The sequence below is a fragment of the Sarcophilus harrisii genome, chromosome 3 (genome assembly GCF_902635505.1).
Source record: "Sarcophilus harrisii chromosome 3, mSarHar1.11, whole genome shotgun sequence".
In the NCBI taxonomy this organism is placed as follows: domain Eukaryota; kingdom Metazoa; phylum Chordata; class Mammalia; order Dasyuromorphia; family Dasyuridae; genus Sarcophilus; species Sarcophilus harrisii.
Window position 1 is genome coordinate 258,716,056 of NC_045428.1, and position 144,179 is coordinate 258,860,234.

The following is a 144,179-nucleotide window of genomic DNA, read 5'->3' on the forward strand; positions in this document are numbered from 1 at the left end:
AATATTTCAAAGTTAATATCTGTTTTTATAGTCCAGTGAAATTAAAGTCCAAAAATACAATGATATCCTGCTTGAACTTTTCCTGATTTGTATGTGTACTTATATAACCATTAGATTGATTCTTTCTTTATTGTTTGCTTCTCCTCCTTTTTTTAAAAAATGCATATCCTGATGGCATGAATAAAATATCTAGGGCAAGTTGCATGACCAAGGATGAAGCTATTTGGAGTTTCTGATAAGCAAAGTAATTGAATTTAGGAGTTTTGCATATCTTTAATTCTAAATGTACTTTTGCATTTTATAGAATTGTTGTACTAAAGGAAGTCAGCCTAGGCGATTTTCATTCTTCCTGTTATCTAAATGCATATATGTAATTCATTAAGTAAAAAGTAATTATAAATTTTGAAATCATTTCAACTGTAAAAAATATAGGATATCCCCAAAGTCATCACATAGTGTTATATTTTTAACATTGTTTAAACATATAATTTAAAACTGCACTGACCTTGGGATTCTCCCTATTTAATTGTATAAAAATTTGTTTCTTTGTATATACATATATTTGTTTATGACTTGCCTATGAGATAATAAACGTCTAATGGATAGAGAATTTTATTTTTTACCTGTATTGTTGAGAAGCAGCATAACATGGTGATCAGAGAGCAAGGCCTGAAGCAGAATTGGGAAAAGTGTCAAAATTACATCTCTGCCATATACTGACTATGTTACTGTTGCAATGTTTTAAGCAGGAGGTATCAAACACAAGGCTATCTAACTTCAAGGTGTGCACTCATCAGATTAAAATGTAATTGAGAAATATTAATGTAACATAAAAAATGTTAATCTATGTTTTTTTTCTAAATTACTATGTAGACTATAAGTATCAATTTCTATTTCAATTTGACAGCATTGTTGGCAACTTGTTAAGACAACAAATTCCAGAAAAAAGGTGATAACCTGCACAAGCAGAAGGAGGATTCCTCACCAGGCAGATGTATCTCCTAATAAAACCATGTATATGGTCGCTGTCACTTATATAACCTTGTGCTACCCAATAAAATGTTCTTCAATAGGAAATGCTCAGCCAATGGGTACGTTATCAGACTTTTGCAGCTGTGTTATCTTGTTTTTTTTTTTTTTCCTAGCAAATTTTATATATACAAATATATATATATATATATATATATATATATATATATATATATATATTACTTTATGAATCATATTGGGGAAAGAAAAATCTGAGCAAAAGAGAAAAAAATAGGAAAGATTAAAAAGAAAAATAACTGAATATAGCATATTTTGATTTGCATTCAGTATCCTTAGTACTTTTTCTGGATGCAGATGGCATTTTCTGTGCAGTCTGTTGGGATGACTTTAGATCATTGAACCACTGAGAAGAAGCAAGTCTTTCATAGTTGAGCATTTCACATTCTTACTATTATTGTACAATGTATTTTTGGTTCTCCTTGTTTCACTCAGCATCAGTTCATGTGAATCTTTCAATGCCTTTCTAAAATCAACTTGTTCAGCCCTTTTTTTTTAGAACAATGGTATTCCACTGTATCCACATACCAGTTTGTTTAACCATTCCCCAAATGATAGACATGCACTCCTTTTCCAGTTCTTTGCTTTCACAAAAACAGCAGCTGTAAACATTTTTGCACACATGGGTCCTTTCCTCTCCTTTAAGATTTCCTTGGGATACAGTCCCAATAAGGGCACTGCTGTGCCAAAGGGTACACACAATTTTATGATTCTCCAGAGTGATTGGATCATTTCACAATTCCAAATTGTTCTCCAGAATGGTTGGATCATTTCACAATTCCACCAACCATTATTGTCCGAGTTTTACCACATCCCCTTCAATATTTATTACTATCTTTCCCTGTCATCTTAAGCAATCTGAGAGGTGTAAGATGGTACCTCAGAGTTGTTTTAATTTGCATTTGTCTAAATAATAGTGATTTAGAGCATTTTTTCATATAACTATAGATGATTTTAATTTCGTTATCTCAAAATTGTCTCCATATCCTTTCACCATTTATCAATTGTGGACTAACTTGTATTCTTATAAATTTGATATGGTTCTTTAAATATTTTAGAAATGAGAGCTTTATCAGAAACACTGGTTGTAAAGATTTTTTTCCCCAGCTTTGTAAAAGCTTCCCTTTTAAACTTATTTCTGTTGGTTTTGTTCCATCAAAACTTCTCTAATTTAATGTAATCAAAGTTGTCCATTTTGCCTTTTGCAATATTCTTTAGTTTTTCTTTGGTCATAAATTCCTCCCTTCTCCAAAGATCTGATAGGTAAATTATCCCTTGTTCTCCTAATTTGTTTATGGAATAATCCTTTATGCCCAAATCATGTACCTATTTTGACCTTACTTTGGTATGGATTATGAGATGTAGGTCTGTGCCGAATTTCTGACATTGTCAGTTTTACCAGCAATTTTTATCAAAGAATGAGTTCTTATTCCAGAAGGTGGAGCTTGGGGATTTATCAAATCTTATAGATCCTGATAATTGGGTCATGTTGAAGATGGCAGAGAAGACACATGTTTCTCCCTGACCTTCTTTATAACCCTCATGATAATTACAAAATCCTGCCTCTGAATTAGCTCTGGACAGGTAGAACCCACAAATATTGGGAGTGCAACAAATTATCAACAGAAGATAATTTCAAAGGTTGCCAAAAAGGTATGTTTCAATTGGAAACGGGAGTGAGGCAACTAAGGCAACCAGTACAAACACCAATGCAGACAGCTCAAAGTCTTGGGGCAGAGAATTTACTGTAGGAAACAGACCAGAAAAGATCTGTTTCAATCAGAAACAGAAGAGAGGCAGCAAAGCACAAACAGCTGACCACAAATGCCAGCACAGACAGAGCAGAGAACTGTGGCAGAGCAGTCTCAGTGTGGCAGTGTGACTTCCGAGGGGCAGAGAGTTGGGGGTAGGAAGCAGACCAGAGAAGGTCTGTTTCAATTGGAAGTGGGAGAGAGACAGTGAAGGCTGGGCCCCTGATCAAAAATGCCAGCACAGACAGTTCAGAATCCTGGACCAGTGCAGTCCCAGGTGGTTGAGCAGACTCCAATAGATAGTACAGAGCCCCAAGGAATTGCTGATGACTCCACATGGCAAAGCCAGCAACAGGAGTGATTCAGCACTGACCCAGCACAGTTGCAATGGCTTGGTCCAGCCTAAAGGCAGACCTTAATTTAACTTAAAAAAAATGAGTAAAAAAGTAAAGAGGACTCTAACAATTGACAGCTTTTATGGTGAAAGTGAACAGATTTCAAACCCCAAGGAAACTAAAGGCAGATCCTTTCCAGATGAAGCTCCAAAAGGTGGAATAACCTAGTCCCCATCACACAGGGCTTTCCTAGAAGAACTTAAAAAAGGCTCTTAAAAGAGAACTAGAAGAAAAATGGGAAAAGAAAATGAAAGCCTTGCAAGAGAGTTTGTAAAAGACAACACAAAATAGACATAATGAAATGAAAAAAAGCATATAACTCATTAAAAGATAGATTTGATAAGCTGGAAAAAAGAAAGCAACTCCCAGAAAAACAGAATTTGTAAAACAGAAAAAAAATAACTTATTAAAAAAACAAAATTTGTGAAATGGAAAAAGAAAAGAAATCCTTAAAAACAGAATTTGTGAAATGAAAAAAAAAATCCATAGAACAGAACAACTCATTCAAAAATTCAATTGGACAAATGTAAAAAAAGTCAATGAAAATAATTCACTAAAATTCAGAATTGAACAAATGGAAATGAATGACTTAATAAGGCAACAAGAATAAGTCAAGCAAAAACCGAAAAATGAAAAAAAAAATAGAAAAAATTGTAAAATACCTAATGGGGAAAATAACCAACCTGGAAAATAGATCTAGGAGAGACAATCTAAGGATTATTGGATTTCCTGAAATACATGATGAAAAAAAGAGCCCAGACACTATTTTTCAGGAAATCATCAAAGAGAACTGCCCAGATATCATAGAAACAGAAGGTAAAATAGTCTTTGAAAGAATTCATCAATCACCTATAGCAAGAGATCCCAAAATTAATACTCCAAGAAATATTGTGGCTAAATTCCAGAACTATCAGACCAAGGAAAAATACCACAAGCAGCCAGAAAAAAAAATTCAAATATTGAGGAGCTACTATAAGGATCACTCAGGATCTAGCATCTTCCATATTAAAGGATCAAAGGACCTGGAATCTGATATTCTGAAAGGCAAAGGAACTTGATATGCATCCAAGAATAACTTACCCACCAAAAAGAGCATTTTCTTCTAGGGAAGAAGATAGACATTCAATGAAATAGATGAATTCCTTGTATTTCTGACAAAAACAAACAAACAAGCAAAAAAACAGAGGTAAACAAAAATTTTGACATTCAAATATAGGACTTGAGAAGCATAAAAAGGTTAAAAGAATTCTTGAGTACTGCATTTCTGGTATGGGTATACATAAAGAGTACATGTATAATTTGGTTTACTGTTATAATATAGAAAAAGGATCTGGAGGTAGAAAGAAAATTGTACCAGAAAAAGGGAAAAGTGGAGGTACTACATCTCACAAAGAGTCAAAGGAAACCTATTATATCTGAGGGAAAGAAGTGGGGTGGGGATGATCATGGTATACATCTTACTCTCATCAGAATTGGCTCAAAGAGAAAATAATAGACATATTCTGTTTACATAGACATATTCTGTGTACAGAATATGTACAGTGTTTGCAAAGGTTGACCATATATTAGGATATAAAGACCTCAAATTCAAATGCAGAAAGGAAGAAATAGTAAATGCATCATTTTCAGATCACCGTGCAATAAAAATTATATTCAATAAATACATCTCCTGCCTCATTCAAAAGTGGGAGGGGAAAAGCAAAAAAGGGAAGGGGTAGGATAAATAGAAGGGGATACAGAAATTGAAAGGGAAAGGTTTCAGAAAAGGCAAGGGACTCTAAAAGGGAGAGAGGGATCTTAAAGACGGAGGGCTGCACAACAAAAGTGGTGCTCATAAGTTTAATACTGGGGAGGAGGGTAAGAGGAAAAGAAAAGAGAAAAGCATAATCTGGGCTTAACAATATTTCAGGAAATACAGAATTATTAATTTTGACCAAAAATGTGAATGGGGTAAACTTTGCTATAAAGCAGAGGTGGATAGCAGACTAGATTAAAAGCCAGAATGTACAATATGTTGTTTACAGGAAACACACTTGAAGCAGGGTGATACATACAGAGTAAAGGTAAAAGGCTGGAGTGGAATCTAGTATGCTTCAGGTGAAGTCAAAAAAGCAGGGTTGCAGGGTTAACCATCCTGATTTCAGATCAAGCAAAAGCAAAAATTGATCTAATTAAAAGAGATAAGGAAGGGCACTATATCTTGCTAAACAGCAGCATAGATAATAAAGCAATATCAATACTAAACATATATGCACCAAGTGGTATTAGCATCTAAATTTCTAAAGGAGAAATTAAGAAAGCTGCAAGAAGAGATAGACAGCAAAACTATAATAGTGAGAGATCTTAACCTTTCACTCTCAGAACTAAATGAATCAAACCACAAAATAAATAAGAAAGAAGTTAAACTAGAAAAGTTACGTATGATAGCTTTTGGAGAAAACTAAATGGAGACAGGACAGAAAGGAGTACACTTTCTTCTTGGCAGTTCATGGAACCTATACAAAGGTTGACCATATATTAGGACATAAAGACCTCAGATTCAAATGCAGAAAGGAAGAAATAGTAAATGTATCATTTTCAGATCACAGAGCAATAAAAATTACATTCAATAAAAAGCCAGAGGAAATAGACTAAAAAGTAATTGGAAATTAAACAATCTTATCCTAAAGAATGAATAGATGAAACAGCAAATCATAAACACAATTAATAAATTCACCCAAGAGAATGACAATAATGAGACATCATACCAAAATGTGTGGGATGCAGCCAAAGCAGTAATAAGGGGGAATTTTATATCTTTAGAGGCCTACTTGCATAAAATAGAGACAGAGAAAAGCAACAAATTAAGCTTACAACTATAAAAGCTAGAAAAAGAGCAAATTAAAAACTCCCAATCAAACACTAACCTTGAAATTCTAAAAATAAAATGAGAGATTAATAAAATTGAAAGTTAAAAAAAACTATTGAATTAATAAATAAAACTAAGAGTTGAGTCTAGGAAAAAAACAACAAAATAGATAAATCCTTGGTAAATTTGATTAGAAAAAGGAAAGAGGAAAATCAAATTGCTAGTCTTCAAAATGAAAAGGGAGAACCTGCCACTAATGAAGAGGAAATTGGAGCAATACTTAGGAATTACTTTACCCAATTTTATGCCAATAAACTTGATAACTTAAATGAAATGTATGAATAGCTTCAAACATATAGGTTGCCCAGATTAACAGAGGAAGAAGCCAATTGGTTAGATAATTGGTCATATGTATGTAATCTATTCTTCATTTCTTAACCAGTACCAAATAGTTTTATAAGATGGTTTTAGGACTAGTATTGTTCAGCTAACATCTTTTGTATTTTTTTCAGTAATTTTCTTGATATTCTTGATCTTTTGTTCTTTCAGTTTAATATTGTTTTTTTTTTTTTTTCTAGTTCCATAAAATAATTTTTTGGCAGTTTGATTGGTATGGTACTAGAAAAATAGATCAATTTAGGCACAATTGCCAACTTTATTATATTAGTTTGTCCTACCCTTGAGCAATTGATATTTTCCAATTGTTTAGATCTGACTTTATATGAGAAGTGCTTTGTAATTTTATTCATATAATTCTTGGGTTTGGTTTAGCATAGACACATAATTATTTTATTTTGTCTAGTTATTTTAAAAAGAATTTCTTTTTCTATCTCTTGCTGATGGGCTTTGTCACTAATATATATAAATTCTGACGATTTGTGTGGGTTTATCATATATCCTGCAACTTTGCTAAAGCTTTTGATTGCTTCAAGTTGATTTGTGGAAGATTTTCTATCATATCATCTGCAAAAAGTAATAGTTTTATTTCTTCATTTTCTATTATAATTCCTTTAATTTCTTTTTTCTTTTCTTATTGTCAAAGCCAACATTTCTAGTACAATGTTGGATGACAGTGGTGATGATGGGCATCCTTGTTTCATCCATCATCATAATGGGAATGCATCCAACTTCTCTCCATTATAAATAATGGATGCTGTTTGTTTTAGATAGATGTTGCATATTTTTAAAGGAAAGCCCCTTTTATGCCTATAGTCTCCAGTCTTTATAATAGGAATGGGTGCTTTATTTTGTCAAAAGCTTTTTCTGCATCTTTTCAGATTGTCATATGATTTCTGTTGGTTTTGTTATTGATGTAGTAGATTATGGTAATAATCTTCCTGATAATTGAACCAGCCTTCCTAGTTTAAATCCCACTTCGTCATAATGTATTATTCTGATGATAATTTACTGTAATTTGCTAATATTTTATTTAAAAATTTTACCTCAATAATCATTAAGGAGATTGGTCTTTCTCTATTTTGGCTCTTCCTAGTTTAGGTATCAGTACCATATTTGTCTAAATATGTAGCATAATGTAATAAAAAGGTAAATAAATAAATAAAGTCCATAAAAGGACTTTGGCAATATTCCTTCTTTACCTATTTTTTTTTCAAATAGTTTATATAGTGTTGGAATTAATTATTCTTTAAATGTTTGGTAGAATTCACTTGTGAATCCATGTGGCCCTGGAGAGTATTTTTCTTAGGGAGTTCATTAATGGCTTGTTCAATTTCTTTTTTTCTAAAATGGGCCTATTTAAATAAGTTATTTTCTCCTCTCTTAACCTGGGCAATTTATATTTTTGTAAATATTCCTCTGTTTCACTTAGATTGTCAAACTTGCTGCCATTTAGTTGGGCAAAATAGCTCCTAATTATTGTTTGTAAGTTCGCCTTTTTCATTTTTGATGGTGGTGAATTTTTTTCTTTCTTTTTTTTCAATCAAATTAACCAAATGTTTATTTTGTTGAGTTTTTTTTTTCATAAAACCAACTCTTAGTTCTATTCATTAGTTCAATAGTTTTCTTAGTTTCAATTGTATTATTCTCTTCTTTGAATTTCAGAATTTCTAATTTGGCATTTAATTGGAGTTTATAATTTCTTGTTTTTCTAGGTTCTTATGTTGCAATGCCAAATTCATTTTTCTTTTACTTTTCATTATTTTTTTTCTTTATTAAAGCTTTTAAATTTTCAAAACATACATATAGATAATTTTTCAACATTAACCCTTGCAAAACTTTGTGTTCCAATTTTACCTTCTTCCCCCTACCCTTCCTCTTAGATAGCAAATAATTCAATATATGTTAAATATGGTAAAAATATATGTTAAGTTCAATATATGCAAACATATTTATATAGTTATTTTGCTGCATAAGAAAAATAAAATTAAAAAGAAAAAATGAGAAAAAATAAAATAAAGGCAAACAATAAAAAGAGTAAAAAATGCTATGTTGTGATCCACACTAATTTCCAACAGTCCTCTCTCTCTGGGTGTAGATGGCTGTCTCCATCAGGGACAGATCACTGGAACTGGTCTGAATTATCCCATTGTTGAAAAGAGCCACATCCATCAGAAATGATCATCATATAATCTTCTTGTCACCCTATACAAGGATCTCCTGGTTCTCCTCATTTCACTTGGCATCAGTTCATTGTAAACCTCTCTAGGCTTCTCTGATATCATCCTGCTGATTGTTTCTTATAGAATAATAATATTTCATAATATTCATATACCATAACTTATTCATCCATTCTCCAACTAGTGGGCATCCATTCAGTTTCCAGTTTCTTGTTGCTAAAAAAAAAAAGGGGGGGGGCTGCAACAAACATTTTTGCACATGTGGGTCCCTTGCCCTGTTTTAAGATCTCTTTGCAATGTAAGCCCAGTAGAAACACTGCAGGATCAAAGGGTATGCACAATTTAATAACCCTTTCATGCCCAATTCATTGATCTTCTCTTTCTATATTTTATTCTTATGGCTATTTAGAAATATAAAATTGCCCTAGAACTGCTTTGGCTACATCTCATAACTTTTGGTATGTTGTCTCATTATTGTAATTTTATTAAATAAAATTATGAGTTGTTTCTGTGATTTGTTCTTTTATCCATTTATTGTTTAGAATTAGACTATTGAATTACCAAGTGGTTTTTGGTCTATCTTTCCCTGTCCTTTTATTAAATATACCTTTTATTGCCTTGTGGTCTGAAAAGGAAGTATTTATTGTTTCTTCCTGTCTGCATTTGATTGTGAGATTTTTATGCCCTAATACATGCTCACTTTTTGTGAAGATTGCCATGTACAATAGAGAAAAATATGTATTTCTTTCTGTCCCTATTCAATTTTCTCTAGAGGTCTATTATATCTAGGTTTTCTAAGATTCTATTAACCTCCTTTGTTTCTTTCTTGCTTATTTTCTGATTACATTGTCTGATTTTGAGATGGGAAGGTTGAGGTTTCCCCACCAGTATAGTCTTGCTATTTATTTCTTCCTGTAACTGGGTTAAAATCGTCTCTAACAGTTTGGTGCACACAAATTTAGAATCATTACTTCTTCATTGTTTATGGTAGTCTTTATCAAGATGTGCTTTCCTTCCTAAGTATTTTAATAAGATCTATTTTTTCCCTTTTGCTTAAATCTAAGTTTAGAATTGTTACCCCTGCTTTTTTTTTTTTTTACTTCAGCTGAAGCATAATAAATTCTGTTCTAGCCTCTTACTTTTATTCTATATGTGCCCTGCATGTCAAATATATTTCTTGTAAACAAAATATTCTAGGATTCCATTTTTAATCCACTCTGATATTTGTTTCATTTTTATGGGAGAGTTCATGCCATTCACATTCACAGTTATGATTACCAGTTCTACATTTCCCTCCATCCTATTCCCCCCCCCCCACATATACTTTTGCTATGTCTTTCTGCCCTGTCTTTACCAGCCATTACTTTATTTCCTATCAACCCTCCCCCCTTCTCTTAGTATTTTTTAACCTATTCCAGCTTACCCTCTATCAATTCTTGCCCCTTGCACTTAACTTTTCCTCTAGTCTTTCTGTACTCTCTTTTATCCTTCCCCTCCTTTTTCTTTCTTCTTTATCCTCCTACTTCTTTATTGCATCAGATTAGTTTCTATCCAACTGAATGATTGTTATTCCTTCTTAGAAAGCAAACTGATGAGATCAAGCTTCACACAATGGATATCCGCCTTTCCATAGAGTACAATTGGTCTTTTGTGTGAAGTAATTGTCCTATTATACCTCCCCTTTCCTCTTTTTCAAGTAAAGATCTTTTTCCACCCCTTAATGTCTTTTTTTCTTAGATTCTCAATACATCAAAGTCCATTCACAACCACAAGTTCCGTCCATGTGATGCTCCCCTTTGTCTATCCCAGTGAGAAATACAATTCTCAAGAATTACAGATATTTTCCCATCTAGGGAGTGTTTAAACTTTAAATTATTAATTAATTTTTTGTTTAGTTCTGTTTTTTTTTAAATAGAAATGATTGAAAGTCTCTTACTTCATTAAAGATCCATTGGGTCCCCTGAAAAATGATACTGAATCTCACTGGATAGTTAACTTTTGTTATAATCCTAGATACTTTGCCTTCCAGAATATGATATTCCAGGCCCTCTTATCCTTTATTGTAGAAGCTGCCAGATCCTGTGTAATTCTGGCTTTTTATCCTTAATATTTGAATAGTTTTTATCTGGCAGCTTACATTATTTTTTCCATAAGATTGTAGTTCTGGAATTTTGCAACAATATTCCTTGGGGTTTTCCTTTTGGGATCTCTTTCCAGAGGTGATTGATGGCTTCTTTTAATGAGTTATTTCCCCCTTTGTTTCTAGAATATTGGGACACTTTTCCTTAATGATCTCTTAAAAAATGTTATACAGGCTCTTTTTTTTTTTTATCATGGCCTTCAGGTAGGCCAATAATTTTTAGATAAATTCTTCTCCATCTATTTTTGAGGTTGGCTGTTTTCCCAAAGAGCTAGTTCACATTTTCTTCCATTTTTTTATTCATTTTAGTTTGTTTGACTGATTCTTGCTCTATCACAGAGTCATTAGTTGTCATTTACCCTGTTCTAGTTTTTAATGTGTGATTTTCTTCAGTTATCTTTTGCATCTCTTTTTCCATTTGGTTCATTCTACTTTTTAATAAGTTGTTTTCTTCAGACATTTTTTTTCCCTTCCTTTTCCAAGTTGTTGACTCTTTTCTGCATATTCTTTCTCATTTTTTCTTCTACCTTTCTTATTTATTTTTAAAGTTTTTTTTTAATGAAAATCTTTGGGCTTTAGACCAATTCATATTATTCTTTGAGATTTCTTCTGTCCACATTTTATCTTCATCTGAGTTTGTGTTTTGGTCTGCCTTGTTCTTTTCTATTTCTTGCTCATTTTTCCCCTTTTTATTTGATATTTCCTCTTTTTTTTTCTTTTATGGTTGAGCTCTGCTCCTGAGGTCAAGAGGGCACTATCCCAAGCTTCCTGTGCAGCTCTGAAACTTAGTTTTGAACATAGGTGCCCCTTATGTTTACAAGAGGTACCTTTTCTTTCTCTGTTCAGGAAATAGCCTGGTTCCCTAGAGTTTGCCTTCTGAGCTTGGACCATAAACCACTGATTAGCTTCTCTACTGAGCCAGGCCTGTGGGTCTTAGTTGCTGATTTGCTGTGATTAAGATCCTTTCACTGGGTTTCACAGAGTCTTTCTGAGCTAGGCTGAATATTCTTTTTACCCCAGTGAGACTGACCTTTCTTGAAGTTTTTCCAGTCTATCTTGAGCTGGAGAATGATTTCATTCCAGCAGACTCTATTCAAGAGTCTTGGTTTGATGTTGCTTTCAAGGGTAAACTGGGGGAGTTTAAACAGCTTTCTGGCTATATTTTGCCATCTTGCCTCCACCCCCAGAAGTCCCCACCCCCAGAAGTCCTTCTTCACTCTATCCCCAGAAGTAGTTGTGCTATCTTGAAACAAGTTAAAGGCAATGACTTTAATATTAGAACTCTAAAAGCCAACAATAATGGTGGCTTTGTTTGTAAGCAAACATTTAGTAAGTATGTACAGTGTTCCAACACTAAATGATAGATATAAAAAGAAAGAGAGGGAAAAAATTATTTTCAAGAAGCTCATACCCTAATGAGATTAACGATTACAAACAACTATGTAAAAACAAATAGGAGATTAAATGAAAAAATCAAGAGGAGGAAATCTATTACTATTAGGAGGGGGAAAAGAAGGCTTTCTCATAGAAGGTGGAATTTTTACAAGTGATACCTAGTATCAAATTATGATACTCATAATTTGAAAAGGAAGTATTTTTCTTTGCTTGTTTTTTTTTTCCTTTTTAAGAAATTACGAGAATTAAAGGCTATATGAGATGAAGAGTGTAAGGTTAAAAAATACCTTAGTAATTTGTTCATGAGGCTGAGGTAGTTGATGATAGGCTTTAGTGCCAAGCAAATTATTTTCACATTTGATTCTGGAGATAGAGTCACTAACTTGATTAAGTGATATAGCTAGACATGTTTTATGGAGATCAATTTTTATAATTGTGTAGAAGATCTATTGATGGAGAAATATTTGAGGCAGGGTTAAAAAAAAAGCTGAATATTGCAATAGTAAAAACATGAGATGAGAACTTGGGCCAAGATCATTGATAAGATATAGTATCTCATTGATAAGATATAGGACCTCAAAAAGCTCTGAATTAATTCACCAAAAAGAAAAGATAGGCAAGAAAAGTTTAACTAGTTCATATGTAAGGGGTTTGATGGAATAAGTCATGGGACAAGAGTAAGTTGAGGAATTGGGAGACTACATTGAACTTTTCTAATAAGATTGCAGGAACTATGAGGACTAGAAAGACTATGAGCCAGGCAATGAATTCAATGATGAAAAAAAGAATGTGTTCTAGAAATCTATAAAGAACAAGTACTAGATAATTGATTTAGATGATAAATATGGAGTGAACAAATCCCAAAGCAGCTGAGATTACAGAGAATTAGTAGTATTGGGTGAGCCTGGAAGTGACAGTGAAGAGCAAGGAATATTATAACACACACACACACACACACACACACACGTGCATATATAAGCATGTGCATGTATATGTATATTTCTGAATATTGTGTCTGTACACATTTGTGTATGCACATGTGTATACACACATATATTCATTTATATCACTCTGAAGAATGTATGTGCATATATATGTTGTGTAAATAGCATAAGCAAACATTATTCTGTGTACACATATCTATCTATCTATCTATCTATCTATTTATCTATATGCCTATCTATAGATGGTAATTAGATGATACTGTGGGGTAGTGAAGCTCAATTCAGGAAGATCTGAATTCAAATTTACCTCAGACATTTAGTAGCTGTGCAATTCTGGAGAAGTCACTTTACCTGAGTTTGTTTCAGATTCCTCAACTAAAAAAATGGAGATACAGTGGGACCTACATCAAAGTTGTTATGAAGATCAAATGAGATAATATTTTAAAATTGCTTTGCACAGCAAAATGTTTGAGGCAGCCCTCTTTGTAGTAGCTAGAAATTGGAAAATGAATGGATGCTCATCAATTGGAGAATGGTTGGGTAAATTGTGGTATATGAATGCTATAGAATATTATTGTTCTGTAAGAAATGACCAGCAGGGTGAATACAAAAAGGCTTGGAGAGACATGAACTGACGCTAAAGTGAAATGAGCAGAACCAGGAGATCATTATATATTTCAACAACAATACTATATGGGGATATATTCTGATGGAAGTAGATTTCTTTGACAAAGAAAAAATCTAATTCAGTTTCAATTGATCAATGATGGACAAAAGCAGCTATACCCAAAGAAAGAATACTGGGAAATGAATGTAAACTGTTTGCATTTTTGTTTTTCTTCCCGGGTTCTTTTTACTTTCTGAATCCAGTTCTTCCTGTGCAACAAGAGAACTGTTCAGTTCTGCACACATATATTGTATCTAGGATGTACTGTGACATATTTAACATGTGTAGGACTACTTGCCATCTAGGGGAGGGGGTGGAGGGAGGGAGGGGAAAAGTCAGAACAGAAGTGAGTACAAAGGATAGTGTTGTAAAAAATTATCCAGGCATGGCTTCTCTCAATAAAAAGTAATAATTATTAAAAAAAAAAGTGTTTTGCACAGTACCTGGCATATAGTAGGTTCTATATTAGTATTTCTTCCATATATGTATGCATATGTATATAAGCAATGAACATGCATATTCACATGTATATAGACATATATATATATATACATATTGTATGAAGTATGTATATGCACATGCTTATATGTTCAAGTATTCTAATATTCTAGTAACCTAATTCAATATGACCTAGGTTCACATAAATATTGGGTTCACATTATATTTTTGACACATTATTGCTTGGGGAACCTGAAAAAGTAATTTAAACACACATTATTTAAGGCCCCACAGAGAAGTAGCAGTTATATAAATCTCCAGTTCTATAGATGTTGCATCTCAAAGAGTTATCTGTACTAGTGAAGTCATTGGTAAAATCAAATATATGAGTATATGTATGTGTATACCCATACCTGTACATAAACACTTTCCCCCCTTAACTTTAGGGATATATGTGTGTGTGCATGTTACATGTGTATGTATGTATGTATACACACAGCAAAGTAAATGTTATTCATTCAAGTCTTTTAAGATATATATTTGTAACTTACATCAGTGAAGGTGCTCTTCATAATGAGTAACCAATCTTTGAAGGATTCATATGATCTATGGGATTACTATATTGGCATCAATCAAGGAACTCCAAATCTTCCTTTTAAAGACTGTCAAGCTACTAACATACTGGGTGTGAGTAGAAGGGATAATTTTAGCTCTCTCTTGGCAGATGACTATGCCTTTGACTGAATTTAATATGTGGTTCTTTCATTTATGTGAACTCTTTTAATCAGATTCTGCATGAATAGGAATGCTTTATTTTGATACAGAATACACTCTCTGGAATGTAGTTAATTCATGTTAAAATTAACAACTTAAAGGAAAATCATTACAAATATTATAATTGTATAATATAAGTAATCCCTCTAACAACTATTTGTCATTTATCTTTAATATTTGATTGCTTCAGCTCTGATCCAATTTTGTAATACTAGTTTACCTCTTCAATTTTTCAAGACAGGGATGACTGAACCTCTGTTTCATTCAAACCACAACCCCTGCTAAGTCAGAAGGCTAAAGAATTCCAAAGTGAGATCATGACTGGTTCAATTTCTGTTTTTATGATCTCTGTTATGGAAGACTCTTGAGATAAATTTTTTTGTTCAAATTCACTAATGGCTTTGCTATAATAATTTATTGACTTTATTAATACCGATTTGAAAGTGATGGGTTTGTATTTATCTGTTTGGTATGAGGATAATTAAGAATATGAAATATTGAAAGAGAGCAATTCTTCAAATTAACACTAAAAAGGGGACCAGCGTCTTCCAGTTCTCCAAAGTTCTCTAAAGGCTCAATCAAGTAAAATCACATTTGCTCAAGGTTTTGGTGAGTGTTTCTAAATTTACCTTCACACTACAGAGCAAAAGAACTAGGTAAGTTCTTAATATCTCTAAACTATACCAGTTGAATGTGTCTAACTATGTTTGTTGCTTTATTTATATATCTCTCTTTGTGTCCTTTGTTGTATGTATTTCTAGGGATAGAATCATAGAGTGGGCTGTCTTATGGAGTTCAAAATGTGTTAAGATATTTTGTTGTCCAGTTGTGTCCAACTCTTCATAATTCCACTTTTTATTGACAGAATCCATGCCCGGGTAATTTTTTACATTATCCCTTGCACTCACTTCTGTTCCAATTTTTCCCCTCCCTCCCTCCACCCCCTCCCCTAGATGGCAAGCAGTCCTATATATGTTAAATATGTCGCAGAATATCCTAAATACAATATATAACCAAACAGAAACAAACAGTTCTCTTGTTGCACAGGGAGAATTGGATTCAGAAGATAAAAATAACCTGGGAAGAGAAACAAAAATGCAAATAGTTTACATTCATTTCCCAGTATTCTTTCTTTGAGTGTAGTTGCTTCTGTCCATCATTGATCAATTGAAACTGAGTTAGGTCTCTTTGTCAAAGAAATCCACTTCCATCAGAATACATCTTCATACAGTATCATTGTTGAAGTATATAATGATCTCCTGGTTCTGCTCATTTCACTTAGCATCAGTTCATGTAAGTCTCTCCAAGTCTCTCTGTATTCATCCTGCTGGTCATTTCTTATAGAACAATAATATTCCATAACATTCATATACCACAATTTACCCAACCATTCTCCAATTGATGGTCATCCATTCATTTTCCAGTTTCTAGCCACTACCAACAGGACTGCCACAAACATTTTGGCACATACAGGTCCATTTGGGGTTTTCTTGTCACAGATACTGGAATGGCTTTTCATTACCTTAATTCAACTCACTTTACAGATGAGGAAAAGGAGGATTTTTTCTTTCTTTCTTTCTTTTTTTTTTTTTTTTTTTTTTTTTGTAATTGTAGGCACAACGTCCTAACCACTGATCCACCTAGTTCCCATGCTATAATATGGGAAACATGAAGGAGTTTGGCCAGTAATGATGCTACTGCATAAGGTCAGCAATATCTGTTCTGGCTTTTTGCCTTTTTTTGGTGAGCTGAATAGGCTCTACAAGATCCATGACTTCAAATTAATCAGAGCCTTAAATTTATTTTTGTGACATACCTTCTTTAAAAGAATATGTTTAATATTTGAACACAAATTAAGTATAAAAGCTGAATTTTCAACAAAGTAATCAAATTGTAGAATTGTTTAACGAGAGTTACTTGGATTTTGTGTGTATGTGATTTCATTTTATTCTTTCTTGAGTGGATGAAGCTAAATATATAGCAGTATGATTAGAATATTATCAGATGAATTTTTATAAGCATGTTCAAAGATTGCATTTTTGTAATCATTTTTATCAGTTATCACTAAATTGTGTAACTTTTATTTATGGTAATTGATGGGGAATATTGATAAAAATAAGGCAAAATGGTTTGTAAGCTAATTGTAATTCATATTTGCCTTTTGAATGTGTACATTTTTTCACAATTTGTTTTAAGTAAAATAATAAAACTTTCAGATTAACCCAGAAGACATGAACAGTTGCTTCCTCATTTTGTTCTTTGCTCTATAGATTCCAATTCAACATGTTCCTTCAATTTCTTTTAAGTACTGCTTTTATCTTTATCCCCTTGTATACTTTAGAGAGAAATCCTTTAATGGTCCCTCTTGATATTTTTAATGTCACAAGTTACTTTTTTCTTTCTAGTTTTTAAATAATCTCAGAATATAGGCTTAATTCTTTTGTTCTCATGTTTCCTTGGTAGCTGTATTTATTTGTATTTCTTATAAAATGCTTCTGTCATTTTGGATGTTTCAAGTTGAGTAATCAACTACTTTCTGTTTTCTGTGTGAAAGAAAGCTTCAGATACTGTTTTTTATTGAAATTTCATTTTTATTGATAATTTAACTGAAATTTGCATGCTAGTCATTTTGCATTGCATTCTGAGCTTCATTGCTTTTTATAAAACATTATTTAATTCCCACCTGTGATTTCTAATAGATACAGAATGCATTTGTGTTATTTGATTCTCCTTGCATTTATATTTAAAGATTTTTCTTTTTAATGTTTTTGAAACAATTTTTTTTGAAATTACAAAATATAACTGTTATTTTTGAGAATTTGAAACTTAGGTTATTTCACTCCCACCTTTTATCCCCAAAAAAGAGATGAAGGAATCTATTTGATTGGTGTTTATTTTCTATATATTAAAGTTCTAGATAATTTTTGGCATTATTTCTTAAATTGTTTTTTTTAAACTATTTTTAAACTTTTCATGTCCTTCTAGAAAGTCTAGAGTTCTACATGTCTTGAGGATCAATATTTTCTGCGTGTGCACTTGCATATTTGTACATCTATATTTCATGTGTCATTTGTTGATACCTTTTAACAGTATTGATTTTTCATTCTATTTTTTCAAATTGTGTATCAACTTAATTTGTATTCCAAAGCAGTTTTCTTAATTTTGTTTATTTTGATAGCTTGAAAATCTTATTACTATGGTTTCAAGTTGTTGCTTTGTGTTTTATTTTTTTTCCTGCTAATAATTCCTTCCACACCAAACACAAATTCTATTATTTTATCCTTTTAACTTCTTTCAATATTTAGAAATTTTTGGTCTGGAAACTTTTGGGAATGGACTGCTACATTTCCATGTTTTCTTAAGGATCCACAGAGTTATGTGTTTCAGTAGGTGTTGATTCAATTTTCTTCATCTAGCAATATTTATTTACAAAGGTTTGTAGACTTTCAGCTATTTTTGGATAACTATATTCCTTTGAAATTCTCTTTCTTGTTGTTTTATCTGATTGTACTCAAGCTTTTTAGTTGTTTTCTTTTTCTTTTAATCCTTTGTGGTATTAGTCTATTTTCTTTATGTTTCCCTATATCTCACTTTCATCTTCTTCATTGATAGTGTGTTTGCCACCTGGAAATGAATGTCAACATCACATCAGACTTTTCATATATATATATATATATATATATATATATATATATATATTCTCTTTTTACTAGCCTCAGTCCCAAATCAAATGACTTCTAGGGGAATAAGACTAGCTCTAGCAGAATTCCAATTAGTCTTTCTTAAGTCTCAGTGATGCACTATGTGCTTTACATGTGGCTTGCCTGATGAGATCATTCTTGTCTTCTTATCACTCCCATCTCTAAAAGTGGATTGATAGGCTGAAGTTTACTTTCTATTGCCAAAAATTGGCAAGGAGTGAGGATAGAGCCACAATGTGCTGCCTAAGACCATAACAGAATCAGGGAAATTGCTGAGTAAATCCCACTAAGCACAAACATGATGGATTGAGTTTTGTGCCCTTGTGGATAATGGAAACTGGTAGATATTGAACATTTTGAGAGAATAGGTTTGAGATTAATATTTGCCAGTATTAATTCATGAAGCATATTTTTAGGCTTCTTGGTCGTGGTCTGTGAAGACAAATGTAATGTTCTACTTATGGTACATAATTCCTCCAGGAGAGGAAGAGGGAATAGGAGAGGCGTTTGAGAGAAGTAACATGGAAAATTTCATTTTCTCCATCTTTTCAGTCATATAATCAGAAAATATTCAATCTGTCTAGCTCACTATCTCTCTGTGTGTCTCTTTGTATCTCTATGAGTATTTCTCAGAATATATGTTTCTCTAATTCACTTCTCTGTTTCCTCTCCCTCTGCCTCTCTGTCTTTCCTCCTTCTCCTCCTCCTCTTCTCTCATACTCTTTTTTTCCATCTTTCCTCTCAATTAACTTTTTTTTTTCTTCCTTATACTTTCTGGGGGAAGGGAAGGAGCAAAATAAATGAATGGAACATTTTGACTTAAAAAGATACCACTTCAAACTTATTTAATACTATTGACTACATGTTATGAATAAGCACCCACAGAGATAGAGAAACATCAACAGATAAGAAAAGCCAGTTTATCATGAATAAAAGCTTTGTTGCAGTTTATATTCCTGTAGGCATTAGTCAATTGCTATAAAATTTGTGGGCCACTGTTGTTTATGGAATCTATGACGGAAACTAAGCTAAGATAGCTATATAACCCCAACTGTGAATCATTCAGTTAAAAACAAATAAAAGATCAAAGAATGGAACACTAACCATGAAAGTTCTGCTGTGTTATCCCAAGTAAGATACTTCTCTTCTCTGATCTTTGGATTAACTGAGAAGTGGGTCACAGTCAGCTTATATGATATCATGAAAATTGATTATTATATTCAGTGTAAGCATTTGTACTTAGAAAACTGAAAAATAGCACAGATCAGATATTGAATAATTATTTTGTAGTTTTTCTAGGCTTAAAATGTTATAGAGAAAATGCAGCAAAGTAAGCTCAAAAAAGTAAAGCATATATATATATATTTTTTTCTTTTGTGTAGAGAGCAAATTGTTAAATATTTACCAGCATATTCCTCGTTTTACCATACATAAATTAGAAGCTACTGTCATACTCAACTGAATCAATACAAAAGAATACTTGATAATTATTTTTAAAATATATCATTAATATTGTTGTCATTCTCACATTTTTATCTTTTTTGTTAAATTCAAAAAGAAATAGTCCCATGACAAGTTACCATACTGCTATCATTTTTAATATTCTCTAAACTGTTGCACAGATTGATAAAAAACACATTTAATAAGTCATCAGAAGATACATATAAATATAATTAATGTGGCAAAGGTTTTATTCAGAGAATAACCTTGAACAGTCATTAATGAGTCCATTAAGAAGGAAAAAAATCATGATATGCGTGGGTGTATGTGGTAGAAGATTCATCTAAAACTTAAATTTTTATAGCAATTAGAAAATACTGGCAATCTAGACCACATAGTATAAGCTTATTTTCTGTAGATTTACTGAAAGAATCCTTAATACAATTCCAGTGATAGGACAAGTTGATTTGTGCCTCACTTTATTCCCACATGACTTTGGATTTCTTTTCTAGGTCTCCATATTTATAAAGTTTTCTGTCCCATATAGGTTGTAGATTTTGCATACTTGGTAAAGAATCATCTAATAAAAATGCTTTCCTTTTGTGAGTAGAAATTATATCTATAAGAATAATTTGGTCTCAGTATAGTTTATTGATTTAATTCTCCAAGATATTTTGAAATTGGTAGTACAATAACAATGAAAGATAGCAAGCATTTACTGTAAAATTGTAGAAACTATTCTAGTTATTTGATATGTCAAATTATTTCTGTATTCTTTCATTCTTTTATTCACTTATTTATTTGGTCACTCATTTAAAATCTGTGGTGTTGACTTTACAAAAACAATCATTTTGAAATGCAATTATGAACCATTTCTAATTTGTCATGGTAAATCATTTCCAAAAATAAATACATGTGACTCAACCATTTGCTGGTTTTGTTTTTTAAATCATATTTCTTTTTTGGCTGCGTTTATGTAGATGTCATCTATAGAGTTAGATTCCCATGTATATATTTTTATGTATGATATGCCTTCCCAAAAATAGAAGCAGTGATTTATAGTATCACCTTCATACATTCAATAGCTAAGCCATTAGCCTTCAGTCTCCATCTTTCCTTATTATATATTAGGGAATTTAAACTTATTGCATGACATTTTAATATCATTGGGAAAAAAGATTATATAAATATAAATGTATTTCCAGTGAACATCAAATGGTTATTTAGATATTTTGGTTCAATTTCCTATGTAATCAGAAAGCTATTTTTAGTTCTGTCACATTGACAATGTGGTTGTGGTTTTGTCAGTGGTCAGTTGGCCAGCATTTAACATATCCCTCATATCATCACAGGTATTTATTCAATTTAGGGTTACACAGAAATTCAAGGTAACATTTACCTATTTTTCCTTTGTTCCTTTCTCCCCAATATGCACTGGGCTTTGGAGAGAGTAAAAAACAGCAGCAGAAGAAGCTATTAAGGTAATTATGATCAATAGTATAAAATTATATCATATTTCTCATATGAAGTTTCAAGAAGAAAATTCAAAGCTTTATTCATATATTTGTGACTTTCAGGTTTTTTTTTTCTCACAAAAGTAAATATAACTATGGGAAATATATAGTCATTTTTTTAAAATAGTGATTTCACTATTTATTTAAAATGCAAAATAAGGAAACTTTTTGATGATTTTAATTGGCAAATAAAGGACTTGTTCCTCCTAAGATATTTTCTCCTAGTCATTACAAGAAAGAGAAATAAAATCAATGATATAATAATTACAATCAAATTTCTAGATTTGTTTGCAAATTTATTTGGTAATAAATGTATTTCAAAAATAAAATTGGGACATAGTAAATAATGTGATAATGCTTCTGCAAAGTATATTTTGATATATATATATATCAATGCTGACTTGTCATCTAATTTGTTATCTTTCAAATTCAAATCTTTTGAACACATTAGTACTGAAGTGAAATAACTAAAAAGTATTTTTACCATATATTTTATTTTTTCTACAAAAATGTGTCATTATTAAAATTAAGTAGAGAGAACAAAAATATAGATTGGTTGTTTCCTGTTTATTTCTGATTTGTGTTTATTTCTTTTGGTGTTCTTTTTCTTTAAAATAAGAGCTCTCTCTGAGAGAAAGCAGGTTTCTCGGAGAGGTTTTCTGGAGGCAGCCTTAGTCTCAGTTGAAATAAATAATTACTCCAAAATCGCAGCCAACTGATAAAAGATCTGAACTTTTATTGTGTCCTTCAATATAGCCCGGTTAGTTCAGGCCTGTCTCTCTGCTTGATTCCAAGAGATCTTGCAGCTTTGTCCTTGGCTTCTGCCTCTGCTTTCTTCAGCCTCCAGCCAGCACCAAGTTGGAAAATGCAATGAACCTCTTCCCTCGAAGATAGGGCTTGTGGGCTTCCTCCCGGAGTGCTCCTCTCCAACCCCAGTCAATGTTCCCAAGAAAACTCTCCCCAGCTCTAAGAGCTTCCTGTATATAAATGATCTCCCAAAGGTTAACTCCTCCTTCTGAAGAGAGAGGGATTCTGTGTTATCTCCCAGAGTGCTCTCTGGCCCTAAGAGAGGTGTGAATTTGGATATCTCATACTAAGCCATACTAATCCCTGAAATCTCCCAAACATGTGAACTCCATTGAGTACTTAGATACTTATGAGCTCTCTAAAGGTGTGAATACAAGCATCGTTTCTATCAGTTGTACTTAGTACCTTGTTTCAAGTTCTGGCCCAAAATATCTCCTTCTAAGATCAAATCAATCATACTGAACCATGTCAAGTTAGATAATTATTGTCTCTATCAACCCCAATTGTCTTAACAGTTTGTAAAGATTCCAACGATTTCTGATTTCATTTTTGGTACTGTATTTTATTTCAGTTTTATGATGGAAAGAACATCACAATTCTATTCTGGGGATGGGAGGATTTCTATAAAAAGGAAGAAAGATTTAACACAATAACAAATTCCAAAAGGAGAATTCCCAAAAGCAACAGAACATTTGATCAGTAATTATTATTTATCAAAACATAATTCTTAAATCTATTTTGATTGTTGTATTTTTGTGAGACTGAAATAAGTCGCTCAGAATGTTCAATTCTCCTTTTATTGGGTGATTTTTATAATTCCCTTCTTGCTATTGGTATATAGTACTGGTGTATCATGTGTACGGGTATTTAGTTTAAGTGTATGTTTGTGTATGTGTGTGTGTATGTGTGTGTATGTATATGTGTGTGTGTGTGAATGTCCCTTAGTATCATTAAAAACCTTATGTACTTATTTTGCACCTCCTATGAATTACTCAACTTTGCATTCCTAAATTGTAATGCTGCTGTAACTCCTGTTCTAGTAGTAATTGTCTACATCAGCATACCTGTCTTATTATGTCTTATAAACCCCCAACAATTGCATTAAGAGTTTTTTTTTTTTTTTTTTTTTTTTTTTTTTTTTGTTATTCAGTCCTTTAGTTAAGTCCAACTCTTCATGATCCCTTGGATCATAATGTTTATGGGGTTTTATTGGCAAAGTTATTGGAGAAGGATAGACTTAATTTACATCTTATCAAAGAATAAAATGCCACAGTACTGATAGTAATCTGTTTTGGCCTCTCCTACCCAATATCCATGGGAAAAAAGAGCTCAAAGTTGGAATATAATAGTAATGAGTCCACACATTAAAAATATACAATATAAAGAGGAATTCACAATTCCTGTTATGTAGAATTTTTTTAGCCCATCATGGAGTGCTCATTTGGCTCCCTTTGTTGGGCAGGTTATAAGAGTCTTCATCATGGCTTCTTAAACATTTTCCACTTGTGACCCCATTTCACCTGTGTAATTTTTATGTGACCCTGGGTATATAAGAATGTAAAATAGGCATATAAATCAAACATTTACTGATAATTGTAATTTCATGATCCCCACATTCAATTATGAGACCTCATATAGGATCATTACCCATAACATAGCTGGGTCTTCTACAAGTTTTAATTTTCTGCTACCAAGGGTCTTATTCTATAAAACTAATCCTTCCACCAAATGACTGCTTTTATATATCATACCTGGAATATGGCTTTCTGTTCCCTCAAATATGACTGAAATTCTATTGAACTGATGCATTTTTTAATTTATGGACAGAATGACTCCTCTTGTCCAAGGGGCTTACAAGTACCATTCTTAGTAAAAGGGAAAACCACTCTCCCCCATCCAAGTCTGTTCCACAAAGCCCTCTTTGTGCCTAAAATCTCATAAATTCTTAACTTTTTATCTATTTAAAACTTTCAATGGAGTAATCAATATGTGTGCTCAGCCAACTTTGTTATTCACTTCTGACTTACTTTACATACTTGTTCTACCTCAATAAAGTATGAACCCAATCTTAGCTAATATAATGTCTCATTCCCACCATAAACCCCATGATTTATAAGTATATCAATTGAGTGGAGGAGGGGAAAAATCAAGAAGCCCACAGAATTTATTAAATGTGTCAAGTATAGCGTTAAGTGCTGAGAATAAAAATAGGAAAAGGACATTTTTTTCCCTTAAGGACATTGCACTCAATTCAGCTAGTGAAAAAAAAAAATTAAAAAGGAGAAGGTGTGTTTGACTGAAAAGAAAGAAGTGAAGGATGACTGTTCTGGGTGCTTCTTCTTCCCAGGAAGTTCCAGTAGAAACTCATTAATGGAAGGTTGGAAAGAAGGAGCTTTAGGGATACAGAAATCTTTCTGGGCAAGAAACCATTCAGAGAAGTGGAGTGTTAATTGCTATTTGAGACTCTTCTGTTTCATGAGTAAAATTCAATTCTTTCTTTGGTGCTGATCTTGTGTTATAAGCCATTAAAGTGGTGAGGTCATTCAACATTTTCTTTAAACATGTCTTTATAAATTATTCAGTATATTTACCCGAATATCATGTAGCTCAAAATTAGATTTCACTGTGTAATGTATCATTGTTTGTAGAACTAAAAAAAGTGCAGTTAAATGCTGCATGAGGGGTCTATAATAACCTCACTTTTTAATGCCACCTAGTATTTATACAGTCATTGTCAAGTAGTATAGGGTGATTATGTTTTTCTTTTATGTTCTTGCTATTCCCTTATTAGCTGAGCTCATCACTGTTGGTGTGTTATACAAATAGATAATAAAAAAGTGACACTTAAATATGCTATGTGTAATCTAAAGCTATCTTAATAGAAAAAATGAATTCGTTATATTCAAAATGTATTTTTCTCTGCTACATTTAGTCATAATTTTTTTAATTTAAAAGACCAATTATATACTACATGACTTAATATTAGATCAATTATAATTTTTATTTCCCCTCTTGTTATATTATTGATCCTGTCATTATTTATCTCTATCCAAAAGTCCAAATTATTCTCTGATTTTTCATAAATTCCCCTTAGTATGCCCTTCTATTTCCTTTTACATCTTTCCTTCCTTCAACTTTCTAATATTTACTTGACATTCAAATAGGAGAACATTCTTTTCTAGGATTAAGTGAGAGTTCCATGCATCTTAGTCATATGAAGAAAGGTGCCTCATAAAAAGCCTCTTGGGGTGTTCTGCCTACCAACTGACCCTGCCCACTGAACACTGCAGTATTAATGTAATACTAGAGAAAACAAAAGCCAGTATTTTGTTACTTTCCTGATTTTCAGTAAAGTCAATTTGTATTTCCAATCATAACTTGTTATGGGCCAGTACTCTGAACTTGAAACAAGGATTCTTACAAGGTGCTAATTCAGTGGAATTTATGAGACAGTGGTTATCTAGTTTATCATGGTGGTTAATAGTTCTCTAAGTTCAGTATGATTAATTTAATCTTACAACAAATAATGGTTTCCTAGTGATATAATGATTGGTTTATACTCAGTGTGGAACATATAAGCCAGAGGAGATGCAGGGAGAAATTCAATTCCATCTTCTGTCAAGCTCCTAGTGGCTGGCCTGGTCTTCTGCACTTCTCCATTGAAACCAAGATTCCAGAAGGCCTTTAAGAAAGCTAACTGAAGCCCCAGGCAAGAAGACAAGTCTTTGAAGGAGACAATGAAGACTTTTGGACTTTTAACACCTAGCTGTTCTCATGGTGATTACTCTGACTGAAAAGAAGGCTGCCCCAGAGACCTAAAGAAAACTGAATCAAGAACATCACATTTTGTCACCCCACATTCCCAAACTCTCATATTTACCACTTCTGGTACCTACTTTGTCCCCTTCATTTTTGTCTATAATTTCTTCTCCTAAATAATCTATCTTTTGCCAAAGAGAATGGCCATTGTGAATTTGTCACATGATTATTCTAAACTGTGAACTACTGTATCGACCTCAGCACTTTTACATGTAAACTATGCTACTGAAGGAGCTTATAGGATAGCTGCTGCTAAGATCACATCTTGTTTCAACGTGGCACCCACACTGGTTGGCATCAAAATGTAGTGTTCTTTGTTCAGTTTTCTGGAGGTCTTGGAGCAGCCTTCTTTTCAATCAAAGTAATCACCATGAGAACAGCCAGGTATTAAAGTCCAAAAGTCTTTGTTGTATCCTTCAAAATCTTGTCTCATTTCCTGGGACCTGGTCAGCTTTCTTAAAGGCCTTCTGCAGTCTTGGTTTCAGTGGAGAAGCTAAGGAGGAGAGCCTGTCACTATATGGTGTGAGATGGGATGAATGAATCTGAGTCCAAGGGCTTGTGCTTCAGCCTCCAGTCTGCTTGTCTTCCCTAGCTCTCTCTCCAAGCCTCTCAGTCCCCCAGGAGAGCCACCAGGAGCCTGAATGAAAATGGAAATGAATCTCTCTCCTTGCTTCTGAGAGCTTGAACTCCTGCCTGTCTTTTCTACCCTCTCAATGAATATAACTGAGACTCCCAGCTTATATGCTCTACACTGAATAAAAATCAATCATTATATCACTAGGAAACTATTATTTGTTATGAGATTAAATCAATCATACTGAACTTAGAGAACTATTAAATGACATGATAAACTAGATAACCATTGTATCATCAATTCCACTGAATTAATACCTTAGAATCTTTGTTTCAAGTTCAGAGTTCTGGCCTATAACAATAACTAAAGATAACAATAATAATTTTTTCTTTAAATTTTGTAAAGTTCCTTATATGTTATCTCAATTAATACTTATAGTAATCCTGTGAGTGGTTCATAGTGTTATACCCACATTACAGTTGAGGAAACAGGAACTCTGAACAATTTCATAATTTTCCAAGGAGTACACCACTACTAAATATTTGAGACAGCAGGATTTGGATTCCACTCTTCTTGACTATAAGTGTTTATTTTCTACCACATCAATACAATACATAAATACATACATATATATATGTATCTATAATTAACAAGATGTGGTCTTAGCAGCAGCTATTCTTTAAACTCCTTGACTAGCATAGTTTAGTTTAGAATAAACATGTGACAAAATCACAATGGCCATTCTCTTTGGCAAAAGATAGATTATTTAGGAGAAGAGATTATAGACAAAATGAAAGGGACAAAATAGGTACCAGGAGTGGCAAATATGAGAGTTTGGGAGAGCATATATTTAGCAAGGAAAAGACAAAATCCCCGGAGAACTCACAGTGAACTGGGATAAAAGAAATACTCCCTAAGGTGAGAGTAAACCATTGACTGACTGTTAGATTGACCAGAGTTAGCTAAAATAAGGAGAAAAGTGCCATTAAAGGGAAGATTCTTTGAAACAGAGAACGAGAGAGAAATGTTATATTGGGCTTAGTCCTGAAAGAACTTAGCAAAGATCTTCATCATAACCAGATCTTTTGTAGACAAAATACTGCCTTTTTTTTTTTTTTAAGGAAGACCATAGAAGTAAAGGCATGAAATCAAGAAAGAGGGGTCAGGAACAGGATGAAATGTACCTGGCAGACCAGGTCCCAGACCTGCCTAAAGATATGCTAATCAATAACTCAAAATTTGTTTAAAGATACCCACAAGATGGAGGATGGACAATGGGAGTTGATAAAAAGTTCTTTCCTAGATAGTCCAGGAATTAGTTATATCTGATATTTGCCAGGGGAAGGTAGTTCTCATCAAAAGTTTCTTTGTATTTTCCTAAGCATCAAATATATTTTTGGGCATGATGTGGGGGTGCTTAGGTCAGAGAAAGAATAAATTACTGATTGAGACTTGACACAGCTATACCTTCTTTACTTTTTATCAGTTACAAGTATAACAAAGTCACAAAAATGATGGTTTAACTATTATTCACATATTTTCTCACCCAGCTTCATGCTTTTGTCAATATTTCTTCCATTTCTCTTTCTTTCTCTCTCTCTCTCTCTCTCTCTCTCTCTCTCTCTCTTTCTTTTTCTTTCTCTCTCTCTCTCTCTCTCTCTCTCTCTCTGTTTTTTCATGTGAAAATGTGTTATATCTTGTGTTATAGGTACTACATATACAAACGGGTCTCTGAGAATTTAAATTTAAAGTCAGTGTTATATATTTTTGGAGGGTTAATGTCATGCAATGAGATGATATTATTGGCTGTGGATTTACTTTAGCAGTATGCTAGAGTGAATTTAAGAGGACAAAATTAAAAACCAACTACCTTTTTTTCCCTCAGGCAATTGGGGTAAAGGTTATTGCCCAGGGTCACACAGATAGGAAGTGTTAAGTGTATGAGGCCATGGAGAGACTTACATGAACTGATGCTGAGTGAAATGAGCAGGACCAGAAGATCATTATATACTTCAACAACAATACTATATTATAATGCCGGAGAAACTGAGTCAGGAGAGAGATTAGAGAGTTTTCAATAGTTTATCAATTGGAAAGTATAATTGACTGGACAGGACTCTTGTCTCAAATTATCCAGTCAGATAAAGATACACTGGGACCAAGGAATCCATGTTGGTCCCAGGGCTGGGGAGACTGTCATCTCAAAGAATCCAGCAATCAATAGGAGACAACCAGCTTCTTAAATGCTCTTTAGAAACAAAGAACCAAGAAGCAGGCATGGGAAAACTTCTGTCAGGTTGGGGGAGATCATAAATCCTGGGATTTAGCCCAGAGACAGGATATCTGAATACCTAGAGATAAAGATGTCAGTGAGGTATCTTGGAATATTTTAGAGGGATATTGTAAATTCTTGAGTACAGGAGTTCTGCTCTCTTGTTTATCTTGCTAGCAATTTATAACCTTAGAGTAAACAGTTCCCAATCTTAATGGACCAGAGTGGGTTTTTACGACTAAGGGGATTTGACAGAACAGTTAAGGAAACTGAGACAAAGGAAACTAGTTCAGGGAAACCAAGTCAGAACAGTTAAAGAGAACTATGGCATAACAATATGATGATCAATTCTGATGGATGTGACCCCCTTCAACAATGAAGATGAACCAGATCAGTTCCAATAGTGCAGTAATGAACTGAATCAGCTACACCCAGGGAAAGAACTCCAGGAGATGACTATGAACCACTATATAGAATTCCCAAACCCTCTCTTTTTGTCCACCTCATTTTTGATTTCCTTCACAGGCTAATTGTACTCTCTTTAAAATTCTGACTCTTTTTATACAGCAAATTAACTGTTTGGACATGTATACATATATTGCATTTAACTTATACTTTAACATATTTAACATGTATTGGTCAACCTGCCATCTGGGGGAAGGGGTGGGGGGAAAGGAGGGAAAAAATTGAAACAAAAGGATTTGCAGTTATCAATGCTGAAAATTACCTATGCATATAGCTTGTAAATAAAATGCTATATAAAAAATTTACATAAACAAAAATATTATAAATTTAAAAAAAAGTGTATAAGGCCAGATTTGAACTCAGGTCCTCCTGACTTCAGGTCTGGTGCTGTATTCACTGCAGCACCTTCCTCCTATACCAACTATTTTTAAAGGGTACTTTGTGATTTTTCAATAAGTTTGTTCCCCAATTTGGAACTATGCTCAAAAAGTTATCAAACTGTGCCTAATCCTTTATCCAGCAGTGTTACTACTGGACTTATATCCCAAAGAGATATTAAAGAAGAGAAAGGGACCTGTATGTGCCAAAATGTTTGTGGCAGCTCTTTCTGTAGTGGCTAGAAACTGGAAATTGAATGGATGCGCATCAAATGGAGAATGGTTGGATAAATTGTGGTATATGAACGTTATGGAATATTATTGTTCTGTAAGAAATGACAAGCAGGATGAATACAGAGAGGCTTGGAGAGATTTACATGAACTGATGCTGAGTGAAATGAGCAGAACCAGGAGATCATTATACACTTGAATGACAATACTATATGAAAACATATTCTGATGGAAGTGGATATCTTTGGCAATGAGAAGATCCAATTCAGTTCCAATTAATCAGTGGTGGACAGAATCAGCTACACCCAGAGAAAGAACACTGGGGAACGAATGTCACCTACTTGCATTTTTATTTTTCTTCCCAGGTTATTTTTACCTTCTGAATCTGATTTTTTTTGTGCAACAAGAGAATTGTATGGGTCCATACAAATATATTGTATTTAAGATATACTTTAACATGTATGAGACTGCCTGCCATCTAGGGGAGAGGGTGGAGGGAGAGAAGGGAAAAGTTGGAACAGAAGTGAGTATAAGGGACAATGTTGAAACATTAGCCATGCATGTTTTCTGTCAATAAAAAGCTATAATAAAAAATATAATAATTTTGTTCCCCTTTTCCTCTTTTGATGAAAGGGAATCTCTAGATATGAGATTTAAAATACTAAATAGTTCATACCACAATCCTTTGAATTGAGGTTGATTGTTGGCTTATTTTTTAATAAGATCTTAAGTATAGTCAATACCAGTCTCAATATGTGAACTGTAAGAAAAAAGTGACTATAAATTTTGAGATGGAAGGTACATTTTGAAGTCAGCTAATTCATCACCTTCATTTATATGTTTGAGACCACTGACAGAAAAATTAAATAATTTTACCCCAGGTTATCAAGTAATCAGCACAGAGCTAGGATATGAATTGAGGTATTTAGATTCCAAATCTAATGAGCTATGCTGAATAAGTAACTCACCTATATTCATTGTTATTTGTGATTTAACAAAATAATGGCCTTCATATTTAGACTTAAATTTTGTAGTTCTGAACATAGTTTGCCTCCTATGGGTAGCTATCCTGCCTTACTGCTGAGACTCTTTTTTGCTCTCAGGCATTTGGCATCTATCCTATAAAGCATTGGCTTGGGACTTTTGCTATGTTTTGCATTAGTAATTTATCTCTTCCAGAAGACGGGAAACAACTTGGAAAAGTCTTTCCTGGTATCTTTGTAGCTGTCTCATTTCTTCAAACAGATGACAATGAATGGACTTTCACTTTACCAGGTTCTTTTTCTTGTAATTCCCATTATATTTAAATCCCTCCAAATAGGGTTCTTCTAGACCCATTGTAAAGAGGGGAGGAGATTATAATATGAGAGCAAACAAGAGAAAGGGTAGGGATAGGGTGATGGATTTACTGTTGGAATCCACTTGGGACAAAGAGGTGAACACCAAAAACATTGCTTCAACAATTTTTCTAAGTTAAAGAGAGAGAATCAAAGCCAGTTCTAACTGAGTTCTAATTCTGTTTCTGAGACTTCATGGATATATAACTCTGGGCAAATTATTTAACCTCTTGGTGCTCTAACATCTTACAGAGAAGATGTTTGCCTGCATTGATAGAGGGACTGAATCAGGAGTTCCCTGTACCAATACACTCTTCTTTCCTTCCTCTCCTTCACTAATAATTCCTGATCTGATATGCTGCAAATGTTTGGTATCCCATGAAGAAAGTCAGTCACTGTACATGGTAATTGGACCTGAATGCTAGGTGAAAATAGAAACTTCCTTAAGTTTTATTTAATGATTTGGAATTAAAGTTTATTTCAAAGTCTTTGAAACACCCAAGACTGATGTCTTTAAGGTTAAACTTTTTCTTATTTCTGGCAATCAGATATACCACTTCTTCATTTACAGCTGATAGAAAGTTGTATAGCAGAGATGGCATTGGATTAGAGGCAAAAATAAAATTTGAATCATGAGTCTGTTTTTGTCACCTGAGTAATTTCAGACAGATCACTCTTCTCTGAGACTCAGTTTTGTCATTTATGAAATGGAAGTAAGTATTTTATCACTGTCTTTCTCAAAGGGTATTTATGAGTTTAAATTGGATTGTATACAGGTTGTTGCTAGTCATGAATCCCTCTGAATGTGTGAGTTGCTATTATGTCATTCTAAATGAATTGGTAGTTTTATGCAAGGACTGATACTGCTTTACCTCAATCATTAAGACCTTGGTAACCCTTCTCAAAATGATAGATATATAATTAGCTATTGTTGGAGACAAGGTCAAAGCAAGAGATGAAAGAAAAATGATAAATTTTTCTGGCATGCAGGATTTCATATTAAGTATTTCTCATAACTATTGCTTTAAATTTTTAATGAAAAACAAATAGGAACTTTTTTTTTAAGAAGAGGAATAGTTTCATTAAAGATCAGCACTAATTCAGTCAACAGTGAAATATGACAGCCATGCCCCCAAAATGCTAACTTATCATGTTATGAATAAAATGTACATAAAGTGATTAATTCTGGAATATAAATTTTTAAAGTAATTTATATGAGATAATATAGTAAAATAGAAGTCAGTGTTACTGACTTTTAAGTTAGAAGATGTGGATAAAATTCTCACATCTGACTATCTGTTTGGCCTTGCACAATTCACTTAACTTGAAGGAACTTATTTATTATGACAACTCGAATGATCATATTCATTTACTTTAATATTTGAAATTATCTTCAAATGAGCAAATAGTATATGTATAATATTATGTTTACTTTCACTAAAATTTATTAAGTACCATAGTATGTTTAGAGACTTTTTTGTTACCTAATATTTATAAGGGCAAAATGTGTAGTAGTATCTCAGAGTCGTCTTAATTTGCAGAACATTCTAAATATTATAAAGCAAAGTTGAAAACTTTATTTAATCTATACCATTAAAATGAATGGGGCAGCTGAGAGGTACAGTGGATAAAGTTCCAGGCCTAGACTCAGTAAGATTCATCTTCTTGAGTTCAAATATGGCCTCAGTCTCTATTACTTGTAAGACTCTGGGCAATTCACTTAACTCTTTTTGCTTCAGTTTCCTCATCTGTGAAATGAGTTGGAGAAGGAAATGGCAACTCATACCATTATCTTTACAAAATAAAAATAAAAACAAAACCAATCTCTAAATATGGTCAAAGATCTTCAGACATGACTAAACAGTAATTGAGTAGCAACAACAGCAATGAAAATGAATGTCCCATTTTTTGAGTATCCAATTTTATAAAAAAAAAAATAAATAAATTGCTCCTGGGGTACCTAGGTGACCCAGTGGATAAAAAAATAACCCTGGAGTCAGGAGGACCTGATATCAAACACTTAGTAGATGTGTGACCCTGGAGAAATCATTTAAACCTGATTGTCTCTCTAAAACATATAAACAAACGCATGCAGCTCTTTATAATAGGGATAGGGACCAGATTTCACTGTTATGTGGAACTTTTTAGAAAGAAAACCAGTCCAGAAAAAAATTATTTCCTTTTCAAACATCTAAAGTAACTGAAATACAGGCAAAGCAAATAAAACTACTTACTAAACACAACAACAAAAACAAAATGAAAACAGGGAGACCATTAAGAAATTTATTTCTAAACATTTTTACAGTCAAGGATTCTGATAAAGGCCTCATTTCCAAACTATACAGATAATTCACTCTAATTTATAAGAAATCAAGCCTTCTCCAATTGATAAATGGTCAAAGGATATGAACAGACAATTCTCTAATGAAGAAATTGAAATTATTTCTAGCCATATGAAAAGATATTCCAAGTCATTATTAATCAGAGAAATGCAAATTAAGACAACTCTGAGATACCACTACACACCTGTCAGAATGGCTAGAATGACAGAGAAAGATAATGCGGAATGTTGGAGGCGATGTGGGGAAAAAAGGGACACTGATACATTGTTGGTGGAATTATGAATACATCCAGCCATTCTGGAGAGCAATTTGGAACTATGCTCAAAAAGTTATCAAACTGTGCATACCCTTTGACCCAGCAGAGTTACCACTGGGCTGAATAACAAGAAAACCATATTATGTCAAGAGGAAGAATATTGATAATTAATAGAAATTTAATTATCAATGTTAAACTTATATGCTACAAATGCCTTAGCAACTAAATTCATAAAGAAAAAAAAATGAACTACAAGAAAAACAGAGTAATACAATATGTCAAAAAATAGTGTCTCTAAGTTTTAAATAATTCTAAGAAAGAGAAACACAACAAAATTATAGAAATGAACACATGGTTAATGAAATACACTTTAAAGAGTTATGGAAGCTTTTAAAATGAACTGCTAAAAATATAACTCTTTGTACTACCTAGGACTTTTACAGAATGTTGTACTAGAATGTAGAGTTATTGAAAACATGTAAATTTTTAAATTAATTGGAATTTACATACATATTTATATGCTAAAAAAAAAACCTGAGAATACAAAATAGATTAAAGGAATACTTATAAAACTATAAAATACCCAAAGTAATAGAAGGGCTAGTAGAGATATTTTATATATATATATATATATATATATGTGTGTGTGTGTGTGTGTGTGTATAAAATCTATATCTATATACATACACACATCTATATACATACACAATCTGTATACATACACATGTATGAATGTATTTATGTAAGTATATAAAATTTTATTTTTGGAACTAGACGCAACTACAACTTTCTTGTAGTTACTAGAACCTAATAACTACAAAAACAAAACAAAACAAAAATCCTCCTGGCTTTAATGTACTTATAGGATAATTTTATCAAATGTTTAAAGAACTATTGGTACCAATATAACAAAAATTATTCTCCAAAGTTGAGAAAGAAAGTATTCTCCTAAAACATAATTCTAATAACCAATCTAGAAAAGGACAAAGCACAGAAGAACTATAAACTAGCACAATATCAATATGCCATAAATTATTTAACTCTTGCTCTTAGTTCCCAGTTTTTTTCTACCCATGCACTCATGAAAATGGAGAGGGGGAAGTATTACTACAAATATTTTGTACATATAGGACCCTTCCCTTTTCCTTTGACTTCTTTAGGGTATTAGAAATTGTAATGTTGTATGTGAAGAAAAGGGTATGCATAGTTTGGTAACTTTGGGAGCATAATCACCATTACTTTCCAGAATTACTTTGAAAATTTACAAATCTACTAATAGTACATTAATATACCTTTTTAAATTTTAGCCACTCCAGCAGATATCATTTTCTATCTTAGTAAACTTCGCTACCCTGATAGTTGTGAGATGGAATCTCAGAATCACTTTGTTTCATTTCTGTAATTGTTAATAATTTGCAGATTACTTTATATGGTTACTTATAGCTTGAACTTCTTTCTTCAAGAATTTCCTGTTCATCTCCTTAAACCCATTGGTCATTTGGTGAATGGCTTTTATTATAAATTAGAGTCTGTTCTTTAAATAGTTTGAAAATATCACTTAATTTTTCAATCTTTTCTCATCTATTGGCATCTTCCTTCCTTCCTACACATATCCCCAGACGTTAGTCAGTCTTAAAAATCACTTTACCCTACTATTCTTTCAAAGTATAAAAAGAGCTCCAGGATTTAGAGTCAAAGAATGGAAGTGTGAATACTATCTTTGCATCTCACTTCTTGTGTAACTCTGGACAAGTCACTTTATTGCTGTAGACATCAATTTCCTTATCTATGAAATAAAGGAACTGGGCTTTTAGATATCATTGATTTCTAAATCTATGATGCTGTCACCCCTTTACTCCTTACATAGTAAAACTCCTACAAAACTATCTCTATTTCTTGATTCCTCTTTATCTCTCACTCAGAACTCTCCTTCAAATTTTCTTTGTTTTAAATTTTATTTTCTCCAGTTACATGTAAAAACAAGAATTTTTTTTACATATTCCCTTATCAGTCATATTGGGAGAGAAAAATCATAACAAAAGGGAAATAAAGAAGTGAAGAAAAAAAAACAGAAGAAAAAGAAGAAAGTGAACATAATATATGTTGATTTATATTCAGTCTTCATATGGCTCTATCTGGATGTGGATGGTTTTCCATCCAAAGTTTATTGGGAATGTTTTGGATCACTGAACTGCTGAGCAGAACCAAGTTTATCATAGTTGATCATTTTATAATCTTGATGTTACTGTGTACAATGTTTTCCTAGTTCTGCTTGTTTCGCTCAGCATCAGTTTCAGACTCTTCCAAAATCAGCATGTTCATAATTTTTATAAAACAATAATATTCCATTACTTTTGTATGCCATACATTTTCCAGCCATTCCCTAAGTGAGGGGCATCTACTTATTTTCCAATTTATTTTTGCCGCCACAAAAAGAACTTCTTCAAAGATTTTTGCACATGTGGGTCCTTTTCCCTCTTTTGTGATTTCTTTGGGATACAGGTCCATTAGTAGCACTGATCATTTGGATCATGTTGGATCATCTCAGAAATCTACCAACAATGCATTAGTGTCTCACATTTCCCACATCTCTTCCAACATTTATCATTATCTTTTCCTGTCATCTTCGCCAATCTGAGAAGTCTCTTGGTGATCCCAGCAGCTTCTATGGGTTCTACGACCATCCCTGAGAGAATCTCTACATTTATATCTAGCTCATATCTATTTTCCCTGACCCCCAGTTCTGTACTTGCTGTACTTCTGTACTCTTGTTTGTACTCCTCTATGGCTATCCCAAAGGAATTTCAAATGTATTATATCCACAATTTACATCATTTCTTTGTATCTAAATCTGATACTTCAGAGTTGTTTTAATTTGTATTTCTCTAACCAATAGTGATTTGGAGCATTCTTTCATATGATAATAGATGGCTTTAATTTTTCCTGGAAATTTGTCTGTTCATATATTTTGACCATTTATCAATGGGGAATGAGTTGTAGTCTTATAAAATTGAGTCAATCTTCTATATATTTTAGAATTGAGCTATTTATCAGAAACATTTGCTGTAACTTTCCCCCAGTTTTCTACTTCATTTCTAATCTTGACTGCATTTGCTTTTGTTTATCCATTTCACTTTTCATATTGTTCTCTAGTTCTTCTTTGGTAATAAATTCCTCTCTTCTCCTAAGATCTGATAGGTTAAACTATCCCTTGCTTCCTAATTTTTCCTCAAAATTGTCTTTTATTCCCAAACCTTAGACTAATCCCTTTAAGGTCACTAATATTCTCCTTTATTGCTCAATAAAGACTAAAACATTTTTCCTTATTTGTTAACCAATCTTCAGTATCCTTTAAAGGGTCAATATCCATGTCTTATCTTCTATGTTACCCTCCAGGTCATTGTCTTCAGCTTTCTTTTTTCCTCTTCTCTACTTTGTCTCTTGGTGATCCCAGCAGCTTCTATGGGTTCTACGACCATCCCTGAGAGAATCTCTACATCTATATCTAGCTCATATCTATTTTCCCTGACCCCCAATTCTGTACTTGCTGTACTTCTGTACTCTTGTTTGTACTCCTCTATGGCTATCCCAAAGGAATTTCAAATTTATTATATCCACAATTTACATCATTTCTTTGTATCTAAATCCATCTTCCCCTCAACTTTCTACATTCACAATACAGACATTATCTTTGACCTTTCATTCTATCAGTCTGCAATATTCAATCAATCAATTTTGTAAGTTCTCATTTATCACTTATCAACATTCCCCCCATTATTATTACTTGTCAGCTGGACTATAACAATACCCTTCTACTTGGCTTCCCTGATTTATCTTTTTTCTCTAATTCATTTTCTATATAGCTATCAAATTGATATTCTTAATTCTTTGGTCTGACCCTGTCAGTTTACTGCTTAACATACTTCACACACACACACACACACACACACACACACAAGTTCCCTTTTATATGTTAGGTTCCTACCTTATATTGTAGGCAAATTGACTTCAGGGACTTTCTCTCTTTTTGTTTGTAATTGCACCATCAGTGACTTCTATATAGTAAGCATGTAATAAATACTTGTTGACCTTGACTTATTACCCATTACTGCTTCATAGTTCCATGTTTAAGCCAAACTGGCTTCCTTGCTATTCTTTGTGCAAGACATAGATCATATTTAAAATACTGTCTCACTCACATCTTAGATCACTCTAGGTGCCTTCCAGATATTTCCAAATACCATACTTTTGAAATCCAATTCCTGACTCCCTCAGCTAGTCTCCTCCATCCTTGGAATCATTTAATACTTACTTGTATATTTGTAGTGTATACACTACAAATAAATATAAGATATATAGCTGCATTGAAATCAAAATATTCCTAATCTTCTTAAAGGCAAGGACCATCATGCTTTTGTAGGTTCTGGTACTTAATACAGAGATGAAAAACAAGTAGGCAATTAATACTTGTTGATGACTGAGGGTTTCTGGAGTAATTTAATCTCAAACTTGTCAAAATATGCAAGGTATATAGCTGAGTATGTGAGATGATGAATGGGCCATGATGTGTCACAAGTCCTCTAAATATCTGTAACCTATATGTGTTCTATGTTTGGAGTTCACTCATTTAAAATTAATTAATGTTATGATAAGACATTTTCCCCTGTTGCAGTGTCAATACATAGTTACTGTTTTTCTTCAGTCATTTCAATTGAATTCAACTCTTTATGACACCATTTGGGGTTTCCTGGAAGAGATACTGGTCTATTTTGCCATTTCCTTGTTTTTGTTGTTGCTGTTGTTTTTTAAAACAATCCAGCTCCTGTTCATATTTTTTCTTCTTTTCTAGTCATTCAACAACATTCATGTTCTTAATAATTCATCCTGGAATTGTATGGAACTTGATTTAAAATTATGAAACTTGGATTGAAATTCTACTTTTGAAACTAGAAATATAAATCCAGGGAAAAGAGTCACTCAAATAGTCTGTCCCTCTGTTTTCTAATCCGTAAAACGAAAAGAATCGTATTATTGCACAACTCACAGAATTGTTTAGGAAAGGCATTTCATAAGGTGCTTTAGAAATGAGAATTATTACATATATGGTTAAAATTTACCTTTAAACAAAAAAGGGAAACATTTTGTTGTCATTAGCACTAATAGCTTTATATTAAGTACTTATCTTTCTGACACTTTTTGAAGTCATATTCCCTTTTAATTCATTCTTATTTATATATCTTTTAATCTCTGTTGTTTTAGAATTATATGCTTTTCAAAATGTTTGTAGCAACTTTTTTAATGGCAAGGAATTAAAAATTGAGTTGATGCCTATCAGTTGAGAAGTGGTTGAATAAATTACAGTATATGAATTTAATGGAATATTGTTGTTCTATAAGAAATGATGAACAGGCAGGTTTCAGTAAAACTTACATGAACTGATGCTGAGTAAAGAGAATGAGACCAGAAGAACATTATACATAGTAAGAACAAGATTATGTAATGATTAACAGTGATGGAGTTGGCTCTTCTCAGCAATGCAGTGATCTAATACAATTCCAATAGACATGATGGGAATGTTATCTACATCCAGAGAGAGAAATATGGGAATTGAATGTAGTTCAAATCATAGTATTTTCACATTTTTTGTTGTTTGTTGGTTTGCTTCTTTCTTGTGGTTTTTTTTCTCTATTTTCTTATGATTTTTCTTATACAACATGATAAATATGGAAGTATGTTTAAAAGAATTGCACATGTTTATATCAGATTGTTTGATGTTTGGGGGGGTGGAGGTAAAGAAAAGAGGGAGAAAAATGGAACACAAAGTCTTACAAAAATGAATGTTGAAAACTATCTTTACATGAATTTGGAAAAATAAAATACTATTGAGAAAAATTATTATGCTTTCCAAAAACTCTCTATGTGTAAATTTATTTTAGTTTATTTGTCTTCTCCCCTGGACTTATAGCTTCAATGATTTACCAAAAAAAAAAAAAAAAAAAAAGTAACCAAATTTCATATTTTGCAATATAAGTGAAGTATATATTGGACTATATAAATCAGTTTTCTTTCATGTTTGTATATGTGTATATGCATATAAATACAGTATATATACATACATGCACACCTATTTTTGACATTGTTTTTGAAGGTTTATGCTTCTCATATATGCACATACATATATTGGGGGTGTATATAGGTAAGTAGTCAAATACATACATACATCATGTGTATGTGGGGTGGTAGGTAGATAGATAGTTATGGGCAACAAGATCATGTAGTGAATGTCAAATTATAAGAAAATCTTGGAATCAGAAAGACATAGTTTTAAGTCTTGCTTCTGACACCTACTGATTATTTGACAGTCAAAAAGTCACTTAACCTGTCTACTACATTAGACTACTTTAAGACTGGAGTTTAAAGAGAAGTACTGACAGGCATTTAAAAAAAAATATTCCCACTAGCAATTTGGTATGCCAGTGAAATCAGAGATGATATTCAAATTTGTTTTTGAAAAGGTGACTAAATCATAGAATCACTAGGTTAGAGGTAACCTCTAAAGTAATCTAAACTAAAGTGGCATAACCTAAGGTAGATTATATTACCTTATATAGATTATATTATTATTTTATTATATTATATTATACATATAATATAATATAATATTAATATATAATTATATATTATATAGGTTAATATAATCTACCCTAAGGTCTTTCTAAGTAGGAATTGTTTCATAAATGGCATTTTTATCTACAACAGAATCTAGCATGCAATATAGTAGGTCCTAAATAACCTCTTTTCATTCATTGGTTGACTGAAAAATTCTATTCTACTCTTTTCTTCTCTGTAGCTAACATTTAGAAAGGGTTTACAGTGTGCTAAACACTATTCTAAGTGATTTATAATTTTATTTCCTTTGATTTACAAAACAATACTGAATTAGGAAATTGAGGAATTTAATTTAAATGACTTGCCCAGAGTCACACAGCTAGTAAGTACCTGAAGATGGATTTAAGTTAGAGTCTTCCTGATTCCAGACCTGACACTCTAAATATTTTACCACCTAGATAACCAGAATGTATGCATATTTGTTAGGGAGAGGAATAGATAGACAAACTAAGTAGATGCATATATAGATGGTTGGATAGATAGATAGACAGGTAGATAGATAGATAGATAGGTGGATGGGTGGATAGATATTTGTGTGTGTGTTTGTGTTTGTGTGTGTTTATGTATTTGTGTGTGTGTATCCTGCAAGTAGTCATTTGGCCTACTCTTAAAAGTCTTTCAATGCTAGAAAACCCATTACATTCTAAGGAAAAAGATTCTATTTTTGAATTCCTTATATTGTTTACGTGTTTCCTTTCATTGAGCAGAAATCTATCTTTCTGTAACTGTTGTTTATAACTTATTCTCACATGGTCAGATTCTAGTCCCTATACATTCTTAGAACTCCATAGTCTAGCTATGCTTGTTCTTATGGAGATATTTTCTTAAAATATGATATGCAGAGATTAACACTATAATCTAGATATAAACAAAGCTCTCACTGAAATTAATAAATACCTCTTCTGTTTTCTTTTTTTCTCTGTGGGGCTTATTAGTCTATACTTGACCCAGATTTTTGTGAGAGACACTCCATCTAACCACTTAATAACACAAATTCCTAAATGGATTTAATAGCCATCATCTTATTAGACCATGTGGAAAATCATTGTATCAGTCATAGAGGGGCAACAAAGGTGGAATGTGATAAGAAATAAGAGACTCCTGAAGCATGAACTTAACTGACCTCACACCTGAGCATGGTTTCCAAATGGTGTATTGAATTGGGAGTAGTGCTCTGGTAAAGTCTAACTGTCATAGTAGATATCTCTCTTGGTATGTGCTCCCTGCTATTTTAACAACACAATTTCTTATCCCAAGTAATTTATTTTTAAGTCATTGAGAGAAAGATTAATCAATTTAAAGGGGGTATTTATTCTTTAGTAGTCTGAAATATATATTTACATTTTAAGAAATATGCAGTATACATTTTTAAAAATAACATTTAACTTAAATGTAGTTGTTTAAGCTTTTTATTTTCAAAATATAGCATAGTTTTCAACATTCACCCTTGTGAAACCTTTTGTTACAATTTTTTTCTCATTCCCTTTCCCCATCACCTCACTTAGACAGCAAGTAATCCAATATATGTTAAACATGTGCAATTCTTCTATACATATTTCCAGTTATCCTGCTACGCAAGAAAAGTCAATTCAAAAAGAAAAAAAAAGAGAAAGAAAACAAAAAGCAAGCAACAACAAAACAGGTGAAAATATTTTGCTGTGACTCACATTCAGCCCCTTCTTATTTATTTTTTTCCTCCAGATCCTGACTACTACAAAAAGGACTGCTACAAATATTTTTACACATGTGGATCCTTTTCCCTTTTTTATGATCTCTGGGATACACACCCAGTAGAGACACTGATAGATGAAAGGCAATGCACAGTTTGATAGCCCTTTGGGCATAGTTCCATATTGGTCTTCAGAATGATTGGACGAGTTTACAACTCTACCAACAATCCCATATCCCCTCCACCATTTACCATTATCTTTTCTTGTGTACATTGGTTTTGTTTGTACAAAAACATTTTAACTTAATATAGTAAAAATTTTTACAAATATATATATAAACACATGTAGCGATAAAACCATGATTTTTAGCTACTTTTTTTTCATCAAGGCTTTCATGATGGATCCAGTCTTCAATTTCTAAGAAAAAATCTCTTGTTTTAAAAACTCTAGATAGATTTTGATGCTAATCCTGCAAAATGGATAGAGATGTTTTAAAGTATTATTCATGATGCCAACTACTGTGCTAAAAATTGGGATACAAAAGTAAATACTACAAAAAGTTTTATTTTACAGCAGAAAGCCCGTACAGAAAGAGATACTGAAAAGTGTATTTTGCTGTAAGTATCACAAGTTTGCTTGAAGAGGAATGGTACCCAGGCTAGATAAAGCAAAATTCTTAGTTTATCAGATGGATTGAGGGCAGGAATAAAGTCTTGGTTGATATTAATTTGCACATCTGCAAATTAGTTGTGAAGATATATATAATAGGTCTTCATAAATGTTGATTGATTGATTGAGTGATTGAACTGACTAGGAATAGGTCTCCTGATTGACTAAATCAGAGATTAGTTCATGCAAGCATGTAATCTTGTCATGATTTAAGATAATATTTTTATTGGGTTTAAATGTACGTAATAAAAACCATATTTTAAACAACCTCCAAATAACATAGTACCTTTTTTTTTTTATCATCTACATCTGCTGTATTTTTTTTTTTTGGTTTTCATTATTTTAACTTGAAAATAGAATTTATGGTGAGCATTGGCCCTATTTGATCATTTTAATAAGCTGGACTTTATTTTCATTCTGTCCTATGAAATTGTAATGGTAATACTCTACAACTTACCCTGAGATAAATATTCTTCATTTGAAAGGGGAATAAGATTTTTTAATGTTACTAGTTTCTTTATAAAAAAAAAAAGGTAATTAGCTATAGGCAGGGGAAAATAAGTATAGAAACATTGGACTTCTTTACTGTTAAACATGTTTTTATTGAGGCTTTTTAGTTAAGAGAATGAGTGTGGGTGTTTAATAGCTTTTTCAGTTCTAAAATGAAGAAAACTAAAATCAATTTTAAAATATCTTTTGATTGACTGTGTTTAAGAGGTGGTACAAAGAGAAATTATTTATCTGCAAATTGGCTAAGTGGCTAATTGAATAAAACTAATGGTTTCTATATAATAGAATATACTTAATTTACTAATATGAAACACCCCAATTTCTTATTTTAATCATACTGTCTTATAAGTGATTTTCTACTGACAATACTAATTATTTAAAATAAAATATTATAGATATAATCTATAATATAGCCATTGTAAGAAAGTATGCCTTTTTCTATAGAGTAATCCGATGTTGACTACGGTATAGATCTGAAATGAAAGTAGTAAGTAGTTTGTCCTACATATTTACATTATTTATGTAATATATATCATATGAGGTTTTTTTCCCTCTTCTTTTTTTGTGATCCATTTCCCTAAATATAATACAACTATAAGCTGGCAATCAGTAATATTTTATAAATGATGAATTTATGGTGGAAAGACTTAAATGATGTATATGTTCATCAGCAAACACACCATGGGGTTTGTCTATTTATGAGTTTAAAAAATAGGGATTCCCTAAATAAGGATTTGCACAGCTTTAAATGATAGGAAAATTATAAATTTTTTGCATATTCACAAATCTTACAACCTTTTTTGCATGTATATACTTTAACAAGTTCAAATTAAAGACTATGCCTACAAATCATCTCTACATTTCAATTTTTTAATGCACAACTTTAATTCTCCAGATATTAATTTTTTCCAAAAATTAAACCATATCATATCATCCGAAGAATATGTATTTAAAAAAAAAAAACATGCCCAACAGAACATTTTAGATTTATATTTTAGATTGAAAAATGAACAATTTCCAAAACACAACATAGTTTTCTATTTATTTAGGGTTCCCATTCATTACCCTTTTGTCATATTTGTCCCGAGGATACGTATTGAAATATTCACATCTAACTTCATACCACGTTTTAAATAACAAAAATGCTTCATTTAATTAGTTGTTCCCTTTTAGCTTATTATCTGTTCTCTTTTAAGAAGACATGGATCTCTTTGAGTAGGATCTATATCATTCCAGGGATTGATGAGATCAGTACAATAACATCCCAAAAGATTAGCTGGAGGACCTCTGTGACCATAAGGAATCATCTATTCTATTTGGAACTTCGGCAAAAATTCCTCTAGAACAGAAGTGAATATCTTTGATAAGAACATTTCTATTTCTGTTTTATGACTTCCTTAATGTAAACAACTGAATGAACAGCCTTCATTGTCATTACATTAATTAGGCAATCTTGTATGATCATAACATATATATGACAAGATACTTGCTGGAGAAGTTTTTAAGGATGAATTTTTAATTGAATTGAGTAATTTATGCTAATCGATAGACAATGAGAGACAAGATCTTTTGTTCTATATGCCTTTTAGTCAATTGTGTAACTAAAAAAAAAAACATGCTCTGCTACAAAAAAGTCTTAAAATGCCTTCTTACCTTCACATTTTAATCAGTTATGACTGTTGTATTATTTCAGTATCTATCTATGGATCTTTCTCTTAACTATTTATATTTCATGAGAAAAAAAAGAAGTTAGGATGCAACTATGTTAGGTGCTATTTGCTTTGATAAAAATAGATTATGAAAAATTTTGCAAAGTTATTCCATTTTCCATCTATTTGAAATCATCCTGCTAGTTTGATCTATCAACATTGATCTATCAATAGAGAGCATTAATCTCTGAGGTTTAAGATCTGAAGAAATCTCATGTAAATTTTCTGTAAGTTTTATTGTAATTTACTCTATTCTTGAAGAGTTTGCAAGGCTGGACTGTATCTAATCATTTGCCATTCTCTCCTATTTTATAAAGCTTTATTCTGACTTTGTTAGAATTCTTACAAGGTGCTAAGTCAGTTATATAATTTAGCATGGTACTTAACAGTTTTCTAGCTCACTAATGTATTTAGTACTCATAGGAGTTCTACAAGATTCACAAGTCAGAGAGGAGTGGAGAAGATTAATAAATCAAAAGCCCACAATCCCACTCTTGGAGGAGGAGTCAACTTTTGAGTTCACACCTTTAAAAGAGCATATAAAAAAAAGGACAATCCCACTAGGAGCACTCTGGGAGATTGAGAATAGGATTCAGGACAGAGAACACTGAAAGCAAGATCCGGAAGGCCTCCAGAAAGCTAGCCGAGCTCCAAGTGAAGGAAAGAGAAAATAAAGGATCTGGATTTTAACAACTGGTTGCATTTGAGGTGATTATTACTCAGAACTGTCTACTAAGGCTGCTTCCAGAAGCCCCTGAGAAACCTGCTCACAGAGAACATTATATTTAGAAAAGAGAATACTACCTAATTTCTCTGTACTTTGGATGCTATGTCACTGCACTTGACAAGAAGATCAAGATTTTGGCTGAGAAGGTTTGGTAACTCTCTTGTCCTAAGTGTTTTTTGTCAGATTTAATTTTTGTAGGACATGATAAGTACACTGACATATCTGCTTTGTTTCTATTACTTGTCTTTCAATGTTAATGACTCATTCATTACAGATTATAGTTCATATATATATATATATATATATATATGAGTATATATTATATATAGAGAGTATATAATTATATATATAGTATATAATTATAGAGAGAGAGTATATAATATATAGAGAGTATATATTATTATAGTTCAACTTCTGCAACTCTAAGTGATTTCATACATTTAAAATTTGTTTTCTCTAATCTATCTATTTCAGAGCCTGATTCTTTTTGTACAGCAAAATAACGGTTTGGTCATGTATACTTATTGTATATCTAATTTATATTTTAGTATATTTAACATCTGCTGGTCATCCTGCCATCTGGGGGAGGGGGTGGGGGGGTAAGAGGTGAAAAATTGGAACAAGAGGTTTGGCAATTGTTAATGCTGTAAAGTTACCCATACATATAACCTGTAAATAAAAGGCTATTTAATAAAAAAAAATATGATCATCTTTAAGACCTTGCTGTAAAAATCAAATGTTAAATTAAAGTTGCCATATTATGCTGTTATACATTTTTGTCAAGAAGATTATACACTGAATGAAATTTCATCTAGAATGATGGTACTTAACCTGGGGCACATGGGATACCTAAAGAAATAAGGAGATATTACAAGAGATCTGTGAATTTGTTTGTGGGAGGGGAGAGGCAATGCATTTTATTTTCAATAACTGAAATTTTCTATTTCTTTTACTTACAAATGTAGGCAATGATTATTTATCTGGGAAGCAGTCTGTCCCAGAGTGCAAATTGAATCTGTGACACATACGGGAAGGTTAAGAACCCTTGACTTAAGTTATATGGAAAGGGTAGGTTAATACCTTGTTTATCTGATTCTATCTATCTGCATGGCTACCTTTTTCTCATTTCTTGACATATTAAAGTTTGTATGAAATTGGAATCTTTATACTTAGCTAAAATAACAGGATGATTTTTTTGTGGTGGCAATTTAATGGTTTAGGCAGGTAGGTGGTGCAAGATTGAGCACTGATCTTGGAATCAGCAAGATGGAATCGGCAAGATGCTGAGTTCAAATCTATCCTCGGACACAAGTTGAATGATTCTGGAGAAATCACTTAACCCTGTTTACCTTGTATTCCTCATCCTTAAATGAGGGGAAGAAGGAAATGACAAACTACTACTTTGGGGCAAGAAAACCTCAAAAAGTGTCACAAAGGATCAGATATAACTGAAAAACAATAATTTTTGTAGTTTTAATCATCCTTTTGATTATGTAATTTTAATTCAGTATGCTGTTATTGTGGTGAATATTATACAATATGGCTAACATGATTACAGTCAGAGATGAATATGCATTACTAGGTAATGACGTCTTCTCTCTGTCCATAAACTTCTTACTTCATAGTTAAGCCATAACATTAACTTTTAAAAAAATCTTTAATATGTTTTAATGTATTAAATATAATTTTCTATTATATTTCAACTGTTTCATATTATTATAAATGCTTAATACATTAAAAGATAAGCTATGTAACAGGTTTAAAAATACAATGAATAGTTCTGATTTTTAATTTAATGAGTAGTTCCCATTTTTAATTCAATGTATGCTTTTTCTGGCTTAGTTAGCAACTTAATTGTAAGCAAGGCAATACATTTTATTGACCTGAGTCTTATGATAGGCCTTAAAATCATAGTTGACTGGGATTATCAGAAGACTCATATAACTTAAAAATGACAAGGTCAAGAAGTTTTCATTGCTTAGTTGTGATGTAATCTCTCTCTCTTTCTCTCTCTCTCTCTCTCTCTCTCTCTCTCTCTCTCTCTCTCTCTCTCTCTCTCTATATATATATATATATATATATATATATATATATGTAAACTATTATTCCTTATGAATGTGGCAAATACTGAAAATTGAGAGTGAAATATTTGCATTGGCTTTCCTTTCAGTCACCAGCTGCCTTCTAATATCTTTACCATCTGTGATACTAGTAGGAATGAATTTTAGACTATATCCTTAATATGGATGTAATCATTTATTTATATTAAAGTACATATTTTATTTAAAGGGTTTCCCCCATCTATCTATACACTGGTAATACATATTGGAGTCTAATTTGGAGATAGCATCCTAATAAAATATATATCAACTTTCCTAATATTTCAGTTTCTACTAAAATCTTCCTCAAATTTTAAATAGTATTCTTTATACAGTTAGCTGTAAGTCACAACAACTTTTTCTATTAGAAATTTGACCAATAGTAGTCAATAATGAAAAATGGCATCAACTCATGTATATTAGAAACAATATATATTGGTGCTCTCTCTTTTTAGTCATATAAATTTAGTCATAAAAATTATTAATATTATTATCATTATAATATCTAAACTCCTTTTTAGGGTTAGCCAGCCATCATATACTACTGCTTTATGGCATCATCCTCCTGGTTCCTGCTCAGAAACTTGTCTTCCCCCTTGCTAATTGCTAAGGCCCTTATTCTTGTTCAAAACTCTTATGGATTTAGCCTGCCCTTAGGAGAATAATAAAATCTTTGCCCCTTGATTTGGAGGATGTCTAACCCTACAAATTGTTTTGAGATGACTCATGACACCAGTCTGTAACCCCAATATACTTTTTGAGTATCACCCTGTACCCCATCATTTGATGAACTGGTTTAGAGAGATTCTGACATATATTTTCTCCCACTGAGAAATCAAGACAAACAAAATCCTTGCTATAAGAATTTATATCCAAGCAAAATAAAATTTTTCATTGGCAGGAGAGGGAGAGACCAATACAGACAAACATGCATACATATATACATATACATATATATATACACATACATATATATATATATATATATATATATATATATATATAGTCATGCCAGAGAAACTGAGCAATAATTTAATAATTTATTTAATGGAGAGGTTACTGGGACCAAATGGATCCATGGTTTGGTCCCAGGGCTGAATGAGACTATGAGACTATCCTCTCAAAGAATCCAGCAGTGAATGTCAGATACAAGATTCTTTTATAGGGTAACAAGAACAATGACATAATGGGGTAGGTACCTGGATGGGGATGATCTAATGAGGGGAGGCACCTGGGATGGCATAAAAGAGTTTTAGAGGGAATGATTATAACCTAAGGCAGAGTAACTCAATAGGACAATTAAGCAAACTGGCTCAGGACTTTCAAAAAAGAACTTTTAATATATATATATATATATATATATATATATATATATATATATATATAAAGAGATAGATGGAGAGAGAGAAAGACAGAGAGAGAGAGGGAGGGAAAGATGATATTTTGGTTATTTACCGTAGTTCATTCTATAAAGTCTCCCAGGAATACAGAATAAGTGAATACTAATAATTGCTTGGAGGGGAAATAATGGAGAAGGTTTTTACTTAAGCACTTTGCTCTAGGTGGAAGTCTCTAGAAGCCCCACCTTTACTATATCTAATTAGAAAACCAAATTATGATGTCACACCCAGATTCCTTATATTTCTCCTATTAAAGATCTACTCATAAGGTAGAGCTTAGCTAAACTTTTTTTAAGAATTTACCCCCCCAGTCAATGGCATACTTCCACCTCATGCTGTCTTTCTCTTAATGACATTTTGTTCTTGGTTATTGCTAGGGAACTTCTCCTTCCCCTTCATAAATACAATCCCTTTTCCTTGTTAAATTCTTTATGCATTTAGCTCTCCAGTCAGTAGAACATTCCTTATTTTAGCTAAACTCCTTTTTTTTTTTTTTTTTTTTTTTTTTTTTTTTTTTTATTGCTAGCCTCCTGCCTTAGTGCTAATCTGTTATGGTGTGATCTTGCCTCTCCTTAATAGTATCTCCTTCCTGGTTACTGTTTGGGAACTTGTCTTCCTCCTTGTTAATTGCTAAAACTCTTATCTTGTTAAAAACAAACAAACAAACAACAACACCAACAACAAAAAAAAAACACCTTATGGATTTGGTCTGCTCTTAGCAGCATAAAAGACTGAGGGACTGGAGGATGATGTTGCCTTGTACAGTAATAGGAAACATGGTGGGGGAGGGAGTATAAGGAAAAGGACAATGACTTTTGTTTTGGACATATTGAATTTAAACTGACTACTGGACATTTAGTTTGAGACATCTGAAAAGCAGTTGGAGATGTAAGAATGAAAGTCGGCAGAAAGATTGTAGCAGGAATGGTAGACCCGAGAATCAGTAGCATAAGAATGATAAAAGCCATAAGAACTGATGGGATCATTAAATGAAGAAGTAGAGAGAGAAGAGAAAAGGACCCAGGACAGAACCCTAAAGAACACCTATGGTTAGAGGAATGATGAGGAGAAGAATTCAGCAAAGGAGATAAAGAAGGAATGAGCAGATAAAAGGAAGGTGTCCTGGAAAACTATAGTATGAGTACTGAAATAATAAGACAGCTATCATCTTGTTCAGCCTCATCAGGGATCATGACTGTCCTCAACTATTTTGCTTCTCTATGAAGTCCAGGAATGACCTGGAAAGTAAGGCAAATATTGTAGTAATAATTTGTAGGAAATAGGTAATTCACAAATATTCAATCTGAGGATAATGAGGATCAAGAGTGTGTGCATGTGTGAGAAATAGTCCTCATTCTGAGTCCACATATCTATCTGAAGATAGTGTATTTCATCTTGAAGCCTCAGGAATTATAATTAGTCATTGTGTTGATCAGATTTCCCAAATTTTCTTTTTAAAATATTTTATGTAAATCAGCTAAGACATGCCTGCTTACCCTCTCATCTAAATGCACTCCCTCAGTGAATACACATAAAATCCTATTACATAAAACTATGGGTAATGAAAGCAAAATTCTCCGTTCCTCAAATTTTTGAAAATATTTTTTTTTCCTGAACTTTGACTCCCTCACCTCTCTGTCACAAGTAGGAAATATGTTTCATCATTAATTTTCTACAATCCTGGCTGATCATTATACTTTGTAAATATTGTTCGTAAATCCTTAAAATTTGTTTGGTTTAGGATTGATCACTTCTTTATTCTATGTTTTTTCTAATTCCTCCTCCATCCTTACTAAATTCAGTAAACATTTATTAAGCATAGATGATAGTGTACTAAGTACGGGGGATATACATACATGCTTATATACTTATATACACATGTGTGACTGTGTATGTGTATATGTGTATGTGATGTTCTCTGTGTGCATGCATGTGTGCATACATTTTTCTTTATTTTGGCCAAATAAGATGAAAATGATATTCAAGTTTCAGATATTTCCTACCCTTTCCTACTTACTTGAATAGAAATCTACTGTTACACCCTAACTATGGGAGATAATTTTCTCTAACCTTCCTTTTCTGGCTCCTTAGTGTATTCCTTTTGCTCTATCTTTCTCTATTCTTCAGTTTAAGGTATAATAATCATCACTGGGCCTTATCTAATTGTATTTTCTCTATGAATCTTGATAATCATAGCGAGAAGACAAATATACCATCTCCTAATATTTGAATATAAAAAGTTTGGCATTTTTGGTATTTTATCATTGTTAATTCACATTTACTTCAAAGTTCCTTCACAACTGAACTAGCTATGCCCAGAAAAAGAACTCTGGGAGATGACTAAAAACCATTACATTGAATTCCCAATCCCTATATTTATGCACACCTGCATTTTTGATTTCCTTCACAAGCTAATTGTACAATATTTCAGAGTCTGATTCTTTTTCTACAGCAAAATAACGTTTTGGTCGGGTATACTTATTGTGTATCTAATTTATATTTTAATATATTTAACATCTACTGGTCATCCTGCCATCTAGGGGAGGGGGTGGGGGGGTAAGAGGTGAAAAATTGGAACAAGAGGTTTGGCAATTGTTAATGCTGTAAAATTACCCATGTATATATCATGTAAATAAAAGGCTATTAAATAAAAAAAAAAAAAAGTTCCTTCACAACTCTGTGTTTATGTGCATGTGTTGTTTTTTTTTCATCATGAATATTTATAAGTCCTTTATTTCATTAAAAATCCATTCCCTGCTCCCCCCATACTTTAGCATTATATTTAATTTTGCTGTATATGTTATTTTTTACCTTCTGAGATAAAATCTTTCAAGTTGCCTATTACTTTATAGTAGTGACTGATAAATTGTATGTGAACCTGACTGCAGCTCTTCAGTACTTAATTTCTTTTTTTCTTCCACAAGGAAGACAAATCTGCCACTTGGCACGATTCCCTTTGGGTCTAGGAGTGTTCCAGTTTTGGTCTGAAATCTGCTCTATCCTTAGTACACAGCCTCTCAGTAGGTGTTAGAATCATCTTCTCATTCTTCTCACTCAACTCAGAATTCCTGTCTGCTTCACTATGCTGAATTGAACCATACAAAAGATAAATTGTCTATCTGGATGTCTCTTCCAGCATTTGGTCTGGTACATTTTCTAGATCAGTTAGGAAGAATTTGTGGAGAACTTATCACTTTACTTTCTATCATTCTTCCATTTTGTCTCTGCCTCCAAAGTCACATGAATTTTAAAAAGGAGTCATTATAAAATCAGGTTTTATAACTTAAACATGTGGCATCTTTTTGCCCTTTCCACTTGTTATCTATTAAGATTTATGTTCAAAAGTATTTAAAAGTCCCTGCTCATGACATTAGCAGTTTTACTTTATATGCATTTTGATTTACAATTCAAAATAAGTAGTAAAGAGCTAAATGGATTTTCTTTTGGCATCTGTTACCATGTTTCTTTGACCTCTAAGCTTATAATTTATTCAGCTAAATAGTATTCTGCTACATAGCATTTTGGCACTCAGATGATTTTGATTTGGGGAAAGCAGAGATTTAAATAGAATAGCTAGGTGGCACAATAGAGAACTAGGCCTGGAATCAGGAAGAAATGAGTTTAACTACAAACCCAGACATTTTCTGTGAGACCTTGGGCAAGCCGCTTAACTTTGTTTGTCTTAGTTTCCTCATCTATAAAATGAGCTGGAGAAAGAAATGGAAAACCAGAATTTTTGCTAAGAAAACCACAAAAGGGGTCCTGAGAAGTTGGACATTACTTAGAATGATTAAATTACAACAAAAAGTTGTAAATAGTATTTTAAAATTAAAAAAAAAAATGCTGCTGAGCTATCTTTAGCAGATCGTTATCTGAATTATGATGCAGAGTACAAAGAACTTGAAGTCAAACTGCATGCTCTGCAGAATACTATATATTTGCCAAATGACTAAATAGATTTGTTTAGAAATAATTCTTCTGGGTGGGACTGGAGAGGGAAGATAATAGTCTTCTTTATTCTAAGATAACCAGTCCCCCTCCACAATGTTCCACATCAAAGGTTCATCATGATATGAACTTCCTAAAGCATAAACTAATGGAATATGCTTATATTTACTACCTTAATCTATCATGCTACAAGAATTCTAAATATAGTCACAAGAAAAAAACTATCTACCATTCAAGAGCTGTTCTAATTAAATGTGAACACATTCAAGTCCAGTAGACTTATCATTAGTAAATGAACTATTTGGTCCCAGTTCCTGATAAAACAAATAAAAATACTAAAAGGCCCTCAGTCAAACATCCCTTCTTGTTTCGTCACAGAAAGTAAAAGGATGACCAGAGAACAGCTAGAACATACTAGAATTATCTAGTTTTTAGATCACACTTAAGTATTAAATAAATAATTGATACTGTATTAATGTTGATTATTGATGCTCTTGATTAATCGATGCTATTGATTAATAGCAATATTGATGCTCTCATAAGTGAAACAAGAAGATAAAAAGATGTTTTAGAATGCTGTTTCTACTAATGGGAAAAGCAAATACAACCATTGACAGATTTGGTTACATTATGTGTTCAAAGCAATGTTCCGTGGAACATTTGATCATATGCTATTGCACTGCTTATGATAAACACTTAGAAACAGGTCCATGTCATCATAAATTGAATTATGGCATATATGATATCTGTTGCAGAGGATAAAGAAGTAAAGAAATTTGACAAAGAAGGTTTGATTTCCAATTTTAATATATATATATTCCATTAGGCATAGTGTATATGTATATGTGTATATATATATATATGCACATGCACATTTAATACTCATATGCATATAAATATGTTTTATATATATTTGTATGTATATGCTTGTTTTTATATAAACATAATGCATTTGGAAAATATTGCTCTAAAAGAAGAAAAAAATAGTTTTTTAAAGAAAAATACTGTCTTAAAAGCTCTGTGTTTATAAAATGTTTCCCATGTATAGGCTTAAATCCTAGAAGTATTAAAAAATGCAAAAACAAAGATCTCTTTACTTAATGAATCTTTCATAACAACTATCAAGGCAAAGCATAAAATGGAGAGATAAATGATGCCAAATGTATTTGCAACTGTCTTGGAGAGCTTCTATGATAAAGTTAGAATGGAAGGGAGTTCTAAAGATGTTTCAATGTTTCCTTTTAGCAAACGACTTTTGACTCAACAAACAAGCAAAAAGACTACAGAGAGGCAATAATGAGATACAAAAGTGCATTTATTTTATTTTAAGAAAATTGTTCAAGCAAGAAAAAAAAGGATGAACAATCTCTATTCAAGAAAAGGCATTTAGATGAGCAAGTTTAGAGCTGGTCAGCTTATACATATATAAGATACATATTTTAGCTGAGTCAACCAAATTATTCCTATTCCACATTAACTGAAAAAATGTTATCTTGATATTTTTATCTCATGAAAACCAGTCTCCAATGAATCAATCAGTAATTGTTATGAATAAGGTCAGGAATATCTGTTCAATCATGTTATGGGAGCCACCCGCTAGTGGTTGCTGGGGAATCTAATTTTGACCAGCAGAATAGATCCCTTCATGTGAGAGGATGATAACAATATAAGGAAACTGAGAGGCAGGTGCATTCTCTGACCTTTCTTCTCTTCCCTCTTGCTTCCATATTATTTCATTTCCAATTCACAAGCAACATCTGTGTTGATAAAGACTGATTTGAAATTCCTTCAAGTGTGTTATGATTCATAGCTGTGGGGGCTTTCAGAGAACCAATCTGCCCTTTAAGGGTACAGTCCCCTTTAACTTTTACAGGCTTTCTGGGTTTCACATGTAGGCATGGTGCTTAACACAATCAAGATATTTCAACAAGATGGTGTATAAGGAATTCTATTTAGATTTCACTGAGAGAAGTGGTCTTTATAGTATTTGTATAACATCAGAAAGTTTAGAATTGAGTATTTAGGGCATAAGAAAGCTTAGGAATTGAGAATAGATTTGTCTTGATGAACTGAACATTCAGTGAAAACCACCAGAAAAATTACACCTGATTGAGTATCAAAGCAAAAACTCTTTGAGTATCTCTAAATTATCCTTTAAGCTTGAATCTAATTTACCTTGGATTAAATCATGTTACTCATTTTTTTCAATCTTATCCAACAATTATGCTATGGATTTTTATTAAAATTCAGCTAGTAAATTTCCTTTTCCTCTTAATGTTAATTATTTTTTTAAAAATAATAACCAGAAGATATTGCAGACATATATTTATAAAGTATTAAAATCCCAATTGAAACACTTCATTAAGATTTTAGAACAGATTAGAATATTCTAATACTGTTTATGTACAGATAGTTTTTAAAGAATTCAATGTCCCTTTTCCAGAAGCAAACAATTTTTTAAATACTTTTGCTGAAAACAATAGCTTTGTATGCTCATTAATTAATATCTCAAAGCATAATATACACTTTAAGCATAGTTTGTCATTAATAAGATTGGAAGGCAAAATATTTTAATGATTGTGATGCTTTTGTTGGTGGAAATTTTTTCATTCTGATTTATCTCACCAGATTAAGATTGCTTTCACCTGAATATGGTTAATAAAGAGCTTTATTAGGAGAAGAATTGTAACTTTGCCATTTTATTGCTGTTTTCTTTGCTTTAATAATTAATATTATACTTAACCTCATGATTCCTTTGCAGAAATCTTTTTAAACTACATATTCGTTTTGATAAGATTGGCTTAGTTGAAATTAAAGAATGTAATCTGCACATCCTCTCACTCACAGGTAAGGTGGTACAGTGGATAGAGAACTAGACCTGGAATCATGAAGACCTGAGTTAAAATTTAGCCTCAGATTAATTGTGTGACACTAAGCTAGTTACTTAACTGTGTTTGCTTTACTTTCCTCATCTGTAAAATGAACTGGAGAAGGAAATGATAAGCCATTGGCCTAGGTAATGCTAAGAAAACTCCAATTAGGGTGACAAAGAGTCAGATGTGACAAGCAACTGAACAATAATAAAAAATGTGTTATACTGGAGGATACTGAAAGAATATGACTTTATGAAGGTGCTATTAGCTACTGCCTCTATGTTTTGTAACTCAAACTCTTCTCTCAGGATCAGTTATGACACTTGATTATATGACATAGTGGTCAGATGAAAAAGATATGACTGGTGATTCATATATCAAACAAATTCATATCTTAATAAAGCAAAATTGAGGCAGGAAAATGGGACAGTGGATAAATCACTGAATTTTGATTCAGAAAGACATTATTTCAGATTCAACCTCACACATTTTCTTAGTTTTGTGACTCTAGGTAAGTCACTTTACCTACCTCCATTTCCTCACCTGTAAAAAGGATATATCATCTACATCTCAGGGTCACTGTGAGTATAAAATAAGGCAATATTTGTAGAGCATTTTGCAAACCTTAAAGTGCCACATAAATATTGATCACTATTTTACTTATTAATATTACAATTACTAACTATGATAATCAGTGGTAATTTTCATTTCTGTTACTACTGGTTTAGCTACATAAGTATGGAACTTCTTAACAAACACATGTTCTATTGATGTTAAAAAGAAGGAAAATTAAAAATTAACTCAAATTAGGTTCTAAGATTTTCTTCAAATTCACTTAAGGGACCAACTGTTTAGACCAGAGCTTCTTAAACTTTTCCACTTGTAACCCCTTTTCACCCAATAAATTCTTATGTGGCCCCAATTATATAGATATATGAAATAAATATATACACACCAAACATTTACTGATGCTGAATCATAATTTTGTGATCCTAACAGTCAGTTATGAGGCCTCCTATAGGGTCACAAACCACAGTTTAAGAAGCTGGAACTAGACAAAAGTCATCAATAGACTCTATAGATTTCTTTTCCCTGCCTTTCTTCTCTCATCTTGAACACAATAGGATTTTCAAGAGGAAATGAACAATAATTGAATGTAGGGAGAAGTTGTAATCTTCACTTTTGGCCAAAGTACAACATTAACTATGAAATCATAGATCATCAGGTGAAATGAGTTAATTGGTTAGGTTGGATAAAACACAATGACTTTATTAAATAGTTCCACAGTTTATGTAGCTAAATTAAATTGTTTAGAAAAGACTTTTATAGAATGTTAAATTGAATGTTTGTTTGCATTTTTTTTTAAAGATAGTGAGTCATATAATCACTCTTTGAGAATTTAGGTGTTTTCCATTATTAAGTTCCTCAAAAGTTTAGTTGCACTTCATTCAAGCAAAATATATAATTCACTAGTTCTTCATATTTTGCTTGATCCCTTAATGAATGTTCTATGAGTCCCTACTGTTTTGTTGATAAGTAAATAATTGCAATAATAATCTTTGCATTTTATAGCATTTATAGTAGCTTACTCTAAAATTAAACCTGCAAACAAATAAAAACTAAAAGAAAGCCAAAACAAAATGTTAAATCAATGTAATATATTGAAGGCTTTTATCTGTTTGATATTTTCTTTATGCATCATTTTTAATTTCAAAATCAACCCACCTTTAATATTATAAAGCAATTATAGTTGACCTAGAATGAGTTAGAATCTGTAAAAAGCTTTATCTCTATTCTCATTTCTTCCTCACAGTAATCTTGTGTTTCTAAAACTGACACTAAAGAGATTAAATGAATTGCTTATAAAAGTCCAACACTGAATGTAAATCCAAATCTCTCCCCAGTATATAATATTCTTTCCTTTAGAATATTCAGAATAGATCGTGTTGTCAGAAAGTACAGAAATGAAGCTATCTTTCTTCAAATGAGAAGTTATGTGGCAAAATGAGAAATATTTAGGTGGTGACTGAAGTAAAATTAATTGACTTTAAAAAAGAGAGAGCAAGGATAGAATTAACTACATTATCATTGTGTAGAGATTAATGAAAGAAATTTATCAACTACAGATTGTCTTTCTCATGTCATCTAATATTTCTGGATCATTTTCTGTTTTCCCAATATTCCTTTTTTTCTCTGATAGCAAAGAGTATAAATGTATTTCATAATCTAAGATAAGGAAAATGCTCAGATGGTAAATTTGCTACAAAAGAAATTCAAAATAGCATCAAAAAACTTCAAAAAGCAGATAGTGATGCATTTTAGTTATTTATATAAGCTACGGTTTTCCCCATTACCAGAAACATGAATATACATAATCATACATATGCATACATATAAATAGATATCCTTTTATCATATTCCATTTCTTTTTATTGCATGTTAGATCTCTAAAATGAATCAAAATTACATCTTATTTTGAGAGATATTATATTTTATTAAAGGCATGAGTTTCATGTGTCAAATAACTCCATGATTTAAAAAAAAAAACAGATTTTCCCAATATAGTTGATCGGTTTAATTTCCTTTACCACATTGCCCTGAATTTTTCCCTACATGACCAAAACATATCTGTAATACAGAATTGTGTTCTTTTGCCATAGTACAAAGTGAAATTTGCTAAGTAAGGCAATTTTTAAACCTCCATATTTGGCCTTGTTATTACTAAGTTCTAGGCATTTTTGATTACTGACTATAATCTTAAAGTCCTATTAGCCTCAAGAAGATATTAATCTCTTCTTCATCAAAATTACTGGTAGTAATATGAAAAATGATTTATACATTTCTAAAATTTTTACATTTTTAGTTTGCAGACTATGATTTACATAGTAGTTTGCATCTAACACTGTCAGAGGTAGAGTGTGTGTATATATATATATATATATATATATTTTATATATATATATATATATATATATTAAGCTTCAAATGATCTCAAGCTCATCAGCATAGAATATTTACTTCCCACACACACATATTCACAGGCATATGTATGTATGTATATATACGTTACTAACAGTTTACTTCAGGCTGTTTAGTGGGGTTACCTAATAAATGGTTATCACTGGTTAAAATACATTTTTCCCCCCTGGGTCACCTACAATTGTAATTCTTTTGAGAATGAATGCTAGATTCACAGCCATAAAGTATCATTTGAGAAATATTGGTTTTTGAAAAGTAGTCTTTGTTGGCAACAAGCTACTGGGCATTTACTGAATTTTTTTTTCTCTCAATGATAATTTTATACGCTTGCTCCAATGTAAATTCCATTTCAACAATAGACCAAGTTCATTATTTAATAGTCATATATGTTAAAAACTCATATATTGAATGATTAACTCAACAAGTTGATGTTAAATATTAGTTATATGTGTTATCCAATTTGATTTTTCCTTGTCAATGACTATGTCAATTCATTTTGGTTATAGGGCAGGTCATATAATTTTCTGAGGCTCAGTGATTTCAGTATAATAATAATATATACAGCAAAAAAAAAAAAAAAGGGCTATAGAATTTTCCAGGGACTTTATTTTATTTTATTTTATTTTTTTTGCTGTGGCAATTGGGATTAAGTATTTGCTCAGGGTCACACAGCTAGGAAGTGTTAAATGTCTGAGAACAGTTTTGAATTCAGGTCCTCCTGACTACAGGGTTAGTGCTCTATCCACTATGCCACATGGGACTTCCTTTTATAATTCAAGGTTGTTAAAGAAATCCTCAATTATCTTAATAAATTTGATGAGCATATGTCTCTTTTCATTGCTTATATGATATTACTTACCAGATCCTTGAATAAAACTATTCCTCTGGTCTCATTTGTCATAAAATTTTGAATAATTCAACATATTGGAAATAATCTTTTTAAGAAAAACTGCATTATTTCAACTGTTTAAACACTGTTTCCAAAGGTGTATTCTTCTATTGAAAATTATTTGCTAAAATTCTTGTTGCTTCTAATATTTTTATCATGGAGAACTTTAATTTGTTCTTAGTCTATTGAGAAAAAATATGGTGACATATGTATATAACAATTTGCCTTTGAAAATTGTTACAGTGGTATCCATAATCTTTTCTATACTTTGATATTTGCCCTTCTTTGAGATATCTTAAAATTGAGTCCTAAGAGCCTTTGAAATTGCATTTGTTTTCAAAATAGATTTGTATGTTATGTTAAATTCATCTTAAGCACTGATATTATTCTCACATACTACATCATTTACTGAGGAGGGAGAATCCAAATGTGATGGTTATTCTTCCATTGCTTACAAAAAGAATGTCCATAGAAATGCTGGTAGTTCTATAATATTTAATACCTATTTGTTACCTACCTATAATTTTAATTTATTTAGGTTTCATATCACTATCTTTCTAGACCCATTTTGCATTCTTCTTTTTTTTAACTTTTCTATGACATGACAAAAATCTTCATCCTCTAATGCAATTCCTTAACTTGATTTATATAGGATATTCTGCAATAATAACTTTCTATAGCAATGCAATCACAATCTGCTCTGAAATTTAGTAATTTTAAAGATTTACCAAAAGCCTTAAGAGCTTGAGTTTATTGTTCAGATCATAATGCCAATTATAATTCAGAGGCAGGATTTGGATTTAGGCCTTCCTGACCCTGAAGTGAAGCTCTCTATACAGTATGCCATGTTGCCTCTCAACTGTACTTTACTGTACTTTACTGTAGTTTAAAAATTACATTCATCATAGGTTTAATGTTTGATAAGCTCATTAGTTTTTTTTTAATTTTAATAGCTTTTTATTTACAAGTTATATGCATGGGTAATTTTACAGCACTGACAATTGCCAAACCTCTTGTTCCAATTTTTCCTCTCCTTCCCCCCATCCCCTCCCCCAGATGGCAGGATGACCAGTAGATGTTAAATATATTAAAATATAAATTAGATACACAATAAGTATACATGACCAAACTGTTATTTTGCTGTACAAAAAGAATCAGACTCTGAAATATTGTACAATTAGCCTGTGAAGGAAATAAAAAATGCAGGTGGGCATAAATCTAGGGATTGGGAATTCAATGTAATGGTTCTTAGTCATCTCCCAGAGTTCTTTTGCTGGGTGAAACTGGTTCAGGTCATTACTGCTACATTAAAAGTAATTTGGTTCATCTTATTGCTGAAGATGGCCAGGTCCATCAGAATTGAACATTATATAGTATAGTTGTTGAAGTATGTAATGATGTCCTGGTTCTGCTCAATTCACTCAGCATCAGTTCGTGTAAGTCTCTCCAGGCCTTTCTGAAATCATCCTGTTGGTTATTTCTTACTGAACAATAATATTCCATAATATTCATATACCATAATTTATTCAGCCATTCTCTAGTTGATAGGCATCCACTCAGTTTCCAGTTTCTGGCTACTACAAAGAGGGCTGCACAAACATTCTTGCATATAGAGGTCCCTTTCCCTTCTTTAAGATCTCTTTGGGATATAAGCCCAGTGGTAACTCTGGTGGGTCAGAATATGCACAGTTTGATAACTTTTTGAGCATAGTTCCAGATTGCTCTCCAGAATGGCTGGCTGCATTCACAATTCCACCAACAATGTATTATGGTCCCTGTTTTCCCACATCCCCTCTAACATTTCACCAGTCTGACAGGTGTGTAGTGGTATCTCAGAGATGTCTTACTTTGCATTTTTCTGATTGATAATGACTTGGAGCATCTTTTCATGTTGCTAGAAACAGTTTCAATTTCTTTGAGAATTGTCTGTTTATATCCTTTGACCATTTGTCAGTTGGAGAATGGCTTGATTTCTTATAAATTAGAGTCAATTCTCTATATATTTTGAAAATGAGGTCTTTATCAGAACCTTTCATTGTAAAAATGTTTTCCCAGTTTATTGTTTTCCTTCTAATTTTGTCTGCATTTGTTTTGTTTGTGCAAAACCTTTTCAATTTAATATAATCAAAATTTTCTACTTTGTGATCAGTAATGATCTCTAGTTTTGCTTTGGCTAAAAATTCCTTCCTGTTCCACAGGTCTGAGAGGTAAATTATCCTGTGTTCTTCTAATTTACTTATAATCTCATTCTTTATGCCTAGATCATGAACCCATTTTGACCTTATCTTGGTGCATGGTGTTAAGTGTGGGTCACTGTCTAGTTTCTGCCATACTAGTTTCCAATTTTCTCAGCAATTTTTGTCAAACAGTGAGGTTTTATCCCAAAACCTGGGGTCTTTGACTTTGTGAAACACTAGGGTATTAAGGTTATTGACTGTTTTGTCCTTTGAACCTAACCTATTCCCCTGATCAACTAATTTATTTCTTAGCCAATACCAAATGGTTTTGGTAACTGGTGCTTTATTATATAATTTTAGATCTGGTACAGCTAGGCCACCCTCATTTGATTTTTTTTTCAGTAATTCCCTTGAAATTCTTGACCTTTTGTTTTTCCATATGAACTATGTTATTATTTTTTTCTAGGTCAATAAAATAGTTTTTTGGGAGTCTGATTGGTATAGCACTAAACAAATAGATTAGTTTAGGTAGTATTGTCATCTTTATTATATTTCGTCGCCCTATCCAACAGCATTTAATATTTTTCCAATTGGTTAGATCAGACTTTATTTGTGTGGAAAGTGTTTTGTAGTTTTGCTCATAAAGTTTCTGATTTTCCCTGGGCAGATAGATCCCTAAGTATTTTATACTATCAGTAGTTACTTTAAATGGAATTTCTCCTTGTAATTCTGACTGTTGGATTTTGTTAGTGATACATAAGAATGCTGATGACTTATGTGGGTTTATTTTGTATCCTGCAACTTTGCTAAAGTTGTGAATTATTTCTAATAACTTTTTATTAGAATCTCTGGGGTTCTCTAAGCATACCATCATATCACTGGCAAAGAGTGATAATTTGGTTTTCTCATTGCCTACTCTAATTCCTTTAATCTCTTTCTGAACTCTTATTGCCAAAGCTAGCATTTCTAATACAATATTGATTAGTAATGGTGATAGTGGGCAATCTTGTTTCACTCCTGATCTTATTGGGAATGGTTGCACTTCGTCCCCATTACATATGATGCTTACTGATGGTTTTAAATAGATGCTACTAATTATTTTAAGGAAACGTCCATTTATTCCTATACTTTCAAGTGTTTTTAATAGGAATGGATGTTGGATTTTATCAAATGCTTTTTCTGCACCTATTGAGATGATCATATGGTTTTTGTTAATTTGGTTATTAATATGGCCAATTATACTGATAGTTTTCCTAATATTGAACTTCCTCTACATTCCTGGTACAAATCCTACTTGATCATGATGTATTATCTTGGGGATCATTTTCTGTAGTCTTTTTGCTAATATCTTAAATAAGATTTTTGCATCAATATTCATTAGGGAGATTGGTCTATAATTTTCTTTCTCTGTTTTCAACCTACCTAGTTTAGGTATCAGTACCATGTCTGTGTCATAAAAGGAATTTGGTAGGACTCCTTCATTCCCTATTTTATCAAATAGTTTATATAGCATTGGGGCTAATTGTTCTTTGAATGTTTGGTAGAATTCAAATATAAATCCATCTGGTCCTGGGGATTTTTTGGGGGGGAGTTGATTAATAGCTTGTTCTATTTCTTTTTCTGAAATGGGACTATTCAAGCAATTTACTTCCTCCTCTGTTAATCTGGGAAGCCTATGTTTTTGGAGGTAGTCATCCATTTCACTTAGGTTATCAAATTTATTGACATAAAGTTGGGCAAAGTAACTCCTTATTATTTCTCTAATTTCCTCTTCATTGGTGGAAAGTTCTCCCTTTTCATTTTTAAGATTACTAATTTGATTTTCTTCTCTCCTTGTTCTAATCAGATTTAACAAAGGCTTATGTATTTTATTGGTTTTTTCATAAAACCAACTCTTAGTTTTATTTATTAGTTCAATAGTTTTTTTTAACTTTCAATATTATTAATTTCTTTTAATTTTAGAATTTCAAATTTAGTATTTGATTGGGATTTTAAATTTGGTCTTTTTCTAGCTTTTTTAATTACAATCCCAATTTATTGATCTTCTCTTTCTCTATTTTATTCAAGTAAGCCTCTAAGGATATAAAATTTCCTCTTATTACCACTTTGGCTGCATCCTACAAATTTTGGTATGATGTCTCATCATTGTCATTATCTTGAGTGAAATTATTAATTGTATTAATTTGCTGTTTCACCCAATCATTCTTTAAGATAAGGTTATTTAGTTTCCAATTACTTTTTGATCTATTTACCCCTAATTTTTTGTTGAACGTAGTTTTTATTGCATTGTAATCTGAAAAGAAAGCTTTTACTATTTCTGCCTTCCTGCATTTAATTTTGAGGTCTTTATGTCCTAATATATGGTCAATTTTTGTGTAGGTTCCATGAACTGCTGAGAAGAAAGTATATTCCTTTCTGTCTCCATACAGTTTCTCCAAAAATCTATCATGCCTAATTTTTCTAATATTCTATTTACCTCTTTAATTTCTTTCTTATTTGTTTTGTGGTTTGATTTTTCTAATTCTGAGAGTGCAAGGTTGAGATCTTCCACTATTACAGTTTTATTGTCTATTTATTCTTGCAACTCTCTTAACTTCTCCTTTAGGAAGTTACATGTTATACCACTTGGTGCATATATGTTTTATATTGATATTGCTTCATTGTCTATACTACCCTTTAGCAAGATATAGTTTGCTTCATTATCTCTTTTAATTAGATCAATTTTTGCTTTTGCTTTATCTAAGATAAGGATGACTAGCCCTGATTTTTTTACTTCATCTGAAGCATAATAGATTCTGCTCCAGCCTTTTATCTTTACTTTGTATGTATCTCCCTACTTTAAATGTGTTTCCTGTAAACAACATATTGTAGGGTTCTGACTTTTGATCCAGTCTGCTATCCACCTTTGCTTTTTGGGAGAGTTCATCCCATTCACATTAACAGTTAAAATTATTAATACTGTATTTCCTGCGATCTCATTATCCCCAGATTATGCTTTTCTTTTACTTGCCCCCCCAACCCTCTTTCCCAGTTTTAAACTTATGTGCCCCGCTTGTATCCCGCTGCTCACCCTCTTTAGGATCCCTTCCTCTCCCCTTTGAATCTCTTCCCCTTTCTTGTACCCTTCCCTTATTACTCTTTTCCTTTTCCCTTTTTGTCTCCCCCTTTTTAATGAGGTGAGAGATTTTCTGTAAAACAAGTATGTCAATTATTTTCTCTTTGAGCCAACTTTGATGAGAGTAAGATTCACACAATGTTCCTCCCTCTCTCTAAATTCCCTCAGATGTGATAAGTCTCCTTTGCATCTTTATGGGACGTAGTTTCCCTCTTTTTATCCTTCCTTTTACCTTTTTTTGACATTATCCCTTTTCTATATCTACTTCCATTTTATGTTATACCAGTAAAATCAAATTATACGTGTAGTCTTTTTGTATATCCACAACAGAAATACAATTCTCAAGAGTTCCTTTTAGCTTTTCTGCTTCTCTTGAGAACTATGTTTGGAGATCAAATATTTTGTTTAGTTCTGTTTTTTTTTTTTTTTTTTTTTTTCCTTAGAAACAAATGGAATTCATCTGTTTCATTAAATGTCCATCTTCTTCTCTGGAAGAAAATGCTCAGCTTAGCTGGGTAGTTTATTTTTGGCTTCATTCCAAGTTCTTTTGCCTTTTGGAATATCAGATTCCAGGTCCTTCGATCCTTTAATGTAGAGGCAGTCAGATCTTGGGTGATCCTCATTGTGGCACCTCAGTATTTGAATTGTTTTTTTTCTCTGGCTGTTTGTAATATTTTTTCCTTAATCTGATAGTTCTGAAATTTGGCCACAATATTTCTTGGAGTTTTTATTTTAGGGTCTTTTTCAGAAGGTGTTCTATGAATTCTTTCAATACCTATTTTACTTTCTGATTCTATTACCTCTGGAGAGTTCTCGTTGATGGTTTCCTTTAAAATAGTATCTAGGCTCCTTTTTTCAATTATAATTTTCAGAAAGTCCAATAATCTTCAGATTATCTCTCCTAGATCTATTTTCCAGGTCTATTGTTTTTCCAAGTAGATATTTCATGTTTTTTTTTTCCAATTTAATCTTTTTTTTTTTTTTTTTTTGGTTTTGCTTGACTGATTCTTGCTATCTCAATGAATCATTGGTTTGTATTTGTTTAGTTCTCATTTTTAATGAGTTATTTTCTTCATTAGCTTTTTTTTAAAACTTCTTTTTGTATATGTCCAATTGAGTTTGTTTGTTTGTTTTATAATAAGTTTTTATTGATAGAACCCATGCCAGACTAATTTTTTACAACATTATCCCTTGTACTCACTTATGTTCTGATTTTTCCCCTCTCTCCCTCTACTCCCTCCCCTAGATGGCAAGTAGTCCTCTATATGTTAAATATGTCGCAGTATATCTTAGATACAATATATGTGTGCAGAACCGAACAATTCTCTTGTTGAGCAGAGAGAATTGGATTTAGAAGGTAGAAGTAACCCAGGAAGAAAAACAAAAATGCAAACAGTTTACATTCATTTCCCAGTGTTCTTTCTTTGGGTGTAGTTGCTTCTGTCCATCATTGATCACTTGAAACTGAATTAGATCTTCTCTTTGTGGAAGAAATCCACTTCCCATCAGAATACATCCTCATACAGTATTGTTGTTGAAGTATATGATGATGTCCTGGTTCTGCTCATTTCACTTAGCATCAGTTCATGCAAGTCTCTCCAAGCCTCTCTGTGTTCCTCTTGCTGGTCATTTCTTACAGAACAATAATATTCCCTAACATTCATTTATCACAATTTACCCAACCATTCTCCAATTGATGTGCATCCATTAATTTTCCAGTTTCCTGCCCCTACAAACAGGGCTGCCACAAATATTTTGACACATACATGTCCCTTGCCCTTCTTTAGTATCTTTTTGGGGTATAAGCCCAGTAGTAGCACTGCTGGATCAAAGGGTATGCACAGTTTGATAATTTTTTGGTCATAATTCCAAATTGCTCTCCAGAATGTTTGGATTCATTCACAACTTCACCAACAATGCATCAGTGTCCCAGTTTTCCCGCATTCCCTTCAACATACATCATTATTTTTTCCTGTCATTTTAGCCAATCTGACAGGTATGCAATGGTATCTCAGAGTTGTCTTAATTTGCATTTCTCCAATCAATAGTGATTTTGAACACTTTCATATGAGTGTTAATAATTTCAATTTCATCATCTGAAAATTGTCTGTTCATATCCTTTGGCCATTTATCAATGTCCAATTGAGTTTTTAAGTGAGTTGTTTTGCTCTGTGGAATTTTTTTCCATTTCACTATTTTTTTTTTTTTTTAGTGAATTATTTTCTTTTTCCAATTTACAAGTCTTACTTTCCTGAAATTTTTCTTTTTTACTTTTTCCAATTCACAAATTCTGTTTCCCTGCACTTCCTGGGAACGTTTTACCTTTTCCATTTCATATTTCAGGAAGTTGTTACTTTCTTGCAAAGTTTCTCTTTCCTTTCCCCATTTTTCTTCTAACTCTCTTTTGAGACTTTTAATGGTCTCTTCTAGGAGAGCATTATGTAAATGGGGCTAGGTAACATTCCCCTTTGGGATAACTGGAGACTGTTTACTATTAGTCTTGGGGTTGCAAACCTGCTCTTTTTCTGTATAGAAGCTATCGATTGTCCTTTTGATGTTTTTACTCATTTTTTAAAACATTTAGGGTCTTCTTTTAGGGCAGGGAGGTTACCAGCTTCCTCTGCAAAGCAAGGAAAAATGTAAACAGGCTTCAGGCAGAGAGGTAAAGGAGTGCTCTGGGCAAAAGTCCCCCCTCTCCCCAACCCAAAGTGATTCAGCACAGCTGAGCTACAGAAGTGCCCAGTGGAAAACCCCGCTGTGTTGTTTAGGGACTACCCTAAGGGTAGAGACTAAGCAGTGAAAGTGTCACTACTGGAGGGAAAAGCCCCCTGTGGGGCTGTGGATATTAGCTGCTGACCAGTGCATAGCCCCCCTCAGACTGGAAGAGTCTCTGTCCCAAAGCAAATCACACTGCAAAAGTTCTATTTTCCCAGGCTGAGCCCCCTACTGTGCAGATTAGAGGCTGCCCCTAGGTTTTGACCCGCTGCTTTACAGGTTCATCACTGCCCCAAGGAAAAGCCCTGGACTGGGGGGTTGAGGCTGCATGGTTGTGCTGTGATCTGTGCTGTCACTTCCAGTTAGGGGTGTGTAGCCTGACTCTGTCAGGTTCTGATGTTTTTTAGAGTGGCTTTGATTTCTCTGCAATCTACTGTTTTGCAGAGCAACCAGTCTATGCCAGTGTTGTCTGTAATTTTCTAACCACAGAGACCACTCCTGCCTGGTCTGCACAATATGTTAGCCTCTAGTTCTCTCCCTGCTTGTGCAGATCTTCTCCCCAGCCCCTCAGGACAAACCTTTCCTGATGAAATTCCAAATTATCTTCAGCTGGTGAATTGTTGTACTTCTAGTCTTTGTGGATTTTAACAGTCAGGCACTATTTTTGAGGCTGCATTCAATGTTGGTTGTGAGGTATCAGACAGCTTAGAAAGTTGTGTGTGCCTTCTCTGCCATCTTGGTTTCGCCCCATTTCATTAGTTTTGATGGGCTTAATTATCATCTCTTTGCAGATAATTCCCTCATTCAAGCCCAGTCTCCTCCTGAGCTCCAGTCTCAAACTAAGATTTTTAGATTGTTTAAAAGGCATATTCTGGAGATACTTCAAATTTAACATGTAAGAAAACAGAATTCATTTTTCTTTTCCCAAAACCTTTCTCCCTCCAACTTTCCTGTTACTGATGAAACAATGACCATCTGGCTTCTACTGATAGTTCCAAATGTATTCCATTTCAAATCCTACCCCAGGATTCTCAGGTAGCTTTAAAGGTGTTGAGGTAGGATAGTTAAGGTTCTTTGTGATAAATTCAGTCTTCTTTGATGGTATTCCTTCAAGTGTAGGGTGTGTCTTCTGCACTCCAGTTCCATTTAATCATTATTAGTTGAAATGGCATTTACAAAGAAATATTTATTCCAAAAGGGATAAATATAAGAATACCAAATTACTTTTTCTCTTTTTTTTAAATTTTCAAATGTTTTATTTTTTCCAATTTCTCATAAAACAAATTTAACATACTTTTAATTTTTTTTAAAAAATATATTCTAATTACTCTCCTTCCCTCTTCTTCTACTCCCCTCTCAATGAAAAGGCAAGCAATTTCATATTGGTTATACAAGTGCAGTCAAGCAAGACATATTTTCATATTGATTTTGTTGTGTGTGAGAAAACAGACCCCTCCCCCAAAAAACTAACAAAAATTATTTTGCTTTAGTTTTATTTGTCTTTAGTTTTTAGTTAGTTTTTTTTTTTTTTAGTATATTTTAATTCACACAGATTCCAACAATTCTTTCTCTGATGGTAGATAATATTTTTGATCATAAATCTTTCATAATTATTTTGCATCATTGTATTGTTGAAAATAGCTAAGTCATTCATAATTGAACATCATATGCAATTACTTCTATCATGTATAGTGTTTTCCTGGTTCTACTCACTTCGATTTACATCAGTTAATGTAAGAATATCTAGGATCTTTCTGAAAACATCCTGCTCATCATTTCTTACACTACAATAGCATTTCATCATGATCATTTATCACAACTCATCCAGTAATTTCCTGATTGATGATCATTCTCTTGCTTTCTAATTTTTGCCACTGGCAAAAGAGATATGATAAATATTTTTGTACATACAGGTCTGTTTGCTTTGTTTTTGTCTCCTTGGGATATAGAACTATTAGTGTTATTGCTGGGTCAAAGAATATGCTCAGTTTTTAGCCCTGTAGGTATAGTTCAAATTGTTCTTCAGAATGTTTGAATCATTATTGTCCCAATTTTCCCATATCTCCTCCAGCATGCCATTTAACTTTCCTTTCATATTAGCCAGTCTAAAAAGTGTGAAATAGCTTGTTTTAATTTGCATTCTCTAATGAATAGTGATTTAGAGCATGTTTTCATGATTAGCATTAAGTTTGATTTATTTGACTAGAAACTGCATATATATATATATATATATATATATATATATATATATGAAATGAATGAAATGTAGAGGGCAGCAATTCTGAAAAGGTATACTTAAAACTCAGTATGATTGATGTAATCTTAACAACAAGATATTAACTCAGTGGAATTGATGAGATAATGCTTCCCTAGTGATATAATGATTGGCTTATACTCAGTGTGATGAATTGATGTAAGTGCAATAGAGTATTTAAGAGGTCAGAATCAGACCAAGGTTAGAAACTGAGATGTGCATAATGTAAACTGGCTGACTGACTGAGACTGCTGGTGCAAACTGAGAGACTGAAGGTGACAATAAAGACTTTGGACTTTATTCCTGACTATTCTTGTGGTGATTATTCTGCTGAGACCAAGGCTGATCCCAAGGCCCTCCAGAATGCTAGCCTAGATATTACAATAAGATATCTCATATCATCTAAGAATTTCATGCTATGAACCCTGTCTCCTCTGAATTTCCCTGTGGTGCTGGCTAACTATAATTTAGAGCCTGGAATTCTGGCTTCAGGTTGACCATGACTCAAATGATTAGTCTAATTAGTCTGATTCATACAGGTGACACCAAGAAAATGAGAATAAATGATATAAAATAGAAATAGAAATCTTAGGCCAAGAGAAATGTCAGAACCATTGACTGAGAGGGAGAGCAGGGAAAAGAAATCCCCAAGAGACTAATGACTTTCCTAAGTTACACAGATAGTATATTGGACTCAGGATTTGAACTCAGTTCTTCTGCCTCCAAATTCCAGTACCATTTACACCTGTACAATTTACACTACAACAAAGGCCTATGGTATATAATACTTCCTTTTGACTATTTATTTACTGAATGATTTTTATTTTTCTCAATTTCAAAAAGTCACAAATCAAATTAAGTTTCTCTTAAAGCCTCTTCTTCCTCCTCCTCCTGCTTTTCCTCCTCCTTCTTTTTCTTTTTCTTCTTTTTTCTTTTTACTTTTCCTCTTCCTCTTCTTCTTCCTCTTCCTTTTCTTCCTCTCATCCTCCTCCTCCTCCTCCTCCTTCTTCTTCCTTCTTCCTTCTTCTTCCAGAGAACTGGGATAGACTCAGATTGTCCATGAAAGATAATTTTGCCCCCTTGGCTAGAAAAAATATAACTACATGTGTAAAATAAAAAGTATAATTTTCTTTGCCATCTGCTAGCCTTCCTTTTTTTTTTCCTTACTCTAAAATTTTACCCTGAATTCTAGATCCTTCTTTGTTTTGATTTATAAAAACTCATTCAACACTTTGGAATGCTTTCACTGTTCCTCAATGCTTGACAAATTGAAAATTATAATTAAACCTTAAGTATATTTAACTTCTTTCACTATCTTTATTGGTCTTACTATGACATTCTAAAACTGATCCTTGCCTTACTTGAACTATGAAATTTCACATTTGCCACACATACTAAACATGTCTGACAGAATATATCAAAATTAGTTGACAACCCTTGCCTTTCATGATTTCAGATATATCACCATGTGATTAGATTGAAATATTTTTATTCATAATCTATTCAACTCTGTTCACTATTTCACTCAATGAAACAAGTCAATCATTTCTCTCCTTTCACCCTAAGTATCTAAGTATTTCTCACAGCAGTTCTTCTAGTTCTTCTTTTCTTTACTGAAATATCTTTATATTAGCCCTCATCATACTGGAGAGGTTCTCTTCATATTTTATTGAAAAAAAATATAAGACGATCACTCTGAGTTTTTATCTATATCTCAAACCCTTCATATATAAAGATGTAATTCCTCACTAAGACCAAGAACTTTGCTATTCATGTACTCTTGATACTATCTCTTTTGGCAGATTATTCCTGTAGTCATATTCTTACTGTCCTGTCTTTCTGTCTTTTTCATTTCTTCTCTTTAAAAACAAATCAAAGAGAGAAGTTATCACCAAACCTTTGTTTGAGGACTTGGAGGGGGAAATGGCTTCCTCCTAAAGAAGTCTTCTAGAATGTTCTTGGTGTTGTTAAGATTTTCATGACATGAAGCTTAAAATTTTAGGCTCTTGACAATTTATCTTCACTCCTTCTAGATCTGTCTTCTGGTACAAAACAAGATAAGATTATCCCCTTTTGCCCTTTTTTTCTGTGACAGACCCTCAAATAGTTGAAGACATTTATACTCCACCTAGATTTCTCTTCTTGAGAGTAAATATCTAATGTTCTTTCAAGCAGTTGTCATATACCATCATCACAAGATTTCATTCATATAATCTAGTTATCATCCTCATCAGTGTCATTATTGAATTAATGAGTAAAAAGACATACATGGCTACATTTTGGTATCTTTTAAGGAAGTTTTACACTTAAAGCTCATATCCAAGAAATATTAATCTCATTTATCATAAACACTTTGGTCCCAACCTGGCCCTATTAAAATATTGAAATAGAGAAAGCATAGAATCCAATATATCTACTAGATAACTGATACTATGAAGAAAATGAAAGAAGAAGGGCAATATTATATGCTGTTAGTTATCATGTTTGTTGCTGTTGTTTTTCCCACTTAAACAGAGCCTAGCCATTTTATGGAAAGATGAACGAAGTGTACTATAGTGCTTTTCCTCAATCTGCAATCTTTGATTTGCATCTTAACTGTAAGGGATGACTATATAGGAGGGTTTGAGAGCTGGAATTGCAACAAAAATTGAGACATAGAGTTATAAGAGTAAAGAAAACAACAATCTTTAAAAAAAATTCTATACAAAATGTTTGAAAAAGTAGTGCAATGATTTTGCTATTTCTTATGACCAATAAAATAAATGACTCTGTATGCTTGACATTTCTGTTCCAGAAAGTTGAGGCAGAATAAAATGAAGTTTTGAAAATGAACTCTGAGATAATCCTAAATTATTAATATTTGCAGCTATGACAATTTGGATAATGACATGGATAATTAAGCATACTTGATGGTCTCAACTAATATGCGGTAGTCAAAATATCCTACTGTCCAAAGTCTTGCTTGAATAAGTAAATGATTCTAAAATTTACATTTCTGTGAAGCAGGAAATAGCACAAAGTATAGGATAATATTAGCAACCACTTTGGTGCTTCAAGGTTACTTGTGAAGTGACTATTTCACTAACTCTTCCATAGATACTAAAGATATATATATATATATATATATATATATATATATATATATATATATGTTACTGTTTTATCAGTTATGTGAATTTGATTATTTGGTTAGGTGGGCCCTTTAAAAATTATATACATAGATACATAGTAACTTAAATATGAATTCTTAACAAAGGAAAACTACTGAATTGACAGAAATTCAGTTCTTTGCACCTTAGTAACAGTGTAGTCTAAAGAAAGTCACTAAGAGGGATGATTCTCGGAAGATGGCAGGGAATAGGTCAAAAAATTTCAAGCTCCCCAGATTTCCTTTACAAACGAAACAAAATTGTGCATTAAGATGAATGTAGACCAGCAAAAAACAAGACTTGGGGCAGAACCAGCATGAAGTATAAACACCTCAAAGTTAGTTCTGAAGAAACAGCAAAGTGGACACTTGAGTCTAGCTGGGTTTGAGGGTAACCTTAACCAGAATCACAGGAACTTTCACCTTCCTGACAGTTTGAGGAGTAAGGGATCTAAGTCTTGGAATATGGAGGGAACTTCAGCTGATTAGAAACATTACTCACAGCTGTGTTGCTGAGACAAGAAAGGAACCATCATACCCAGTGGATACAGTATCAGTGATGCTGGGAAGCTTCTAATTGTGGATACTTGTAGAGGGTGCCACTTTTGGTTTGGGGTTCCAGGACAGAGGGGAAAGCTGAAGTGAAACCAGAGGCACCACAAACAAAATTACAGCTGATTATACTAATAAGTTTTCATTTTTTTTTTTTTTTAAAGAGAAGGTAAATAAGAAAGAATCCAAACAGAAACTTACTATGGGAATAAGAGAGACTAGGGTTCATCTTCAGAGGAGGACATTCAAGTAAAAAAGCCTCTCCTTCCCTAAATAGTAATGTTAAAAATAAAATAATTTATAGAACTAAAAAAGATTTTAAAAATCAAAAGAGAGATTGAAAGAAAAAATAAGACTGATCAAAGGAAAACAAGAAGATTATGAAAAGAAAGTCAACCAAATGGAAAAAAGAAATCCAGTCTTAAAGAAGAAAATAATTACTTGAGAATTAGAATTGGGCAAGGAGAAGCCAGTGAAGCTATAAGAGACCAAGAAATACAAAAACAAAATGTAAAGAATGAAAAATTAGAACAGACTGTGAAATATCTTACTTTAAAAAAAGCAAAACTCTGAAGAACAGATCAAAAAGGAGAAGATAAAAATAATTGGACTATCTGAAAGCTGTGACTAAAAAAAAAAAAAAAAATGGATCTTGACACAATAGTGCAAGAAATAATCAAATAAAATTATCCTAAAGTTACAAGCAAAAGAGAGGAAAGTGAAAATAGAAAAAAATTTTACCAATCATTACCTCAAAGAGATCCCATAGGGGAAAGAGATAGGAACATTACTGCTAAATTTTGAAACCCTCAGATCAAAGAGAAAATTTTATAAAAACAAACAGGCAAACAAACAAAAACATTTTCATATTTACTGGAACTGCAATTAGAATTGTATAGGATTTACCATCAGCTACAAAAATAAATAAATAAATAAATAACACACATCCTGGAATATAGTATATTAAAAACAATAAAAAATTCTGAGTCCAAAATTATCATATTTAGAAAAACTAATCATGTTGAATGTTGAGTGAAAAAAAAATTAACAATCTCACAGATTTTCTTGTCTCAACCACATCTAACTTAATAGAAAAATAAACATATAAGAGCCAACATCAAAGAGTAGTTTCAAGGCACTCAACAAAGACAAACTGATTTATATATGTTCATCTAAATGATATGTCTTAGATTTACTTCAAAAGAAAGATTGGGACAGAGCTGAGTATGACATGACTAAAAAACAAAACTGTCTAAGAGAAGGTATAAAAGGCAGGAGGGAATAGGATAAGGTGGGGTAGAGAAGGTTGTGTAGATTAATAGCAGTAGATGAGGTTTATAGATTAATGGGGAAAGAATAAAGAAGGAGGGAAAGAGTGAAGGAAAAGATAAGAGAAGGATTCATAGATAGGGGAAGTTAATAGCAAGACAAGTCAAAGAGTAAACCTAATGTAGAAAAGTTAGCAGGGATAGGAAATAAGAGATATATACACACAGTAACAAGGATTGGGAGTAGAACTTATTAGAAAGAAGATGAGACTTAGTAATCATTGATCTCACAGTCAAAAAGATTTAATCAAGGGAAGAATTACATTATATTTCAACCATATGTATACTCTTAGCTGCATGTCTGTATATATACATACACACATATATGTGCAATAAGTATGTAAGTGCATCTGTGTGTGTGTGTGTGTGAATGTGTGTAAATATATCTGTGCTTAACCTACTTAGGGGTGGTGATGAGAAAGATGAAAGGGGAAAAAAGAATAAAGTAAAAAAGTACAAAGCAAAGAACAATAAAAACAACAACAACAACAACAAAAAATACCCTTCCTTCCTTCTTTTCTTCCTTCCTTTTTTCCCTTCCCTCCATCCCTCTCTCTCTTCCTTCCTCTCTCCCTTTCTCCCTTCCTTCCTTCACTCCTTCCTTCTTTCCAGTTACAGGAAAAAATAAATGACAAAACTATACTAGTGGGAGATTTTAACTTCCCCCTCTCAGAATTAGATAAATCCAACCACAAAATAAACAAGAAAGGAATTAGGGAGGTTAATAGAATCTTAGGAAACTTAAATATGATATATCTGTGGAGAAAATTGAATAGGGAAAGGAATATAACTTTTTCTCAGTAGTATTGGCACCTACACAAAAATTGACCATTCAACACAGCATAAAAACTTCACAATCAAATGCAGAAAGACAGAAATAGTAAATGTTTCCTTTTTAGGTCACAATACAATACAAATTACACTTTAAAAAGGGAAAGATAGATTAAAAATAAATAAATATTAAATAATTTTGAAGAATAAGTGGATGAAACAACAAATCATAGGAAAAATCAATCATTTCTTTTAAGAAAATGGCAATAACGAGACAATATGCCAAGGCCTATGGGATGCAGCCAAAGCAGTTCTTAGGGGAAATTTTATATCTCTATAGAATTACATGAGTAAAATAGAGAAAGAGGAGATCAAAGAATTGGACATGCAATTAAAATGGCTAGAAAAAGAATAAATTAAAAACCCCCAAATAATTGCCAATTTAAGAAATCTGAAAACCAAAATAGAGATTATTAAAATTGAAAGTAAGAAAATTATTGAACTAATTACTAAACCTAAAATTTGGTTTTATGAAAAAAAATAGATAAACCTTTTGGTTAATTTGATTAGAGAAAGGAAAGAATAAAACCAAATTATCAGCATCCAAAATGAGAAGGGTGAACTTATCACCAATGAAAAAGTAATCAAAGCAATAATTAGAAGCTATTTTGCCCAATTGTTTGCCAACATATCAGATATGTGGTTGAAATAACTACAAAAATATATGTTCCCCAGATTAACAGAAAAGGAAATCCTTCACTTAAATAGTCCCGTTTGTGAAAAAGAAATTAACCAAGCTATCAATGAATTTCCCAAGAAAAAAGTCTCCAAGTACAGATAGAATTACAAGTGAATTGTACCAAACATTTACAAAACAATTAATTCTAATACTATGTAAACTATTTAGAAAAATAAGCAAAGAAGGACTCCTGCCAAATTCTTTCTTTGACACAAATATGATATTAATATCTCAACCAGAAAAGCCAAAACAGAGAAAGAGAATTACAGATCAATTTGACTAGTGAATATTGAAGCAAAACTTTTACATAAAGTTTAAGTAAAGAGATTATAATACTTTAGCAAAATAATACATTATATCAAAGTGGGATTTATACTAGGAATGCATCACTATCAGGATGATTTCGGAAATATCTGGACAGATTTACATGAATTGGTGATGAATGAAACAAACAGAACCAGGAAATCATTGTACATGGCAACAAGCTTTTTTGAGATCAACTATGACAGATTTGGTTTTTCTCAGCAGTTTAGTCATCTAAGGGAATCCCAATAAACTCTGAATGGAAAACGCCATCTGCAATGAGAGAGACAACTATGGAGAACTATGAAAGGAAGGAGGGGAAAGAAGGAAGGAAGGAAGGAAAGAAAGAAGGGAAGGAAGGAAGAAAGGAGAGAAGGGAGAAAGGGAGGAAGGAAGGAAGAAAAGAAGGAAGGAAGGAAGGAATCAACACTTGCTATGTTCACTTTCTTTTTCTTTTTCTTGTTTTTTTTTTTTCCTCCTCTTGTTTTTCCCTTTTGTGTGGATTTTCTTTCCCAATACAATTAATAAAGAAATGTGTAAAAATGAATTTACATGTGTAACAAAAATGTTGGTTTTTTCCATATAACTGGAAAAAATAAAAATTAAAATATAGATTTTTTTATTTAAAAAAGTTTAATTAAAAGATAATGGAAGAGTTATGACCAAATAAGAAATATAATCACAAGAAGCTAAATGTATAAATTTGATTATGTGAAAAAAATTTTCTTAACAAAAATTAATGTAGTCAGAGTTAGAAATGAAAAGAAACTAAGGGGAATAAAATTACAAGATTCTCTTATGCATTCCTCATTTCTTGAATATATAGAGACTGAATCAAATTTATAAAAAAAAAAAAATGAGGCATCCCTTAATTGATAAAGGTTGAAGGATATGAACAAGCAATATTAAGTCCAGAATCAAATTTGAAATCAAATCAAAGTTACTATTAGTCCATTAAATGAGTTAAGTCAATATTTATTAAAGAAATGAAAATTAAAACAACTCTTTTTAAATTAGTTGAGAGAAAAGGAAAATGGCAAATGCTGGTAGGAGTGTAGAAAAATAGACACTAATGGACTGTTGTTGGAGTTGTAAGCCAATCTGACTATTGGAGAAATATTTGAAATTGTGTCCAAAAGGTTATAAAACTGTGCATATTCTTTGACCCAGGAATATTACTAGTAGGTCTATATCCTAATGATATCAAAGAATAAGGAAAAGAATGTATATTTACTTTTAAAAAATGTACCAGCAATTTTTGTGGTGGCAAGAAATTGGAAATTGAGGAGATACCTTTCCATTGGGGAATTAATTGTCTGACCAAATCAAGTTATAATATTGTGATGGAATTGTTCATCTTTTGTTTTCAAAGAGGATAAATAACATCATGGAGTGATATCTTGATATTCTTACTTTAACTGGATTTAAGTGAGGCAGAATTGCACGAAGTCATCAGTCTCAATTTTTCTTTCTTTCTGAGTCATCAAACTCAATGGCACCAAAAACGTCAAACCATTGGCAGTATTCAAAGATGCAGTGTGGATGACCTTGAAGTCTTCAATACCTGACCAATCTCTAAGTGCTTCAACTTCCCTGCTTTGGTCACCTTCATGGCCATTGAAAGCAATCACTGTTATCTGCTCAATTTGCCAAAGGAAATCTTGACATGCTTTGGGTGAACATCCTCTCAACACACCAACAATTTGATCTCTATAACTTATCTTCAACTTGATTTAGCCCATTTGAGACAATTTTCCAGGATTACCAGAATGCTCCAAAAATAGTGTTAGTATACATGCTTTGGATAAGGAGGAATTGTTGTATATTGCATGGCACAAATCTGCATCTCTCAGAATAGCACAAACTAATTGGTATCCAACATCATTTTCTACCTATTATCTATTACATAGTCTACAATTACATAAGATATCAAGACTTTGGGATTTGTCTCTTATGTTGTATTCTGTCTAACTGTAGCATTTGATTAAACACTGAGAACTAACACATTGGATATGCTGCCATGAGTAATTCCAATCATAATACTTCTATCTAATGATTGATAGATTTTGGGCACAACATAAATTTATTGTCAGGTGAATGATAGATTGAGAATATCAAGCTATTCTTAGAAGTGTTGGGATAGTTCAACCCTAAACCTTAAGATGATTAATGATTAAACTTGGATGGAATCATAGTTGTCCTTGGTTTTTCTCCATGCCAGATCTTTCTGCTTTCTACTTTTGTAGCATTCTTCAGGATTTAGGATCATATATAGGAAAGATCATGGAATCAGTTTCAGATATAATATGCTACTTTCTAATCAAGTCTTAAATTCCATAATGTTTATTTAAACTTTATCATATTATTAAATTTTGTTTTTCATCTCAACTAAATAATAATGTAATCTAGTTGAGACTTATTATGTTATTATTTAAATGAAGGATAAAGGCGTTTTATCATTTTATGTACCCAATTTGCTACCATTAATGCTATAAATGTTTAATAAACTAGTATTTATCATCAGTAGATCAAACATACTGCCTTACCTATAAACTTGTAATGTTTGTTGATAGCAAGTATATGGTATTGGAAAAATTAAATTTACACTTGAGCACTTGAGTTCACCTTGTGAACTGCTTTTGCAATATGATTAACAAGCCACTTGACTTCTCTGAATCCCCTTTTCTTCATTTGTGTAAATAATGATACTTTTATTTAAGAGTATTGATATGAGAATCAAATGAGATCTAGAATATAAAATTCTTTGTAAACTCTAAATATTATACTTCACGTCTTAAAGAACCAAAAATGTCATCAATGTGCACCTCCCTAAAATGTAAATTGAACCTCTTCTACATTTTATTGAATGTTTTGGTGAATTGTAATGGTTAAAAATATATCATCTGTGATTCAAATTCATGCTAAGCATTGCCAAACTCAATTAGGTTTTATAAGCATGTCAGAGGACTGATATATAAGGTCAAGCTTTTCTAGCTTTGTAGTGCCTGCTAAAAAAATTGCACTTTATAGGCATAGCCTTTAAGAACTCAAACTCCTCTTAAAGATTTAAAGAGATTTCTGACTAAGGCTGTGGTAGAGAATGAATCTTAAAGGGGTATATGGACATGAGATATGTCTTTGATGGTGATTAATTGTGCTTTTAGTACACAAAAAAATTAGTTCATCCAGAATTACTGTATCCTTATTTCATGTACTCCCTGTCTTTTACACTTTGCATATGGACATAGAAAATGTCTTTAAATTTTATCTTTAGGAATAGCTTTTTTTAAACATCACAATTTCTTAAAAAGAACTGGTGATGACTGCTTTAAAATATGAAGTTTGTGATATCTTAATTTATCTTGGATGGGATAAATTGTGAGGTTTCTTCTGACTGATGCATTCAGGTCAAGTGACTCTAAAGAAGTCAATGAACCTCATTGTGTTCTAGGCTGCTCTTTCAGAAGGCAAGAAAGGAAGGAAAAAACTGAAAAAAGGGAGAAAACAAAGAAGAAAATTAAGAAGGAAAGTAAGAATTGAAGGACACAGTGAATGTAAAATAGAACATGAAACAGGTTTGTGTCAAGAAGAGACTGAATTATTGTTAGAAAGGATAACAAAATTAATTGAATATTTTATTTAGAAAATGACATTACTGCAAGTGACATATGGGAAAGTGGGAGGGGGCTGAAATTGAGGCCTTAAAAAGAAATTTCTTAAGGTAACTTTAGACAATACTTGTTAACAATAACAAAAGTTCCATTTTCTGAAGGCAGAGAAACCTCATAATTTCATTGTGTGTTATAAATTGCTTTTCTCTCTTTACCATCTAAATTTCTACTCATCCATGAAATTTCAAATCTCTTAATCTCTTCTGAACAATGTCCTGATTTCCCTAACATATTGCATATAACTTTTTTTGAAGGAGAGTGATTTCTCTGTTGTACTGGTTATGTATTTTATGTGTTATAATTATTTTTGTCTCATTCCCTAGTTATAATGGCCTCCTTTTGAAATGATTAAACTATACACACACGCATCTGCATATGTATATATGTATATGTGTGTGTACATGTGTGTGTGTGTATATATGATTGTTAAAATCATTGAAGAATCCCATTCCCTTATGTCAGGCAAGCTAAAAGCTGTGCTATAGTGATACCTCTTCTATGAGCAAGGAATTATTAATAACAGCACTTCCAAAAACAGGGATAAACATCATCATTTTCCATTCTTCCTGTTACAAGGCTCTATGAAACACTGGAGCTTCCTTATCCGCTTTACTATTGTTACCTAAGAAGCCCTGTACCTTTCTATCTGGCCTACAACTAACTATATGTAGCCTATATGTAGCATCATTTCCAGTTAGAATATAAAAAGATAAATGAAAAACTTTAAGGACATAGTTTCTAAGTAATTAATAATTAATTTATTAATTAGGTTAGCTCATAATGAATAAAATTTTGGTTTCTCTTGGTAACCAAAAACAGAAACATGGAAACATTGAATGCTTTTAAATACCTTTGGAACATAGGATACAGATAAACACTAACCTTGATTGGTGAACAATTAATGAGGGATTGGACATATTAAAAGTCTTCTATTCTTCCTACTGAGAAAATGACTTGATCATGAGAATCAGTAGCCTTTAGCAATCCATCTTCAGCCAGACCACTCTATTTGGCTTTCTCCTTCAAGAGTTGGTTTACCCTAAACTTTAATGGAAGGATATGCTTCAGGGCTGGAATTCACCTAGATTTAGAATCTATTTACTCTTTAAACAGAAGTATGGTCTCTTAATTAGAGAGAGTCCCTCTCAGATTCATAGATAAAATCCCTTGAGGATTAAACCAATTTCATTTATCAGCCTTGTCCTTCAGAGACTGGAGGACTGAACTTATAGGAACTGATTACTGAATGAAAAAATTTAAAAACCTGGATCCAAATTAATAATGGGTTATTAATATAATAGAAAATAATAATCACTTCTTTGATAAATTGTTTGAGACAAGAATGGTCAGAAGTTTTATGTCCATTTTTAATGCTTAGTAAATTGCTTGGCACATACATATGCTTAATAAATAATTTTCTATTTATTTTCTATTCATATGTAAACTCACTATGGTGGGTCAGTTTTGTCCCTCTCTTTATTCTTCCATAATTCTGGCTTAATAAAGACAAGCCATAAAAGACATTCCACAATTAGGAAGATCATATATAATGTACTATTCATTTAATTTAACAAATATTAGTCACTTACTGCATATGTCCTATTGATAAACAATAGGGGAAAGACAAAATTTAGACAAAATAGTTTAACTCTTATGAAATATGCATTTACACAGCATATACATGTATAACTTTTAAAATTTGCTCCTTTAGTAAGATAGGTATAATATATGATCTCTTCTTAACTTGTTTGTGAAGAAGAATACAAAGAAAAATCATGTGCTTGACTTTATTGGTAATTTTCTATTTAATTTTATACAAGGTAACTGTTCAGTTGATTATTTGCAGGACATTTTTTATATAATAATCCCTGAGGTATGACATTGACATTTGACAAGTTGACTACTTTTTTGAATTCTAAATCCATTTAATATTGTTATCTATTTGGAATCTCTCTACATTCCCACAAGAACATTATACTATATTCTTATAAAAAGTTTGCTAAGATATAGGTAAACTGTAGGTATCATATTCCCCTAAACTTTGGAATCAGTATCAAGAAAGAAAATAGCATTAATCTGTCATGACTTGCTTTTGATGAAGCCATGTTTGGTCTTCACCATCAAACTTACTGGTTAGTTTGCAGTTGCCATTAAATAAATTCTCCTGATTTTTTGTTCTTTTTTAATGAGTTGTTTTCTGTATTCTGGTTCTGCAGTAAATCTCTCATTCCCCACAGTCTTTCAGATAGCACAGATCATTGTTTAACTTTCACATTCACCAAACTTTCAGTGTCCATACCCATAGTTCATTTTGATGACAAAATCACTTATTTCTCCTTCCACTGAAATTTATTTGATTCTTTGTAAAAACTTTCTCTCCCTTCCTATCTCACTCAAGGACTTCTTATATGAGTATGGCTTCTTAGCATACAAAAGAACCCCACCAAATACTTTTTTTTCTCTATCCTGGTTTTTATTGTTTATTTGTCTGAGGTTTCTTTTTAATAAATATCATTCATTCAGATACATATTCTCAACTAAGGGTTTCATCAGAATAAGGCTCAGAGAGACCTATATAAATAAATTTCTTTTCTTCCATTGAAACTTCTAGTTTCTATTTTACTTAAGAAATGAGCATTTTTACATACTGATTTGGATCCATGCATTTATTACCTTTTCCTTTCTTAGATTTTTCCTCCTATGAACTGCTAGGTATTTCACTCACTTATTCAGTCATTGTAGCTACTTTCTACAGAATCAAGTTAGATGGCTTTACAAACATAGATTTCTTCCTCTTCTATCGTCTCTTTATTTTAAAGCTCTCTTAATTATAAGTTCAGGACTCCAGGAAAACACATGCTTAACAGCTTTGATATTTTTATTTCATAATGGCATAGAATACTGTCATTCCTGTATTTTTGGCTGTGGTTCAGAAATCCAAATCTCATTTTTCAACATCATTTTCTTAGCTACCTCTGTACTTTCAAATCACATCTCTGTATTCAATGAAAGGATAGCAGTTAGAAAAATACAGTCTATGTCCTGATGAAATTCAGTTTTTTGCCCAAGATTTTATAATCTTTGGTAGTATTTTCTAGTGAAGAAGTAGAATATTAAAGTGTCAAACTAGTAAAGTGAAATGTAAAAGAACCTTTGACTTTCATGGTTTATCCTAGGCTGTGATGTAAAATCACTCCCTATTGATCTAGATGAATTGCCTATGTGCTAATGTATGTATAGATCTCAAAATATTAGGGATGCTATCCTTGGAATGTGACCAAATACAATTAGACTTGTTTTAGTAATTCACAATTGTTTATATTTGTATTTACCAACAGTTTTATCAAATAATGAGTCCTCTAAAGCTATATGCTACTATATGGTATCATGATTTACTATTACTAATATGTCTTTGATTTGCTTTCCTGTTCTGTTAAATAAATATTCTACATGATTTTCAAAACCTTGTAGGCTGACATAACTGCTTAAAATTCATTTGAAATACCTTACAAAGATATACAAATATCTTTGACATGCTTTTTGACCTTGGGATTCTTGGCTGGTATAAGGACACTTATGACTGTCAACAAAACTTGCAAATAATTACTTGATACAACTACTTCTAATAAATGTTTTTCTGATAAAGTGTGAATCCTAAACCTATTGTCAAATGATTCAGTTTATTTGGTTTGATATTAGGCTCCCTCAGGCAGGCATCATATATATCCCCATGAAATTCCAAAATTGGAATGTAGTATTCCATTTTTTTTTTTATATTTCTTGAGAGGTTCTCTCTTATGTATTTAATGTAAGACCTGGACAGACAAGATATTTTTCTATTTTTCTGATCAACAAATACCTACTTCATTACCTGTGAGTGAGGTATCACTTTTCTATAGTACTGCTTTTCTTTCCCCTCTGATCTTAACTAAATGATCTCTCATCTGATACTCCTGTATAGCCTCAGATGTAGAAAAGCTTTGTCAAAATTTTAAACTTATTTATGTTACCATACTATGAAAAAATATAGCCAAAGAAAGGGAATTTATTAATATGATCAGAATCATTTATGGAAAACTTTAAACTGGCACTATTTGTAATGGAGAAAAATTAGAAGCTTTCACAGTATAATAAAACACAAAGAAAGAATATTATCCTTCTGCCTAATTATTTTGCATAGTATTAAAAATGTTAGCTTTGCAATAAGTCAAAGAAAAGTAATTAAAGGAATAAGTGGAAGAGAGGAGGCAAAATTATCTCTATTTGTAGATGATATGACAGTTTACTTAGCCCTGGAGAAGCAGTGAAAAAACTAATTGAGACAATTAATAGCTTCAGCAAAGTGGCAGATACAACATAAATCCACAAAAATCATCAGTGTTTCTGTACACTGCTAAAGAAAACTAAGAGAAAACGATATAATGAGTACTTCCATTTAAAGTAGTTGCAAAATGCATTAAGCATAAGAGCTGACTAAGACACACAGGACATATAAATGTAATTACAAAACAAGTTTTTAGAAATAATAATTAAATATTTCAAGAGTTTCATGATGAAACTGTTCTCAATTAACACTTTATTACCCAAATTAATCAAATAATGTAGTGTTGCATCAATCATTTTACCAAGGAGATACTTCATAGAATTAAGCACATTCATTATAAAACCATATGGAAGAATAAAAGGTCAAATATTTCAAAATAAATAATGGCAAATTATGAATTAAATGTCTCCTGTCATATATAACTATAAATAGATGATCATCAAAACTACTATTTATATTTCAAAAAAAAAAGGAAAAACTCATTGAAACAAATAGCTACAGCTACTTTAAGGGCCACTAAGTGATACAGTAGATTGAGTGCTAGATCTGGAGTCAGGAAGAGGCTTGTTCAAGTTTTAACCCAGAAACCTAGTTGTATGACTGGACAAGTCACAGTTTTCCTCAGTTTCCTCATCTATAAAATGTCAGTGAAGGAAATGTCAAATTGAGGAGGGGAGCCCCTAAACTCTCTCTCACTCTCTCTCTCTCAGACTTTGGGGGGAAGCTTGGGAAACTCCCTCAGAGAAATTCTCCCCTGAGAAACCTGCCCCAGGGAATCAAGATGAAGTGCTTTCATTCTGTGATCTGGGTGAGACTGGTTGAGTCCAGGACCACTCCTACTTAGCTTAGCTTGAGCTGGATGTTGAGATTTCCATCCAACCCTATTGAGTTGGAGATTAGCCCAGGGACACTCATTCAATTAGAAGATTCTCTGTTCTGATTCCAACTCAAACTGCTCCTAGCCCCCACCAAGAGCTACCCCTATAATAAGCTTCCTTAATTTCAATTCCTTGCAGAGGGCCAAAAGCAGGAATCATGCCACAGAACCTCTCTCTCACCTTGGCATAGCTGTGACCCTTTGCAGACTGGAAAGACATTTTATTTTCAGCATTACTCCTTCTTTATCTCTCTTACTGATTTCCCTAATAGGACCCTATTTACCTCTCTGTTGGGATTTCTCTGCTAGATCTTTACTTCTCTGTAAAGCCTATAAAGACTGACTTCTCAGTTCTAATAATAAACTTCTTTTGCCAGTCTTACTTTTTGGATTCACAAATTCATTTACGAAGGACCTGCGGGACCAGAAGGGGGTTCCCACAAGTCACTGCCCTGCATGGAACCTCATCATTTTTGGCTCCCTGACCAGGGATTACAGGGAGCCGAATCTCATCAAAATCACTTCAGTATATTTGCCTTGAAAACTCCAAGTGACATAACAAAGAATTGTATATAACTCCAGTATATTTGCCCTGAAAACTCCAAGTGACATAACAAAGAGTTGGACTGGAACAAAGAGTTCTTTATAAATCTATGAACACAATTACTAGGGGGAAGATGGTAAAGAAGAAAAGGGAAAAAAAAACTTTTTTGATAACAATTCCTGGAAAACAACAGAAAGTGGTTTAGCTATAATATAGCTATTGAATAGCACCACAAATAATTGTGCACCACAAATAAATTTCAAATGAATAAACAATCTAAATATTAAAAATTTGCAATAGAAAATATTGATAAGATAATAGAAATTTATAATTTTGAAAACTATCAATAGATGTAGTATGGTAAAAAAACTTTTTGCAAATAAAATCAGAGAAATCAAAAGAAGGAAATATATATAGATATAATATAAATATATATTTATATAAATATATATTTATGTAAATATCTATATCTCTATATAGATATATATCTATATATATATATAGATATTAGAAGGGAACCATAATTTCATATAACCTCTGATAATGCCTGGCATCCCAAGTCTGTAAGGAACTGAAATGCATCCATGAGACTAGGAGGCATTTCTTAATTGGGTAGTGATAAGAGGACATTAATAACCTACATTTCAGTTAAAGAAATAAAAATATGTAAACAACCATGCAAAAATGTTCTAAATTTTTAACAATCAAAGCATCAAAAAGTTAAACAATTATAAAATATTGAAAAAACAACGCAAATTTAAAAAATGGTAAAAAACTAAATGTAAAAATTATGAGAAATTCAGCATACTAAATGTTAATAGAGTTGTGAATTGATCTAATATACTATAAAAATTATTTGGATTATTTGGACCTTTTAAATAAAAGTCACTATCAATCAATCGATAAACTTTATTAAGTACCTTCTATGTGTCAGACACTGGGCTAAATATCAGGAAAACAAAAGTAAACAAAGACATTGCCTGAACTTAAATGGTTTACTCTCTAATAAGGAATATAATATGCAAATAAATATATGCAAATTAAGTTATAAACAGGATTAAAAGGACAAAATTAACAGAGTGAAACCAATAAAATTAAGGATTAGAAAAGCTTCTAGTAAAAGATAACAATGTAAATTGGTACTTAAAAGAAACCAATCAGGTCAAATAGCAGAGCAGAGGTGGAAGACTATAAAATGAGTTGAGGTAAGAGAGCAAGTGTCTTGTCCAGGATCAGAAACAAGACCATTGTTATTGAATGAAAATTAAGAATGTATAAGAAGACTGAAAGGTATAAGGACACTATGTCATATAGGGATTTGAATGCCAAAGAATTTTGTATTTGATCCTAAAAACAATAGTAAGCCACTGAAATTCATTTGGTTTGGATAAGGTGGGGTTGACCAGACCTAAACTTCTGAATAAACATTTTAATAACAGAATAGAAGTTAGATTGGAGTTGGTGGGAAACTTGAGTCAGGAAAACCCATTAACAGGTTATTACAATAAAATAGGTATGAGATGAGGAAGGCTTACATTAAAGTGGTGACAGATACTAATGTTTAACAACTGTTGCAAAGGTTAAGTTAGGAGTCATTTGTACCTGATGGATAAGGGTGAGTGAAAGAGGGGAGTTCAGATTAGAGGGAATCTTAAAGAGGACCCCATAGAGAATAACATTGTGCCACAGTTTACTTTTATTTTGCCTCAGTTTCCCTAAATCATCCTGCCTCAGTTTCCCTGGATTGATCTGCCTTGGTTTCCCTGAATTGTTCTGCCTCAGTTCCTTGAATTGTTCTGTCTCAATCTCCTTGGTGGTAATCCTCCCCTTGTGCCCCTCCTCCCCCCAGTTAGGACTGATATAATTTAGGACTGGCTACTCTAAGGTTATAAATTGTAAATGTTTAATCTCAGATGAGGAAAAAATCTTCTATTTTAAACATCATGGCCTCCAGACCTTCCCAATTTATCAGAATGTCCTATGCTCACTCCGCCTCTTCCAACTTTCTGTCTTTGTTCTCCCTTATCGCTAAAGTCTTATAAAGAATCTCTGGAATCTCACAATCAATGTTGGATTCTTTGAGGTGAAAGTCTAATTCAGCCCTGGAGGCAGAATGGATTCTGCTCTGCCTCCAGACTATCTCTCCCTCTTAGAAATCCAAATAAAATATTAAAAATGCTCTAATCTCTTTCTTGCCTCATTTTCTCTGGCATTACAATAATCTGAACTGTTAATATATTCCTTGAAAAGGTCAATAACATAAAGATTTTTCCTATGTATTACAAAATATTCATAGTGATCTTATTTATAATTTCAAAACTCTTAACAAACTTGTGCCCAGTGATTGCAAAATGGTTGAACAAATTGTGGTACATGGATGTTGTGGAATGTTTTGCCATAAATGAAAAATTCAGGGGAAAACAAAAAAGGAAGACTTACATGAACTGTTTCACAACTAGGAGAACAATATGAACATCGACTATAGTAATATAAACAAAAACAATGCTAAAATAATCAAAGATAGCATCAGATAAAATGGACAATATTGGGTGTAAATTATAAATTCATAAAATGTCACTGCTAATTAGAAATGGATATATATTACTTATTGCATAAGTTAAACTAAATAGCCTAGTTTAACTATTCCATATGTGTGAGGGAATTGGAGGGCAAAAATTCTGAAGTGGCTAAAACTCTTGGAATTTACTTATAACAGAGGAAATCAGACTTCCAATCAACAACAAGCATTTATTGAATCCCTACTGCCATAATTGGTGCTAAGATTTTGAAGGGAAAAAATAGTCAATAGCCCATATTTCTAGGGAGTTAAGCTTTTTAAAAATTCAATTGCACAAAAAAATCTAAAACCTTACTAATCTATTTTCTGAAGACATTACAGATTACAAACAGTGTTTTGATGAAGTGAAGCGATGACAGAGATATTAGTGGTAGAGACAAGTTAAAGCACTGTTCAGTAATGACAAAGGTAAGCTATAAATAGTATTATTTAATACTATCTCAAAATAAAAAAAGAAAGTGTGGCAGCTTTTGCATGGCAGTAAGTAACCCCATGTACCTTAGCAAGTCTTGGAATAATCATTATATTACAGAATAATAAAATAAGATATATTCACCCTAAGAATAATAACTTACTTTCATGTAAAATCTTGTTTTTAAAACATTTTACATATATCATCACAACTGAACCTCATAGTTGCATGTTAGGAAAAGAAATTTTCTTATTCCTTATTCACAAAAGTTCAGATTGAGGTTTAAGATGAAATCAGTGACTACTGAAAGATTATGGAACTAGTAGAAAGAAGAACTAGGCTTGAAAAGGAGATCTTTCTTATTTAAAATTCAATATAGAATTAAGAGGTGGGGATGGAGAAGAGGACTTTTATTGACTACTATTTATCAAGCATAATGTTAAGTATGAAGGAGAAAATTTTACAAAAATGAGATAGTTTTCTCTCAAGGATCTTCCATTGAAAGAGGATACCACACATACAAGGGAGTGGTAGTCCCAAGTAGGAATTTTAGTTATTGAAACCAAAGGAGCACGTAAAGAATGGAGGCACGGTGGGTAAAAAAGTTACCAGGGTGGACAGACAGGGCTGGGCTGTCTAGATATACTTGGACAAATGGATTTATAATCATTGATCAGGAAAACTCAGAACTATCTTGATGATAGTGAATCACCAAGTCAAACACAAATTATGATTTATATTCTTTTTCAGGAGACAAGGAAGTATGTAATCTGTTTTTAAAATATTTTGATCCAAACTTTTTTGTGGGAAATTTCTTTAATGGCACATATTCGTTTACATTCTAAACAATCTGGAAACTATGTCTGTCTAGTAGAGGAAAGAATATTGGCTACAATAGAGGTAAAAGATCTAGGTTGAAATCATTTTTGTGCCATTTACATTTTGTAGAATAATTTATTTTGACCTTTTTGAACTTTGGTTTCTCATCTATTAAATGAGAATATTAGAGAAGGCTTCTAAGGTTTCTTCCAGCTTTACACCTATGAATTGTATGATCCAGTGATCGCTTTCTCAAAATTTCTGGATGTCCAAGTTTTAATTTTATTATCTTTATTGGATTTATTTTTAATCTCAGGACAGGAAAAAAACAAGTTTACAATAGCAGTAAGTAAGGAAAGAAAGAAGATGAGAGTAGCTACAAGTCTTTACAGAACAGAGTTATAGCTCTCACACTGGGAAGTGAAACTTTGCCCTAAAATGCTGACATTTAAGGTAATGAGCTTTCTCCCTAACATGACCAGTACTCTCATAATTTTGGTTTATTTTTAATCAAATCACTAGAATTTATCTAATGATTTCCATTGTTATTGAATCATAGCTCCTAACAGTAATACTGATTATCAGTCAATCTTTTGAATAGTAATTACTGGGAAGGTCATTTATTTTGGGCCATTTTAATATTCAATCTAAGAATGTTATTTATGGCCAGTAAAACTATTCCTATAATACCACAGTAAATTAAAATATGATCAAGGGAAAATAATTTTGCTTATGGATTGAGTCAAGTCTTATCTGCACAGAGCATTATAAAAGTTAAATAGATATTTCTGCCTTTTTACAAGAAGAAAAAAAAAATCTCTGCCAATAATTCACCTGGTAACCATGGGAATCCTCAGACACCAGATGTGAATCATTTGAATATATTCCATCCTAGAAACTGTTACAAAAATCAGGATGCTGCTCAGGAAGCTAAGTAATATTCAATACATTAAGATTTATCTTCTTTTTTGAATGGAATAGCAAAGGTAATTTTTTTTAACCTGTTAACCTGTCAATTATTAAGTATTCTTAAATATCATTGGTCTTGTAATAATATTGAAAATATATTTGATGTTTGGTCATCCTCTCCTAAACATAAAATGCTTCATTTGTCATTACATGAAAATAATTTCACAATAGGAATTATTCAATAAAAATATCATGTCACGTTATAATACCTATTTGTTTATTCTGGGGGGGGAGGTAAACAAACAAACAAAAAAAAACTTTGCTCTATTTTTAATTAATATAGCAATCTCAGTCTTTATTCATGAGTTTAGTCAGATGATGAAAGAAGTAGTGGTCTGAGGTATCCATGGATACCAGGCCATCAAGGGAGTCTAAGCTGGGTAACTTTACAATTGAAAGTCAACAAATTTTATCTGAACCATCATTACTGAAGTGTTTGCATAGACATGTTCAATGTTAACTTAGCATATTTCACTTAAAATTGAGGCATTATGGTTCAAAAGCTAATTTAAATGAAGGAAAACTCACAAGAGGTTAATGCTGCTTCACTATTGTAAAAGTAATTTTATAAACTGGAAAGAATGAAATTAAATATATGTATTGGCATACATCATAGGCATTTTTGAAAGGGCTGCATTGCCGTTCTGTCTTTTAGATGTAGATGAAATAAAAAAGGAAGACACAAATGTCCAAAATGTAGAAGTCAATTTGCTAAGGAGTGGAGAAAAGAAATCAGACAACTTCATCTACCAATTTTTTTTTCTGAAAATAAATAAATATAATATAATATCCTTTGTTACATAAAAACAAGGGCAATGCCATGTAGCACTGAAAGGGGGCACTAATATTTAGCAATTGATCATGCTCACTTACTTGACTACATTATTAACAAAATCAACAATGTTACTCCAGTGAGGCTGTGAATAAAAAACTCAAAATTCTTCAATTGCAAAGAAAGCAGCATTATGAAGATGTACCTCAAGAATTTTTTATATTTATTTACCTTTACTTCTTTGAAATATTTTTTCCCTTTTATTATTTTTTTAAACTGAAAAGAAACATTCAAGCAACTATGTAGAGTGCTTCACAGTTGCAAGTCCTTATGATAATGTTGTGGCTTTTCTTTTCAGAGGAATTTCTCACACTGACCTTGCAGACTACAAGTGGCAGTATAGTCCACTTATGAGCAACTGGTAATTAGAGGAGGATATCAAAGTCTTGCATTGTTTTAAGGAATACTACTGTTTTGTGAGGGGGAAAAAAAATTCTTTTGAATTTATATGAACAAATCTGCAAAAAAAAAAAAAAAAAAAAAAAAAAGGTTCAGGCAAAAGGATGGGGGGGGGGGGGGAATCATTTTTTGCTCAGTCATCAAGATAGCACACAAATGATCGTGACCTAATATGTCATCCATTCTAATTTCAGTTTTATTCAAGTGCCAAGTTATTTGTGATTTGTAGTTTCCAATTTGAAATGACTATGTCCCTTTTTTTTGGTATCAATATTTTGTGTCCAATATTGACTAATTAAACACCATGGGAGATGCCAAATATTTAGAATTTGTGTTCTTGTCCTCCACAACTCAGACTCATGCTTATGAATCTTTGTACAAATTGTGATGTGAAAATTGGATTTAGAATCAGAGGAACTGGATTCAAATTTTACATGTTTAATGTTAAACAAATAATATAATTTCTCTGGGCTTCAGTTTCTCAAAAAATGAGAGGGTTTGACTAGATGAATACTATGGGTACTTTTCCTTAATTATAATCTATTTTCCCCCTACTTTTAGTTAGGAAGAAAAAAGAGTTCAGGATAATTTGAACAACTCTTTATAATTCAATTCATTTCAAGAAATGTTTATTAAGCAACTATAATGTGCCAAGCACTGTGATAAGAACTTTGTATATAGTATATATTTGTTAAGTGACTAATCAGATAAATTGGAAACAAGTGAGACTCCAGGTTTTGTGAATCCCAAAATTGCTAAAATTAGAAGAAAAGTTTGATAATCAAAAGTCCCAGGTAAAGAAAAGCAAAATATGAAGAGTAGAAATATGAATATCATTAAAGTATCTAGGAAGGAAATACAAAACAGGAAAATGAACCTATATATTTCTATATAAAAGGTAAAGACTAAAGAGGTAACTTTTTGAGTTGCTAAGTTATTTGGCAGTCTGATTAAGGTTATGTATGCCTCTTAAAAATTATATATGTGTATATATATATATATATATATATATATATATATATATATACTTTAAGGAAAACCTTTCTTTCAGTTAGAACTGAATGAAAATGAAGATCTTAATTATTTTCCCCGATCTGTGTTCTCAGACAACCTGACTCCATGGTGCCAAGTTAAAAATCTTATTGTAAATGTTAAAAGAAGCCCCTCAAAAACAGGAATTGCTATTTCAGGAATATTGACCTTCTTCACTGAGTTGAAATGAATGAAATCAATGAAACTGAGATTCCTTCTTTGAGAGGGGCACAAGCACCAGGAGGTTGGATGGTATTTCTTCTAGTTCCTGATACTGGTATCAGAATAGAATTTTATCTATCTAGTTTCTCCTACTATATACTTCTGGTGGAGTGGAGCAAAATACTCAATTAAAAAGAAAAGCACTATTTTCCTAAGAACTATATTTGCAAAAGGGAAGTACTGATCTCAGATTTTACTCCCTGTTTTGGTCAATTTCTGCCAAATATCAGTTTATAAAAGATGAAGAAATAATGAATATTAAATGAATGTACATTTATCCAAGCAGATAAGAAATAGAAATCTGAGAAGTCATATCGATTAGAATATACCAGAAAACATACAGTAAATGAGTTCTTCAATGGGAGTGAGAAATTTTAAATTAAATCAAGATCTGATCCCAGAAAAAATTAGTGAAAGTCTCTAGGAAGACAAACTGGAAATCAGGTATATGTCAAGGAACCAGCTTCACTTTTACTTCTTTTTCTTTTCTTTTCTTTTAGTTATTTATTTTAATACATATTGCTTTATAAATCATGTTGGAAGAGAGAAATCAGAGCAAAAGGGAAAAAGCATGAAAGAGATAAAAATAAACAGAAAAAGAAGTGAACCTAACATGTGTTGAGCTATATTCAGTCTCCTCAATTCTTTTTCTGGGTACAGATGGTGTGTTCTGCTCAAAGTCTATTGGGATTGCTTTGGATCAATGAGCCTCTGAGAAAAACCAAGTTTTTCATAGTTGATCATTGCACATTCTTGCTGTTGTTGTGTACAAAATACTACTGGTTCTGCTTGTTTGGCCCAGCATCAGTTCATGTAAATCTTTACAATCCTTTCTGAAATCAGTTTGTTCATCATTTTTTATAGAATAATGAACTTCTCTTAACTTCATATACCACAGCTTGTTCAGCCATTACCCAATTAGTGAACATCCACTCATTTTCAAATTCCTTGATACCACAAATAGATCAGCTACAAATTTTTTGCACATATTGGTCCTTTTTCCCCTTCTATGATTTCCTTGGGATACAGATCCAATTATGACACTGCTGGGTCAAAGGGAATGCACAGTTGGATAATCTTTTGGGCATAGTTACAGATTACTCTCCAGAATGGTAGGATCATTTCACAACTCCAACAACAATACATTCATGTTCCAGTTTTTCCATATTCCCTCCAACATTTATCATTATCTTTTCCAGTCATCTTAGCCAGTCTGAGAGTTGTCAGGTGAAATCTCAGAGTTGTTTTATTTTGCATTTTGCTAATCAATAGTGTTTTAGAATATTTTTGCAAATAACTATAGATAGCTTTAATTATAGATAACTCTAGGTAGCTTTCATCATCTGAAAATTGTATATTCATATCCTGTGATCATTTATCAATTGGAATGAATTTTATTATTATAAATCTGATACAATTCTTTATATATTTTATAAATGAGACCTTTATAAGAAATACTGGCTATTAAGGATTTTCCCCCCAGCTTTCTATTTACCTTTTAATCTTGTTTCTTTTGGTTTTTTTGTGCAAAACCTTTTTAATTTAATGTAATCCAAGTTGTCCATTTTGCATTTTATAGTTTCTTTGGTCTTAAAGTCTTCCCATCTCCAAAGATATTATATATGTTATCCCTTTTTTTTTTTTAATTTTGTTTATGGTATCATCCTTCATGCCCAAATATTTATCCATTTTGACCTTATTTTGATATGGAGTATGAGATATAGGTCTATGTCTAGTTTCTAATATTTTTTTTTTCTGATTTTCCCAGCAATTTTTGCCAAATAGTGAATTTTTATTCCAGAAGTTGATGTTTGGGGGTTTATCAAATACTAGATTCCTAAAGATATTGCTATTGTGTCATGGGTATCCAATCTATTTCACTGATCCACCTCTCTTATTTCTTAGCCAATAGTAAATGTTTTTGATGGCTGCTGCTTTGTAATATAGTTCTGTCTTTGGTACTGCCAAGCCACTATCCATGTTTTGTTTGTTTGTTTGTTTGTTTTTTTGTTTTTTTTCCATTAATTCCCTTGACATTCTTGACCATTTGTTCTTCCAGATAAAATTTTTCTATTATATTTTCTAGTTATATAAAATAATATTTTGGTAGTTTGATTGGTATGGCACTGAACAAGTAGGCCAATTAAGGCTGAATTGTCATTTTTATTATAGTAGCTTGGCCTAACCATGAACAATTTATATTTTTCCAATTGTTTAGATCTGACTTTATTTGTGTAAGAAGTGTTTTGGAATTGTTTTCGTATAGTTCTTGGGTTTGCTTGTCTTGGCAGGTAGAACCCCAAGTAGTTTATTTTTTCTATAGTAATTTTAAATAGAATTTATCTTTCTGTCTCTTGCTGATGGGTTTGGGAGTAATATATATGGAAGTTGTGAATTATTTCCAGTAGGGTTTTGGATGATTTTCCAGGATTCTCAAAGTATGTCATTATATCATCTGGAAGTAATGATAGATTTATTTCCTCATTGCCTATTCTAATTCCTTTAATTTCTCTTTCTTTTCTTATTAGTAAATCCAATATCTCTAGTATAATGTTGAATAATAATGGTGATAATGGGCATCCTTGTTTCATCTCTGATCTTATTTGGAATGTGTCTAGCTTCTCTCCATTACATTTTAAATAAATGCTGCGTTATTATTTTAAGAAAAGCTCCTGTTACCCCATTGTTTTCTAATGTTTTTAATAGCAATGGTGGCTGTATTTTGTCAAAAAATTTTCCAGACTCTATTGAAATTGTCATATGATTTCTGTTGCTTTTGTTATTGATATAGTTGATTATGGTAATATTTTTCCTGATATTGAACCAACCCTGAATTCCTGGTATGAAACCTACTTTGTCATAGTGTATTATGTTGCTAATTAAGTTCCTGTAACCTCTTTGCTAATATTTTATTCATAATTTTTGCATCAATATTAATTAGGGAGATTTATCTGTAATTTTCATTTTCTATTTTGGATCTTCCTGGTTTAAATATCAGTTCCATATTTGTGTGATAGAACAAATTTGACAGGACTTCTTCTTTACCCATTTTTTCCAAATAGTTTATATAGTATTGGAATTAATTGTTCTATAAATCTTTGGTAGAATTCACTTGTGAATCCTTCTGATCCTGGAATTTTTTTCTTAAGGAGTTCATTAATTGTTTGTTCAATTTCTTTTTCACAAATGGAACTATTTAAGTGAAGTATTTCCTCTTCTGTTGATCTAGGCAATTTATATTTTTGTAAATATTCATCCATTTCAGTTAGATTGTCAGACTTGCTGTCATATATTTGGGCAAAATAGCTCCTAATTATTGCTTTAATTTTTAAGTTCACCTTTTCATTTTTGATGCTGGGGATTTGTTTTTGTTTTTTTCTTTTCTTTCCTTTTGCTGATCAAATTAATCAAAGAATTATATATTTTGTTTTTTTCCCCATAAAATCAATCCTTAGTTTTATTTATTAGTTCAATAATTTTCTTAATTTATAATTTATTAATCTCTCCTGTGAATTTTGAAATTTCTAATTTGGTATTTAATTTGTGGTTGGTTAACTTGGGGAAGTTTGTTTTTTGTTTTTTTTTTTTTTTTTTCCTAGCTTTTTCAGTTGGATGTCCAATTAACTGATCTCCTCTTTTTCTATTTTATTTAGTTATTCAGTTAGAGTTATATTTAGATATAAAATTTCCCCTAAGAACTGCTTTGGCTGCATTTCCTAGGTTTTGGTATTTTCTCTCATTATTGTCATTCTCTTGAATGAAATTATAGATTGTTTTTATGATTTATTGTTTGACCCTCTCATTATTTAGAATTAGATTATTTAATTTCCAATTGGTTCATATTCTATCTTTACATGACCCTTTATTAAATATACTTTTTATTGTATTATTGTCTGAAAAGGAAACATTGACTATCTCTGCCTTTCTGCACTTGATTGCAAGGTTTTATGCCCTAATACATGGTCAGTTTTTGTATAGGTGTCATATAACTGCTGAGAAAAGGGTATATTCCTTTCTGTCCTGATTCAATTTTCTCTAGAGGTCTACTACATCTAGGTTGTTTAGGATTATATTAACCTTCTTATTTTCTTGTTAGTTTATTTTATGGTTAAATTTATCTGATTCTGAGAGGGAAAGGTTGAGGTCTCCCACTAATGTATTCTTACTGCCTATTTCTTCCAGTGGCTTAAAATCTTCTCTAGGAATTTGCCTGTTTTACTACATGGTACATACACATTTAGTATCCTTACTACTTTGTTGTTTGTGGTCACCCTTTATAAAGATATACTTTCCTTTTTTACTTCAGCTGGAGCATAATAAATTCTGTTCCAGACTTTTATCTTTACTCTGCATGTATCTCTCTGTGTCAAAAAAGTTTTTTTTATAAACAACATATTTTAGGATTCTGTTTTTTTTTTTTAATCCACTCTGCTATATGCTTTCATTTTATAGAAGTATTCACCCCATTCACATTCACAGTTATGATTAGCAACTCTGTATTTCCTTCCATCCTAATTTCTCCCCTTTATATACTTTTTTTCACTCTTTCTGCCCTATCTTTAGTTGTATATTATTGTATTCACCCTATCCACTACCTTATCTTCTATCATTACCCCTCTTCTATTATTACTGTTTTTTTTTATTGACTCCACTCACTGTCTTATCTCTGATTAGTTCTTCTTTCCTGTCTCTTTTTAGTATTTTTTTAAACCACTACACCCACTACCTTATCTTCTATCAACCATTCCCCTCTTCTCTTCTCTTTTCTCCAAATATTTCTGTACTCACTTCTATATACTGTTCCTCCTTTTCTTTTTTCCTCCTACCTTTTTATAGGATTAGATTAGTTTCTATACTCAACTGAATGATTAAGTTCTTCCCTCTTAGATCCAACACTGGTGAGATCAAGCTTCAGACAATGCTCATCTTCCTTACTTTCCCCCTCCATTGTAATAGGTCTTCTGTTCCACTTCATGTGAGCTAATTGTCTCATTATACTTTCCCTTTCATCTTTTTCAAGTACAGACAGTTTTTCCACAGCTTAATGACTTTTACTTTGATGTCATCATACCAGAGTTCATTTACAACCATATCCTCAGTCCATGTGATGCCTACCTCTGTCTGCCCCAGTGACAGATATAATTATCAAGAATTACAGATATCATTTTCTCATCTAAGAATGTAAACAATTTCATCTTTAAATAAAATATACTTTTCCTGGCTTACCTTTGTATACTTCTCTTGAATCCTGCGTTTGCAGTTTAAATTCTCTGCTTAGGTCAATTTTTTCATTGAAATTCCATTGCCTCCCCTGAAAGATGATGCTAAGTCTCATTGGATAGTTAATTTTTGGTTGTAATCCCAGGTCTTTTGCCTTCTGGAATATGATATTTTAGGACCTTGGATCCTTTATTATAGAAGCTGCCAGTTTCTGGATAATCCTGACTATTGCTCCTTGATATTTGAATTGTTTTTGTCTGGCATCTTGCAGTATTTTTTCCTTGAGATTTCAGTTTTGTTGTTTCACAATAATGTTTCCTAGGGTTTTCCTTGTGGCATCTCTTTCCAGAAGTGATTGATGGAGACATTCAATGAGTATTTTCCTTTCTGTTTCTACAGTATATGGACAATTTTCCTTAATGATCTCTTGTGGAATGCTATTGAAGTTCTTTTTTTTTGGTCATGGCTTTCAGGTAGACCAATAATTTTAAAATTGATTCTTCTGGATCTATTTCTCAAATCATCTGTTTTTCCAATGAACTGTTTCACATTTTATTCAAAATTTTCTTTTTTTCTTTTTTCTTTTTTTTTTTTTTTTAGTTTGTTTGACATGTTCTTGCTGTCTCATAAGGTCATTACCTTCCATTTGCACTGTTCTACTTTTTAATGTGCAATTTTCTTCAATCAGCTTTTGTGTCCTTTTTTTCCCCCACTTGGTTAATTCTACTGTTTAAGGATTTGTTTTCTTCAGACATTTTTTTTCCTTCCTTTTCCAAACTGTTAACTCTTTTCATGCAGATCTCTCATTTCCTTTCTTATTTTTGTTCTTTTACCTCTCTTATTTGCCTTTTAAAGTCTTTTATGAGCATTTCCTCTTTGGGCTTGAAACCAATTAGTATCATTTTTTGAGATGTCTTCTCTGGACATTCTGTCTTTGTCTAAATGAATGTTTTGGTCCCTTATTAACATAGTAGTCTTCTATGGTCAAAGTTCTTTTTCCTCCCTTTTATTTTTATTTTAATTTATTTTTTACTTTTATGGTTGACCTTTGCTCCTGGGATAAAGGAGTGCTATCCCAGCTATAATTCTGAGTCTTGGCTTTCAGCCCAAGGATTCCTTATGTTTGCAATGGTAGTTTTGCCTGCTCCTTTCAGGAAACAGCCTAGTTTCCCAGGTTATGTCTTTTGGGTTGAAATTGGAAACTTCCCTACTTACTGATTTGCAGCTTTACTGAGTCAAGATGAGTGTCTTAATTGTTGATTTGCTGTGGTGAAAGCTCTCTCACTGGCTTTTCCAGAATCTATCTGGCCTGGGTTGAACACTCTTTTCACCCCAGTGAGACTGAGCTTTCTAGAAGTTGTTCCAGTCTATCTTGAGCAGGAAGATGTCAGACTTTCTTCAGAGTCTTGGTTTCTTGTAGTTTTCAAGGGAAACTGGGAGAGTTCAAGCAGCTTACTGACTTTACTATGCATCTTTCTTCCTTTTTACTTCTGCCAACTTTTAGCTTGTTTTTCCCCAAATATCTAGAGTAAATCCCCAAGAGTTTGGTACTGTTCATTTCACTTTTTAAATTAAAAAAAATTCAATTTGTTATTTATTGAACATCTTTTAAAAATATCTGAGTTCTAAATTGTCTCTCTCAAGAACCGCCGGTACCCAATGAAAGGGCAAATGTGATATAATATATATATATATATATATATATATATATATATATAGTCATGCAAATATATGTTATATATGTTTCCGTATTTGACATGGTGTGAAAAAAATAATAAAATATTTGTTTTAAATTTTTTATATCAATTTATACTCAGAATTTATCAGTTTTCTCTCTGAAGATTGATAGCATTTTCCCCCATGCATTCTTTAGAAATATTCTACTAATCAGAGTAGCTAAATCTTTCACAGTTTATGACCATTGCAATATTGTTATTAGTATATACAGTGATCTACTGGTTCTGCTCATTTTGCTTTGCATCAATTTATGTAATTCCTCTGAGGTTTTTTTTTTAACCTATTCCCCCCTAATCATGTCTTATAGCACTACAGCATTTCATCATGATCATATACTATAACCTTTTCAATCATTCTCTAATTGATTGGAATACCCTGAATTTCCAATTCTTTGCAACCATAAAAAGACATAATAAATAATTTTGTATATATAGATCCTTTTCCTTTTTCTTTGATCTTTTTGGAATATAGACTTAGTAGCCCTAGTCTTTGTATTGATATATAAAAGGTATAGAACATTTTATAGACTTTTGAGCATTGTCCTATAGGTTGGTTCAGTTCACAATTCTAACAACAGTATTTCAAGATCTTAATTTTTTCTATATCCCTTCCAGGAACAGTCATTTTCTTGTTCTGTCATCTTTACTAATCTGACAGTTATAAGACAGTACCTGTGTTGTTTTGATTTACATTTCTCTAATCAAAAATGAGTAATTTTCTATATGAATAATGATAGCTTTAATTTTTTTCTTTTGAAAACTGCTTCTGACTTTTTATCAAATGGAGAATAGCTATTATTTTTATAAATTTGACTCAGTTGTCTTTATATGTGTGTGTGCGTGTGCATGCGCACATGTGTGTATATGTATATAATATAAACTTGCTATGTTTAAATATGTGTGTGTGTGTTTCTTCATTGTGATGCTTTCTAGCAAAATGCAGTTTCCTTGATTAACTCTTTTAATTAGGACTGTTTTTGCTTTTTCTTTGCTGAGGTCAGGCAACCATTTTATTTTTCTTTCTTAAGTTGAAGCATTAAATACATTCTTCTACTTTCCTATATGTGTCTCTGTTTCAAGCCACACATGTCCTTTTCAAGAGAATATGAAGAATGTTTCTTTCCAAAACATTCACAACAGTTCCTGCCCTCATTAAGTACACGGTATCAGGAAATTTTCAAGCAAAATACTCAAGGCTTGACTAAAACCCCAGATTACAAATAGAACAAATAAATTAAAAAAGAAAAATTCAATAGACATATATTGTGCATTGTAAGCATATGAAGGTGAAAAAAAAAACAACAAGAAAAATGGTGAACTTCCACTTTTGGACATAAAAATATCTATTACATAGATTGTATATAAAAATATTCCATCATGGTAGAAGCTTCTAGAAGTTTTCTGTTTCCTACATAGCAATGAAGGATTGGATTTGACCTTAGGAAAGTAAATGTCATTTCCCCTCCTAATTAAATACTTTCTCACTAACAATATGGTAAACTTAACAATGATACAAAATTGTCATCTACTACTTTTTTATTCATTGTGATATGAGGCATGTACCTGGCTCTATGATGTAGGTAAGGTATATTAATGATATATTTATTGAACACCTATAATGTGTAACACAAGGTTAGGTGGCATTATACATAGAAAGATAAATGAAATAGTCTAGCATAGATAGAAGACAGTTACAAAAAGTATAATAAAAGAGAAATGTTCTAAGTGGAATATGAAGTATACTGTTCAGAGGAAGGGCTTCATGGGATGCAAAATTTGTACTTGATTCGTTACTTCTTCTTGATGAATTCTTGGCACTCCAAATTATAACTAGTTCTTATGGGAAATCAAGTTTCATAATTTCAAGCTTAGTTTTAAGTGGAAATAAATAATATGAATGTTCCCAGTGTGAACCTTATCATTGTCATGTTTTTCTTCCTATTTCTGTGTTACTTTGTCTGGCAACAGATTTATTATAAATGGTACCTATTTAAATGAATACCTTAGAACTGTGCATCAATCACTTAGTAAGACACATGGCTGTAAGTATTTGTAACCCATCTATATTATGATAACCGCTCATAAATTGAGAAGTGTGTTGTTGCTTGTTTCTTTATGGTTGGATGGTACTACCTCATAAAAAAAATGTAATCATCTTTCATATCAGCTTCCAGTTATTCTATAAATTAACTGGTTGGAAAAGGTACTTATAATTCTTCAGCATGACAGTTAAGTCCCCTGTGATAGATTGGGAATACTTTGAAACTTGTAGTAGATGTATAATTCCAAGGAATTAAAGTAGTAATTTGTTTTGACTATTTTAAATGTAACATGTGTTAGTATTTATAAATCTTAATTAAGAACATCATTAATGATCTTCCTATGTGTTTATTTTATGCCATTGATATTCCCAGGGATTTCTAGATGTCATTTGACTAGGGTAAGTCTGAAAAAAGGACTTGGCATTTAAGAATAGTCCTTGGGATAGGCTATGAAATGGCAATAGTTTTAAGCCTAGTCTAGTTATTGCTATTGTAGCTGTTAGGTTTACCTTTTATTCCCTTAGTAAGAAGCTGGATTTATTTATGAAATTGCAACAACACTTTCTTACTATGTGTTATTTGTGTTAGGAAGATAGCTTTTCTTTAATCTTGGCTTCAACTTGCCCCTAAATTGCTAACACTATTTTTAGCTCTGGGTTTTCAGGAACAAATTTGGATTAAATTTGGAGACAAGAGCATGTATTCTGGTATGACAGCTCTAAACTAAGAGGGGATTTTAGAGATCATCTAGTTCAAACCTTATCCTTTAATAGATGAGGAAACTATAACCCTAATCACATATCCAAATTGGAATACAAAACTGCAGTGAAACAGTAGATATATACAACATGCCTTTAATCTTTATTAAAATTCTAGATTTTTATTCATTAACTATAACAATTTAGTTTATAATAGTTGTAACATGATATATAGGTTCCTTAACAGTTTCACTCTAAGAAAAATCAGGCAACAAAAACCACAGAGCTTATTAAGAATTGTGTTCAGAGGTACAGTGTTCAAATACTTCACAGGTGACATTATAACAACAACAACAACAATAATAATATATCATAAAAATGGTAGTATAGTTTTAGATATGCTAAATATGTAATACCTAAGAAATACCTAAATGCCCCAATTAATAGGGGTTTCAATTTCTACTTTGCTTGAGCCTTGTCTGCACAAGCAAGTTGGACCAGCCACAACTCTAGGCATTAGCTTCAGGCCATGATAGAAGGAGTAAATGTGGGAGTAACAGGGGTCAGGACTTCTCCATTCCCAGCTCCAACTACATTAAAAAATCTATGATAAGCACAGTACTTCAAAAGAGACTAGAACTTTGTTCCTGAAAGTGTTTGAGAAGAGTTGCAGCCTTTATGTTATTATGAAGGATTGCAATGCTTTATATTTTCACTATTTCCCCCAAAAGAAAATTTGAAGTTTGCATTTTGCTCAAAATATTCCCTGATATTTCAATCTTGCTGGAATAAATTCACATTTTTAAGATAAGTTCTATAGAAATGTGATTAATATAATTTATTTTATGACCCTTTCAGTTTCCCACAAAATTACTCAGCCATAAAGTTTTTATTTATATTAAACTTAAGTTTAAAAAAACAGAAAAAGAAAAACAATGTGATATATATAGTAGAACATAAGAAAGGATTCAGAACATAAAGAACAAATTTCCATTTTTTAGAAAGCCTATGTAATAAATATGATACATTTTATTGAGAGCAGTCCATCTTTGCTTCTTTGTAGATTTTCTTTTGTTCCCTGATGTGAACTTTTTACTTTATTCTTTTTTTAAATCTCTTCCCCTCTTGCCTTTCCCCTAAAATGCCTATAATTAAGTGCAGATATATTAATATTCATTGTATACAACACACATGTATGAACATGTATACAAAGGTATGCACATATATGCATTCATGTATATATACATATTAACATACCTACATGCATACATATGGATATCTATACTCATATATATATATATATATATATATATACACATGTATACACACACACACACACGTATATAGTTTCCTGCATCGATGTAAAACCATGTTACTTGTTTTGTCATCTGCTTCGCTAAAAGTATCTAACTTCTTCCTTGATAAGTCTCTTTCCATATTTTTGTAAGTCTATTAACTCATCATTTCCTGTACCATAGCAATATTCTGACCTTATTCTGTCTAGTTATATTAAATAGTCTAAAACAATATTGATTAATTTGGTTGGCATATAGTGTAGTTTTCCTATTTTTTCTTTTAATTAAATTTATTTTAACTTTAACTTTGTCATAGATCATAATTACTATTCCTATTTGTTAAGCTAATAATTTCTACTCTTGATCATTATGTATGTATGTGTGTACATCTGTACATTATTTCTCTTATTTCCTCCCCCCAACTGGTCTACATTACTTCTGTCTACTATATTGACCTCCTATTACTTAATCTACCCCCAAAACCTCCCAAATTATTCTTTTAACATCTTTAACCTACCTACCCCTCCAAGGATCCTTCCCTTATCCTCTCCTTCCACCTCTCCATTCTCTTTATCAAATCCCTGTTAATCTATACACTCTTCTGTACCATTCCACCCCACCTTTTTATTTATAAATTTAGAAGACTTTTATTTCTTTATAAATGTTTATGGCTCTCTCTTTAAATCTGATTTGATGTGAGTTGGGTTCCCTCTAAAAATCCTCCCTCATCCTCTCCCTCTCCTTATTTCCTTATTCTATTATTTCTTTCTGAATTTAGAAGAGTTTCACACATATATATGCATGGATGTTTATATATACATGTATATGCAGGCATATATATATATATATATATATATATATATATATATATATAAACACATATATATCACACACACACACACACACACTCAAATTTCCTCTCTACACAATGTCCAATGAGACTAGGATTACAGAACTACCAGTCCTCTTCTCCCATTTAATTCCTTTGTATCAGTTCTTCTTTTTGTATCTCACTTGTATGAAATAACTATTTTTTTTTACCTTTTCCTACATGATTTTGTTTTTTAGAATTATATTATACACAGCTCTACCCCAAACTTTTTTCAAACTATTCAGGTACTATTGACAATCTTAGACATATGGTTTATTGTTCTATGTAGAAACAAAGTTTGTTCTTATTGAGTTCCTTATAATTTGTATTTGATATTTACCTTTTATTTCTCTTAGATCTTCTATGTCAAATTGTCTTTTAAGTTCAGGCCTTTTTTGCAAAAAAAAAAAAATCTTGAACATTTGACAATTTATTGAATATATATATATATATATATATATATATATTTTTTTTTTTTTTTCATTCAGGATTAACCTTAACTTTGTAGGGCATTCTATTTTCAGCCACAATCCTACTTCTTTTGCTTTTTGACATATATAATATTTCAAGAACTGCAATCTTTTAATGTAGTTGTTGCTAAGTATTGTGTGATTCCAATTCTGATTCCACTATATTTAATTTTTCTTCTTGTTGATCTTGATATTTTCTTCTTGATCTGGGGGTTTCAGCATTTAGCTATGACGTTCCTGTAGGTTTTCCTCATGGAATCTCGTTCGGGTGATGATGACCCAAATTTTTTCATTTCTATTTTCCCCTTTTGTTGTAACACTTCAAATCAATTCTCTTTATTTCTTGTATTATTGTATCGAGATTTTTTTTTTTTGTTATACCTTTCAATTGGTCTGATTATTCTTTTGTTTTCTCTTCTTGATCTGTTGTATAGACCAATTGCTTTTCTTAAGACATGTCTCATATTCTATTCATTTTTTTCATATTTTGTTTTATTATTTCTTGTTCTCTTCACTGGATTCCAGTTCCCCAATTCTAGTTTTCAAGGAGTCATTTTATTCCTTAAGATTCTGGATCTGCTTTTTTAGTTGGTTGACTTTCTTTCCATAATATTCTTCTCATTTTCTCTCATTTGAGAGAGTTTTTTATTTGAATTTTTCTATGAATTCTTTTTTGAGAAGGTGACCATTTGACATTAGTCTTTGCAATAGGAGAGGCTTTTTTGCTTCAGCATTCTACCCTGAAAATGAATCAGTCTTTTTCATTCCCATAATAATTTTCTATGGTTAGGTTCATTCTCCTTTGTCTGCTCCCTCCTTTCCCCCCTTTCCAGCACACACACACACACACACACACACACACACAAACACACTCTCTCTCTCTCTCTCTCTCTCTCTCTCTCTCTCTCTGTGTCTTTTTCTCTCTCTTTCTCTTGAAACGCTTATTAGTTCAATTGCCTCAAATCCTCAGATGTGATGCATAGTACCTCTAACCTCAGGTCCTCAGGTTTTCATTAAGTTCTCTTTCAGTTTTCTCCTTTGGATGAAAGTAGAAACCAAGAACTATCCCTCAGAGCCAACAGTGTCCCAACCCCACAACCTCTGTACTCACAGACACGTGCTAATTCTACATCTTGCCATCACAGCTGGGCCTAGCATCTTTATCAGCAGAGGTTCCATTCTACTACTAAGATGGCAGAATTTCCACACCGTCTGGGAGGTGAAAATTCCTATGGCTGTGACAAAGGCTACCTCCCAACACAGATTCCCCAGGGCTATCCACTTGCTGTTTCATTCAAACTAACCTAGAGGTATTGATACGTCACTTGGACCCAACATTTATCCTGATATCCTTCTTTGGTTCTCTGGTTGGCCCAATAGTACCACTGTTCTGCCCTAATTCTTGTTTGTTTGTGTGTTTTAGCATTTTCTCTTTGCTGTGAGGTATAATACTGTCTTGTTTGTTGAGGAGAGCTGGAGAGTTTGGAATTTTCTGAACTGCTCCAGCATCTTCCCAGAACCCTCTTGCCATAACTTTTTGATGAAGCTATGTTGCCACTTTGTTTATCACCATTTCTTTTTATAAATGTTTCTGAGCCATTCCTTTAGTAATACTTCATTTTACAAGAAATCAGGGCTTAGGAGCAAAATAATTTGAAGGTTACAATATTTTTTCTTTTTTTCCCAAAATGAGTATCCCAGCAGATCTTTAGTTCCCAAACATGGGTTTTGCCTCACCAAACACTCCACTCTACCCTCTCCTAATATCTTTAAATTTAGTTCAACTAGATTTTTTGACATGAATTTTTCTAAGACATTTGCTTCCTTTAGGTTTTGATTTCTTGTCATTACTTTAGATTCGCAGTTAACCAGTTTTGTCTTTGCCATAATTCTAAGTTCTGATTCATTAAATAAAATAAATTAATATATAGATAGTACTTTGCAAACTGACCAAAATGAAAATAATAGTTGTATTTCTACCATCAAATAATAGTCTTTTATCATTTCCCCATAAATTAGTCTCTTCTTTAAACCTTCTTTTTTCCCCAAAGATAGTTTTAACTATGCTTCATTTTCTTTTTGGTGGAGAGGGATTCTTCATTGCTAATCTGCAGCCTCAATTATTTGAATCTTTAGTGCTTCAGTAGTATTTTTACACTATATTCTTATAGTCTTCTATGTTTGTTGTTTATCTATATTTGTTTCAATTTTCTGTATTTAAAAAAAAAACTATCCCAATTGATAAATTACTTGTATATCCATATCAGTCACTTTAGACTGCTTTCTCTTCTTGTTCTCACTGGAATTATTTCTATTTGCATATTAAGAATTTCATTGTTGAGAACTTACCATCTCTTCTGACCTGCCATTTTCTGTAAAAATCTCAGCTAACTTTTCTGAATTCTTTTAAATCTGATTTTCTACAATTCACGGTACACATTGACTATGCTCAGCCTTTTTCTTTCTCTATTGTAGAGGGCTGAAACTATTGAGTTGATGCACTGAGGTCAGGACTGCTGAGTACTTGAGGCTAACTACCAATTGGACAATACTCTATGGGCATATGCTTGGAAAATGGTTCTTCCCACTATCCTGTGCTGGCTCAATAATTGGTGTATACAAAGGATTGTAGGAGGGACTGGGGGGTGGAGTAAGACGAGCCAGAGTCACACTTTGATGGTAGACAAGGGAGAAGGTGGTCACAGAGATTCTGCTTCCATCCTGTTCAATCCTGCGTCTAAAGACCAAGAATAAGACAAAGGATTTTTGCTTATCCTGACTCTGGCTGATTCTGGGGTGTCTGGGGTGCTAGCCCATTTATCACACGCTATGCTTATTTTTTTTTTTCCCTGAGGCAATTAGGGCTAAGTGATTTACCCAGGGTCACACAGCTAGGAAGTGTTGTGACTGAGGCCAGATTTGAACTCGGGATCTCCTGACTTCAGGACTGATGCTTTATCTACTGTTCCACCTAGAAGCCCCACAACCTTTCTCTTTATGATAAATTCCAGCATAAGTGGCCATATACCCCAAAAGGTTTATATTTCTAATTCATTATCTACTTCCTTTGGATTAAAATTAGGTTAAGAATAACATTTGTCTTTGTAGTTTCCTTCATCTTTCAAAAAATAAAATTTCTGTTCAGGTTAGTCAAAAATTTATCAAATGCTTTGTTTTAGGCAAAAAAAATCTGATTGTTTGAACATTGCAATATTCAATCACATTCATATCATGCCATTGGGACTTCTGATCTGAATACTTTATCCATTTTTTCTTTTGTTCAGGGTAATCTGTAGTCCTGATGATACTATTCCTTTCTTTCTACCTTTTCTCATTTTTACATAAATATTCTTCCCCAATATTCTCTACCCAGGTTCCTGAACTTCCTATAGAGGGCATACCTTTATATGGAATTTCACTACTTTATAAGCCCTTTTATCTATTACTTTCCTTTCTATATAAGGTATATTTCTCAATTTAATGTATACTTAGTTCTATATGCTATTCATTTTAATCTGCTATAAGAATCAGTGACACATAAAAGTAAAATTTATACTAAGATCTACAGTCTACTTATATCTGTATTTGTGAATAAATATATAGGGATTACTGATATCCTTATTGGATTTTGTGTCTTCTTTATGACTGAATGTTTCTCCTACTTATCTCATAATTGTTTTATAGTGGCTACTCTCTATGATAGGTACATGGATAGATAGGAAGAGTTCCTCTTTTCTTCCCTTTTTCAATTTAAAGACTACTTGGTCATATTTGTAGATCTCTAAGCAAAAAAAAAAAAAAAGTTTACCTAATAGCATTTGATCTACTGAATCATTGTTCAGCATCCCATTTTCTTCTTTCTTTCTTTTAGTTATAATCCAGAAAGCCAAATCATTTCTTAAAATACCTCAGAACAGACCATTCAGTTGTTAAAGTTTCATTTTCTCTTTCAGTGTCCCTTACCTGAATAAATAATAGTGATGAAAGCAGTACTTGTGCCCCCAAAATCTTCAGTTTCTTTTCAAAAAATTTACAATCTCTGTCAATTATATCCAGATTTCTTTTGATTATTATTTTTCCTCATGTGAATCAGCAGAAGTGGATATAGGTTATCAGGTTTGGCATGCTATGGAAAGCTTTAGTTATGCCCTGAATCTATGTCCCAGAAAGGCAATTGACCTCATTATTAATGTTAATTCACGAAATAATTAGATCAGGACTCCTCAATAGGAATTTTCTTGAAACACTGCCCCTATCTTGATTCTGATTTTGCCAAAATGCCACCAGTTTTTTCAGAGTAATTTTTATACCATGTCCTGAATTTCTTAGGTAGGCCGGTTAAGTATCTAGAACCCTTCTCTAAAATAATATTTTTAAATAAATAAAATACAGAATATTACAAATGACACTAATTATATTGAAATACTAGTATATACACACATTACATATATGTATGTGTACATACATATAGACACACCATAAATGTATAAATATACACATATACATATATATATATATATAACATACACACACATATAGACACATACACACACACTACAGATTAAGAATTCTTGCCTAAACACTGGATCCTAAGGTGGCCTTGTCACTATACACAGAAATTAGGTCAGAGATAAGAATAGTAGAACTACATTAACATAGAATTTTCAAACCTATCATTATGATAAATTCAATATGCTTCATAGTATAGTTATTTTACAGCTCATAATAACTGCTTAAGTTTGAGACAATAATAGTGCTAAGATATTGCATATGCCCCCAAAAATGTGATCTGTATGTGGACCCATACATACATGGCATTAGGGATAGCTTTCTCACTATATGAAAAGTTGCCTTTCAAAATACTATATATAAAAATACTTAAATTATATTGCTTTCCTTGAAGCTATGTCATTATTAAGTGTACAGTTGTATGACATTTTTTTTTCATGATGAAAACAACTAGTATGCTCTCTCATTGCTTCAATTTAATTTTTAAGTTTTCCATTTAAAAAGCATTTGGCAGCTACTAGAAAAAAATAATTTAAACCCATCAAGAAATTTATTTTATTTTATGTTATTTTAATTTTAACTGGAAAAGTAAGAAAAGATACCAAGGATCTTATATAATTTTACATGGATGGAAGAATAAAAGAAAGCTTTTAAGGGAAAAACATATTTTAAAAAGGTTAATTACAGTGGTCTGTGAATTCCTTGATTCAAGCAATAGTATTGATATGGTTTCATTTTGGTTCATCAGTGGATATGCATGTGCTTGTATAGTTATTAAGCTAATTCAGATCTCTGACTTTGACAAGATGAAAAAATATTGAACTAATTGCTTTACCCTTAGTGCTGTGTCTGTTGAATGCTAGATTTCATGCCTGGCACATGTTTCATTTTGACCTTTGTTTTTCTTTTTCTTTTTAAATAATGATAGCTTTTTGTTTTTGAAAATACATATAAAGATACTTTTCAACATTTCAGCATTTATTTTTAACATGCTGTTTTATGTTGGGAGAGAAAAGTTAGAGCAAAATGGAAAAAAAATAGGAGCGATTAAAAAAAAAGAGAAAAGAAATAAACATGGATGTGTTGATTTACATTCAGTCTCTTTAGTTCTTTTTCTGAATGCAGATGGCATTTTCTGTCCAAAGTCTATTCAGATTGCTTTAGATGTCTAAATCACTGAGAAGAACCAAGTCTTTCATAGTTGAAGACTGCATCTTTTTGCTATTATTGTATACAAAATATTACTGCTTGTTTCGCTCAACATCAGTTCATGTAAATCTTTCTAGGCCTTTCTAAAATCAGCTTATCATTTTTTATAGAACCAATAATATTCTATTATTTTAATATACTACAATTTGTTCAGCCATTCTCCAACTGATGGACATCTACTCATTTTCTAGTTTTTTGCTATCATAAAAAGAGCTGCTATAAACATTTTTGCACGCGTGGGTCCTTTTCCCTCTTTTAAGATTTCCTTGGGATACAGACCCAGTAATGGCATTGCTGGGTCAAAGGGCATGCATAGTTTGACAGCTAGACAGCATAGTTACATATTGCTCTCCAGAAAGGTTGGATTATTTCACAACTCCACTAACAATGCATTAGTGTCCCAGTTTTCTCATATCTCACCCAACATTTATGATTATCTTTTCCTATCATATTAGCAATCTCAGAGGTGTAAGGTGGTACCTCAGAGTTGTGTTTTCAACATTCACCCTTGCAAATCCTAGTGTTCCAATTTTTTCTCTCTTCCTCCTTACTTGCCACCTCCCCTAGACAACAAGTGATCCAATATAGGTTAAATATGTGCAATTCTTCTAAACATATTTCCATATTTATCTTGTTGTGCAAAAAAAAAATCAGGTCAAAAGGGGAAAAAATGAAAAAGAAAAAGAAAAAAAGCAGATAAATAACAATAATAAGAAAGGTGAAGATACTATACTCTGATCCACATTTAGTGTCCATAGTATTCCCTCTGGATGGGGATGACTAACCTTTTGTTTTTCTAATTGATTTTAATATGGTATTAAAGAAAGGTTATTACTTTAAAGAAATGTTCTTAAAGAGTATATGTCAGTAAGTGTTGCAAATTGTTGTTTATTGTTAAGCCTTCATTCTCCAAAAGAAGCTTGACAACAGGGAGGAGAGGCCATGACACACAAGTGAGTTAGATTTAAATAACAGATTGCTGTGCTAAGTCACCAGTCTCACTTTCTCCTCCACTGTCATCTGGGTCCAGTGGCAAGGTTCAGAAGGACAAGAGATGCCTCTGGATACAGTGGGTAACCTTGGCCTTTTTAAACTAAGGTTTTTAACTGATCTCAGTCTGAGTGAGGTTACACTTATTTAGTGATTAAAATTAAATTTAAAGAATGAGAAAACGAATGCCCTCTTTTACCTAGTCAAAAAAAAAAAAATCTGGGAAGGGAAGATCCTCAGGGTTTCTGATCATAACAGAAACAATTCCTATTTATATTCACTCTGAGTTAATGAGTTCATAAACAAAGACCAACTGGGGCTTGGCCTAAGACCTATTGTTAGTTAATTTATGAGTACCAGAGTGACTTGAGTTTAAGGCTTCTGTCTTTAAAAAAACAAAATCTAGCTGGTAAATCCTTACATATGTAGGGAGGTTTCAGTATTTCAAAAAAAAAAAAAAAAAAAAGAAAGAAAGAAAGAAAGAAAGAAAGAAAAAGAAAAAGAAAATACATCCCTTTGGATAGAACCCTGGCTCAGACTTCTGGGAAAAATAGCAAGAAGATCAGTCAAAATAAAACAAGACAAACACACACACAAACACAAACACACACACAAAATTAATTAAAGAAAAAAAATGAAAAAATAATAGCTGCAAATATTAAAAATATATTTCTTATGAGCAAGACACTACAAATATTGGAAGACTAAATACTGGGGAAAAGTTCATTTTTATTGATGAAATTCATTTTCTTTTCATTTAAAGCCATATTATATCTTTAAGGTCTTATGAATTTTATTTAAAACATACACCCAAATAAAAATCAGGAAATTTTATTTGTTGGATCAGAAGTTTTTTCCTGATGTAAGGAATTATGGGCTTTAATAAATATTGTTATCTTTAAAACAAGTATTGCTCAAAAAGTAAGAAATCCCAAATGGATGTAAAATTCTGCAACAGATCCTTGCACTATGTCACACTTAATGAAAAGTTAAGAAATGATAAGGAAACTCATCTAATTTGAACCCCACCACAATTTTATGAGTTGGATGCATTATTAGATTTACACAAATTGACTAATGGACAAAATTAAGTTCACCATCTGATGTGATAAAAGGTCAGTTTTATGATTAAGAATTAAAGTGTGTCAAACTTTTACAAACAATACCAAATCTAGTAAAACCTTTTGTAACAAAAGGAAGATAAAATGTATATCAATTGTTTAAAAAAAAAAAAAGATCTAAAAGGTTCTTAGGTTAGATATATGTTTCTATGAATAATCCTACAAAGGGGTAGTATACTGTGATTAGTAGGATGAATAAATGCTGATTTTGACATCAAACGATATGGGTTCAAATCCCTTCTCTTTGACTCAGTACTATTGTAACCATCAGAAATAAGCCTCTCTAGAGGCAGCTAGGTGGCACAAAGGGTAGAAGTCAGGAAAACCCGAGTTCAAATGTTGTCTCAGACACCTAACACTTCTAGTTGTGTTACCCTGGTCAAGTCACTTAATCCCAACTGCCTCAGCAAAAAAAAAAAAAAAAAAAAAAAGAAAGAAAAGAAAAGAAAAAAAAGAAAGAAAAAAGAAAAAAGAAATCGGCTTCTTTGAACTTTGGTCACTTCATCCATAAAATTAGGAAGTTAACCTATATGATGCCTAAATTCTCTTCCACTTTTGAATCTAAAATGTCACAGCCTGATTGTATGTATATTTAAGGCATGAATTATGGTTCTGGAAAACCCCTTTTATAAGGTGGCACTATGGAAGTTAGGACAAACAATGTTTGTCATTCTTTATTACAAGAGTATTTTATGAGGTCAGTGGAAAATGAAGCCTCAAGTAGCATTGTGATTATTTTCTTCAGCTAAAATGGGAACTAAAGCTCAAAAGGTATGTCCTCCAACACCTTTTCCCAACTTCTGTTTTTTTTTTTTTTTTTGACTTTCCACATTCATTTCCTCAGACCCCTTTTAATTTATTTTGCATTTATTCTATTTATCTTTATATATCTTTACATTTCTTCTTGTTATACATTTTTTATGGGCAGGTGATATGATACTGGAGCCACCTGCCACCTCTGGTTGGAGGTTTAACTTAGACCTGTAGAATGGATCTCTTCATGTGAGAAGATGATGACGATGATATAAGGAGACTGAGAGGCAGTTGCTGTTCTCTGACCTCTCCACTGAGAGGCAGTTGCATTGTCTGACCTCTCTCTTCTCCCTTCTTGCCTCCAATTTATATCATTCCCAATCCACATCTGCAAAGGCTGCTTTGCAACTCCTTCAAGTGTTATGATTCACAGCTGTGGAAGCTCTCAAAGAATTGACCTGCCCCTTCACTTAGGCATGCTTCTTACAATTCCCCATTTTTTGTTTTATGGGAGTGTGATAATTTTTCCCCCACAGCATGTTCAGTAAGTTTATGTATTGGTTGTTATCTAAGTCCACATGCTAAGATATCTGAGTTTGTATGCTAGAGAGTGCAAACAGTACTAGAACAGGTGTTGAAACTTGTGAGATGTCATGGAGACAAACTTTCAAACAGAGAAAAGGACTATAGTCAGAACAGGCATTTTTCATAAGTCTGTCATCAGTCTCCTGGCTTGGCCCTTTGATATGTTGGCCCGTTTAATTACTCCAACTAAAAAAGTCTTGTCAGGTCTCTTCTCCCTTTTCTTCCCCATGGGTTACCAAAGGAACACTCTTGGGAGGATCGCAAACAGTTCTCAAACACTGCTGCTTCTTTGTTTCTTGTGATTCTTGTGATTCTTGTGCCCCACATTGGGTGCTGTATGTTGTGCTACTGAAGTCACTTGCCAGTGGCTGCTGGAGGTCTAACTTAGATCTGTAGAATAGTTCTCTTCATGTGAGAGGATGATGATGATTTTACAAGGAGACTGAGAGGCAGTTGTGTTGTCTGACCTCTCTTCTCTTCCCTCTTGCCTCCAATTTATTTCATTCCCAATCCACAAGGAACATCAGTGTTAGTAAAGGCTGCTTTGCAACTCCTTCCAATGTTATGATTCACAACTGTGGGACCTCTCGGAGAATTGATTTGCCCCTTCATTTAGGTATGATCCTTAATAGGCAAGGATTGTTTAATTCATTGCAAATATAGACTCTGATCTTTATGTAGTATTTGGCATATTGTAAGCATTTAACAAATATTTTAATACATATTTGACCTTTGGCCAAGCTGGAGCAACATCAGGGTCTCAGAGGGGAGATTTGTATTACAGCAAAAGCAGATCTATGGCACATTTCATAGGCTTCAAGAGCCTCTAAAGCATCATGAGCCACATTGTTTTAGGGTACACATTTATAATAATCTGGGGCTGGAGGAGAAAAGGGGAGACTACTATATTTCCTGGGGTCACTTTTTACAAATCATATCTCTCTGATGACCAAAACCTGATTCTTTGAGGTGTTCATTAATCTTTATTTTCTTTTTGTTGAGATATTATAAGGCAGATTTGAAACTCAAGCTAATCTCTGTTTTCAGAAATCTGTGAATAGTTCATGGATAACATTTTTCCCATTCAAGCATCAAATGCACCTAGTTGATCTCAGTGGGACAACAAATTTCCCTACTGATAGCATAGTCCCAGCCTGATCTGATTGTGTCTGATTGCTTTTGATGTCATTCATGTAGATTCATAAACTCAAAGATAGTTTGGATTTGCTTTAATTGAGAGGAAAGAAAATCTGCTTTAGTTCCACTAGGGATACTTTTATAGGAGTTAGTTCATAGGAATATTGTAAAATGATTGTCATTTTATTTTATTTACAATGAAGAAACCTTTCAATGTGTTCTAATATTAGTTAAACAAGGTATCATGCAGCGTCTGTTTCTCTGGATTTTGAATATGACTTACTTCCTAATATAAGAAAAATGTCAAATGACTATCTCAATAATAGATTGTGATAATGTACTTTATTGATAATTTGATTTTGAGATGATTCATTATGGTCTTCTGGTTAGTTTGTAACTAAGCAAGAAAGCCTCTAGGAAGTTATCTGTTTTACCCCAGAGAAAAAATGAAGCTTGCTGTGAATTTTATGTTGTTCAAATGTGATGATGTAAGGCATTCTAAAGGGAAGGGTACTAGATTAGCCTCATGCAGCTTAAGCTTTATTTCTGCTTCTTTCATTAGACCTTGGAAAGAAGTACCAGCCTCATTCTTGATTATTCCCTCCTGGTATGCTGCATGAGAAGAATTTGAAGTTGCGAGGTAGGAGAGTGAATAGAATTCCAGACTTGGAATCAGGAAAATCTGAGTCTAAATTCTGCCTCAGAAAATAGATGCTTAATCCTAAATAAGTGATTTAAATTCTCTATGACTCAGTTTCCCCCCCATGAAGATAATAATATAACACTTACCTTATAGAGTTATTGTGAAGATTAAATTATAAAGCATTCTATAAACTTAAAAGTGTTATATGAATGCTAGTTATTTGTCAATAGTATTAATGCAATTAGTTTTATTGATAATAGTTATTGTTATTGTTAATAATAATTTATGATTAGTGCTGAAACAGTGCTAGTATTCTGTATATATAGTCATCATTAGCTCAGAAAGCAAATCTTAAAGGAGCTTTTTAGCCAAACATTGATTCAGTCCTGAAGATTGTGTATTTAACAATCAAACTCAGGTCTGTTCTACCCTCCTGGTGCAATATCTTTATGCTTTTGATTTTTCTCACCTTAATGTAGATGACTGTGTGAAGTTAAGCAGTGATCTTCTGGAAAAGTTTCGTGACTCCTTGAACTTAAAGGCCATGCTTTTATTGATAGGGCTATTGGAAAGATACATAGATTGTCCCAAAAGTCTTAGTGCAATCTAAAATTAGTAAAGGACAAAGAAAATATTCCTAAAGTTTAACTCTAAGGCTTTTAAGACACTTAGTGTTTGGTTAGATATGCGGCAACAAGAGGAGTGAGAGATAATCTCTGCTTTTTAAGTGATCCTGCATGAGCAAATAGTCAACAAAGGAATCCAAATATCAGAACAAAACAAGCAAACTCTCACTCTTTGGAATGCTTCCTTTTCCTTTTTCTTTTATTTTGCCTGCCCATCTTCCTCTCCCTCTTCCTCTACCTCTTTATAGCATTGCTATTAGATAACAAGAAAGCTATTGTTCTAATACTTCAGATTGTATTAGTGGACCCCATTAGATTCAGTCTTGTTTTCTATGCTATGTGAGTGACTGTGATATGGTTGGTAGGGGTATTACCAAAAATAATACCAAATTCAGATTTCTTCTATTCAAATGGATGGTTTTCAAAAAAAAAAAAAAATTATCTGGCTGGAAAGCTCATTACCCTTTAGGGAATACCTAATAATAGGATAATAGGTAATTTCTGAAATTACCTGGTGTCTCAAACATGCATATGTACACAGGTATGCGCATATATATTCTATCATTCTATGTGTGTGTGTGTGTGTGTGTGTGTGTGTGGTTAATCACAGCTTTGTCCTTGGTTGCTTTTCCATTAGATAGACTGTGCTGATGCTCATCTTCATTCTTTTCCAAGCTGTACTCCTGTATCTCAAGATTCTCTGTCCTGCCATGGAAACCTTTTCACCCTAGAAGTTCATCTATCCCAAAACTTCTCATGTTAGAAGGATATTCTGCTCTTGCAACTTCTCCCTTTGATAGTTAATTCCTCCCATAACTTCCATTTTAAAAAGATTCTCATTCCTTATGATATTCATTCTTTCTTATACTATGTTATTTACTTTAAGAATTCCTCCAATTTTCCTGAGTAAAGTCTTTTATGACTCAGCACCAGTACCTTTAATTCTAGTTTCCTTCTATGTGTTTATCTTCCCCCCCCCCCCCCCCCAGGCAATTGGGGTTAAGTGACTTGCCCAGGGTCACACAGCTAGGAAGTGTTAAGTATCTGAGGTCAAATTTGAACTCGGGTCCTCCTGACTTCAGGGTCAGTGCTCTATCCACTGTGCCACCTAGCTGCCCCCCTTTTTTTAATTCATGGAATAAAACAAGCATTTCCAAGATATTATAGAATAAGCAAAAGATGATTAAATATGACATTGCAAGTCTATTATGTACAATTTACTATTTCTTTTAAATATGTAATAAAATTATGATGTAATTTTGTTTCTTTTTTGGCCTTTTTTTTCTTCTCTCTCCATCATCTTAGAGATGACTAACGTTACATACACATACATATATGTAAAATCATTCTGTATATATATCTATTTATCAATTCTTTCTCTGGATAAAAATAGCATTTCCCTTCATATGTCCTTTGCTTTTAATTTGAATATTTATAATAGCTAAACTGACTTATTAACTCACAATTGTTCTTAAAACAAAGTGGGTATAAAATTTTCTCTTGATTTTCTTGGTTACGTGCTGTCTTCTACTTTACGTAGAGAGAAAGAGAGGTTGTTCATTTTGAAAGAAATGTAACAAAACACAAGTAAAGTGATTTACTGTTTCCATTTTAAAATCAAGTCACTTCAGCACATATTACACACCAACTTTTTGAAGAATACCATGCAGGAAGTAAATAAGACATGTAGTTTCATCACTCATAATAGACTTTACAATCCAGCAAAGAGATATGGCACATGTTAGTGATAGCTCTAATCCATGATCATACTGCAAGTAGAAAAGTGAAGTAGAAAAGAAATGCTGTGTAAGATTGGAAGCAAACGTTAGTATCAGTTGGTGGAGATTTAAAAAAATAAAGAAACAAAGAAAGAAACAAAGAAAGATGGATTTTTTTGCCCATCTTATTTGACCATAGTATAGGGGGTATAGTTTGGTTTGGTTTGGTTTTTAAATAGAGTACATCATCCAAAATAACGTGAAACCAGTTTGGAAATGTAAGTTTCAATGCCATATTGTTAGATTAAGATACTTAAATTTACTCAATAAACAATTGGAAGCTATTAACATGTTTTTAAGATGAGGAGTCACCAAAAAAATAAAAGTGGGTATGTCATGAAAACAGTATGTATTGGGGGGAGGGGGGAGAGGAAGAGTCTTGAGGAATAGGAGGAATAGTAATATTAAGAAATGAAAGGAGCCAGAAAATCCTGTTAAATTTTGGTAGCTGTTCAGTGGATAGCAGTGAAAGTATACAATCAAAAGGATGTAATATTAGAAATAAAGAGTAAAGGATGAGTTAGAAAGATATCACAGAGACAGAATTGAAAAAAAATAACTGGTTGTATATGAAACATATGAGAAAGAGAAAAGAATCAATGCAGGGGTCCTCAAACTTTTTAAATAGGGGGCCAGTTCACTGACCTTCAGACTGTTCGAGGGCCGGACTATAGTAAAAACAAAAACTTTGTTTTGTGGGCCTTTAAGTAAAGAAACTTCATAGCCCTGGATGAGGGGGATAAACGTCCTTAGCTGCTGCATCTGGCCCACAGGCTGTAGTTTGAAGACCTCTGTAAGGTTTTAAAGATGAATTAGTATGAATTATGGAATCATTGACAGATTTAATGAATCAATCAACAATAATTTTTATTCATTCACTCTATGTTAAACTAATCTAGTGCCAAACACTAGATTAAAAATATAATACAATAAAATATTCTTATTCTAAGGGCCTTATTATGCTAACAAGGCAGAGTTATTTTGTGAGAATCAGACATTTTCTATTTGGTAGGTGGATAAAAACAATAATTAAGAAATGTTAATAATTCAATATTCTTACCATAATTTAACTCTTTTTACATTAGACTATCCTATTGCATTATTAACTTTATTAACTGACATATTTGCTTCTTTATTCATAATTAATACCCTCTCCAATGTCAAATGTATTAATTATTATACTCAATTAATTATTGCTAATTTTCTGAGAGAATATATTCTTTTACAAAAAAAGTATTTCCTGTTTTTCTTTGCCCTATTGTTTGGGAGATAGAAGTTTTACAGGAAAGACCAAAAAACCAAAAAAAACAATAAAAAGCACTATTAGAAGTTCTTGAATTAATGTCTTTCCTTGCTTCTACAGAAAAGTATTGTTGAAGGGAGAGGGAAGGCAAATAGGAAACTTAATCTTGTCTTAAAAGAAAACAAACCTTTATTTTATTCTTTATAGTCATTTGCTTTGTGAATAAAATCATGTTTTCTTTTTTAAAATTAAGCTAACTTTAAAAAATGATTACTGTTCTTCTCTGATAATACAATCCTCCCTTGTAACAAAAATCAAGTGAGTTCTAAAATAAAACAAACAAATAAACAAAAAACCCAACAGAAATAAGAGCATGTTTGAGGGCATTATGAATTTTCCAGAAAAGAGAAAAACATGGAAAAACTTTTTCTTTCTCTTTGTTTTCCTTTTCTTTCTTTTTTTTTTTTTTTGATTGGGGGAGAGGAGGAAGTTAAGGGCACTTGATTTGAGAAATGATTTAATATATAGGACATGGTAGTATAACTTGACTACCAAATTTTGTATTTTTAAATAAATTCTTTCACTTGACAGTAACTCTTGTTTGTGACGCATTTGGGATTTAGGGTTTTCTTTGGCAAAGACACTGGAAATGTCTGACATTTTTCTCTAGCTGATTTTTAAGATGAGTAAATTGAGGCATACATGTTAAGTGACTTACTAGGGTCACACAGTTGATAAATATATGAGGCCACATATGAACTTAGGAAGATGGAGTTCTGACTTAGGTCAAGTACTTGTCAACTGCCCTAGTTACTTCACTTTTATAAGGTTTTTTAATATTTTAGAGAATTATTATCATAAGCAATTGGTGAACTAATATTATTTTCATTTACAAATTTAAAAACAACCAGGAATTGATAATGTCACTGACATGACAGTGTTATAGAAGCAAGAATCAGAGTCTTAGATGATCAGAATTTTCCTATTTTATTTGTTTTAATTGGTAACCAATTGACAACTATATCATATTTTCAATTCAAAATTGATAAAGATTTATTTTAAGACCCATAGGAAGTTGTACTATTGAAATAGAATCTACCTCTATCATGAATAAATTTCTCCACTTCTGTATACTTTAACACTCTCAACAATCCTTAAAGAACTTTTAAATTTTATTTGTAGAAATGAAAGAACATTGTGGAAACACATTAGTAAAATGTATTTATACTTTATGTATAACACTAGTCTTTTCTGGAAGATGACAGCTATAGTACAAATAAATTTTATGCATTTTTGAAATATTTTACCCATCTGTAAAACTTTTAAAGAGTTTTCAGCCATGTGATATCATGAAGAACAAGCCTGAGCTTTGGTTACAATGCTACTTGTTAATATTGAAATATTTATCTACCACAATTGTAAATGCTGCTTTTATATTTTCTAATTACATGTATAAGATTTTGAGTTCCAAATATTTTTCTCCCTCTCTTCTTAACCTCTCCCCCTTCCTAATCAAATATAGATCATACATATGTAATTGTATTAAGTATATTTACATATTATAATAGTTATTGTTATTGTTAATAATAATTTATGATTAGTGCTGAAACAGTGCTAGTATTCTGTATATATAGTCATCATTAGCTCAGAAAGCAAATCTTAAAGGAGCTTTTTAGCCAAACATTGATTCAGTCCTGAAGATTGTGTATTTAACAATCAAACTCAGGTCTGTTCTACCCTCCTGGTGCAATATCTTTATGCTTTTGATTTTTCTCACCTTAATGTAGATGACTGTGTGAAGTTAAGCAGTGATCTTCTGGAAAAGTTTCGTGACTCCTTGAACTTAAAGGCCATGCTTTTATTGATAGGGCTATTGGAAAGATACATAGATTGTCCCAAAAGTCTTAGTGCAATCTAAAATTAGTAAAGGACAAAGAAAATATTCCTAAAGTTTAACTCTAAGGCTTTTAAGACACTTAGTGTTTGGTTAGATATGCGGCAACAAGAGGAGTGAGAGATAATCTCTGCTTTTTAAGTGATCCTGCATGAGCAAATAGTCAACAAAGGAATCCAAATATCAGAACAAAACAAGCAAACTCTCACTCTTTGGAATGCTTCCTTTTCCTTTTTCTTTTATTTTGCCTGCCCATCTTCCTCTCCCTCTTCCTCTACCTCTTTATAGCATTGCTATTAGATAACAAGAAAGCTATTGTTCTAATACTTCAGATTGTATTAGTGGACCCCATTAGATTCAGTCTTGTTTTCTATGCTATGTGAGTGACTGTGATATGGTTGGTAGGGGTATTACCAAAAATAATACCAAATTCAGATTTCTTCTATTCAAATGGATGGTTTTCAAAAAAAAAAAAAAAATTATCTGGCTGGAAAGCTCATTACCCTTTAGGGAATACCTAATAATAGGATAATAGGTAATTTCTGAAATTACCTGGTGTCTCAAACATGCATATGTACACAGGTATGCGCATATATATTCTATCATTCTATGTGTGTGTGTGTGTGTGTGTGTGTGTGTGGTTAATCACAGCTTTGTCCTTGGTTGCTTTTCCATTAGATAGACTGTGCTGATGCTCATCTTCATTCTTTTCCAAGCTGTACTCCTGTATCTCAAGATTCTCTGTCCTGCCATGGAAACCTTTTCACCCTAGAAGTTCATCTATCCCAAAACTTCTCATGTTAGAAGGATATTCTGCTCTTGCAACTTCTCCCTTTGATAGTTAATTCCTCCCATAACTTCCATTTTAAAAAGATTCTCATTCCTTATGATATTCATTCTTTCTTATACTATGTTATTTACTTTAAGAATTCCTCCAATTTTCCTGAGTAAAGTCTTTTATGACTCAGCACCAGTACCTTTAATTCTAGTTTCCTTCTATGTGTTTATCTTCCCCCCCCCCCCCCCCCAGGCAATTGGGGTTAAGTGACTTGCCCAGGGTCACACAGCTAGGAAGTGTTAAGTATCTGAGGTCAAATTTGAACTCGGGTCCTCCTGACTTCAGGGTCAGTGCTCTATCCACTGTGCCACCTAGCTGCCCCCCTTTTTTTAATTCATGGAATAAAACAAGCATTTCCAAGATATTATAGAATAAGCAAAAGATGATTAAATATGACATTGCAAGTCTATTATGTACAATTTACTATTTCTTTTAAATATGTAATAAAATTATGATGTAATTTTGTTTCTTTTTTGGCCTTTTTTTTCTTCTCTCTCCATCATCTTAGAGATGACTAACGTTACATACACATACATATATGTAAAATCATTCTGTATATATATCTATTTATCAATTCTTTCTCTGGATAAAAATAGCATTTCCCTTCATATGTCCTTTGCTTTTAATTTGAATATTTATAATAGCTAAACTGACTTATTAACTCACAATTGTTCTTAAAACAAAGTGGGTATAAAATTTTCTCTTGATTTTCTTGGTTACGTGCTGTCTTCTACTTTACGTAGAGAGAAAGAGAGGTTGTTCATTTTGAAAGAAATGTAACAAAACACAAGTAAAGTGATTTACTGTTTCCATTTTAAAATCAAGTCACTTCAGCACATATTACACACCAACTTTTTGAAGAATACCATGCAGGAAGTAAATAAGACATGTAGTTTCATCACTCATAATAGACTTTACAATCCAGCAAAGAGATATGGCACATGTTAGTGATAGCTCTAATCCATGATCATACTGCAAGTAGAAAAGTGAAGTAGAAAAGAAATGCTGTGTAAGATTGGAAGCAAACGTTAGTATCAGTTGGTGGAGATTTAAAAAAATAAAGAAACAAAGAAAGAAACAAAGAAAGATGGATTTTTTTGCCCATCTTATTTGACCATAGTATAGGGGGTATAGTTTGGTTTGGTTTGGTTTTTAAATAGAGTACATCATCCAAAATAACGTGAAACCAGTTTGGAAATGTAAGTTTCAATGCCATATTGTTAGATTAAGATACTTAAATTTACTCAATAAACAATTGGAAGCTATTAACATGTTTTTAAGATGAGGAGTCACCAAAAAAATAAAAGTGGGTATGTCATGAAAACAGTATGTATTGGGGGGAGGGGGGAGAGGAAGAGTCTTGAGGAATAGGAGGAATAGTAATATTAAGAAATGAAAGGAGCCAGAAAATCCTGTTAAATTTTGGTAGCTGTTCAGTGGATAGCAGTGAAAGTATACAATCAAAAGGATGTAATATTAGAAATAAAGAGTAAAGGATGAGTTAGAAAGATATCACAGAGACAGAATTGAAAAAAAATAACTGGTTGTATATGAAACATATGAGAAAGAGAAAAGAATCAATGCAGGGGTCCTCAAACTTTTTAAATAGGGGGCCAGTTCACTGACCTTCAGACTGTTCGAGGGCCGGACTATAGTAAAAACAAAAACTTTGTTTTGTGGGCCTTTAAGTAAAGAAACTTCATAGCCCTGGATGAGGGGGATAAACGTCCTTAGCTGCTGCATCTGGCCCACAGGCTGTAGTTTGAAGACCTCTGTAAGGTTTTAAAGATGAATTAGTATGAATTATGGAATCATTGACAGATTTAATGAATCAATCAACAATAATTTTTATTCATTCACTCTATGTTAAACTAATCTAGTGCCAAACACTAGATTAAAAATATAATACAATGAAATATTCTCATTCCTAAGGGCCTTATTATGCTAACAAGGCAGAGTTATTTTGTGAGAATCAGACATTTTCTATTTGGTAGGTGATAAAAACAATAATTACAGAAATGTTAATAATTCAATATTCTTACCATAATTTAACTCTTTTTACACTTAGACTATCCTATTGCATTATTAACTTTACTTAACTGACATATTTGCCTCTTATTCATAATTAATACCCTCTCCAATGTCAAATGTATTAATTATTATACTCAATTAATTATTGCTAATTTTCTGAGAGAATATATTCTTTTACAAAAAAAGTATTTCCTGTTTTTCTTTGCCCTATTGTTTGGGAGATAGAAGTTTTACAGGAAAGACCAAAAAAAAACCCAAAAAAACAATAAAAGCACTATTAGAAGTTCCTGAATTAATGTCTTTCCTTGCTTCTCACAGAAAAGTATTGTTGAAGGGAGAGGAGGCAAATAGGAAACTTAATCTTGTCTTAAAAGAAAACAAACCTTTATTTTATTCTTTATAGTCATTTGCTTTGTGAATAAAATCATGTTTTCTTTTTTAAAATTAAGCTAACTTTAAAAAATGATTACTGTTCTTCTCTGATAATACAATCCTCCCTTGTAACAAAAATCAAGTGAGTTCTAAAATAAAACAAACAAATAAACAAAAAACCCAACAGAAATAAGAGCATGTTTGAGGGCATATGAATTTTCCAGAAAAGAGAAAAAACATGGAAAAACTTTTCTTTTCTCTTTGTTTTCCTTTCTTTCTTTTTTTTTTTTTTTTTTTTGATTGGGGGGGAGAGGAGGAAGTTAAGGGGCACTTGATTTGAGAAATGATTTAATATATAGGACATGGTAGTATAACTTGACTACCAAATTTTGTATTTTTAAATAAATTCTTTCACTTGACAGTAACTCTTGTTTGTGACCGCATTTGGGATTTAGGGTTTTCTTGGCAAAGACACTGGAAATGTCTGACATTTTCTTCTCTAGCTGATTTTATAGATGAGTAAATTGAGGCATACATGGTTAAGTGACTTACTAGGGTCACACAGCTGATAAATATATGAGGCCACATATGAACTTAGGAAGATGAGTTCTGACTTCAGGTCAAGTACTCTGTCAACTGCTCCTAGTTACTTCACTTTTATAAGGTTTTTTTAATATTTTAGAGAATTATTATCATAAAGCAATTGGTGACACTAATATTATTTTCATTTACAAATTTAAAAAACAACCAGGAATTGATAATGTCACTGACATGACAGTGTTATAGAAGCAAGAATCAGAGTCTTAGATGATCAGAATTTTCCTATTTTATTTGTTTTAATTGGTAACCAATGCCTGACAACTATATCATATTTTCAATTCAAATACTTGATAAAGATTTATTTTAAGACCCATAGGAAGTTGTACTATTGAAATAGAATCTACCTCATCATGAATAAATTTCTCCCACTTCTGTATACTTTAACACTCTCAACAATTCCTTAAAGAACTTTTTAAATTTTATTTTGTAGGAAACTGAAAGAACATTGTGGAAACACATTAGTAAAATGTATTTATACTTTATGTATAACACTAGTCTTTTCTGGAAGATGACAGCTATAGTACAAATAAATTTTATGCATTTTTGCAAAATATTTTACCCATCTGTAAAACTTTTTAAAGAGTTTTCAGCCATGTGATATCATGAAGAACAAGCCTGAGCTTTGGGTTACACATGCTACTTGTTGAAATATTGAAATATTTATCTACCACAATTGTAAATGCTGCTTTTATATTTTCTAATTACATGTATAAGATTTTGAGTTCCAAATATTTTTCTCCCTCTCTTCTTAACCTCTCCCCCTTCCTAATCAAATATAGATCATACATATGTAATTGTATTAAGTATATTTACATATTAGTGATGTTATGAAAGAAGAATCAGAACAAAAGAGAAAAACCAGGAGAAACCAAAAGGAAAATAGTATGTTTTGAGTTGCATTCAGATGCCATTCTCTGGATGTGGATAGAATTTTCTGTTATGCATTTGTTTTTGGAATTATCTTAGATCATTGTACTTCTGTAAAGAGTTAAGTATATCTTGATCATTGAATACTGCTGTCAGTGTACAGTTTTCTCCTGTTTCTAATTTCACTCAGTATTAGGTCATGTATGTCTTTTCAATTTTTTTCTGAAATTTACCTGCTCATAATTTCTTATTGCATAATAGTATTTTATCACAGTAATATACCACAGTTTGTACAGCAAGTCTCCAATTATTAGCCATCTCTACAATTCTGTGACACCACAAAAAGAGCTGTTACAAATATTTTTGTATATGTGGATTCTTTTCCATTTTTTAAATGATCTCTTTGGAATACAGATCTGCTAGTGCTATTTTTGAATCAAGGGATAAGTCCCTTAGACATAGTTGAATATAAGTTTTTTTAAGCTGATGGAAAATCCCTATCAGTTAATTTACTAGGGCATAACTGCAACATTTATCCATATACATAATTGTAGAAATATCTCAGGACACCTTGATTAAATTAAGTATTGACTTTTCAAATGATTGCCATGTGATAAAATTCTTTCTCACATTCCAAATTTCAAACAAAAAATAAATAAATAAAAACAAACAAGACAAGATAAAAATCCTCAAAATGATTCAGCATAGTAATTAGATAATACTCCTTTATTTGTGTTCTTTCTTTTTTGAAGATCCTAATGCAACTGTTCAGTGACTGGCTATATCCACATACAATTATAGGACTGAAAATTGCTATTTCAAATAGTCAAAGTATATTGTCATTTCTGAAAATCATGGAAGACCTGATAGTACCTTTTTTTTTTTTTTTTTTACCATTCTTTTTATAATTAAAAGAGGCCTTATTTTAGATGCTACCCTTGAGGTAACTGACTAATGAACAATGTGAAGGATAGACTGCAGTGGAAAGAGATTTAAGACAGGAAGAGATTGTAATATTCCCAGGCAAAGGTTGATGAGGTTGTGAACCAAGGTTGTGGCTATTTGAATGACTAGAAGGATCACAGGGACTTATAGGCCATAGGGACTTATGTCAAAGCTACTCATTTGCAAATGAGGAAACTGGGGCTGAGAGAGGTTAAGTGACTTACCCAGGTCATATGTGCTATTTTTTAGCCCAGGTCTTACTGGTTCTGAGTCCAGCACTGAACTTTTCTCCTTTCTGTATCACACATATTTTAATGAAGAATGTTAATCAGGTACCCATAGCAAAATAGTATATCCTACCCAATTATCAGATTAACCAAATATGGCATATAGGCATTGTTTTAGCAAAATGTACTAAAAATCAGATGATCAATTATAGCACTATATAGACTCAGGCTTTCATTTTCATCAGTCCATAAAAATGACCAAAATTCCAGGGATTTTAGTTTTATTGCTTAGTTCCACTATCTGTTCCCTATCCTTATCTCTGCAAGTGAACAAAGAAAGTTTGTGCTATAAAATACAATTCCAAATCTTAATTCTCTCATGGATTATAAGAAATTCACAAGAAGTTGGGGAGAAGGATTAGTGACCCCACTGTCCACTGCTGCCATTTTTCTCACTTGAAGTTCTTTTCAGGATCCTTTCTGATTTTTTCCTGGATCTTTGTTCACTGATTAAACTAGAAAGATCTCAAACATTTCCTTCCAGATTGTTTATCACTCATGAAGTACTTTTCTTTTTCTTTTTCTTTTTTTTTTGCTTACCATCTAGGCAAGGGGATGGAGGGAGAGAGGGGAAAAATCGGAACAGGAGTGCAAGGGATAACGTAAAAAATTACCCTGGCATGGGTTCTGTAAATAAAAAGTTATTATAATAAAAAAAAAGAAGAAAAAGAAAAAAAATGAAGCACTTTTCTATGATCAAGTATAGGAAGACTTAGCTTGAGATACTCTTAAGTGATCCAACTGAAAACACATAATAAATGGCATAATGTACAAAATAAAATTTAACCAACTTTCAAGATGATATTGAAATCCTGTAATGAGCCAGAACTTGAAACAAGGTGATGACTCAATGGAATTGATACAATGCTTATTGATTCACACATTAGAGCAAATCCTTACAAGGTATTAAGCCACTAATGTTGATAGAAACAATGCTTGTGTTCGCGCCTTTGATAGTTCACACATTGGCTCACACATTGGAGTTCCCAAGTTCCGGAGATTCACAAGGCAGAAACCCACAATCCCATTCTCTCAGAGGAGTAGTCAACCTTTGAGTTCACACCTTTAAGAGATCATATGTAACAAGCTCTTAGAGCTTCAGTCAGTCAGTCAGTTCAGAAGATAAGGAAAGAGACAAGACTTGGAAGGAGAAAATAAACTATTCGATTTTATCAAATATCAGTATTTGGGGTGATCATTACATTGAACTGAAACTAAGGCTGCCTCCAGAAAACCTCCTCAAGAAAATTGCTCCCTCAGAGAACCTTCATATTATACAAAAGAAGAGAACACCACAAAATCCAAAGGCATTTTCAGCAAAGTTTAATTTTTCAGAGGAGCAGGAGTCAATATATGATTTTAAGCTATTTAGTATCCTCTGTTTTCAAATCGGACAAAAGTTTTCTTTGATCTTGTACCTTCTTCTCCTCCTCTCCATTTTTGTAAGCCAGTAGACATATTGCCTTCTCTTTTCCTCTGCCTTTGAAATTACTTACTTGTCTTACTTTTCCTTTCTAGCTGAGCACCAGATGACTTCTTTCTGTCTTCTCAGATCTCCATTAATTTGGCTTTATGATTAAACCTAATCTGACACAAAATTGAGTTATTCTATTGAGGCATTTTATTTCATCACTTATTTTAGCTTATTATTCCAGACTAAAAAAAATATATTTAAAAACATATTTCTTACATGAAATTTCAAATGCTTCATTCTTCTAAATAGATTTTTCATAGATTCAGATGAGCCAATTTAAATCATTAGGCACAATGCTTTCATTTCACAAATGAGGAAACAGAGATCAAAGAATAAAAGATTTTATTAAACTCCTATAATCAGATCATCTAAGATAGAGTTGGAACTCAGGATTCCAAAAGTCTAGCTTATCTAGGACTCAATATGATTGTTTTTGAAAAATGTCATGCAAGGTTTTTCTTACACCTTAAAAAAGGTATAGGAAATCATTGCAACTTTATCCTTTGGACCTTTTTATATTCCTTTGGAAATAGTAGTTGATGAATAGGCTGACTTCATATGCTTACCTAGACACATTGTAAGATATCTGTTTTAAAAATATATCTATAAACCTATTTTTCTTATACATAATTCATTGATTCTCTATATTTCTCATCGTGAACTTACTTTTTAAAAATTTTAATATAAAGGAAAACAGTTGTTTTATTTTGTTGGGTATTCCAAAATATTTTTCACAATCCAATCTTCTGAGGTATCATTTGGTTATTTTAAGCAAATAAATATAAATATGCATGAATGTTCACAGTCAGAACATATTTCAAAAGGACAAGGAATCTATCATGCATCTTCAAAATGAGGTAAGGTAGGGGAGAAGGTACCACATTATAGAACTTTTGTCTGGTTTGACAATATAGAATATTTAATCCAGTTTAAAATTTTATGTTAATTTCTACTTCTTTGAAAATGAAGCTTTATATAGATCCCCTTTAAATCTGATTGATAATCTTGAAAATGTGATAGATTTATTTCCTGAATATCTTTTATTCTGTTCATTCAGTGGGATAATGTAATACTAAAAGTAGAATTAGCTTGATACTTTGTTTATTCATTCTGAGTCAAGATCCTCATGAAACAAAAAAGTCACTAATCTTGAAGGAACATTACACACAAAGGAATAACCAATGCAATTATATTGCCCAGAAAGAAAACATTAGTGCTTTACCCCTAGAGATTAGAGTGCTTTGCTTACAGCAAATTTGAATAATAACTTAAAAGAAGGAATTACAGTTATAGTAGTCTTTCTATTTACTATGTGTTTTTAAAGTCTAGGTATCTGACTGCAGAATCAATCAATAAAAAATTATTTTTGAACATTTAATTCCTTCTAGGAATATAATAACAAAGTGAATCTGCCCTTGCCCTCAAAGATCTTAAATTGTAAAGGGAGAAAAAACAAATATGCACAAGAGTGAAGTAACCCCTCTGAACACAGTCTCACAGTCTCCAAATTTATTTCTTTCCTCACCTTGCTACACTCTAGAATAGGCATAAGAGATCTCCTTACTTAAAGCACTTTCCTTCTTTTTTTTTTTTTTTTTAATGGTGAAGCCATTGCTGGAATGCCCACAATGGAATTCCTTTGCCCAGAAGACATAAACACAGAGGTGTAGCTAATTCTTTCAAGAGATGACATAACATTTTCTCATCTGATTTCATTCTGTGGTTAGAACCATTTCACTCCTAGATAACTTGATTGATTACCTTTTTAATGATATTGCCCAGACTATGACTTTAATTATTTCTGTGATTTTATTAAAATATGTTTTCAAAAGTACAAGGGAGTAGAGCATCATTTATGTGTGTATGTGGGGTGTGTGTGTGTTAATATAACAGTATTTTATCCCCCTTAGAGACATGAGAATAAAAATTTTAGTATTCATTTTACAGGATATTGGATAAGAAAGTTTTCTCCCTCCACCTCCTTCCCTATTTACTGAAGAAGGTAATCAGTTTCATCTAGTTTAAGCATGTGCTATCATGTAAAATATATTTCCATATTAGTCAAAGGTGTGGAAAAAGAAACATATCAAAAGAAAAAAAAGGAAAAACATGAAGTGGGAAAATATGTTTACATCTGCATTCAGAGTCTATCAGTCCTTTATTTTTCAAGTAAATTTATTTATTTTTAATACACATTATTTTATGAATCATGCTGGAAGAGAAAAATCAGAACAAAAGGAAACAACCATGGAAGAGATTAAAAGCAAAACAGAAAAAAAAAGTGAACATAGCATGTGTTGATATACATTCAGTCTCCTTAGTTCTTTTCCTCGATGCACATGGTATTTTCTGTCCAAAGTCTATCGGGATTGTTTTGAATATCTGAACCACTGAGAAAAACCAAGTCTTTCATAGTTGATCATCTCACATTCTTGCTATTATTGTGCACAATGTATTCCTAATTCTGCTTATTTTGTTCAGCATCAGTTCATGTAAATATTTCTAAGTCATTCTAAAATCTGCTTGTTCATAATTTTTTAATAAAACAGTGATATTCCAATATCTTCATATACCACAACTTATTCATCCATTTCTCATTTAATGGGCATCAGCTCATTTTCCAATTCTTTGTTACCACAAAAAGAGCTGCTACCAACATGTTTGCACATGTGGGATCTTTTGTCTCCTTTAAATTTTCTTTGAGATATAGAACCCAGTAATGGCACTGCTGAGTCAAAGACTATGCACCATTTTATTGCTCTTTGTGCATAGTTCTAAATAGCTCTCCAGAGTGGTTGGGTCATTTCACAATTCCACCAACAATGCATTAGTGTTCCAGTTTTCCCACATCACCTCCAACATTTATCATTATCTTTTCCTGTCTTTTTAGCCAATATGAGAGGTGTAAGGTGGTAGCTCAGAGTTGTTTTAATTTGCATTTCTCTAATCAGTAGTGATTTAGAGTGTTTTTTCATATGAATAGAGATGGCTTTAATTTTATCATCTAAAAATTGTCTATTCATATCTTTGACCATTTATCATTTGGGGAATATTCTTATAAATTTGACAGAGTTCTTTATATATTTTAGAAATGAGACCTTTATCTAAAACACTGGTTGTTAAGATTTCCCCCCACTTTGTATTCCCCTTTTAATCTTGTTTCTGTTTGTTTTGTTTGTGCAAAAGTCTTTTAATTTAATGTACTCAAAATTATCTATTTTGCCTTTCATAACATAACTAGTTTTTCTTTGCTCCTAAATTCCTTCCTTCTCCAAAGATTTAGTAGGCAAATTATCCCTTGTTCTCCTGATTTGTTTATGGGATCATCCTTTTATGCTTAAATCATGTACTCATTTTGACCTTATTTTGGGATGGGGTGTGAGATATGGGTCCATGACGAGTTTCTGACATTATTTTCCAGTTTTCCCAGCAATTTTTGTGAAATACTGAATTTTTATTCTGGAAGCTGGAGTTTGAAGGTTATCAAATACTAGATTTCTATAGGTCTTTATTACTGCATTCTCTGTATTTAATATGTTCCTCTGATCCCCCACTCTATTTCTTAGCCAGTACCAAATGATTTTGATGTCTGATGCTTTATACTATAAAATTTTTTTTTTTGGTTTTATATCTGGTACTGCTAAGCCAATATTCTCTTGACCTTTTTTTTTCTTCCAGATGAATTTTGCTAAATTTTTCTAATTCTATAAAATATTTTTTTGGCAGTTTGATTTTTATGGCACTGACAAAATAGATCAATTTAGACAGAATTGTCATTTTTATTATATTAGCTTGGCCTACCCATGAACAATTCATATTTTTTCCAATGGTTTAGATCTGACTTTATTTGTGTGAGAAGTGTTTTGTAATTGTATTCATATAGTTCTGGGATTTGTCTTGGCAGGTAGACCCCTAAGTATTTCATTTTTTCTACGGTAATTTTAAATGCAATTTTTCTATTTCTTGCTGATGGGCCTTTTCAGTAATATATGGGAATGCTGATGATGTGTGGGTGTATTTTGTATCCTGCAACTTTGCTAATGCTGTTACTTGCTTCTAGTAGGTTTTTGGATGATTTCTTAGGAATATCTAAGTATAGCAACACATCATCCACAAAGAGTGATAGTTTTATTTCCTTTCTATTTTAATTCCTTTAATTTCTTTTTCTTTTCTTATTGCTAAATTCAATATTTCTATTTTGATATTGAATATTAATGGGGATAATGGACATCCTTGCTTCACCCTAATCTTATTTGGAATGCATCCAGCTTCTCTCTGTTACAAATAATTCTTGCTACAATTTTAGATACATACTGCTTATTTTTTTTTTAAGGAAAGCTTCCTTTATCCCTATGTTCATTAATGTTTTTAATACAAATGCATGCTGTATTTTGTCAAAAGCTTTTTCTGCAACTATTGAGATTATCATATGATTTCCATTGGTTTTGTTATTGATATAGTAGATTATGGTAATAGTTTTCCTAATATTGAACCAGCCCTACATTTCTGGGTTGGTTCATTCCTGGGACAGTAGGGCAGTCCCTGGTATAAATCCCATTTGGTTATCATTTATTATCTTGCTAATAAATTGCTGTGATCTCTTTGCTAATATTTTATTTAAAATTTTTGCATCAGTATTCATTATGGAAATTGGTCTATAATTTTCTTTCTCTGTTTTTCTCTTCCTGGTTTAGGTTTCAATACCATATTTGTGTCATACAAGGAATTTGGCAGTATTCCTTCTTTAACTATTTTTCTAAATCGTTTATATAGTATTGAAATTAATTGTTTTGTAATTGTATGGTAAAATTCACTTGTGAATCCTTTTGGCCCTGGAGATTTTTTCTTAAGGAGTTTATTAATAATTTGTTCATTTCTTTTTCTAAAATAGGACTATACAAGTAATTTATTTCCTATTCTTTTAATCTGGGTAATTTATAGTTTTGTAAATATTCATCCATTTCAATTAGATTGTCAGATTTGCTTCTATACAGTTGGGCAAAATAGATACTAATTATTGATTTAATTTCTTTTTCATTGGTGGTAATTTCATCCTTTTCATTTTTGATGCTGGTAATCTGTTTTTTCTTTCTTTTTTCTATTTAAATAAAGCAAAAGTTTATCTCTTTTATTTTTTTAAAATAAAACCAACTATTAATTTTATTAATTAGCTCAATGATTTTCTTTGTTTCAACTGTATTCATCTCTCCTTTGAGTTTCAGAATTACTAATTTGGTTTTTAATTGTTTTTTTTTTAATTTGTTCCTTTTTAAGCTTTATTAGTTGCATGCTCAATTCATTGATCTATTATTTCTCTCTTTTTTCATATGGCTATTTAGAGATATAAAATTTCCCCTAAGAACTGCTTTGGCTACATCCCATAAGTTTTGGTATGTTGTTTCATTATTGCCATTCTATTAGATGAAATTGTGCATTGTTTCTGTGATTTGGTGTTTGACTCACTCTTTTTTAGAATTGGATTATTTAATTTCTAATTGATATTTAGTCTATCTTTCCTTGCCCCTTTATTGAATATAATTTTTATTGCATTGTGTTCTGAAAAATAAACATTTACTATTTCTGCTTTTCTGCATTTGTTTGTGAGATTTTTATGCCCTTGTGAAAAAGGAGGAAGAGGAAGAAGCAGAAGAAGCAGCAGAAGAAGCAGCAGAAGAAGCAGCAGAAGCAGCAGCAGCAGCAGCAGCAGCAGCAGCAGCAGCAGAAGAAGAAGAAGAAAAAGAAGAAGAAGAAGAAGAAGAAGAAGAAGAAGAAGAAGAAGAAGAAGAAGAAGAAGAAGAAACAAAAGAAATTGGGAAATTGGGATAGAGGAGAAAATACAGTAATCAAAACTGTCAATATAAATGACTTGCTCTCACCCTTACAATGGAAGCAGGTTATAAAAGAAACCAGAATCCAACAATAAGTTGTTTATAATAGACAACTTGAGAGAGAAAATCAAGTAAAAGCCTAGAACAGAATCCAACCTGCTCCAGTTAAGCAAACACACAAGAGGAGAAAGGAAAAAAAAAATGGGAGATAACAGTCATGATCACAGACAAAGCAAAAGCAAAAATAGACCCATTTTACTAAAAGGTACCGTCATCAATAAAGTAATGCAAAAAAAAAAAAATTACAAATTTCCTTGGTAAAGGTATCATGCTCAAATATATAGAGAATAGGGAAATGAATCAAAACTAAAAAATAAGGATCATTCTCTAATTGATAAATGCTCAAAGGATATTAATAGATAGTTTTCAGGGGAAGAAAGAAAAAAAAAACATCTGTAGTCATATGAATCTCTTTAATTGTGTTAGGTGCTTCTGGTTTTCAGGTTCATTATAAAAGATGGAAGATGTTAATGCCTCTTCAAGTTGCTGAAGTTAAAAATTGAGGGAGAAGCTGACTGAGGATTTAACATTTGTTACCATGTTTTTATTGCCATCTTGGTACACTAGAGGCTTTAGGGAAGCTTCTCCTAGGTGAGATTTAGGACTCTCTCTCTTTGATGGTTGAACTGAATTCCTTACTCCTATTGGAGAGCTTTCCTCTGCATTGTCTGATATTTATTCTACTATGTATATTCTTTGAGTTTTGTTTCACTATTGACTTAAGTAAAATGTTTCTTTGAGAGACAGAGAGAAACACAGAGAGAAACTATTCTTACAAGCCACATTACTTATCACTATGACTGAGAAAAATCTCTTAATCCTAAATCCCTTTAACCATAAAATGAAGAGTCTGGAAGAGATGATTTCTAGGGTTTCCTTTAGTACTAAATGTTGAAATCATTGACTTTTAAGTTAATTAGCCTCTGTAGGGCTGTTTCTTTTGCCTTAAATTGATGGGATTTGGCTTAGATAATATTTGTGATTCCTTGAAAATTTAAAACTCTTGGTTCTCTTATTAGTTTTGAATATACCAAGCTTCACTATTTGAAAATTAGATGAATTAAGAGAAAAGTTAATCTTGTAATGTAAGGTTGAATTATAAAGCAGAAATCATCTGAGTGGTAAAAGTCTTGAATTTTGAGAATAAAGTCAGTGACCTATGGAATCAGGTTTGGGGTTTTTGTTGGTGGTGGTGTTATTGTTGTTGTATTGTTCTTCTTGAGGCTAGGGATTGGTTGAGTTTTGTTTGTGTATTCTGATCTCATCACAGTACCCAACCCTTCATACTAATAATAAATACCACTAATATAGAACTTTAAAATTTACAAAGCCTTTCTACTACTACTATACTGCGCACGTGCACACACACACACACACACACACACACAGACACACACACCACACAGAGATTTTATATATATATATATATATATATATGTACATATGTACACACACACACACATGCACACATACACACACGAGTTTGCTTTTCTCAATGACCCTGTGAGAGAGATACAACAGTTACTCACATTTCACACATGAGGAAATGAAACCTGAAAGAAATTAAATGATTTGCTCAGACTTACTGAGTGTCTGAGATAACATTTGGGTTCAGACTTTGATTCCAAGTCTAGCACTCTATTAACTATGGCACCTTACTACCTAACAAAGTAAGTTCATAAATGTTTATTAATTGGTTGCATGAATTGAGACATTCAAATATAATGAACACATTTTCACAGATGGATATTATTTTGTTTATGTCTTGGGTATTGGCTTAGTCTATGTACTTCAAGAGGATTTAAGATTTTTAATCTATTTCTTGTTTTTCCTTATTCTATACTGAACCTTCCTGCACTGATCATATAGGTTATGAAATAAAGTTTTGCTTTAAAGTTGGTATGAATTTCTGTAACCTTTCCTTTCTTTTAAATAAGGTCACTTTTCTTTCACTATATTGTATTTGTTAATATTTTATATTTCTGTATCTTTAACAGTGACAGTTTTATAATGCATTTAAAAGGTCATAAAAATTGAATTTATATAGTTGTTTTGCAGTTTTACAAGTATTGAGTTGGATCTTATGAATCAAATACTCAACCTTTTCCTTTATGAAGGTATTATACAAATTATACATTCAACTTAGTAGGACATGAGTCATGTTCCCAATAGTTACAATGTATGCATGTGACTATATCTTTTTCCAAGATTGTTATTTACTCCAAGGTTTGAAAGTCAAGAAATTTCTATGTTGATTACCTGAAGGTCTATGACTATAGAATAGAGAGGTCATTGTGGTATAGACTGTTGATTCCACAATTTGACTTCACTAATATAATTATTCTTAAATATGATATAAATTTTAAAATTATTTTTGGAAAGGAAAATTATATAAGTAATTATACATAACAAAAGATTTTAATGGATATATTGTGGTTTAGTTTTATTTTTGGTTCTTTTCATAAACTCAAAAATAGTGGAAACTAAGTTTGAAACAAATTTAATTGGGAAAGAGAAAAGGGTCAAGTTACTTCAGGTAATGGTAAAGGAGGAAGGAGAGTAGAACTCTTACTTGCCATTTGTTCTCAACTTATCCAAAACTGTGATCATAAAGGAGAGAGAAAAGGGATATATTGAAATGAAGTATTCCTCCCACACTTATAATGAATTTGATTGCCTGGAACAGAATCCCATTGTATTTCTACAGAATGATTGATTCACTTTTGAGTTGCTATCTGCCAATTCTACATCTACCACTAAAAGCAATTTTAACACTGGATATTTTGTAGCTCAACTACATTGATCCCTCTTTACTTAACAGTTTTGTTTTCCTTATGGCTATGATGTCTAAGACTTTATATTAATAAACTTGAATTAACCTTGCATAATTAAACTTTTTATTGAATAAGCAGAAGCTGTATATCTCTATTAAATCAATATGATTCAATGTGTACCCTGTGAATAACATGTGCACATAGAATCTCATTATGGATCACAGAAATACATATCCCAACTGAATTAGGAGAACTGATTTTATGTTTTCAATTTACTGTTTTTTTTTTAAATTGGTAACATCATATTAAGTGATAGTTTTATTAGCCCTTAGCCCTTATTTTTAGAAATTATAACTATAGTCCATCTGCAGCATCACAGTGGGGGGGGGGAACACATAAAATCTCCAAACACTATTTTTAGGCAGTTATGCAATTCAGCTTTAGGGAGAATTTTGCTCCTGTTTGTATAAATAGAGTTCTTAATGAAGCCAAAGGAAACTATGTACCTACTCAAAGATTTTATTCATATAGTTATGAGAGGTTTAAGGTTCTTTGGATCAATAAAACTACCTACGTTTCTTAAGCTATAGGTATCATTATTGTTATTTTCTGATAGACTAATTAGTATGATGCTATAGTTCCTTAAATTAAGCTTTCTTCTCTTATAACCTAAATAAAGAAAATCAGTAATAGGAGACTTCTCAAAGATGAAAACTATAATTTTCATGAAGGTGGGAGAGAGAAAGTTTGAGTGGGAAGAGGAAGAAAGTTAATTTCACATTTGAGATCTGACCAGGATTCACGAATTAAGATCTTTAACATGAAACATACTGAACCATAAATTTGGCATACTAGAGGGGGAATTTATAAAATTTCCAAAAAAGTTGATGTTGATATTTATCTAGTTTATATACTAAGTTAATAACTTATTCTAATTTTATGAATAATTCTAGTTTTCTCTTTGACTTTTTTTTTTCCATAGACAAAAATATCATGACCAGTACGGCAACCTGATACTGAAAAGCCTATCTTAACTTATTTGGATTTGTTCCCAGGAAGTAGATTTACTTTGTTTCTAGTCTCACACACGAAACATCAAAACATACTCAAATAAGGTAATATAAATTTGGAGGAATAAGCAGGTGATATATGAAATAGCCTAAGATGAGACTGAATGCAACTCATTAGGGAGAAATTAGAACAATGGTTGAATAGGTAAACTGAAAGATGATGAGAAAAGACCTCATATAATTGTTGTATAAAATGTTCAATCAGTTGCAAGCTTTACCTTTGATATGAAGTAGGTTTATCCTATATAATCCTTCTTGTATGTTGTTGTTTTATTAATATTTTCTCATAATGATCCACATATCATTCTTGTTTATGATTAGCTGAAGTTATGTTACCATCCTGATCTTTACAAAGTTCCATCTCTTTTATTTATGTTTTTCCCCTCTGAGGCAATTGATGTTAAGTGACTCGCCTAGAGTCACACAGCTAGGAAGGGTTAACTGTCTAAGGCCAGATTTGAACTCAGGTCCTCTTGACTTCCTAGCTGGTACTCTATTCACTGTGCCACCTAACTTCCCTGTCTTTATGCTTTTTTAATGTTTGGTTCCACACTTGGAATATAATCCCTTTCCGTTATCCCTCATGGAATCCCAATTTCTTTCAAGATACAGCTTAAGCACAAGGTTTTATATATTTCCTTTCCTAAGAATCCTAACTTAGTATTTAAATGTTGTGCATTTGACTGGCTTGTTTTCATTCCTTATCTATCTATATAAAAACAAATTGTCTCCACTAAAAGAATTCATTAAGAGCAAGATTTTTTATTGTTATTATTATTATTATGGTTTTATATTCCCAAAAGCAAAGCAGGGTACTTATCATATCCCACACCATTTTGCTTCAGTAATGCTTATTGGATGACTAATTTAATTTATGTATATTTTTAATATTTTATCATTCTCAATCACATTTGTAAAACTTTTTTTTACATTTGTTTTTAATACTTTGAGTTCCAGATTGAATTCCAGACATTTTCTGCCCAAAGTCTATTGGAATTGCTTTGGATCACTGAACCATTGAGAAGAACAAAGTCTTTCATAATTCATCATCTCACATTCTTGCTGTTGTTGTATACAATGTGTTCCTGGTTCTGCTTGTTTTGCTCAACATCAGTCCATGTAAATCCAAGCCTTTCTAAAATCAGTTTGTTCATCATTTTTTAGAGAATAATAATATTTAATTGTCTTCATATACCACAACTTTTTCATCCAGTCCCCAATTGATGGGCATCTACTCTCTTCCGATTCTTTGCTACCACAAAAAGAGCTGCTACATTTTTGTACATGTGAGTCCTTTTCCCTTCTTTATGATTTCCTTGAGATACAGTCTCAGTTATGACACTAGTGGGTCAAAGGATATGCACACTTTGATGGATCTTTGGGCATAGTTCAAAATGGCTGGGTCATTTCAAAATTCCACCAACAATGCATTAGTGTCCCAGTTTTCCCACATCCTCTCCAACATTTATCATTATATTTTCCTGTCATCTTGGCCAATCTGAGAGGTGTGAGATGGTACTTCAAAGTTGTTTCAATTTTCATTTCTCTAATCAGTAGTGATTTAGAACATTTTTTCATATGACCAAAGATGGCTTTAATTTTGTCATCTAAAAATTGTCTATTCATATCCTTGACCAATTATCAATTGGGGAATGAATTGTATTCTCATAAATTTGACACATCTTTATATATTTTAGAAATGAGACCTTTAACAAACAAACACTGGTTGTAAAGATTTTTCCCTCAGCTTTGTACTTTCTTTTAATCTTGTTGTATTGGTTTTGTTTGTGCAAAAACTTTTTAATTTAATATACTCAAAATTGTCCATTTTGCCTTTCATAATATTCTTTAGTTCTCTGGTCATGAATTTCTCCCTTCTAAAAGGATCTGATAGATAAATTATCCCTTGTTCTCCTAATTGATTTATGGTATCCTTAATGCCCCAATCATGTACCCATTTTGATCTTATTTTAGTATGGATTAAGAGATATAGGTCTGTGTCGAATTTCTGACATAGTATTATCCACTCTTCTTAGCAATTTTTGTCAAATGAAGAGTTCTTATTCCAGAAGTTGGAATTTGGGGGTTTATCATATACTAGTTTGCTATAGCCTTGAGTATTGTCATATGTATCTAATTTATTTTGCTGATCCATCATTCTATTTGTTAGCCAGTACCAAATGGTTTTGATAACTGCTGCTTTATAATATAGTTTTAGAAAAAACAGATAGTTTTAGACAGTATCAACTACACAAATAATCAGAGACTTTCAGAATAAGAAAAAAGCAAAAAAGAGGTTTATTATGTTCTTATGAAAAAGGGCAACTCCCAACTGACAAGGTGTTTGTCAGTAAAGAAGTACAAAGCATAAACCGCAAAACTCCAAATTAAATAGAATAGAACCAAACACACCCCCTGATCTTTTCTCCCATTGTTTGGAGACATCCAGGCTTATGCCCTAAATCCAGAAATTTATCATAGAAACAAAAGAATACAAGTCAATAATAATAAACCCTTAATTTAAATTTAGGAGAGAACTGCTATACAAGCACATATCCTAGGATAAGAGAATTCAAAGTCATCACCTTTAAAAGAAATACTTAAATGTTAATTAAGAGTTGGTGGCAACAGGCATCGATAAACACCTGCAACATTTTAGCTATAGCTCTGATTGTTATTATAAAAATCTCAAATCCCAATTAAGATATACTTTAAGGCTATATTTCCATGAAAGTGTCTTCACTCAATTAATTTCACACATAGGTTTGATACTGCTAAACTACCATCCTTTGTATTTTTCCTCCATTATTTCCCCTGATATTCTTAAACTTTTGTTTTTCCACATGAATTTTGCTATTATTTTTCTACTTTTATAAAATAATTTTTTGGCAGTTTGATTGATATGACATGAATAAGTAGACAAATTTAGGCAGAATTGTCATTTTCCTTAAAATACCTTGGCCTACCCATGAGTGATATTTTTCCACTTATTTAGATCTGAATTTTTTGTGTGAGAAGTGTTTTGTAATTGTGTTCATATAGTTCTTGGGTTTATCTTGGCAGGTAGATCCCCAAATATTTTATTTTGTCTTCAGTAATTTTACATGAAATTTTTCATTCTATCTCTTGCTGATGGGCTTTGTCAGTAATATATAGGAATGCTAAAGATGTGAATTCTTTCAAGTAGGTTGTACAATTTCTTTTGCATTGTGACTTTTACTGGGTTATACAACTTTGCTTCTTGCTATTTGTTTAGCCTTAAACAAGTCATTTTGCCATTCTGGCCTTTAGTTTTCCACTCTGTTGAATAAGAGATTTGATGTAGGTAGAATTCTCTTCAGGATAATTTTTTGTGATAAATCCCTATGAAATTAATCAAAAGTAAATATTGTCCCAAACCATGAGATGCCACTCTAAGTAATGTTTTAGATTTATTTCCTGCCTAATTAGGTGTCTGGCAAACAAAAATGGAATATAGTAGTGTATGGGGGCTTGATAAATGAGCAATATTCTTTAACTGCTGTTTTCTCTTGTTAGGTATCCTTGATTTCCAGGGAATACTTTCTGCAAAGCTAATACATTTTATGTGGTAAAATAGGTCATTTTCATGCTCTCTCTCATAAAAGCTCCTTAAAATATTGCAAAAAAATATGCCTGATCTGTTCTGAAGAGATAGTCTTATCCTGAATACAAAACAAGTATAAGAACTGATAATTTACTCACCCACAAGCCTACAGTATTTTAGAAACTAACTTTGAGTGGATACATTCAAATAAATTATAATTATTACATACATGATTAACTTAATTAAACTCATCCAGGAACACAGTTCTGGATCATCAAACTCCGTGTGATGAATTAAAGATAGGCTACTAAAGTTATTTCTACTATCACATCGTCTCTTGGGTTAAGCCAGTTGAATTTCTATCTATACGTTTTTCATTATTATTCAAAATAAGTTTTTCTTCTGAGCATATATGGCTGAAAATTTAATCTGAGAATATAATTCCATTGAGAGAAAATATCTATCTTAATTTTTTTCTATATCAAAATATTTTAAAATATTAGCCATTTAAAAGCTGCTGTTAATTTTATTATCCAAATTTAATCTTTGGATTTATTCATGCAAATAATAAGTTTTAACCTATTATTTTGGAATATGATTGGGCTAAGGAGTATA